A 144179-nucleotide genomic window follows, 5' to 3' on the forward strand; every position below is an offset into this window, starting at 1 on the left:
TTCCAGGTTTAATTTTGTCTGCTTAGTTATTGTATTTAGCTTGCGATGTGTATGATTTTGGAGTCTCTAAAGAAATTGATGAAATCTTAGATTTAGTATTTGACATGACAGGGGAATGTATTTCTGACAACACACAAAATATTTAATATTTTAATTCAGTGAAAGGGCTGGAGCGATAGCACAGTGGATAGGGCGTTTGTCTTGCACGCGGCCGACCTGGGTTCGATTCCTCCACCCCTCTCGGAGAGCCTGGCAAGCTACAAAGAGTATCCCACCCACACAGCAGAGCCTGGCAAGCTATTCGATATGCCAAAAACAGTAACAACAAGTCTCAAAATGGAGACGTTACTGGTGCTCGGTCGAGCAAGTAGATGAGCAACAGGATGACAGTGACAGTGACAGTGAAAGGTAAACAAAAAAAAAACAGTTCAGCTCCTTGGTGACTCCAGTCCCATTTTTGTGGCTGCTGTGGCAAGATAATTGAACAATCTGTATTTACAGAACATCTCCAGCATTGCTGGGACAGGACTGGTTGAAGGTGGCAACAAAGAGATCTCAGTAACCGCCGACTGAGTAGATGTCTTCAGAATGTTGCGTTCACGCTCAGTAAGTTTGAAGGAAACATGTTTATCCCAGATGACATGGCGTCTTCCGCCGTCAATTACTTGATTTGGTTTTCGGGATTTTGAAATTCCATGTCGCTGTTGGGTCATTTTATTTTATTTTTTGTCTCTGATCAAATCCCATTTCTCCAATTAACTATTTGTTTCTCAAATATTTCTTTAAGAATGGCGGCACATTGTCTGGTGAGGAGTAAGGGGAGACAGGAAAAAGGATTAGAGGGTACACTGATGGCTAAGCAATAAAACCTTGGCGTTTGGGGTTTATAAGTTATTGCATTGTAAGAAGTTCTAAAGTTTCACTTTGGAAAAAGAAGGAGCCTTTAAAAGGTTGATTTCTGCTTTTTCTGGCAAACCTTAACTTCCTGGTTCAAAGAAAAGACGTGTATAAATGAGGCCCACAAGGCTTTGCTGACATCAAATTGCTCTTACAGCACAACACTGTGATGAGTTAAGTGTAAATGAACCAGAAACATATGGATTAAATTTCTCTCATGATAACAAGAAGTTAGAAAAATCTAAGGAGAAATGTGCCTGGCAAAATGCATTTGGGTGCTTGCAGGGGCACTAAGTGCTTAAGCCTCAGATTATAGTACAAAAATACATACACAATGTATGTATATATAATATATTTGTTTACATATACAAATATACATTATATACAATATAACATAATATATGCTTATATAAATATTTATTACATAGATATGATTTAGTGCCACAGTCAAAGGTGCTTAGCACTCTGTGCAGTCAGGGATCACATCTGGTAGGGTTAAGGTGACCATATATGCGGGGCTAGGAATCAAATCTAAGTCAGTCATGTAGAAGGCTCAAACCCCAACTCCAGTCTAGAACATGCTTTATTTTTTTTTTTTTGCTTTTTGGGTCACAACCCAGCTCAGGGGTTACTCCTGGCTTTACACTCAGGAATTACTCCTGGCGGTGCTTGGGGGACCATATGGGATGCCGGGGATCGAACCGGGTCGGCCGCGTGCAAGGCAAACGCCCTACCTGCTGTGCTATCGCTCCGGCCCCTAGAACATGCTTTATTAATGGTAGAAAAATGTAAAAGGAAGTCAGTTGACTCAGTTGTGTTCCTTATGCAAGATATTCAGGGAACCTGGAAATGGCATTTGAGTTTTCATTTTGAGGATAGGATTACGCTGTAGGTTAAGAGAGAGAAAATTTCTGGATATGCCTGACACAGGTGTAGTTAAAGAGGTGTTGGGTAGTGGTGTGAGGGTGTTCTGTTCCTTATATCAGAAGCAGATTCGGGTGAGAGGAGGGGTGACCTCCACCTTTCAAGGTCACCTGGAAGAAGCAACATTTCTTGGAAAACAGTCTTCTAATTTCGAACACACCAACAGAGCCGTTTGCAGTTGAGCTACACTGTGAGGTTTGACAAGGGGGAAGCTCCTGGATCAGATCACTATGGCAGTTCTGAATAAGGGGTAGGGAGAGGGGGAAAGGCAGGCTGAGGAGAAGAAGTCAGGGTGATTATGCAAGATGAGTTCCAGAACGTAGGGAAAAAATGAAAAGCACTTAGAAGAAAATAATGACAAGTATCAACCCTCTACTTAACATTAAAAATGAATTGAGGGGCTGGAGCGATAGTATAGTGGGTATGGTACTTGCCTTGCATGCGGCCGACCCAGGTTCAATTCCCAGCATCCCATATGTTCCCCTGAGCACCGCCAGGAGTAATTCCTGAGTGAAAAGCCAGGAGTAACCCCTGTGTATCGCTGGGTATGACCCCAAAAAGCCCCCCCCCCAAAAAAAAAGAATTGAGGGCATGAGGGTGGAGTTAGTAAATCTCTTCAAATTACTCAATTTTTGCTTTTCAACTTTTATTTACTCTCAAGATACTAATGTGAATGAATATGGCAACCAAGGATATTCTTGTCTTCAATCATTAACATATATGCAAGTATATAGAAATATTCAATTTTGCTTTACGGAGTCACATCCAGTTGTGCTTTAGGGCTTTTTCCTAGCTCTATGCCCAGAGATCACTTTTGGCAGTGCTCATAAGATCATATGTGACGCTGGGAATAATACTTGGGCTGACCACTTCCAAGGCAAATGCCATACCTACTATATTATCTCTCCAATTAATACATATTTCTAAGTACAATCTATATGTAAGGCATTGTGTTAGATGCTTGAGATAACTATGACAATCTTGGGAGTGATTTTTGCTATAGCCGGGATTTTGCTGAATAATATCTTCTGCTATTGCCCTTGGAGACAGACAAGATAATCTGAGGAAAATGTCACCCTACTCCTAAATCACTATTTAATTATTCATACATTTTCTGTCACCCTTTGGTTCAGGGTTGAAATAAACTTGAGTTGAGGGAGAGCTGCCTGCTTTCTCTAAATCAGTTTGACTGCAATAAGCCCTTGACCAGTGTCACTTGGCAGGCCCTGACATGGGCTGCATTAGAGGAAATTGCCACTGATGATATTTATAGAACCTTATGAATTAATACTTTTATGCATCTTCTACTAAGAAGTATAAGATGCACTGAGCTAGACCATCACTCCAAAGAAGAAGCACACTTCATTTTTTTTCCAAAATGGAAACGCAGTCCCTGTGTTGTCAACAGGAATAATAGTTCTGTCATAACTGGCTTGCCACCAAAAATGCAACTGTAAGCAACTGTGCTTTTCTTTTAATTAAAAACATTAAGTTTGATGAATTTCCATTTTAGGAATTATTATTTAACACAAAGGATTATGGGATGAAAGGAAAAAGTATCAGAATCACTTCCGAGAACTTTGCTCACTGACCTGTGTATTAACAAAGGAAAAGGCTGTCCCTGCCACTGTCACTGTCACTGTCATCCCATTGCTCATCCATTTGCTTGAGCGGGCACCAGTAATGTCTCCATTGTGAGACTTGTTGTGACTGTCTTTGGCATATCGAATACACCATGGGTAGCTTGCCAGGCTCTGTCGTGCGAGTGAGATATTCTCAGATGCTTGCCAGGCTATCCAAGAGGGGTGGAGGAATGGAACCTGGGTCAGCTGCATGCAAGGCAAACGCCCTACTGCTGTGCTATTTTAAACTGTTCTTTCTCTTCCCTGATCCATATTCGTTCCACACCACCAACATTTGTAGAGTTAAAGGTTGGCTAAGTTAACAAAATTTATGTCTATTTCAAATTATCTCTACCAGTATATGTCACAGAAAAAGGGAGTTGGTATAATGCAGTCATAAGACCAAACAACAAAGAAACCAAAATTTATCGCCACCTTTATTGTTCCAGGGCTGGAGCAATAGCACAGTGGGTAGGGCATTTGCCTTGCGTGAGGCCGACTAAGGTTTGATTCCCAGCATCCCATATGGTTCCCCGAGCACTGCCAGGAATAATTCCTGAGTGAAAAGCCAGGTGTAACCCCTGAGCATCTCCAGGTATAACCCAAAAAGCCTCCAAAAAAAATTGTTCCAAGGTCCACTGCTGTTTTTAGAGCACAAAAGGGTTTAGGCCCCATGGATTGGCAATTATCCTAGTAAAATAAATAATATAAAAAGCTTTATTTTGAGCCACACCCTGGAACGATAGCACAGCAGTAGGGTGTTTGCCTTGCACGCAGCCAACCGGAGTTCTATTCCTCCGCTCCTCTCAGAGAACCCTGCAAGCTACCGAGAGTATCTCGCCCGCATGGCAGATGTGGAAAGCTACCTGTGGCGTATTCGATATGCCAGAAACAGTAACAACAAGTCCCATGATAGAGACATTACTGGTGCCCACTCGAGCAAATCAATGAGCAACGTGATGACAGTGACAGTAACAATATAAAAAGTAGATCCAGGTGGCTGAAAACAAACTCTGGTAATAGTCTGACTTTCAACCTTGGTTCTGCCAGTTCCCTGCTACACAAACATAACCAATTCTTATTTTCTTTCTATATCCCAGTTTTCTCATCAATTTAATGAGAAAAGTAATACTTGTCTGACATACAGGTTGTAATCAATAAATGTCAATATCTCTTCTATTATAACATGAAGCTGTCTCACTTGCTACTGTGTCTAAACTCATTCATACTAATTACCTCTAGAACTTGCTTTTTCTATATGATGAACATTCTACATGCAGAGTATTTTATTTCATTCACACAAAATACTTTTAGATTCAGTAAAACAGAGACCCTGAGAAAAAAGAGAAGTGCATAATTCTTCATGACTATAATGTGGCTTGTCCGTGCATTTTTTTTGAACTTTGTATCCTTATATGTTCACCCTTCTTTTAAAATTCTTATGCTGCTCCATGCTCCACTGCTGTTTTTAGTATTATAATAACCGTTGTGCCAACTGCTTCATTATTGACCTTAAATATTATGGAAACTATGTTCAAAAAGTGTGGTGCTCTAGGGGGCTGGAGTGATAGCACAGCGGGTAGGGCATTTGCCTTGCACGAGGCCGACCCGGGTTCGAATCCCAGCATCCCATATGGTCCCCTGAGCACCGCCAGGAGTAATTCCTGAGTGAAGAGCCAGGAGTAACCCCTGTGCATCGCCAGGTGTGACCCAAAAAGCAAAAAAAAAAAAAATGTGTGGTGCTCTTGCCACGTGTTCAGAAACCATGAGCCACTTCCTCACCGCAGTCTACTGCAGCCACCTGACAATGCATGAAGGAGGAAACAGGGCTGCCAAGGTGGTTAGTGAGTAGTCCCCATTTAATCCCATCTCCATTTATTCCAATCTCCATCTTGTAGGATAACACTGATTTGTCTTTTCTGCCTTGCCACAACAAGCATAGGTTTATTTGGGTTACTCCCAGCACAGTGCTCTGAGGAAAGGGAAAACATACCTTAAGTGGTATTTTGCCCAAGAGCAAAGGAAGGGCTTTCTTATGTTGATTTTGCTAGAGGACTGGGTGTAGCATCTACTGGCAGTGTTGGGGGTGGAGAGAGGAGAAAGGTTTTTGGGAGAGAGAGCAGGGAGCAAGACGGAGCGTGGATAGATGAGCAGGAGAGACAGGAGGAGACAGAAATGAGGGGCAGTGTGAGACTATTATGGGGGGCTCAGAGAGACTGGAATAGGCACATGGAGAGAATGGGATAAACGTCAACTGATCAACCAACCGGCTTGACCCCCCTTTCCTCCTCTGTCTGCCCCGTGGCATGGACCACCCCGGCTGGGCAAGTGGCCTGAGGCCCACCCCCAACCTGGGCATCGAGGGGGAGAGTCGGAGAGCCATCAGGGACTCCCCTGAACGCCCGGAGATTATACACCATCTCATATTTTTTTTTCTATTCTCCCTGCACATCTATTCCAATCTCACTGAATACCCCATTCCAGTCTAACACTGCTCCTCGTTCCCATCTTCTACTTTCCCCCATGCTAGTCACCTGCTGTCTCTTGTTCCACTCTCTCCCTTCACCCCATCTCACAGCCTAGTAATAGAGAACAATCACTAAGGGTGGGGAGTAGCAATTACAAATAGGTGAGGTAGCACAATCAACATACGTAAAGTCCTTCCTTCCGGGAAGGGGAAGCTTCTTCTAAGACAAAGATCTCATCCTGCTAGAAGATCCACTCAAGGACAGAGTTCCATCTAAGCGCATATTTCTCCTTTCCTTAGTTCATATAATTTAAATGGTCATCTTAACTTTTCTTCTTAATAATCTTTCTGGTAATTTTGTATGGACACAGTAAGAAATATATTAAGTTTATAGGGTGCCTCTCCTGGGGCCATTTCGCTATAGATCTCAGACTCAATATTCAGGCCAGATTAGTCCTTCCTAACCTGAGAAAGGTCCTTGTCCAGTCACTTCTCTTTGGGTCATGATAGAATTTGTCGATGACTGACCGTGCTCTTAACTATTATAAGTTTTATGGGGTTTGGTCTGTTCCATTTTGATGCCAGAGTAGCTCAGAGCTTGACCTCGGTCCTCTTAAGTCCCTTCGTCAGCATTCTCCTTTTGGGGCACTAAGAACTAAGGGCAACTGAGGCTATGTCAAGTAAATATGAAAGATGCCCAGGAGTAAATATTATTCATAGGAAATTAGTCAATTAACTCCCAAGTTACAAAAGCATAGCATTAACTGTCTTCCTGTGTCTACACAAAAGGACATTGCTCTAAAGTAGACTATGTAAAGGACATAAGGGAAAGAGAAAGGCAATATTTCACTTACAAATACAAAATCCAGAGTTCTTAGAAGAATCTGACTTTACAGGACATAGTGTCTGATTTATGGATATAAATGATTAACAGATTGGTGAAGCAGAGCACAAAGGAGAAGTTAAAGATAAACACAGCACTGTAATGGGTGTAACTCAATAAAACTAAGCTTCCTGTGGCAAGGGAGAAAAGGCAAACTACAGAGACCATAACCCTTAACTACGATTCAGTCATTTAATTCATATTTACTTACAGCTTCATTCACTTACAGTATATATATGTGTATACATATATATACACACATACATACATATATATATCAATAGGACAATAGTACTACATTCTTGCACTAAAAATACAGTTGTGAGCAAAACAAAGTTTCTGCCTTTATGCCAAGTCCATTTTACAATTTTTGTTGCTCCCCATTTTAAGTAAGTTTCTGTTTCTTATGCAGTTCTACAAAGAGATAGAAGTGTCAATGAGATTCAAGGCAATTAAATTTTAATCTTGTCTAATGTTACGATATCAAGGCACCTTAAGGCTTTTTGGTTTTAGTTTTTTTTCTATTTTCTTTTCTTCCTTTTTTGTTTGTAATATCCCCCATTTCCCGTTTGAGCATTCCTGATACTTTGAGAAAGTTTGTAGATCCAGGAACTGATCTAGTCAAAGAGACAAATTCCATGACTGTAACTTTCTAGACTGAAGGTTTTGATTGAGGGGTCTGGATATGACTCAACTGGTCAAATAAGAGTGAGTACAAAGGTCTTTCCTTGGAACACAGAAATAAGTGTATACTTCTCTTGTGAATAACATAACATATACATGCTTTCCAACCATGTTCATTCAATCTGCATCCTGAAATTGCTACAGCCAGTTTTGCTTCCATCACTATCACTATCACTATCACAATCACGATCACGATCACGATCACTATCATGATCACTATCACGATCATCCTGTTGATCCTCAATTTGCTCGAGGGGGCCCAGTTACGTCTCCGTTCATCCTAGCCCTGAGATTTTAGCAACCTCTTTTTACTCATTCTTCCCAACGGTGCTGCATTAGAGGCTCTTTCAGGGTAAGGAGAATGAGAACCATCATTGTTAATGTATCTGGCATAGGAATATGCCACTGGGAGCTTGCCAGGCTCTCCTGTGTGGACAGGAGAACTCTTGGTAGCTTGTCAGGTTCTCCGAGAGGGAGAACTAAGCTATAAGATGTTAAGCCCGTGCACTTCTGGGATCTTGGTTTTGTAGTCTCTGTATGTTGGACATTGATGTGATTACAGGGCATGGGGTGGGGTGGGGGTGGGGGAGGGGCAGTTTCTGGGTGTGACCGCCTAGCTACTGGAAAATGGGGGATTTGGGCAGAAAAGGGCCCAGTCCCGATCCAAGCAGGCTTAGAGATCTCAGCCCTGGGTCCTGCACACCTGGGTTCCTCTGCAGGTTCCTTCATGCATGAGACTCATCCAAACGTGTGGAGAGTGGCCTTGAGCATGGCTGTGGCTGGGTTCTGGAGGTCTTTGGCTGCCAGGGCTCTGCTCGGGGTGGGGAGGGAAACTCAACCCACCCCTTCCGAGAGGCCCGGGTGAAGACAGCCAGAATCAGACCCTCTCTTCACACCAGTGCCGTAATGACAGGAAAGACTCCTTTAGAGGATTGTGTTATTTACTTCCATCACTTCACTTGTATCACTTGTCATCCCATTGATCTTCGATTTTCTCAAGGAGGCGCCAGTAACATCTCCATTTGTCCCTGTCACTTGCTAGTGTAGCCCAATGGTATCTGCTCGCTCCAGGAACAGGAAGAGCCTTCAAATCATTCATTCAGGGTATTTGCTTCCGTAAGAGAATTTATTCTGTAGCACTGTAGCACTGTTGTCCTGTTGTTCATTGATTTGCTGGAGCGGGCACCAGTAATGTCTCCATTGTGAGACTTGTTACTTTTTTTGGCATATTAAATATGTCACGGGTAGCTTGCCAGGCAGGATACTCTCAGGAGCTTGCCAGGCTCTCCGAGAGGGATGGAGGAATTGAACCCAGGTTGGCTGCATGCAAGGCAAACGCCCTACCCACTGTGCTATTTAGAGTGAGAAAAAAGACAACCTGCACAGGAATGTAGATCCAAGAAAAATTTAGAAAAAAATATTATAGCCCTTATAATAGCACTGTAGCACTGTCGTCTCATTGCTTATCGATTTGCTCGAGCGGGTACTAGTAACGTCTCCACTGTGAGACTTGTTACTGTTTTTGGCATATTGAATATGCCAAGGGTAGCTTGCCAGGCTCTGCCATGCAGGCGGGATACTCTCAGTAGCTTGCCGGGCTCTCTGAGAGAGACGGAGGAATCGAACCCTGGTAGGCTATGTGCAAGACAAACGCCCTACCCACTGTGCTATCATTCCATAGCCCTTATAATAGAGAAAAATAATTATTATCTCATAGAGATTATATAATTATACATGTTAAATATATAAAGGAAATATATTATCAAGAAAAGTAATATGAACTTTTAGTTCAAATTAGACCGAGAAATGCTATATTTATTCACTTGGAAAATTCATAAGGTTATTAATTCTCTTTATTTTTCAACTAGTTTGGTTCCCTCATCTATCTTTTTACTATTATTTTTTGTAACTGAGCATTGTAAAAGATAAACAAAGTATAAGTTGGTACCAGATCCTCTCTTTGACCACACTTATTATTTTCATCTTTCCAATATCTTTTCTTACTTCTTTTACTCTTCTTTCTTATCTTCTCTCTTTTCTACTTTTTGCCTTTTCACTCCCTCCAAACTCATATGGCTCCGATCAACACTCCTGGTAGAAATAGTAACGGACATAATAATGAGCTCCCGAAATATTTATTTCATAGAAAAATATGTTAAGGCTGGAAGGGACTTTGAGAGGTAATGTGTTCCAGCCCCTTCCTTCAGGCAGATAAGCTATTATTATTCTCATAAGGCAAATGAACTCCAGAAATACTAAATAACTTGTTCCAAGTTAGTGAATGTCAGACTGGGGAATATACCCCAAATCAAAGGGTCAGAGAACCACGACACTCGGAAGCTATAAGAGTTTCAAAGATTGTCAAGATCCATTCCATTCACTTCATAATTGAGTAAACTGAGTGTTAATGAGAGTTAGATACATGCCCAAGGTCACATTATTAAACTGTGACAGAACTAGGACAAACCCATAAACATTCTGGATTTATCTCTAATGCTATTTAAAGAACAATAACCTGGTTTTAAAAATTTACTTAAAAGTGTTTAATATTTATTCAAACCAAGATACTAGTATTAAGGCCCAATGCCTTATCAAAGTGACTTGCTAAATTCTTTATATTGCCTTTATTTCTGTAGGAATTGTATTCATTTATATCATATGAGCTTAGAACACCTTTAACCATAAATCTTGAACATGTTTTGTTTCCTTTTTCTTGAAATCTGTTGCTTTGACAATAAAAGTATCCCTAAGTTACCTCTAATTAAATATAAGCTTCTCAGCATTAGCTTGAGCAATCATGTCGAATGAAGACTGGATATTTAAAGGTTGCTTCCCCACTCAATATCTTAATATGGAACATTCTGTATTTGTGCAATAAAAGCATTTCATCAGCAACCACTTGGAAATTTCCTGTCATTATAGCTGTTGAAACCCTGGGTCATCTTCCTTTAGCTTTACTATACAGAAACAATATCATCTCATACCACTCATCGAAAGAAGTGGTTTTCCAGCCCAATGGACCAGCGCTGGTGCCATCAACTTGTTGAAGATCCATTCATGATGTTTGTATTTCTCTTAGATTTAAACTTGACTACTCTTTCCATTCATTTCTCATTTCAGATTAGCACTAACTTTGCTCAAATGTTTTGATCCACTCTTCCCTCTCAGCTCACAATTACCAGTCTTCTGGATGGAGTGGTAGGGATGGAAGGGAAAAGAGTCTAATCCCAATGTAAAATTGGGATTAGAATATCATTAGAGTGATGTTAGAATATCACTCTCACTAAAATATCTTTCATGCGTTATCCCTAAAGAAACAAACCTTTATGTCTACAGTTGTATCAACCAGGATTTTTCATGTCATGTTTTCATGTCAAAACTTTCAAATTCTCTGTTGGATAAAACATGTAGGGCTCATTTCCCCTCATCCAGGCTGCCGTGCAATGTGGTATATCTGGAGGTTCCCATTTTCCTCTTATTGTAATTATTCACTCACCCAGGCTGATGCGGAAAATGATGTTACTGTGAAAGGAGAAAAAGGAGTTCTACAGAATTTAGCATTAGTAAACATACACTGGCCCCAAAGTGACACATATATTACTTGTATTCAAATCCATCCATGAAAGTCATAAGGCCACACTAAATCATAAGTAGAACAAAAGAGAAACCAAACTATCTGTAGCTATCTCTAAATACCTCTATTACAATATTTAACAACCAGAATTTCTTAAAGGAAGTGGGTTGGTCCAATAAGTATCAAAAGAAAGGAAGGAAGGTAAATGATAACTTATTCACTTCAAATTTTTTATTACACTTTGATATTGGTATTTTCTCCACTGTGTGTATCTTTCAACAGAAATCATGTAACATAGAAATAGGCATAGCTAAATATCCATTTTGTTATTAAAATGTATACTCATTTGTTTCCTTGGAAGATAAAGAAAAATTAAGAACTCACAGTTTGAACCATCTTTCAAGTAATTAATATGGATCTTTATGTCTTGAGTCATAAATATCCTATTAATTACATAAAACGGACAAAACAGTAATTATCATTTTTATTCCATGATATTCTCTATTCAAATACTTAATTTTTCTTAGCATTATTCAGTATTTGGTTTAAATATAATAAATGGTTTCATTATGGTTAATATTTGCTTATTCACCAGTTGATTATCTTTAAATCATTCCACAACTTTTACAACAGAAAATGTTCCTTTTCTAATATAATTGTTTCTTATTCCCTAAAGCTAAAATAAAGTACTTTAAACAATTCTATATTACTTCATTAATTTTTTTAGCATCACCCTTTTAAATTGGAAAAATCCCCAGCAATTCTAAACAAAATTTAACACCTTCCCATTTCCAGTAGAGGTAGAAACCTTAAAGGGGAAGATTCAGGCCCTTTCTCGACCCTAGGGTAGATTTCTTAATCTTGAGAGATATATTAATATTAAAAGCTGTTGTTTAGGTCATATCCTTAAAGACAAATGATCTTATGTCAGTGAGTAATGTTCTTTAGGCAGTATATGGTGTGCGTGTATAAGTGTGTGTTTACTGATTACTATTAGTGTTCAACCTTTCCGGTAGAATCTATCACTGCTTTAACTTAGCTTAGCCTAAGCTTTAAAATTAAAAATATCTTCTTAAAGTCAATTCTTTTTTTTAAAAAAAAAGGAAGTCACTTGATATGGAGTCATAGATTGGAAACAACCATGTCACTTATCACTTTCAAAATCTCATTCATGCTGAAGACACCTCTTTAGTATGAAAGAGAAATATTTACCAAGTCTCTTTAAAATTCTACTAGCTATGAAGGATCTTTTAACACAACTATCTAATCAATTCTATTAGGCTGATCTGGGGATGTAGGAGGTCAAGTGAGGTGGGTCGTAGTGTTAGAATGTGTTGTAAAGTCACAATGCTTTTATTTAAACAATTTTATTTTCACATCCCTCTGTTTATTACTCTTCTCTTTCTGTATATAATAAATATTCTGAGATTATTTTTTATATCTAATCAACAACCAAGATCCAGAGACCATAAAACAAAGCTCCTGGAAGAGAGCGATGCAGAATCTCACACGGCAGAGCCTGGCAAGCTACCTGTGGCGTATTCAATGTACTTGATATGCTAAAAATAGTAAAAATAATGGGCCTCATTCCCCTGACCCTGAACTAGACAGAGACAAATGGAGACATTACTGGCACCAGCTCGAGCAAATCGATGAGCAACGGGACGACAGTGATACGGTGATATTTTTTATATTTACCCTTTACATATTTGAAGTTAACTCCCATAATGCCTAAACTTTTCATTTTCTTAGACTTATCATGTTAGAAATTTTCAGATTATCTTTATATGAGATAGATCACAATTTTTTATGATTCTTCTTTTGTCCTAGCCATTTTTCATTGTCGCTATTTATGGTATCATGGTATGGCTAGTGTGAGTGTTCTACTGATATTTCATAATGTCTTTCTTGATAAGCTAATATCCATCATGCTCGGAGTGAATATGCCTTAGACAAACAGAGTCTTAGATAAATATTTAGGATGGGAAATAGATACAACCTTATAGTTAAAAAGTTGATTTAAATTAATTTGGGTGAAAGCATGCAAATACAATATAGATAATGGGGACTTGAATCATTCTGATAATAGATGACACTTCCAGTAACTCAAACCTTGAGTTGGTCATTTTTTTAGTCAAACTTTGTGACAATATCATTCGTTTATATGATCTTATTTTCATAATGTTGCATCTTTTCTCCTACTAAAATCAACTAAACAATCATATTCTCATATATATCTGCATTTCATATTCTGAAAATAATATATATGTTCCATTAAATTATCAATTTATTAGACAGAATTTTGTACAAGTGTATATTATGCCATGGTACACACTTTTATTGTCTTTCTTTGGGTTAGATGATAACTCAGGGTCTCCTGGCATGATCAAAAATTAGTATACATATAATTATATTTTATACAGCATGACCAACATTCAATAAGAAATATCCTGTTTCTGTCACCTTATCGAGTGCTGCACATCTTTTTTTCAGATTTGACAATTTTATTGATTTTATCAAAAAGTATACTTTATTTATATCAAAAGTAGTACATGGGCATGGGGTGGGAGAGTGAAGTGATAGTACAGCAGGTACTGCATTTGCCTTGCACACAGCTGACCTGAGTTCAATCCTTGAAATCTCATATGGTCCCATGAACACCACCAGCACTCAGGAATTACTTCAGAGCATCACCTGATGTGACCCCAAAACAAAGTTCAGTCACCCAGGGATTCCACAGCATCTACCATTTCCTTTTGGATCTCGTTTGTCTGCTTTACTTTACATAGTTAATTGCGGGTTTTTATGGGGGGAGGGGGGTACTCAAGTATTATTACTTATTCTATTAATTAATTAATTAATTTTTAACGAATCACCGTAAGCTTTACAAAGCTTTCATGATTGAGTTTCAGTCATAAAATGATCGAACACCCATCCCTCCACCAATGTACATTTTGTACATTTTCCACCACCAATGTCCCCAGTATCCCTCCTGCCCCCCTCCCCATCCACCCTCTGCCTCTGTGGAAGACAATTGCCTTCTTACTCTCTCTCTCTACTTTGGGGCGTTATGGTTTGCAATACAGATACTGAGAGGCCATCATGTTTGGTCCTTAATCTATATTCAGCACACATCTCCCATCCCGAGCAATCCCTCCACCCATCGTTGACCTAGTGATCCCTTCTCTGTCCTATCTGCCTTCGCCTCCAGCTCGTGAGGCAGGCTTCCAACCATGGAACAATTTTCCTGGCCCTTGTCTCTATTGTCCTTGGATGTTAATCCCATATTATGTTATTTTATATTGCATTCCACAAATGAATGCAGTCATTCTATGTCCCTCTCTTTCTGACTCATTTCACTTAGGATGATACTCTCTGTGACCATCCACTTATAAGCAAATTTCATGACTTTACCTTTCCTAACAGCTGCATAGCATTCCATTGTGTAGATGTACCATAGTTTCTTCCGCTAGTCGTCTGTTCACTTGGGTTGTTTTCAGATTCTGGCTATTGTGAACAGTGTTGCAATGAACATACAGGTACAGATGTCATTTTCTATTATGCTGTACATTTTAATATTAAGTGTTTTATTTAGATTTCTAAATCTATTTAGATTTAGATTGAGAAATATTTAGATTTCGCCTAAAGATAAAAGAAATTCCGTACAAAAAACCTGACTATACACTATACATATATACATATATACAAAAACTTGACTATACACTTTAGCCAACTCATTAACTATGAGTAGAAATAAAACTTCTTAGACTCTTATATTTTGGAAGCAATTGATATTTAAATGGCGTAGTATTAATTTAAAAATAACTAGATATGCGGCCTCTCGACCTCATATCTCTTCATTCTCAGCAATGGAAAACAAATTACCAAATGCTTTCTTCTCAGCAGGTCGGCTTTAGGGGGGAGAAACTCCAAATCAATAATAGTGAATTTTTTGTTGAAATATTGAATGTAATCAAAGTAAAGTGAAAGTAAAGGGAAATTTACCAGTTACACATGCGGGGTGGGGGGCTGAGGAGGTGGGGGGGGGAGGTATACTGTGATTCTTGGTGGTGGAATATGTGCACTGATGAAGGGATGGGTATTCGAGCATTGTATAACTGTGACTTAAACCTGAAAGCTTTGTAACTTTCCACATGGTGATTCTATAAAAGAATAATATATATATATATATATAAATAACTAGATAAGGGCTGGAGAAATAGCACAGCGGTTAGGGTGTTTGCCTTGTATGTGGCTGACCTGGGTTTGATTCCCAGATTCCCACCATCCCATATGGTCCTCTCATCACCACCAGGGAGTAATTCCTGAGTGCAGAGCCAAGAGTAACCCTTGTGCATCGCCGGTGTGACCCAAAAAGCAAAAAAAAAAAAAAAAAGGACATGACAGAAATAAACCAATTAAAAAAAAAAAACTAAATAAGGGAAAAGGTATGGGGTCATTGCCTGCTACATGGAAAACTATTATGTCAATAGGATATGTGTTATCCTATTGACATAGGATTGACATAGGATCCTATTGACATAGACAATAATTTTTGTCTATAATTTTAAAATTATTTTTATTTATTTATTTTTTTAATTTTCATAAAGTTCTTCACAGTAACTTATTACATTCAATGTGTTGACACCAATCCCACCACCATTACACCTTCCCACCACCATTATTTTGAATTTTACCACCACCACCCAAGTCTACCCCAAAGGCAGATGCTAAATAATTTTTCTGTATTGCTTGTTATGAATACTCTAGTAAAAATTATCCAAAAACTTTTCTTTAGAGGAAAGTGTGTGAAATTGTTGTATCTCACCTTGTAGCCATTAAGCTCCTGTATAAAAGATCAGTAAAACATTGTTACAAGTTGAGTCTTGTGTGCTTTTACATATATATATGTATATATGTATGTGCATATATATATATAGTTTTTTTATTAAGATCAGTTGCCTTTACCTTACACCTCATCAAATGTGGTGTGCCACTCTTCGTGTGTCATGAGTAGTATGAGATGTCACTCCAGTAATGCTAACATTTTAAATAGGGAGCTAGAGCTGAAGTTAAATTTTTAATTGGTTGGTAATTTGGGGGTCTAGAGGCATCTCTACAGCACGTTGCTCTCTTCCAAGGTTTATTTGTGAATCACTGGATCACACTTATATTTCACCCAAGGCAGTCAGTGGATGTGTTTACCAGCACCTGGAAGCGCAGGGAGATGGGAGGTATCTCATCTCAGCTGACTTCATCCAGGTACCTCCGAGGGCGACAGGTATGCCTCTCTGCCTACCCCACCAGAACTCCAGCAGGCGCAAACCTCCAGAAACCAACTGCCACGTTTCTCACGGCCAAACTTTACAGGCTCGGGATGAGCCCCCAATGCATGAGAGTAAATCCCCTGAAGATACATCTCTTTTAAAACTAATTTCAATACCATGTACATAGTAGATATTGACAATTGTGGATTGGTTAACAAAGAAAAAAATTAAACAACTGAAAGAGACTCCATATTGTTTTAAACATGGGTCATAGAGAACTGCATGTTTTTCTAAAATGAATTGAAAAGGAAAATTCAGAAAATTCAATTACATTTAGCCAGATACTCGTGACTTCCAATTAAGGTTTAAAAATTAAGGTATTTGGGAGGCAGCCAGAGCATTGTACAGTGGTAGGGAGCTTGCCTTGCCCAAGGTCAAGTTAGCTTCAATCCCCAGCACTACAAATGGTACCCTGAGCCCTGAAAGGAGTAATCCTTGAGCACCACTGGGTGTGATCCAACCCCTCCCCCCCATTTGAGTAGTGAACTAATACTTTAAATTATTTAACAAAATAAAATTTAAAATTAGATTTATATTAGATTAAAATCAAAGTATTTACTTAATATTTTAATAAAATTAGAGTAAAACTTGAGATAATAGGAATAATAAACTTTCTTCTTAATAATTTCACAATAGTTAAACTTTTCCAGATAAAAGTAGCATTTTAAATATATGCTTCTACCTTCAGCAAGCTCCTTACCCAGAATTCATTCTGTAAAGTGAGTGCCGCTATGGAATGACATTTCAAGTCCTTCTTGGGCTTCAGTGATTCATTTCCATCTGATTCACATACACTTGGTTCTTTACCCACTAGATCAGTAATGGCAAATACTTGGTCCAAGTGCTATCCGTTCCTTTCTTATACTTATGGAAGACACCACTAATCAATCACAGCCACTGCAGCAGAATGGTGTGAACACTGCAGATGAAACTTCTCTGATGAGGACTTCAGACTTAGCTCATATCTGATTCTCTAGTCTCATAGTCCTCAACTCACGATTCGGCAATTCAGTGGGGTATTATTTGTCAGAGTGCTGCAGTTTCAAGTACTTCTACTTCTAATTATTTTCTCTGTGTGTGTAACTCAAATGAATGTTTACTGAGAAGTCATTGGTCTTGATCAGCTTCAGTTCACTTATTTTGCTTTTCATCCTTGCTTTTCTTATTTATACAGAAAGAATATATCTTTTTCATTTTCGGATTAACCTAGAGCTTTACTCGGGTGCATTAAAATTCATGCCACCTTCTGAAACTCAGACTTATTTTCCAGATTGTATAGTTTTTCACAGAACAGAATTCTAAAGCATTATAGTTGAAAATCTCATTCAACCCTAACACAGGAGGGTTTCTGCTCAAAAATGAATCAAAGGAAAGCATCAATTGACCAGTCAGAAAATGTATTAAATTGATCCTCAGTAAATTACGAAGAGATTTATCTATGTGAAGTGTACTTATTAATAAGAGAGTTTTATTAGTTCCTGTGATAGTCCTTGATATAAACTATATAAATGTAAACAATACACACCCACACACACCTGTTTTCTTTGTCTTAATCTGCATGCTTAGTTTGAATTTACAATATAGTTCAACTTTTCCAATGTAGAATTAATAACTTATCTTATTAAATTCATCCTATCATCATTTGTATAAAATTTTATTGACTCCCCAGAGAGTCTCTTGCCCCACGCCTGGCTGTCTTCCCGTGGGTCCTTCGGAGGGGATGGGCTCCAGCTTCCCTCCCCACCCGGAGCAGAGCTCCCGGTGTCCAAAGACCACCGGAACCTAGCTACAGCCATGCTCGAGGCCCCTCTCCACACGTTCGGATGGGCCTCACACATGAAAGTACCGGCAGAGGAACCCAGGTGTGTGTAATCCCATCAATGGCCAACATCCAGAGACTTAAAAGTGAGCTCCCAGAAGTACTCAGCCTCTTCACAGCCATATGATATCTTGTAGCCTACTTCTCCCTCTGGGAGAAACTGGCAAACTTCTGAGAGTTTCCTGCCCACATGGGACAGCCTTGCAAGCTTCCCATGGTGTATTCATATGCTAAATCCAGTAATAAGCTGGATCCCATTCCCCTGACCCTGAAAGAGCCTCCAATGCGACATCATTGGGAGGGCCGAGTCGAGAGAGACTTCTAAGATCTCAGGGAAAGGACAAAATGAGATGTTATTGAGCCCACTCAAGAAATCGATGATTAACAGGATTTTGTGATCGTGATCGTGATCCCTATGTTTTAGGAATTGTGCAAAACGCCATATATACTGCAAGTAATGATCAGATCGAGACTCATAGAAAAGTGGATAATTTTTGCCTAGAGAGAACTGATTTATCATTCATTGCTCTTTAAAAATAGAAAATAGTTGGGGCCAGAGAGATAGTACATTGTATAAGGTGTTTGCCTTGAACGCAACTGACATGGGTTTGATCTCTGGCATCCCAGATGGTCTCCCAAATCCTCCAGGGATGATTCCTTGGGGAAAAAAGCCAGGAGTAAGCCTTGAGCACTGCTAAGTGTGGCCTCAAAACTATTTCACCGTCACCGTCATCCCGTTGCTCATCATTGTGTTCGAGCGGGCACCAGTAACGTCTCTCATCGTGAGACTTATTGTTACTGTTTTTGGCATATTGAATATGCCACAGGTAGCTTTCCAGGCTCTGCCATGCGGGCGCAACACTCTTATTAGCATGCCGGGCTCTCAAGAGGGTCAGAGGAATCGAACACGGGTCCGCTGGGTGAAAGGCTAACGCCTTACCACTGTGCTATTGCTCCAGACCCCAAAACTATTTAATCAAAAGAATTCTATATTGATCACCAAGTAATCTGGTATCAAAAATCATATTCCAGCTCCTAGCTGGCTGATGTTAGTAGTTTCTGTAGAAAACAGTTTTTTGTCTTTAGTTATCTAGATAAAGCAATCTTACCATCCTCCTCAGTTGTTTAATCTAAAGAGAGTTTACCATTTCACATATGTTATTAATGAAAGGTCATACATAATCATTGTTTATAATATAGTAGAACATACAAATAGAAAAAAAATGGCACAAGTTAATGAGCACTAAAACTGAGTTATATTTGCTTCTATCTAACATCCCCTAGATTTTTTGGTGTTTATCTATTTTTGAATAAGTCTTCCTCTGAGTTCTTTTACCATGGATAGTTTTCTTAATCTTTCACCATTGTATTCTTTCTTAAATGTAGTTTCACAAATCTACTGCCAAGAAGAAAAAGACATGAAAATCAGTTTCAAAACCATAATTTCCTCCTTTGTAAGAAATTTGATCCTTAACAAAGTGATTTGGGATTGCTCTATATACACACTTCTACATCTAACTCCATCGTCAGAGGTAGACACTAGGATGTATCATATTTTCCATGACTCAAATTGAATGTAGCTGTGATTTTATTTTATTTTTTTGAAACTCATTGTGTTCGATAGCATTGCATCACTTGTATCGCTTTTCATCCCGTTGCTAATTGATTTGCTTGAGCGGACGCCAGTAACGTCTCCATTCGTCCCTGTTGTATGCTAGTGTAGCCCAGTGGCGTCTGCTCGCTCCAGGAACATGAAGAGCCTCAAACCATTCGTTCAGGGTCTTGACGAAGAAGTCTGACCATCTCATAGGTGGACGGCTAGGTATTCTTTTGAAGTCCCATAGAATTCAGTCGTGACAGTTCTAGTCCAGCGGTCTTCTCCAAATCACATTACGAGGACCGGAGCAATAGCACAGCGGGTAGGGCGTTTGCCTTGCATGCGGCCGACCCGAGTTCGATCCCCGGCATCCCATATGGTCCCCCAAGCACTGCCAGGAGTAATTCCTGAGTGCAAAGCCAGGAGTAACCCCTGAGCATCGCTGGGTGTGACCCAAAAAGAAAAATAAAATTAAAAATAAAATTAAAAATAAAAACAAATCACATTACATGTCCGGCCCATCTGATTTTCAGCACATTTACCCAGAGATGCAGGCAGGTGCAGGGCTAGACTTGAAAGCATTATTTCTCTATTTTATTTCTTTTTCCTTTTTGCTGTTTCTAGAATGCTTCAGGTACTATCTTCTAAGACTCATGGTTTACTTATTGTATTTTCTCTAATCTTCAACAAAAATACTAGGAATTTTCTTTTATTTCAATCATGAACTCACCTCTTTCACCCTAATAGTCTGTAAACCTGACACTCTAAATCTTTTATGATCCTTCTAAATTCTCTCCTCTATAGTAGCAATTATCTATATGTAATATTTAAATAATATCAAGCATCCAGAGTTATTTTTAATATGTAGTCTACAAACATATCTTCCACATTTGGAGGATGAAATAATTTTCAGCAAAATCTACCCATTTTTTAAAATCATATCTGTCTGTTTGTCCTACTAAGTCATTTTATTTACTCAAATGCATAATGAATCAAGGGCTTTATGGCAAGATTGCATCTAATCCAATTAATGGTACTATGCAAGCAAGGCTGCTTTTTGGTTAATGCAAACACTTTATCTGGTTAAACAATTCCAGTTGATGCTTTAAAAAAAGAATGCTCTTTTAAAGTTTTAATGCACCATCAAAGCTCTAGGCTATCCCACATGTTACACTGATCGGTTTGATCCATCCCTGCACTCTGCTTTAAGTCAAAACTCCATCTGACTTTGAATTCTGTCATCAACCATGCCTTGCTACATCCACTCTTGAGTTAGTCTTAAGACATATTTTGCTGTTCAAGAAGAATTAAGTTTGTGATATTGTGATAGCATACCTGCCTATTATGTGTACTATTTCAAATTTTCTCAGAAATCATAATGCAAGCTCAAACTTCACCATGTGAAATGATTCCTTAGAAATAAACATCTACTAGTAGTGGTGCCGGAATTGCCATAATCTGTCTACAAATTCCCTACCTTGGTCAATTTTGTTGTATATACGTGCTTTAGTTTCCTCTTTGAGCATATGGGTAGCACTGTAGCACTGTTGTCCCGTGGTTCATCAATTTCTCTAGCAGGTACCAGTAATGTCTCCATTGTGAGACTTGTTATTGTTTTTGGCATATCGAATACTCCACGGGTAGCTTGCCAGGCTCTGCCGTGTGGTCGGGATATTCTCAGTAGCATGCCAGGCTCTCTGAGAGAGATGGAGTAATTGAACCTGGATCATCCATGTGTAAGGTAAACGCCCTACCCACTGTGCTATCGCTCCAGTATGGAGCATATGGGTATGGAATAGAATCATTAAGGCCAGTTAATGAGATTGTGTTTACGTCAGCTAAATTCTTCTGGCAAAAGAAGTTTGATGGGTTTGAAGAATAGGAGGAAGAAAAACTTTAAGATTTACTTTGAGGAATAGGAAAAAAATTGATATCAGTGCTCAACCACTACGTGCAAGAGATATTATAGTATATATTTTACCTATCAACCTTTTATATCTACTAGCATTTAATGGTGATATATAAATATAAACTTTATTTTGTTCCTACCATCGTCCCCAAGTACACAAAATGACTAAAGAATTATTTAGTCATTTTAACATATCAGGTTAAAGAGAACAAGTCACATTTTTTTCTTTTCCTTTGATAAATTTTAGTTAACATTTTTAGCTACAGTATAGTTAACTAAGAATTTTAAAGAAAATATCAGAATAAGGATTATAATGAAACTGTGTTTTATTCGATTTATTTACCCATTTAAAAAATTAGAGGGACTGGGGCTAGATATAGATAGTAATATGTTTGCCTTGCATGGGGCTGATCCATGTTTAATCCTCAGCACCCCATATGGTACCCTGAGCCCTGCCAGAAACATCCCTGAGCATAGTGTTAGGAATTATCCCTGAGTACTGCTGGGTTTTGATGCCTCCTCCTAAAAAATAGTTAGAAACGTATAAATGAGTTTTATCAAGATGAATATACCATACTGCTGGTGATATGGAGGTTTTGTTAGAAGAGAAGATTTGCAATAAGTGCCTTGTTAACAAAAATAAATAAATAAATAAATAAATAAATAAATAAATAAATAAACATATGTTATCTGGACCAGGGAGATAGGACAAATGCCTTAAATGCAGCCAATCTAGGTTCCAACCCCTTGACCCCAAATATGGTCTACTGACTGACAAGAGTAATATCAGAGCACAACGCCAGGAATATGTCTTGAGCACAGTTAGATGTGGGTCCCCTCAAAACAAAATCAAACAACAAAATGTGTGTACTGTCATATAGAATGGATATTAATGACTAAACACTAAGCAAACATTTTGTCAGTGTAATGCCTAGTGTAAGAATTTTGGGTCATAGATGAAGGTACATATGGGCAAAAGAGATAGCTCAGAGTATATTTATTGTATGCAGAAGATCTGGATTTAAGCACCAGTACCTCGCTGTCTACCAAGAAATACTTAGAGTGAGCTCCAAGTGCAAAAAGAGCTGGGACTAGCCTCTGAGAAACTCCAAGTGTTGCCCAAAGACCAAAAAATAAATTAAAAAAAACACAAAAAGCAAGCAAAATAAATATTAAAAGGAGAAATTTCCTTTGATATAATTTGATATGTAGACTAAATTGTATTAAATAACTTATTGATACTCAGTTTAAGAAAGCATTTCACCTAATAAGTTCATTCTACTCATTTATATTTCCCAGGTTGATAACAAAAAATATTGGCCCTGTGAAAACTAAAGAGATTCAGTATTAAAGACCACATAACATATTAAGAGTTTACAGAAATTTAGAAAATTATTATTGAACCACACATTACTGCTGATATCTTGACCTTTATTTTCCTTAAAAAATCACATGGAAAAAATAGTGAACATTTTGGAAAAAAATATAAACTATATAGTTGATATAAAGTAACATATTAAGTAATTGATTCAAGTAGAAATTTATAGGCAGTTTGGCATGAACAGAGAATCTTATAAAAATCACCTAATGAATTATGATTTTATTTCAAGCCTATTACTTATCTTGAAAAGAAAATTATTTCCATCATATATACAGCATACACATCCATTTATATACTATACATAAACATATCTGTCTGTCATCTGGTGATATTTTCATATTGGGATACCAATGTCATATTATTAATATCATAGCAATGTAGATATTTTACATTTATATTGAATATTTTTATTAATGTTAGTAATACTGATTTGATAGGGCTTTATAAATAATGTATTAAGTGAAACTTCTTTTTAAGTCATAGCAGGTCTATCCTATGGTTTAATTCTGAGCAATATGATTTCTGGCCAGAAATCATATTGCTCAGATATATTGTTTTTAATTCCTCAAAAAATATGAGGAAACAAAATAAATTCTTAAAATGTGTTTAAGCCAGGTTGTGGAAAGAATAGATATCATGGTCCCAAATAAGAAGCTTGTTATTGTCAATCTCAGATTTGCAATTGCTGAGGCTAGTTTTTCTTTTGTCCCTCTCCTCCATATTTATTGAGGTAAAGGATATATTGTATTTTACAATTTTAAAGTGTACAACACTAGCTTTTCTAATAGATGTCTTCTAATTTATGTATTCCAATTTATGCTTTATTTATTTTCCATGTTAAATAAATCACTTATCAAATAAATAAATAATTTATAGACATTGTCTGGTTTTTTGTAATCTTTAAATGGACAAAGACTATATATTGCTCATTTTCTTATCAATTAATTCATTTAGCAAGACTTTAAAAAAATCACCTTCTCTGTTTCATACAAATTTATAGATTTCAAATAATTTACAATTGAGCTAAAGAGGATTAAAAATAGACAGACCTCACTAATGGAAATTGATTTATGTTCAGACAAGAGCTATACGGTATCAGGGAGGACATGTAGTAGAGAAAACAAATTTATTCTGAGTAAGAATTGTGCTTGAGAAAAGGTTTTCTAGTCAAAGGGTCAGTATTCATTAAAAACACAAGGATGTGGCATTACATGCCATATTACCAAAGGTTTTTCTGTAGAACTCGCGGGATAGGATATATTTTTTAAAATGGGGTCTAAAATTAAATTGGAGATAGAGTGAATAGATTGATTCTGAGCATATATAGTTGTCCTGCTACATGGATGTGCTTTATCCTAGACAGGGTAAAGTATTGAACATATACGTAAAATGTCAATAAAAGACTTTAATTTGGGGATGTATTCTTCCACAACAGGAGGCAGTGTATTGAAAGAGTCTCAGGAGGAACAAGACCATGATTTCTTATAAAAACTCCAAGAAATATACAAAGAAAGAAAGAATGAGTCTTCAATACAGATAAGAAAGGCAAGGAATAGAATCTCAAAATATTTAGGGTTGGAATGGAATTCTTTTGTTTTTAATTTTAATTATTTTTAATTTTTTATTAGTGAATCACCATGAGGGTACAGTTACAGATTTACATATTTTCGTGCTTGTCTTTCAGTCATACAATGCTCGAGTAACCACCCCTCCATCAGTGCCCATTCTCCACCATCTTTCACGTTGTGTAAGGTTGAGAGAGAAAGAAGAAATATGTACATTTCAACTTTCTCAAGTTGTACCCTAATGCCTGACATAAAAAGGCATGACACATTAACAAGATATATATAGAGAGAGAGAATGAAAAGAGAAGCAAATGAAGCTTAACTATCATTCTTGCTACCTCATCCACAGTATCAGCTAAAAACATGTCGGAGCATGCTTTGCAACTGAGACGTAACAATCTATTAAATACTCACAATAGCCTTAGGAGATCATTTCGATTACAGTTTATTTTGCATATGAGAAAGCTCACTCAAGTCACTAAATTGAAGAGTCACAACTTGAGTTAGAGAAATATACATAAAAATTCTGTCAACTGGGGCTGGAGCAATAGCACAGCGGGTATGGCGTTTGCCTTGCACGCAGACAACCCGGGTTTGATTCCCAGCATCCCATATGGTCCCCCTGAGCACCTCCAGAGATAATTCCTGAGTGCAGAGCCAGGAGTGACCCCTGTGCATAGTCAGGTGTTACCCAAAAAACAAACAAACAAAAATTCTGTCAACTGTTTTCTCTTAGAAAGTTGACATTTCTGACTACAGACTACAGAAATAGCTCCGTGGGTTAGGCGCAGACATCGCACTCAGGAGACCTAGATTCAAGCTCCAACACCTCGTGGCTTCTTGAGCACTTCAAGTTCACCTCTGACACCATTGCAAGGGGCTCAAAAAAAAGTGATACTGATCCACAATGCTATTGAAACTCAGTCTTACTTTTTTCCAAAACATTGCCTCCTACATTTGACAGACTATTCCAGATCTCTCCCAGACACCGTCTGAGATGTTGACAATTTGGAAGGTAATGGAAGCTAGATGGAACTGTATTCTAACACACATATGGAAATGTAGATAAATACAATCTCTCTGAGAGAGAGGTCTATATTTTTTCATCTGTGAAAGTGAAATCAAAGAAAAATTAAGAGAAAAGTCAAATGCGACTTGATGTTCAATTACTTCACTGTTGCTAAAAATAGCACTCGTGATGCTGCAGTTTTATTCTCTCTATAATGAGCAGCCTAAGAACATTTGGTAATTGCATATGACTGAGAATAATTTAATTGAAAATGAGCTGTGTCTTAGTGTTCTGCAATGCAAGCATCTTGAGCTTATTATTAGTCTCATATATTTTAGCAGGCCTTAACACCATGATAAGAGGAAGTCCTTCAATACTTATATTACCTTCCAGGGAAATCCATGACCTCATCAGCAACATCATAAATCTTAACAGACTAGAGGAAGTTTCATGCTATCATTTGAACCTTTTAACTTTCCTATTACTGAAACAAATTCATCATTATAATCATCACCACCATTGAATTATCATCACAATTCATATAATCTGCATAATGATGGGAAAACTACAATATCTATTAATAATATCTCCTTTATTTCTCTAAAAAATGTGAAGTGAAAAAAATGTAGGTATTTCTTTATTTTCTTATAAAAATAAAAATTTAGAGAAGTCAAATGTTTTTCTTGCATTGCATATACTAAGAAGTAGAACTTGGACCTGAGATTCTAAAGACAATATTTTCCCAGTAATTTAAGTGCCTATCCAAGGACTTAAATAATAAAATAAAAGCACTCATAATATATATGATTTTAATATATCACAGGAAAAAGGGTTTGTGATAATAACATATTAAATTAAATGATAAGGAAAATGCCAAGGTTATAAAGATAGAATAAATCTGGGAAAGAAGTTTTTCCTCCAGAATAAACATTGTATTTAAAATACAATTTAATTACAGAACAAAAAAGAATCTGCTTAAAAATATCAAAATAAATCAGGAGCTAGTAACAAGAAGGACAGAAAAGCCAAACTACAGGAAAAAAAAACACAGTGGAGAAGAGCAAATTAAAAAGGATTTAGCTCAGCAGACTATGTGGTACAGCTCCGTCTCTACTCTGAAATATGATGATAGTGACTGGTAGGTAGACAGTCCTGGAAGATGATGAATAGCAGCATTTCATTTAGTAAAACAAATTTTCCTCTTTCTTCTCTTTCCTTCTTCCTTCCTTCCTTCCTTCCTTCCTTCCTTCCTTCCTTCCTTCCTTCCTTCCTTCCTTCCTTCCTTCCTTCCTTCCTTCCTTCCTTCCTTCCTTCCTTTCTTTCTTTCTTTCTTTCTTTCTTTCTTTCTTTCTTTCTTCTTTCTTTCTCTCTCTTTCTCTCTCTTCTTTCTCTCTCTCTTTCTTTCTCTCTCTTTCTCTCTCTCTTTCTTTCTTCCTTCCTTTCTTTCTTTCTTTCTTTCTTTCTTTCTTTCTTTCTTTCTTTCTTTCTTTCTTTCTTTCTTTCTTTCTTTCTTTCTTTCTTTCTTTCTTTCTTTCTTTCTTTCTTCTCTTTCTCTCTTTCTTTCTCTTTCTCTCCTTCCTTCCTTCCTTCCTTCATTCTTTCTTTTCCTTCCTTCCTTCCTTCCTTCCTTCTTTATATTTTTTCCACACCTGCTTGTGCCTGGTGATGCTTTGGGGAAACATATGTGGTTCTTGGAATTGAACCAGGGTCTGCCATGTGTAAGACAAGCATCTTTCCTGCTATGCTATCTCTTCAGACCCATTTTTTCCAGTACATTTTATGAGGCAGTAAAATATTCATGATTAAATGTTACCAATTTAACTGTGTCAGTGTTTACTTGGATGGTAGTAAGTACATTCAGGCTGTTCTACAACCATGATTGCCACCTACCTCCAAAACTCTAAAAATAATTTTTTATTGAATCACCATGAATTAAAAATTATACAGTTTTTCATTGTTGAGTTATAGGCATATAATGTTCCAACACCAAATCCCTCACCAATGCCCATTTTTTTTCCATCAATGCTCCCATTTTCCTTCTGCCCCTCATCCCCCAAACCTGGTTCCTTGGCACTTTTTTCCTTCCCATTAGGCACTGTGGTTTAGAACACTTTGATGATAGACTAACATCCATATCACTTTATCTCCATAACTTATTGTCTCACAAAACTTAAACTCTATACCATCAAATCAAAACTCCCTGTTCTTTCTCCAATGTTTAGTGAACTAAATGAATAGTAATTTATATTTAGTACGATTTTTGGTATCCTGTTTAGTTTATCACTTGATTTTCACTTGTTCTAGCTATTATATGTTTATATTTTTAAATTAAAAATGCTTTCCATGTTGCTTTTTATTTCTTTTTTTGGTTTTATTTTCTATACTTATTTGGATTTTTTGACCAATAGTTTTAAATAATTTATTGTAATCTTACAGTCTTTTAGCAAATATTCTACTTCCAATATGACATAGTATACTATACAGAACATATGCTAATAACACATTAAAGAGAAATATCATTTTATAGAAACTTAAAATTTATTTTTCACCTTTCCTTTTGAAATTTGGGGCATCAATTTGGCATTTCTGCTTAGTCTGATAAACTTTTCCTATATTTGTTGTTTAAACTATTTTATTATAGAGCCAGAGACATAGTATAGTGGATAGGGTGTTTGTCATGCATACGACTGACCTGGGTTCAATCCCCAGCATCTCATATGGTCCCCAGAGCACTGCCAGAAGTAATTCCTGAGTGCAGAGCTAGTAATAACCCCTGAGCATCGCCAGATGTGACTCAAAAAGCAAAATATATGTGTATATATATGTGCATACATATTTATTATACTTTGGAGAACATGGTTTTAACAGTGTGAAGTTGATAACTGATATACAAAGTTACAGAAACCCACCACCAGCAAAGTGCCCATGATCACCATTAATGCCACTATGTTACTTCTAGTTTGATATTTCTAGTTTCCAATTCCCTACTCTGCTCCCTAATCAGTGTTGGAATCCATACCCAAGGACTTGTCATTGTTCAATATTGTCCATACCCTAGTTTTGTGTCTAGAATACACTGATGAGTGAAATCATCAGTATTTATCTTCTTCCTCTGACTACTTTGTTTAGCGTAATATATTCCACTTTTATCCATATCACACTGATATGAATGATTTTATTTTTACTTACTGTTGAATAGTATTTCATTGTGTTTGTGTATTTGTATATACATGCACATATATGTATATACACACATATATATTCTACAAGAAAAATAAATTCTTTAAAGCAATTTTGCCTTGAAATAGTTTCCTATTTTCTTTCTCTTAGAAAAATAGCTTATTTTCCTAAATGTAATTTTTCCATTTCTTTCTTGATTTCTTTGAAATATATTTTAAATATTGGAATGAAGTTGGACTGGAGCAATAGCACAGCTCGTAGGGCATTTGCCTTACACGTGGCTGACCCAGGTTCAATTCCTCTGTCCCTCTCGGAGAGCCTGGCAAGCTACCAAGAGTATCCCACCCATGGCATATTCGATATGCCAAAAAAAGTAACAACAAGTCTCACAACAGAGATGTTACTGGTGCCCACTTGAGCAAAATCGATGAACAACGGGACGACAGTGCTACAGTGCTACATATTGGAATAAAGTAATTTCAAATGAGTCACAGATGACACATATGACATCTATTGACATCAATGTCATACATATTCGCAGGAGGGAGAGAAAGGCTTTCCTGTTTCATGGAATAAAGGTTTATAAAGTCATTGGGCTTTGAACTAAACTTTAAAAACTACTAGCAAACTGATGGCAAGAAAAACACATTGGGGGATCAAATAAAAAAAACTACACAAGAAATGAAAGAGGAAAATAACACAGAAAAAAGAATAGCAGACTGGTGACAAAAATAATCAAATTACTCGTTAGTGAAAAATAAAGTGCATTTAAGGAGCAACCAGCGCTAGAGGACTTTTCCTCTTTCTCTGACAATTGTCATAACCTTGAGTCCAAAGAATTAATGATGTAGATTGCAGAAGTACAGTAGTTGAGGAATTCCCCAGGGCTTCCTTTGGAGGTTCCAGATTCCCTTCCTGGCCTCACTATGATTTGAATCTTACCTTTTAAAAATGTGAGCTTGTGGGTGGGGGTTACATTTGCAGTTCATTTTAAGAGCACTATAACAGGCATTATTCTAAACTGCTCAACATTATGAGATGGGCATCTGCTTTCCACAAAAGTCATGTTTTTACTTTAGCCTCTGGGAAGAGCTGTGTCAGAATAAAGATAAATCATGAGCCAGATCCCGCTAGTAAATGGAGGACTGGAATCTGCAAGGCGTACTGCTAGCCTCTTAAGGTTCTTAAGGGAGTAGGGGATTAATGAATACGCTTCTGCTGCTTCCCTCACCCAAAAAGAGATTGCTAGCATTCTAAAGAGATCAGAGTAGTCGTCCATTCTGCCCAAACAGATAATTTCACTCCAGAATGTTCTGTACTCAGCCAATTTTCAGTGAGAACTAGTTGACTAGTTGATGTATATATCACTGTATAAGTTGAAGCCATACAGAAAACCATCTGATTTATATATACTGTGCAATGGTTATGGCAATGGGATTCACTCACGCCAAATACAATGGAATCGTGTGGCTACAGTAACAGGAAATGAATAAAAAGAGGGAAAGGATTATTTTATTCTTATTCACACAAGAAGTCACTGTGTTGAAGAAAACAATTCTATTAATTTGTTTGTTTTCAATTCAGGCAACAGCAACAAAAGCTGAAACTTTAAGGGACTTTAAGGGACCTATCAATTCATCTCGTACATCCTTGGCACTAATGGATTGTTCCCAGGAGTGACTTTCTAATTATTTTAACCAGGCTACTTTTAAATGACTCAGGTAAGAGAGGGTTTTTACAACTTCCATTGGGGGCAAGTTTTCTGCGGTCTGATACACATCACTGTTTCAGACTGTTCGGTTCGGTACGAAAATTTCCTTTCAAAATTTATCGGTTTTGCTATGTTCCACCAAGACCCCGTTATATTGGGAAGAATTAGGCTACCCCATGCTGGTTTCTTATTCTATCCATTTCAGTATGAATCTCTGCTCTATTACGTTTTCAATCAGTCTTCTAGACTTCACGGCCTACTACATCACTTCTAAGACCCCCAGGAACTTCAGATAGAAACCCTCAGGGAAGGGCTTTCAGATGCCCTCAGGTCTAGTTCAGCCAGCAGCCAGCACCTGGAGCCATCCTCTTCAGCCATCAATTTCTGTTGCCCACTCCTGCTGTAAGAGCAGATCCATTCAGATATTCTCACACAGAAACCGAACCTTGCCATGAGAATCTTTGATAAAGTTGGTAACACTGTAGCACTGTCATCCTGCTATTCATCGATTTGCTCGAGTGGGCACCAGTAACGTCTCCATCATGAGACTTGTTGTTACTGTTTTTGGCATATCGAATACACCATGGGTAGCTTGCCAGGCTCTGCTATGCAGGCAGGATACTCTCGGTAGCTTGCCGGGCTCTTCAAGAGGGATGGAGGAATTGAACCCAGGCCGGCTGCGTGCAAGGCAAACACCCTACCCACTGTGCCATCGCTCCAGTCCTAATCAAGTTGGTATTGAACTTTAAACCCAACATAAAGAATTACAAACGTTTTAAAATAACATTAGACATAATGTTGTTACTGAGGAATCTATCACACCTCTTTTAGTGGCTACAACCCACACATTGAGGGCAAAACTCATGAATTTTACTCCTTTGTATATCAAGGGCTTGTCGGTCACAGAGTCCAGTTTATCTTTGACATATATAGCAGATATTAAGGGTATAATAGTTTCAAATTATTATCTGGAAATTTCACTATTCCTATGAGATGACTATGTAGTTTGAGCCCTGATACCTTAATAAACTAGCCAACATGATGTTGTCTTCATAATTAATTTATTTTCTTATTAAATTTGCATTTACCCACAGTCTCTTCAATGAGTTTTCATAGTGTAATAAAAAATGCATGGACTTTAGATTCAACAGTGTTTTAATTTGACTCTTCACCGCTTGTTATCTCTAAAGTTAGGTATGTCATCTAACCTCTTTACATTTCTGTTCCCTTGACTTCAAAAATAAACACAGCCATAATTATCTCATGGCCTCATCTTGCAGATTAAATGGAACCACTCATTTGAACCTAGTTACTATGTTGCCTGGCTTGTAGCTTTCAAAATGAATCAACTAGGATGCTCTAGTCTAAAAACAGAAAGTAGATTCAGTGGTAAGGAAAATTAAAGCCATAAAATATCTGTATTAGGGTAGAGTCTTAGCTCAGATTGGCAAAAGAAAACACTATAGAGGGAGTGAATTTATAAATAGACTTTTTTTCCCATACAGTTATGAAAACTAGAAAATTTACCGGGGTCGGTTATGATTGATTGAGAGTCTAATGTGAAATTTCCTTTTTGGCTTTTAGATGACTTGGGCTCCCTGTGTGTTCAGATGGAATCCATGCGATCTGTTTGCAAACTTTTGCTTTTCCTTCAAAGACAACAATTAGGGGCAAAATGCATCACAGAAGGATGGCTTGAGAGGACTTACTAGTTATAATGTTCTGTAATTATCAGATTATCTAATTTTTCCCCTGTAATCCTAACAGAAAAATTGTCCACTTTATTTTATAAATTTGTGTTTCCCAATTTTATTTATTTATTTATTTATTTGCTTTTTGGGTCACACCCAGCAATGCACAGGGGTTACTCCTGGCTTTTCACTCAGAAATTACTCCTGGCGGTGCTTGGGGGACCATATGGGATGCCGGGGATCAAACCCAGGTCGGCCGCGTGCAAGGCAAACGCCCTACCCGCTGTGCTATCGCTCCGGCCCCTGTGTTTCCCAATTTTAAAGTAACAAGAAATAATATTGACTAGTGACTATGTCTAATGAGAGATAAAGAAATTAGAATTCATACACTGCTGCAGAGAATATAAAATTTTAAGTTTGAAAATTTTAAGTTTTTAAAGGTTAAACATATTATCTAATCATTCTACACCTAGATTCAAGAGAAAAGAAAAAAACCAATATAATAATTGCATATTAATATTAAGAATAACTTCAGTTATAAATGCTTTAAACAAAAGAATGATGCCCATTATTTGGTAAAAGAAGAAACAAATTACTATTTTATATATACGTATATATACAATAATATAAAATACTACTCAGCAAAAAACAAAAAATGAATCCTATGGCACATGAGTGAATTTAAAATCATTAATTTTGAATTGCACAAACAAAAATAACAATATGTTTGCACCATTTGTACCAACATCTAGAAAATATAAATTAATAGATAGAATAAATACTCAGATAAAAATAGCTAGAAATAAGGATCAAAGAAAGAGAATAGGGAAAGATTACCAAGAAACAATGAGATTTAAGGAGTTGCTGGACATTCACTATCTTCATCATTGTTTTGTTTTTATAGTCATAAATTTATGTGAATTCATAACAATTGTATATTTTAAATATGTGAAATGTATTATTTATCAGTTATTCAGAACAAAAGTGTGTGCTTTCGGAAGATGGTAAAAGTCATAACCCAGTAGGTGCACTCTTCTGAAGCTTAGAGATACAACCAAATGATTAAGTTAAGTGGACCAGGAACAATTACCATGTAAATGCATTTGTAGGTCAATGACTAACTGAAGTCTAATGAATTATTTTAACTTACATTAGGATTTTACAGTAAAAGTGGATTTGGAGCTAGGATGTGGGTCTCAATTAGAATCCCAAGCAAAATAGGGCGTGCCTGGACTCACAATTGTCATTTGTTTAATTGAAGTGAGTTTTTTGTCTTTGGGGTGGTACTGCAAACCCACTTGTGCTTTCCATTGTCCCCATTCTACTTGATCCAGAGCTCTTGATTTATTGTTAATCCCTCCACCCCTTTGCAATTTGATGGCCATGTTCTACTTCTCAAGCACCTCCCTAGCTTATTATTTCTTTAATTGCACCCCTTACCCATGCAGCTCTCCCTGGTCACATTTGCTCAATTAGTTTCTTAATTTTAGACCAGGGACATCACAGCTTCGTATAGCCCTGACACTCATGATAAATTATGAATGTAAATACCTTTAACAACAGAACTCGCTCCCGTTACAAAACAAACTTATAGTTTCATATATAGTTGTTTAGCTTAGTATCATAGCTATTTGGGTATTTTCTAGGAGTCCAGGAGGGGGGCTCCCCTCAGTTACTAGAATAGAGAATCAATATAGCTTTCTGGGTGGTCTCTGTAGAACATCTAAGGGATAAAAGAAAAGGGCAGGTTGTTGTGGCAATAAAAAAAAATTAAGTTGTGTGGAGTTGTCTGCTCAGAACTGCTAACGCTTTTTACTATGCACAAAGCCCGGGCAAAGCATTCTATTCCATATGTGTATGACATCCATCTCCTTCCAAAATCAATCGCATATTCCTTTTATTCTCCTGTTCATGTATTGTGATAAAGAAGGATGTCAAGGTTCTGAGCAGAAATGAAGACTTGAGCTTATTTAGCGATCAGACTTCAGAAGCAAATGATGCCCAACTCAGTTTTGGCTCTCTCTTGTTCCAAAAGTGGACTCCCCACTTTCTGGGGGCCCATCCAAAATTTTGGGGGAAAGGTTAGGTAATGTGCTCCTCAAGTGGGGCCTTGAATTCTCTTTGGCATCTACAAATGCTCATCTGATCCACCCTTCCCATTTTTCAGGTGGAAAACACTGACATTCACGGGGAGAAAAACATTTGCCCTGGGTCATACCACTAGAAGGAAGAGTTGGGATCCCCTGGTGTTGGGATGTGTATTTAAGGGGAGATAAACTTCTCTGCGGAATCAAGAAGTCAGGCAGTGAACTACTCCGATGGCAGCGGGATGCCTCAACAGGAAATCCTGAAGGAGAGCAGACGAGGAGCACCCCCAAGGGAAGTGGAAAGGGAGAGAGGAACAGAGAGGCCACAGGCGATTTGCAGACAGGCACAAACTGCTGCTGGCTGGACCTCTTCTTGAATGTGGTTTCTTAATCAACCATCGCCAGTAGACTCGGCAACCCGGGCAAACACTCAAAATTCAAACAGAAAATTGTTTCCTCTGGGCTGGCGAGGCACAAAATCAAAAAGCTCTGGAAATCTGGACTCCCATATGTGATTCTCAGCTGGTGTGAGTCCCTGAATGAATTATATGCAGCCAAGGAAATTAATGCTACACACGTGGGGGCCCAACTTGAAAGGAAGGATTGCATCTGAGAAGAATCCGCCAGGCATGGAGGACCTCTGGAAAGCAGACCGAGTCCGCATTGATATGGTATGCTACCGACGGAGAACCCCCAGTGACATTATGATCAAGTACAGGAATAATGCATAATAAATGAGCAAGGACACATATTGAAAGAAGAGCCAAAAAAAAAAAAGTGTGTGGGGGGCAATAAAAGAATGCCTTAATATTCAGCCTCCACTAGTTGGGTGGATCTAGGTGGGTGTGAACATTCACTTTTCCTGCCCATCGGAAATGCTGCCTTGTTTGGGGTGAATTTAGTGCTCTTTACACCCGTTAAAGCCTGTAGCCACATGATTTAGGATGACCCCTTTTCCTTCTGGCCTCATACTAATTGACTTGAGAGTGAGTTACAGTCTCAAGAGAATAGCAGTCACGCACTGGGTATATTTTTAATGTCAATTTCTGCAGGAGCTTTTACACAAGAAAATGTTGTAACAATTATTCTCTCTATCCTGCACCTTAGGATAGATATTGATTTTTAGCCCATTAAATGGAGACAGAGAGATGGTTGTATGCAAATGCAAAATGGATGACAATCATCTGGGTTTTATGCAAAGTCCTGACACCCGGGATACTGGGGGAGTTGTCATTTTTGACCCCTCTTAGCATAGTCTAGAGAATCTGAGAGGGCAGGAATGAGAAAAAAAAAGGGGGGAGTGGGGGGAATTGAATGATTTTATGGCTCTGTTCAGAAGGTTGGTGGGTAGTATTGCGATTAGTAAACTCAGAAGCCAGGACTATCACCAAGTAATTTAGAGATGCATTCTTTTGACTCAAAGGATCACTTGTAGTACTTGTATCACTAGCCATCCCGATGCTCGTTGATTTGCCCAAGCAGGTGCCAGTAGCATCTCTATTTGTCCCTGTCTCCCTGTCATGTGATAGTGTAGCACAATGGCATCTGCTCACTCCAGGAAAACAAAGAGCCTCAAACGTTTTACTTCAGGATTTTGATGAAGAAGCTTGATCATCTCATAGGTGGGCAGCCAGGTGTTCTTTTGAAGTCCCATGGAATGTGATTTAGAGATGACCACTGAACTAGAGTGTTGCATGAATATTCGTGTAGTCAGAGGCGCTGAGATAAGGAACAAGGAAGAAATATGTCTCACGGAGGATCAGGCTCGCTCTGGCTCTTGGCAAAGGCAGAGGGCCTCGTGGACCTCCTTTTATTGATCATGGTAGCTCTAAAGGGTGCAATACAGTGACGTCACCAAAGGCATCCAAAGATGTTACAGGAAAAACATTGAGGCGGCATTATTTCCTTGTATCTGCAGGCCAGTAATCTAGGCTTCAGGAAAGAAGATACAAAACCCAAACCAAAACTTTCCTTGGGCTAAAAGCACCTGAAATCTACATCCCAAAGACTAGGCTGGGCTAGAGCCTACAATTTACAATATCAAAGGTCAGGCCTGGCTAACACCATCTGCATGTCAAAGACCAGCCAGGCTTCTGTGAGAGAAGGAAAACTGCTCTTTTCAATATACTGAAATTATTTTTCTAAAGGCAGCTTGAAGGGGGAAAATGTTCAGCTTCATCCAAACCAGTCAGGACACAGGAGAAATCTTGCCCTGGGTCCCTATGTTCCTGTCCATAGTACGGTACAGTCTACATGGGCTCACCCTGATAGCTCAGTCCAGCCTCAACACTAGAGCTGTTACAGACTGGATTCCATGGGAGTTAAAGGATAGTTGCTAAACTTTAAGCACTAAGATCATTTAGAACATCCAGGAGTTGCCAGAAACAAAGAAAGAATCAAGAACTTTTTATAGGATCCCCAAAGTAGCTACTGCCCTCTAATTACTAACATAGATAGTAAAAACTTAATGTTCTTCGCCTTACACTAAAGTCAGGTTAACTTTAAAAAAAAAAAAGAATTATATTGGTCAGTATCACTTGTGCTGATTTTTCTTTGCATCAGTCTGGAGTTTTGCTGGACTGAAATCGATGATACCATAAAAAAGCTTAGTTCTAAAGTAATATTTTGTGTATTCCAGAGAGAAACTTACTGAAAGGGAGAGGAAGTCAAAAGCTTCAAATATTAGTCCTCTTTAGGGATACCAAAATTTTTATTGCAATAATAAAATTGTAAACCTGTGATTTTATTTTGAGTCTTCTACTATGTTGAGAAATGATGGTTGATATATTTTCTCTGCATGAATATATTTCATTTTGATGAATATATTAGTATTTTGTATTAGTATTAGTATTTTGATGGAAAAGAGGTAAAAAATTCTGAAATAATGACGCAGTAGAAAGAACCAGGGAGATAAACACAAATTGTTGAACAAAGCTTTGAATATGGGAGGCCATGAACTCCATCCCTAGCACAGAATGTACCCCATATCCACTTCTCCAGCAACACTGGGCATGGCCTGTGTTGAGAAAGAAAGAAGAAAGAAAGAAAGAAAGAACGAAAGAAAGAAAGAAAGCAAAGAAAGAAAGAAAGAAAGAAAGAAAGAAAAAGAAAGAAAGAAAGAAAGAAAGAAAGAAAGAAAGAAAGAAAGAAAGAAAGAAAGAAAGAAAGAAAGAAAGAAAGAAAAGAAAGAAAGAAAGAAAGAAAGAAAGAAAGAAAGAAAGAAAGAAAGAAAGAAAGAAGAGAAGAAGAGAAAGAAGAAAGAAGAAAGAAAGAAAGAAGAAAGACAAAGAAAGAAAGAAAGAAAGAAAGACAAGAAAGAAAGAAAGAAAGAGAAGAGAGAGAAGAAAGAAAGAAAGAAGAAAGAAGAGAGAGAAAGAAAGAGAGAAAGAAAAGAAAGAAAGAAAGAAAGGAAGGAAGGAAGGAAGGAAGGAAGGAAGGAAGGAAGGAAGGAAGGAAGGAAGGAAGGAAGGAAGGAAGGAAGGAAGGAAGAGAGAAAGAGAGAAAGAGAGAGAGAAAGAAAAGAGAGAAAGAAAGAAAGAAAGAAAGAAAGAAAGAAAAGAAAGAAAGAAACAAAGAAAGAAAGAAAAGAAAGAAAGAAGAGAGAAGAAGAAAGAAAGAAAGAGAGAAGAAAGAAAGAAAGATAGAAAAGGAGAAAGAGAGAAAGAAAAGAAAGAGAGAAAGAAAGAAAGAAAGAAAGAAAGAAGGAAGGAAGGAAGGAGGAAGGAAGGAAGGAAGGAAGGAAGGAAGGAAGGGAGAGAGAGAGAGAGAAAGAAGAAGAAGAAGAAGAGAAGAAAGAAAGAAAGAAAGAAAGAAAGAAAGACAAAGAAAGAAAGAAAGAAGAAAGAAGAAGAAGAATGAAAGAAAAGAAAGAAGAAGAAGAATAAGAGAAAGAAAGAAAGAGAAAGAATAAGAGAAGAGAGAAAGAAGAGAAAAAAGAGGAGAAGAGAGAAAGGAAAGAAAGAAGAAAGAAAGAAAGAAAAGATAAGAAAGAAAGAAAAGAAAGAAAGAAAGAAAGACAAGAAAGGAAGAAGAGAAGGAAGGAAGGAAGGAAGGAAGGAGAAGGAAGAAGAAAGGAAGGAAGAAAGAAAGAAAGAAAGAAAGAAAGAGAAAGAAAGAAAGAAAGAAAGAAAGAAAGAAAGAAAGAAAGAAAGAAAGAAAGAAAGAAAGAAAGAAAGAAAGAAAGAAAGAAAGAAAGAGTATAGGAAAGGGGGAAAGAAGGAGGGTTTAACCTTGGGAACGGAAAGTAATTTAGGTCCCAGTAGCTGATTTACTTGTGACTTAATAAAATAAGTTCCATATCATGTTGATGTCGGTGGGCCCCCCGGGTGACTTTCGTGAAGCACGGAGGAGAAAGACGTCACTTTCTCCCCAGCCACCTCTACCACCCGGGGCCCAAAGTTACTGGGTTATTATTACCCTGTTGTACTTTTTAGAGAGTATTTTCCTTAACACTTTATATTTAAAATTATTGTGTTTGTTAATTTTTTATTTCTTTTTCCCAGACCCACTGAAAATTATTTTCCATGAAAACAGGCACCTCTCCTAAGGTTTTTGGTTGTCTCATCATCTAGAAGAACTTAGACCATAGTAGATATTATTTAAATATTTGTTAAATAAATACCTATTTAATTATATTCAAATTTCCATGGTAAAATAAATTTATTTCATTATTCTTTCTGATTTGGCCTTTTGATGTCACAGGTTCTTATCTTTTGGCCCTTGATTGTTAGTGAGGTTTTAAGCAGGAGTTCTAGGTTAATAGTTGGATTTCCTTTGCCATTCTATAATTAGATCTGGAGTCATCTGGAAAAAATATTAATTTTAGGCACACCATGATTTATAATGAAACAGTTTTATATTCAATCCCACACCCTCCACTAGAGTGTCCCCCCTCAATCTACTCCTTTGCGTTCCCTCTCTGTCTCTTCCCCCTATTCTCCACCATTGTAACCTCAGTTCTGTAAGCCAGTTCTCAGCCTACCTTATTTTTAACCATTGTTCTTTCCTTCCTGTTTCTATATATCACATATCAGATCACTCTGTATGTGTCCCTCTTCTTTAGACTAACTTGATTCAGCATGATTCTCTCAGGCTCTATCCATATAGTAGCAACTTGTTTCACCTTTTTTTACATAGCCAAGTAATTTTCAGTTGTGTATCACAGTTTTATTTGTCTAGTAATCTTGGACACAGGTTATTTCCATATTTTGGCTATGGTGAATAATTCTGTAATGAACATAGAAGCACAATTGTCTTCTCTGAGTACAGTTTTTTGACTCATAGGGAAGATCCGAACAAGTAGAATTAAAAAAAAAAAAAAAGCCTTATCCCTGCTGTCTAAAACTTTTCTACATTCTGCTAGGATATATTGACTTTTCATATTCTTTTTGGAATTTTTATCTTAATCTTAATTGAATGAATTATATAAGAAATGGAAGCAAATATTTCACCCACTCCATTATCTTAAATTGAAAGAAGATATATTTAAAGGCTTTTAGTGCTATGCAGCACAGAGAATTTCCAATATCTACATCTAATTATCTTTGTTTGGGGCCATATGGAGTTGCTTGGTGTTTACTCTTGGATCTACTGTAAAAAATACAATATAGCAATCACATAGGATGGTGACACAGAGGTGGGTGAATATTAACAAATCAACAGAGAAGGGTTAAACCATTTCTCGAGATTAACAAAATCTCATCTAAGGATATTATTCCAGATTACTAGGAGATCCGCTCAAGGGTGGTGTCCAAACAAGGGTGTGTTGCTTTTTTCCTTCCTCAGCTAGTAATCCACTTAAATAGTTGTAGTAAATCTATTTCAAATATTTCTAGCAATGTCATTCTGTATGAGCACAGTAAGAGATATATCAAACTTAAAGTTTGTTCTTCCTGAGGACATCTCACTATATTTTCTAGACCACAGTCCTCAGGTCAGGTTAGCCTTTCTAACCCCAGCAGGGTCCTAGTCTCGTCGTTACTTTTGGATCATGACAGCATTTGTCTATGACAATTCTCTCAATTTATAGTTGAGTATTGTGATGCTTTGGCCTGGCCCATTTTGATGCCAGGGTAGCTCACAGCTTGCCCTGGGTCCATTCCGTCCCTCGTCGAGACCCTGCTTTTGGGGTGCTTGGAACTAAGGGCAACTGAGTTGAGAAAGCAAAATGCTCAGGAGTAAATATTATTGGAGCCTATCAACTCCCAAGTTACAAAGCATAATATTAACTGTCTTTCTGTGTCCATACAGAAAGGACATTGCTTTAAGGTAAACTAAGTTCCCTGCAGCAAGGCTGAAAGTCCAAACCCAATGTTATCCTACAATCTACATTCAGAAATTATTCCTGGGGGTATTCAAGGGATTATATGGTTTGACGTGATTGAACCTGGGTCCCCTGGATGCAAGGAAGTGCCCTACCCACTGTACTATCTCTCTGGCCCCTACGTTTAATTCAGAATATTTTACTTCTAAAATTTTGGTTTTTGCCAACCGTTTCATATTTTTTTTCTTTATGGTGGGATGTGGGGGGATGGCAGACCACACCTGACTGTGCTCAGTGCCTACTCCTGACTCTGCTCAGAGATCACTCCTGACAAAGCTTGGAAAACTATTCAGGCTGCCTGGCATCTAACCACAGTCATCCATGTGCAAAGTAAGTGCCCTGTAGCTATAAGAGTCTCCCCTACCAACATTTTCTTTTCCCGTGCCCTTCCCTATAACTTCACTTTCCTTTTTAATTCTCATTTGCTTGTTCCCAAATTCTTAGTTTTTTTTTATTGAGAACAGTAACCCTATTTTCTGTATCATTTTCAAGGACTTATCTTCTCATAATAATAATGACACAAATAATTTTGTGAGAGATTCTGCAAACCCATATACATTTAAGAAGAGTGGAAATTTGAAGTGTTTGGAACTATCACAGAGACTTCTATGTGTGAGTCAACCAAAGAGACAAAAAATAAGTACAAGATGAAACTACAGGTAGAGTGGTCTTATTCCTCAGGACACCTTTTCTTCTCTAGTTCTAATTAAAATTAACACCCCCCCCAAAAAAACAAAACAAAACAAAACAAAAACCAAAAATAATTAAACCCAAAGGAATATATAGACTTAGAATTAGGAAATTTTAGTTATGGAAGAAAAAGATTTTACAGAAAATTATATTCTAGACATAACCCATTTTCTAATTTACACATTCAGATTTAATAAACATGTATATGCTTATGTAAATCATATATGATTATATGTGTATATAATAATATATTGAATATTATAAATTTATATATACTGTACATGTGTAATTTATAAAAATAATTTATTATATATATAGAGAGAGAGGCTATAGAGATAGTACAATAGTTAAGGCCCTTGCTTTGAGTGCAGCTGACCCTGGGTCTATCCCTGGCACTTCGAATTTGTTCATCATCCACTTCTGAGTACTTCCAGGAGTGATTCCTGAGCTCAGAGTTAGGAGTATATCTCTGAATATGCCAAGCATGGCTCAAAAATCAAAGCAATAATATAATTAAAAGTTAAATTAAATGTTGAGAATGCTGATCACTCATAGGCATTAGAGAAAGATTTAATTAGTTGCCTAATATCCTAATACCAAAATTAAATAGATACTCAAAATATGTTGGCTATCCTTATTATCAACATTTTTATCCAAGTATGGATTTTCTTTTGGCTATAAAAAGTAGGAAATGTCTTGATCAAATTCATAATAAAGCTGACAAAGGAACTAATCTGAAATACACAGAAATGTCTCTAAACAATAGTCAAGTTCCAGTTTTCATCCCATGAAACTGTTCTAGTATACAAGACCTTTATTTAGTTTGTACCTAAAATAAGAGCTATATTTTAAAATGATATATCTTAAATAAGCTATGAATTTTCACAAATTCATACTTAGAAGTGCTTTAACCTTATAGTTATCTGTCCAGAAAGTTTTTATGTCAAATTTTGGGAAATATAAAGTGTGTAAAGTGAACTTTCAAATATATCTTCTGATCTAAGACTGTGTATCTAGAATCCACAATAAACATAAAATGATTTAAAATGGTGATACTAAGTTTATTTGTTGGGCATAAAGGCCTATAACTGAAATATTTTATCTTAATCAAAGTATTTTCCCACACTGAGAAGAATGGAAGTACCAACCAGCCCTTTACTTTTCTTCCTAATAACACCAAATACACACTTATGCTATGTATAAGCCTTGCCTGCTCACTCTAGCCCCTGTCAATCCTAAAACAACTCCTCCATGTTTTTTTTGGGGGGGAAGTGAGGACTGGTGTTTTGGCTTTTATGAGCCATACTGGCAGTATTCAGGGGTTGCTTCTGGCTCTGCAATCAGAAATTACTCCTGGTGGTGCTCAGGGGAGCATACGGGATGCTGGGGATGGAACCCAGGTCAGCTATGTGTAAGGTATGGCCCACCCACTAGACTACTATCTGGCCCAACTCCTTCATGTTTTGACTGAAAGGACAAAGCCCCATTGAAGTTATTTTTCACCCCTTCTTGTAAACATCATTCTACTTTTGGTTCCTATAATTCACAAATAAATATATGGATATTCAAATTGAACATATATATGATCCTATTCTACTTCATGGGCTGGAGCGATAGCACAGCAGTAGGGCGTTCGCCTTTCATGAGGCCGACCCATGTTCGATTCCTCCACCCCTCTCGGAGAGCCCGGCAAGCTACCTAGAGTATCGCGCCCGCACGGCAGAGCCTGACAAGCTCCCCGTGGTGTATTGGATATGCCCAAAACAGTAACAATAAGTCTCTCAATGAGAGATGTTACTGGTGCCCGCTCAAACAAATTGATGAGCAATGGGATGACAGTGACAGTGACAGATTCTACTTCATTATTGAGAAACTTATAAAGTAAAAATAAGAGTATTAAGCAATGTAAAAAGCACAAACTTTCCAAGTAAACAGAATACATGGAAGCAAGTATGGGAATGGGAATTAAATACTTGCGATATTGGTCATTTTGAGCTCTTGTTTGCCACTCTCCAGAAATTTGTGGTTTGGTTTGTTTTTATCCCTAGGATTCAATTTCATCATTGGTTAAAAGTAACAATTCTTACATAACAGAATTGATTTGTCTATTCAACACCAATTTCTTTTCTAATCTTCCATATTATAGTAACTAACCAGAGTTCAGTCAATAGAAGCTTCCCTCATATGGGATGTATAAAGTAATATCCTAAAGAAACAACAAATATGCAAAAGCAAAAATTTAATAAGAAACCTTAGGTCTTTCATCAGAAAGAAAGGTCTGTAATAAGAAAGAAGCACACTGTTGCAAGGAGAAGAAGTCATAGGACTGGCGGATTGAAATACGCAGGGAAATGGTAGGTGGAAATCGTACTCCTGGGGAGGGTGTGGTTTTGGAATGTTTTTTTGCATGAAAACCTGCCATGATCAATATTGTAAATTAGGGTGCCTTAAAAGAAGTTCCTTGAAAGAGGAAGACACTGACAATTCTCTGAACTATCTGATGTAACCGACATCCTACTAAGGAAGATGTAAAGTAAAAGATACCATGATGGAGGGCCTGTGAAGGTGCATACAGGATCAGTCTATCTTCAGGAAAACCTCTGGTGTTAATGCATAGAATTCTAGATCAGTAGTGGAGGTAAGGCTGAACTGTTCAGTGGGGTATGCGGTGCTTTACTGATATCTGGATTCCTAATAGAGAGCTGGTTACACCTGTCTAAGTCCAAGCAGACCATGGTGGGGTCATTCTTCAGTGTGCAAGTACACACCGTGGATAACAGAGGCTTACAAACATTCTGTCTGGACCATTTAAAATGGGTGGAGGAAATTGTCCTTCTTTGAGAATTGGCAATTTGAGAAGGTAAATGCTGCTAGATGATCGGTGATGATCTATTTATTGTAATTGGGCCATTGTCATAGGTCATCTTGCAAAGAAGAATCAGTCCTCTGGGTGATTCCTAGTATATCCTCAAACAGGAAAGAGAAAACTTATTCCTAAGAGCCCTCTGGCCATAGCTTTAAGACATTTCTATGAAGGTAGATATTTTCTTGCTGTAGAGAGTCAGCTTTCTGCCTCTGCAGATTACATTCTTCTCACATGTCATCTCTGCATGGCATCCTTTTGCAGCCCTAGAAATGCATCTTATATCTTTTCCATGGGTATTTGAATTTTAATAATGACAATTTAGCATTCCCTTCCCCTTTTTCTCATCTGAGAATTTCATTGCAATGAGGGATGTGAGACAAATATGAGAAGTTGGGACAGTGGTCACCAGAAACTTAACATACTGGGAGCCCAAATTTAGCAAAAAAAGATTTTATTCTCATGTTTAGCAGTCTATTCTACCTTCGGAGTCCCAACTTTAAAACCAAAACAGGTGTATATGCTAGAACTTCTTTTAAAGAGCAAATTTAGAGAAGTGGAAGGAATGGCTTATTCAAATCCACACAGCAGAGCCAAGGTTATATTTTACTTTCAAGTTCAGACTTCTTCTCCACCAATAGCTTTTCTGTTTTGAAAATTCACCCTACTCCATTTTTGTTACTGTTATGCTCTGTTTGTTATACAATCTTTAAGAGGTCAGACATAGCTGTTCTGGGTGGTGGTGGATGTGGTAACTTTGTACATCTCTGCCATAAACCTTAACTTGATTGTAACTATGTTACCTGAATTATAATTGCAGTTTTAAGTAAAACAAAATAAGAATTAAGACAGACTGCCTTATAATTATTTATTTATTTTTGCCATGCCATTCACCATACTCGGCACCATGTAATCCCATCAATGGCCAACATCCAAGCTCCCAGAAGAGAGCAACGCAGAGTCTCTTGCCCCCACTCCTGGCTGTCTTCACCGGGGCCCCTCAGAGCAGGTAGGATGAGTTGCCCTCCCCACCCCGAACAGAGCCTACCCCGCCGAAGACCTCTGGAACCCAGCCACAGCCATGCTCAAGGCCTCTCTCCACATGTTTGGATGAGCCTCACGCATGAAGGAACCGAGAGAGGAACCCAGGTACGTGAGACCCGGGGCTGAGATCTTCAAGCCTGTATGGATCAGGACTGGGCCTCTTCCTCCCAGATCCCCCATGTTCCAGTAGCTAGGCAGTCACACCCAGAGACTGGCCCCGGCGTCATGTAATCCCACCAATGGCCTGCATCCAGAGACTATAAAACCAAGCTTCCGAACATCTGATAGCCTAGTTCTCCCTCTTCTAGAATCTGGCAAGCTACCGAGAGTTTCCTGCCCTCATAGGAGAGCCTGGCAAATTCCCAGTGGTGTATTCATATGCCAAAACTAGTAACATTGATGGGTCTCATTTCCCTGACCCTGAAAAAGCCTCCAATGTGGTGCTGTTGGGAAGGATGAGTAAAGAGAGGCTTCTAAAACCTCAGGGCTAGGACAAATGGAGACGCTACTGAGACTGCTCAAGAAAATGGACGATTGGGGCTGGAGCGATAGCACAGCAGGTAGCGCGTTTGCCTTGTACGCCGCCAACCCAGGTTTGAATCCCAGCATCCCATATGGTCCCCTATGCACCACCGGGAGTAATTCCTGAGTGCAGAGCCAGGACTAACCCCTGTGCATTGCCAGGTGTGACCCCCCCAAAAAAATAAAATGGACGATCAACGTCCATTTTGGATGATGATGATGATCACACACACACACACACACACACACACACACACACACACACACACAGAGATATGTGCCTCTTGGAGAGCCCGGCGAGCTACCAAGAGTATCCTGCCCACAAGGCAGAGCCTGGCAAGCTCTTCATGGCATATTCGATATGTCAAAAACAGTAACAATAACAGGTCTCATTCCCCTGACCCTAAAAGAGCCTCCAATCATTGGGAAGATGAGTAAGGAGAGACTGCTAAAATCTCAGGACTGGGACAAATGGATACATTACTCGCCCCCGCCCACTTGAATAAATCGATGAAAAATGGGATGACAGTGATACAGTGATACAGTGATACCATTTGCTAGTGCACATAATTTGATAAAGTATTTTCACTTCTCTGAGACTCAGATTCTCTCATTTTATATATATTTTTTAATTTGGGAGAAGTAATAAAATATACTCCATAAATTATATTATTTTTATTCTTGTAAAAATTTTAGCTTAGTGGCATACATATGATAATTGCTCAATAAAACTTAAACATTTTGAAGAGTGTTTTTCCAAAGTACTCCCTGACTCTTGATTTTATCCTTCTTAGGGTGTACTCAATTATTACTGTATAATACTACGCAGGGAAATTTATTTCTATAAACAAGGTTATAAAATATATACCTTTTTATTTTTATAACAAAAAAGTGAATATAAAATTAATCACTGCCTTGAAATGAATCAGCAAGAAAGAGACAGACATATAAAGATTGAACTCATATGTGGATTATAAAGTAGCAGAATGGAATACTAACACCCAAGAGTAGTAGAGATAAGAACTAGGAAGGCTACCCCACAGCTTGGAAACTGGTCTCACATGCTGGGGGAAAATGCAGCAGAGACAGAGAAGGGAACACCCAGTAGAGAATGTTGGGAGGACCCACTTGGGTTGAAAGCTGTGTACCAAAAGTAGACCATAGGCTGAACATAATGGCTACTTAATATCTCTATTGCAAACAACAACATCCAACAGGAGAGAGAACAAAAGGGAATGCCCTGCCAAAGAGGCAGGATGGGGTGGGGGGGTTGGATGGGGGTGGTGGGAGGGATACTGGGATCATTTGTGGAGGTGAATGGGCACTGGTAGAGGGATACAAGCTAAATACAAACATGAAAGTTCATAAGTTTGTAACTGTACCCCACGGTGAATAACTAATAAAAATTAAAAAAAATTAATCACTGCCTAATTATTTTGCTGCAGTTTTTACTAATGCATTTAATATTAATTATGTCTAATATAGTTATTCAGTAGAGACACTATGTAATGATATACTGTACATACTTCCCCAGCTTGGAATTCTGGGGTATTACAATGAGAACTTGGAATCATCCTCAGTGAGAAAATTTACACCACGGAAATTGGTAAATGCTATAAATCAAGGCTTGGTTAATTCTTTTGTCAAATTGGTAGACTAATAGTCAGGATAAGCTAAAAATATGTTTGCTCTGTTACATTTTAGAAAATACAAATAATCAGGGAAATATATATTTGGTAGCCAAATGCTATACATAATTTCGCAAAGGTTGATTAATGCTTCTAACATGTAAAATCTTGTTGCTTCATTTTTTTTTTTTTGCTTTTTGGGTCACACCCAGCGATGCATAGGGGTTATTCCTGGCTCATACATTCAGGAATTACTCCTGGCAGTGCTTGGTGACCATATGAGATGCTGGGACTCGAACCCGGGTCAACCACGTGCAAAGCAAACACCCTATCCTCTGTGCTGACTCCAGACCCCCATTTTTGTTCTAGTTTTATAGTATAAGTGAAAATAGCAACAATAAATAATCAAGTCACTACCACTCCTCTTTATAAGTGAAGTCAGCATCTTGTTTGCTAAACCATGTGGTCATAAAGTATTTATTTGCACTTTGATTTTGTCAAATTATGGTTGAATTCATTCCATAAAGACTCAAATTCTGAAAGGAATGACCTCTGCCAGGTCTCCTCAGCACTAAATAGGTAGGGATGCCAGTGAATTTCAGCTGTTTTCAATCCTTTAGAAATAGGGTTCCTCTTGGAGAGCCCGGCAAGCCACCAAGAGTATCCGACACGCATAGCAGAGCCTGGCAAGCTACCCGTGGCGTGTTCGATACACCAAAAACAGGAACAACAAGTCTCAAGCAAATTGATGAGCAATGGAATGACAGTGATACAGTGATGGTTGAATTGCAAAACTACGTTAGGTCTGGATGAAAGAGTTCCAAAAAAATAAGTTGCAGTATTCTGTAAGAACAAATGGGTTATATGGAGTTTACAATTAAGGTCATTATATTTTTTATTATGATGTATAGATTATGTACTTCACATCATTTATGTCAGTAAAAATATACACATGCTATATAAGTAAAATTACATGTGGCATATTTTCCCCCCAAAACCTACTTATTAATACTTACCAATGCACACCTCCTGTCCCCCAAAAAATCAACCTTTTAGGTGTTAACCTGTCTGGGTCCTAAGTATTTGGTTTCATACAAAAATATTACAAGTCCCCCAGTACTTTATGCTCTGTTTTCTTCCAATGTCTTTGTGTAAGTTGCCAAGATCTAGCTGATTCAGTCTTCCTTGGGCAATAGAAAGAATACCACCTTAGTATAAATAGGAAATATGTTCTTAGGATCTCTGTTTCTAGCACTGCTGCACTGTCATCCTATTGTTCATTGATTTGCTCGAGAGGGCACCAGTAACGTCTCCATTGTGAGACTTGTTGTTACTGAATATGCCACGAGTAGCTTGCCAGGCTCTACCATGCGGGCAGGATACTCTTGGTAGCTTGCCCGGCTCTCAGAGAGGGACTCTGTTTCAAAAGGATTGAAAAAAGCTGAAACACACTGGCATTCCTGTATAGTTAGTGCTGAGGAGACCTGGCAGAGGTCACTCCTTTCAGAACTTGTGTCTTTATGGAATGAGGAGCCTCACTGGCCTGTCTCAGATTGCTTCCCCAGTGCTTGGTGCTTGATCATTTTCATTCATCATCTCTTAAAACTAAACGAGCGCAGGATTCCCTTGTCTGGGTCGTGGATGTCCCCTGCTGGCAGGCAGAAATTACTGCAGTTTCGGGAGTAAGAGCAAAGTGGCAATGATAGCTATGGTGTGTGTGAGAGCATCCTCTGCTTGTTGCCTACGTGCATCTTAGCTGCAAACCATTCCGTAGAGTCACTCTTCTTCCAGACTTTTCAAGCTTGCCGTTAGTTGTTTCACTTCTTTCCTAAATTATTCATCAACTGTCCACATAGTGCCCATCACATGGTAACCTCTAAATATTTACTGGCGGGGGGGGAACCTAATTGTTTAACTCTTGCTGGTGGATATATTACACATAATCTCTTTTAAAGGTAAAAGCAGCCAATTAATTTTTGATCTTTGACTACTCGTTTTTCAGATACAAAAACCTAAGTCAAATGCTTTTTTTAGAAAAAAAAAACCTTTTGGGGGTGTCAGGTGAGTGGAGGCTAGGGCACTCTGGGACGTTCTATGGGCTCACTCCTGGCAATGCTTAGGGTCATTCCTGGTAGTGCTCAAGGATCGAACCTGGGTTGGCGGGTGTGCAAGGTAAGCACCCTAACGGCTGGACTCTTTTCTGTCTTAAGAGCTAAATAACTTGTGTAGGTCCCACAGCCTTGAATGCAAGTGTCAGGGTTATTACTGGCTATAGTAATAGCTCTGTCCATTGGGTTCACTCCCGTGCTGTACCTTGCCACCACCTAAGCGTTCTCCAGCCTTTCATACACAGGCAAATGTCCTATTTCCATTTGTTTTGCGCTCATCTTCCCCCAGCGTTTATCCAAGAGTCATCTCCTCCTTTTTCCTACTTGCTATGCGCCTTGGCCAAATCCCTTCTGCTTTAGAAGACCAAGTTTCTTCATCAGATAAATTAAAGGGATGGATTAGCTGACTCTTAATTTTCCTTCCAATTTCAAAATGCTGATGCTTAGCGAATTTAATTTCAGAAAAGACATACTGCAGTCCAAATTGCTGGGGATTTCCTCGCTGGCTAAAGGAACCCAAGACGCAATCATATACCATTTGAAAGTTTGCATCAAGAGGATCGATTCATCTTCAAGTTCAAGCTGCCCTATAGAGTCTATTTTTTCAGATCCGAAGCCACAGATCACAGGAGGTTATCAATAGGTAGACAAAAGTGTTGCTTCTCCTTTCTCTCCAGTGAGCCAAAGCCTGGTTGGCAATTCAGACAGCCAGTTGGGAGTTTTCACCATGTGACAAGCCTAAAGGCATTTCTGAAGCTGCCAGCGTGAGAGGCCTGTCGAATCTGCTAAGGAACCAGATGCAGCTGATAAAATATCTTCCACAGCTTGGCATCTGGGGCTTGTGCTTGCCAGCTGAGAGAAGGGGCTGGGTGGCACAGTTAGAGAAAAAAAAAAAACCGTTCCAGAGAGCGTTGCACAATTTGAAAGGACTGGATTAAATGAAAGTGAATTGCATGTCAGATATTATTATAGGAAAGTCTAGATTTAAGTAGGGGAATTATATTTGTGACCCCGAGCACTAGAGTTTCATTGCAAGTCTGCTGTTCCTATTTTACATTTCTAGAATGCAATAATCTTTATGTAATTGACTCTATAATTGCATTCATCAAGGTAATCTTTATTTATGCCTTGGATAGTGTAGTTCTGCCCCCAGTTAAAAGCCATGGCTTTTCGTTCTCAAGTAATAAAGGCTGCGTGTGTTGCGCTATGTGTCCTGATTTTCAGGAAAAAAAAAACTTTCCTATTTATAGTTTTCAAATTGTATTATTTTCATTTCATTCCATTCCTTTTAATACATTTTACAATACCGTTTTCGAATACTTTTACTCATAGATATGATGATGATTAGATAAAGTGTTTTTCCTCAAGGAACTTATCTATAAAAATATTACTCTTAGGATCTATACAGGTAGTCCTTTGGGAGAGATACAAAAACAATAGTCAAATTAAGATTGCTTTTCTCTATGCCATCATGTCTGTAACCAAAGTTCATACTATCCCATACAACAACGACATGTGTGTGCTTCTGTATGTATAAATACATATTTTTATTCTTTGATTTTTTTAAAAAGAACATCTGCTGAAAGAGAGTTTTATAAATGTCAGCTTTTTTTCAAAATAACCCTGTTGCATTTTAAATTTTAATATGCTTTGTGAATATTCCAAGATAAAAGGAATGCTAAGAGAAAGTTGCTCATAGTTTCATGCCATTTTCAAGTCAATGTTTTCATTTATCAATTCCACTTCATAATACATGATTTATGCATTTTCATAATATTAAAGCTATAACAGAACATTCTTATTTTTAATTAATATAATGACTAACATTCCTCAGCAATCTTCGATTATCACTTTCATTACATTTTATTTATCATTCCACTCCCCACAACAACTCCTTACCCCAGAGAATTAAACAACAGACTATATTGTTCAGATCTCTTTTCCAGACTCAAACAAGGAATCTTAAGCAAGCAACAATATTGACCTTTTATGAAATAAATATAATACCACATTTTCTTCCCCACATTTTGTATCTATCACTTAATACATTTTAATTTAGCCACCCACTATTAATGAAGTTTTCTAATGTAGTGTGTTTTACACTACAACTAATGTTGAAAGTACCATTGCACATTTACCCTCCTATTTTTGTTTATTTTTGAGCCAGACCTAGTAGTGCTCAGGGATTACTCCTATCTCTGTGCTCAAGGATCATCCCGGTGGGGCTGGGGAGAACATGTGTAGTCCCAGGGATCAAACCTGGTTCTGCTGTGTCCATAGGCAAGATCCGTACCCACTGTACTATTGCTTCAGCCCATACTCTCAAGCATTTATCCTGTGGAATAGATTTTCAGGTATAATTCCTGTGAAATAATATTTTCAGTATTAGTGGGTTAAAGTTCTGGATGCACTTTAAGAGTTATTATGCAATTTCATTCAAATTTCTGTCACTATTAGATTGATATTTTGCTTTTCCCTAATGGTACTCATTTTAATAATTCCTTTCAAATTTTACCAACATAGTGGGGTAAGAAGGTTTTCTCGACAAGTTGCTCTTTAAATCTTCTTTGTTTGCATCTGTCTTTAAAGTATAGGGGTTAAGGCACTTACAGAATGATCCCTGAGCACTGAGCTAAGAGTAAGTTCTGAGAACCACTGGATATGACCCAAGCACAAAAAAAAGAAAGAAAGAGAGAAAAATATTCCTTCCCCCCAAATAATCTAATAAGTTTTGTTTTCATAAAGCCACTGAGGTGACAAATGTGATGAATGCATTAATATTTAAAAGGGATGTTCTGTAGAGACTGGATAAAGGATTCAAGCAGTAGAGCACATGCCTAGCAAATTCAAGGCCCTGAATTAAGTACTTGTCTATCTATGTTTTTCCGTGATAAAACATCTGCATATGACCCGATTAAATAAAGGATATTTTAGATGATCGAAGGACATATTGGCAAAGGTAACGTCTTCCTTTAATATCTTCTAATGTGAAGCCAATGTTTGGTACAAAAATGATAAAAAAAAGAAAAGTGTAGTAGATAAACTTAACATTTCAAAAATTTCTACACTCATATCTCAATAATAGATAAGTAGGCAGAAAATCAGTAAGAATCCAGAGAGACTTAAAATACCACTCCCCCAATGCTTCTCATTTGAAGTCCCCCAAATAACAACAGATTGTATTTATTTTTTAAGTACACTCAAAATTTCACTCAACTTTAGTTGCTCAGGGATACAATTTCCAGTCAACTGAGGGGCCTGCTCTCACATGAGACCTGTTTTCTTTTTTTGTTGGTTTAGTCACAACAGAATTTAATTAGAAATTCACAGTAGCATAATATTTTCTACTTTACTTAAATATTTTAGATTTGACTATCATTTTAAAACACATACTTAAAAGAAAAAAGGGCAAGGATTATAAATATTTTATTTTATTCTTTATTGTTGAAGTAACCTGGTTTGCAAAAATCACATAATGCTAACAATATTACTGCACCACTCCCAAAGTCCCAGTATACCTCTCCTAATATCCCCGAGTTCCTTCTGGTCCATTTCCACTATCCCCATTTCCCTCCACTCAGTAACCTCAGATCTGTTGTCAGAATCTAGGGGGTTGTTTTATTGGATATTTATTATCTGTTCCTTTTATTTGTTTATTTATAGCAAGGGGTAGCGGGAGGGAAACTTGGGGACAAAGGTGGTAGGAAATGTACATCAGTGAAGAGATAGGTATTGGAACACTATATCACTGAAATCAAACCATGAACGGCTTTGTAACTGTGTATGTAGAGTGATTCAATTTAAAAATTAAAATTAAAATTTTAAAATATATATTTCCCTGATAATCATGATTATGAGCACCTTTATATCCCTGTTAACTATCTGCACATCATCTTTAAGTGTTTATTTAGCTTTTATATTTTTCATGGGAAATTCATTCTTTTTTTGTTAGGTTTTGTGAATGCTTTATAAATCTTGAATTGTTAGCTCTTTGTCAGATGCATGTTTTGCAAATATTTTCTTCTATTCACTACGATGTCTCTATTTTAGGCTTAGTTTCTTAGCATAAATAAGTTTTTTTTTTTACTTTGATGTTGTCCTGATTATTTAGTTTTGTTTTTGCATTCTTTGTTACTTGAATCATCCTTTTGAAGAAAATACTTAATTCAATATCCTGGAGAATTCCACCTATGTTTTTTCTATATATACTTTTTAGATTCTGACCTAAAATCAAGGTCTTTAATCAAGTTTAAATTAACTTTTCTGTGTGGTATGAGATACTGGTCTCATTTATTTTATCTTTTGCATTTAATAATATGTTTTCAAGAAAATGCCTTATTTAGATAAAAATTAAAATGCACAAAATGTGTGAAGTGAAACTAAAATTGCAATTAGAGGAAAATTCTTAGCACTGAGCACATAAGAGGAAAAAGTGTTTCTCAAAGTAATTGTGTCAGATTTTACTTTAGAAATAGAAAAATAAGAAATATTAAATTCAACATCAAAAGCAGTTAATTTTAAATATGAACAATATCCATAAAAAACTAAAAACCAATAGAAACAAAAGTCCAAACCTGTTCCATAACAGGTGACTAAAACTGATTTAGAGTGAATGGAACAATTATAAACAAAAGACAAAAGTCCAATGTACAAAATGAAATAAAGGACATATCTATAAAGTGCATAGATATTTTAAGAAGGAAAATGTGGAAATCTGAGCATTATGCCAATAAATTGGACAACGGGAGTATAAAGTAAAAATTACTTGAGAGAGCCGTCAAAATGGTCGCGGTGCAGGGGTGAGTGCCAAAGCTGGTGGAGGGCGGCAGCTCTCGGCGCTCTGATCAGCCAATGGCATCACGAGATTTCTGCTTGAGTGAATGGGGTGCCCCCTTCAATATTCTATCTCTGGGACAGTGCCATTAAAGGAAACTGGCTTGTCGCCTGGGATGGAGTGCCAGCCGGAGTGCCAGCTGGAGTAGGACTCCTGAGGATGGTGGCGATGCAGCCACCAGTGGGCAGAACTACCGCAGCCCTTGGTGCTGTGGGGGGTGGCAGAGTTTTAAGCATCTTAATTAGACTCTTTGAGTCCGATATGGCGCCATCATGGAGTGTGGGTTCTGAAGTTGAGGGGGAATCCCAAGATCCCACTATGGTCCCCACCAGATTGCCACTGGCGGGTTGGTCCTGGCGCCATTTCTTACTCAGATCAGCTTGTGCTGCCTGCACCATATTATAGATGATAACCATCCTGAGCACCAGTTGTCTGGAAGTCAGGGTGGGGGGGTGGGGGTGGCCCCTGGTCAGGCTCTGTTGGACTGGTGGCTGCAGCCCACCCAGAGTGCCCAGGCCGCAAATGGTAACAGCACTGACCTCAGTCCTGGTCCCTTCCAGGGCCACTTGGGCTGTCACTACTGGACCCCAGGGGTGCAGTGCTGTCAGCAGGTCAACCTGAACCCACAGGACAAGTACATCAGCAGCCCAATGGTGCCTTCAGGCTTCCAGATACCCCAAAATTGCTGCTATGGCTCTGGCCAGACTCCAACAACTCAGGGCCAAGTTTCCCAAGAAATTAAATCACCAAATGTTAGGTACATGGGAGCCATGTCCACAAACTACCTCTGGCTCAACCATACAAGTTCATTTATCGGTCTTGCTTCAGAGACTCATGAATAGATCTTGAAAGAGATCAAAAGCTGTAGTTAATCTTGGACCCGCACAAGGCAAGGCTCAACAGACCGGGGTAAAGGACAGTAGAGACAAGGGCCACGGGGATTGTCCCATAGCTGGAGACTGCTTCATGAGTGGAGGGGAGAAGGCAGATGGAATAGAGAAGGGATCACTAAGAAAATGATGGCTGTCGGGATGGGAGATGCATGCTGAAAATAGATAATGGACCAAACATGATGACCTCTCAGTGTCCGTGTTGCAAGCCGTAGTGCCCAAAAGTAGAGAGAGTATGGGGAATATTGTCTGCCATAGGGGCACGGGGAGGGTGGGAAAAGAGGGGTATACCTGGGATGTTGGTGGTGGGGAATGTGCACTGGTGGAGGGATGGGTGTTTGATCATTGTGAGATTGTAGCCCAAACATGAAAGCTTGTAACTATCTCACGGTGATCCAATAAAATTTTTTTTAAAATTAAAAAAAATGGACCAGGGTAAATAGGAGGGGGATGGGTCAGCCCACTCCTTTCCCAAATAGAGCTCCTGGCAGCCGCTTGCTCCCACAATCCAAAATTGCAGCCATGTTCCGGCTGGACTCTACCATCTGGGTACGAACATCACTGAGACACTAACCTCCAAAAAATTGGGATATGTGGGTTTTGTGACTGAAATCAACAGACTTTCTTGGATTGAGATGAACTACCTTCCCTGATTTCCCAATACTCCTGAAAGTACCAGCAGTCACCCCCATCTACTAACTTCAGCACCATCAGTAAACTCTTCTACCAGCCTTGCTGCAGAGACCATAAATAAATCTCAAAAGAGATAAAAACTCAAGTCAATCTCAGACCCTCACAAGGCTGAACAGATTGGGTTAGATCAGAGGGGAGCAGGTTAGCCTGGTGCCCCTCAAACAGATCCCTGGAAACTGCTTGCTCCCACCGTCCATAGTTGCCACCATGTTGCCAGCCCAACTCCACTGTCTCAAAACTGACCTCATCGAGATATGAATGCATTGAAAATCCAGGTATGCAGATTTTGTGACTGAAATCTCCAGAATTCCTCAAGGGTCAAGATGGGCTACCTCCTCCCCACCCCCTCTATTTCTAGAAACCCCGGCAGTCACTCAAACACCCCAAAGCCATCAACAGTTAAAAAAGTAGCTACTCCAGCTCTACCTTCCCGATAAAAATGCTGAATGCCAAGAACAAACATTAGTTCTTGTATTGCAAACCATAACGTACAAAAGGAGAGAGAGAAGAGACAGGTGCATGCCACAGAGGCAGGTGGAGGGAGGGTCTTAAAGGAGTAGCGAGAAGGAAACTGAGAACATTGGTGCAAAATGTACACTGGTGAAAGAATGGGTATTAGAACATGATATGACTGAAACCCAACGTGATGGTCTATCTCATGGTGATTCAATTTATAAAAGTGAATTCTCCATCTGGACAAAACAAATTATTTGAAAGACACAATTGTCAATGGTCACATAGGAAAATTAGGTATCTTAAATAATCATACATTTTAAGAAAAATAAGTCATAGTCCCTTCCAGGAGAACTCCAGGCCAGGTGATTTTACTCATAATACTAAAAAAGCATTTGAGGAAAAATGAATATGGTCTGATTAATCACAAACTACTATTCTAAAAAGTTGAAGAGTTGGACTATTTCCCAGGTCATGTTATAAAGAAAATATTACCCAGATACTTAAAACTAAAAGCATTAAAAGAAAATGTGACTAAAATTTAATATCCCTCATAAACAATACTTAAGATAATTTTATTAAATCTATTCTAATAATATATAGACAGTAATGACCACATGTAATTTATTACAAAGATGAAAATAAATTTAAGATTCACATTAATAAGTCAAATTCAGCTCATTGAAGAATAAAATTTTAAATGCTATCATCTCTATGTAAATTGAAAAACTTTTTGAAAAAATTCAAAACCTGTGTATTAAAATTTCTCAGCAAAGTAATGGGACAAATTTTGCTTACCTCGGTGTTGGAGCTATAACGGGTAGGGCGTTTACCTTGCACGTGGCCAACCCGGGTTCGATTCCCAGCATCCCATATGGTCCCCTGAGCACCTCCAGAGATAATTCCTGAGTGCAGAGCCAGGAGTGAGCCCTGTGCATCATCGGGTGTTACCCAAAAAGAAAAAAAAATCTTGCTCACCTCAACTAAGGAAATTTGTAAAAAAAAGAATCTACTTTACATGATACTTTATGGGAAAATTTTGAATCCTTTCTCCCCATCCCTGTCAATATCATACTAAAGATACTAACCAGTATGAGGTCAGAAATAAAATAATCTAATTAAAAAAAGAGATAAAGCTCTATTTTAATGATATCCTGCTTGTTTAAGTATAAAATTATGAGTAATATTTTAAAATTCTATTAAAACTAATAACTGAGTTTAGCAAAGTTTCATGACATAAGGTCAATCTATAAACTTTTTATCTATTAACAATTATAAACTTATTCTTGATGCTCCAGAATTTATTTATCAAGCTCTAACTTCAGTTGGCCATATTTACAAAAAGGGCATAAAAGCAGATAACATAGGTTAAGTGATGTCATAAAAATGGTCCATTAATCCAGAAGGAAGTGGGAGAGACATCAGATATCATAGACCTCACTCTACAGCACAAATAAAATACTATCTGAAGATAGAGAAAGAAGGTAGCTTCTGCAAAAGGAAACTAGAACAGTTCTGCTGCCAAATGGATTTCAATTTTCAGCCACAAGAATGGAGAAAACTAACTTTTTATACTTTTATCATACAGTTTATGTACTTTTAAAAAATTGTTTTTTATAAAGTTGTTTGTGATGAGGGCTGGAGCGATAGCACAGCGGCTGGGCATTTGCCTTGCATGTGGGCTAACCGGGTTTGATTCCTCCACCCCTCTGGGAGAGCCTGGCATGCTACAGAGAGTATCTCAGCCCCATGACAGAGCCTGGCAAGCTACCTGTGGCATATCTGATATGCCAAAAACAGTAACAACAAGTCTCATGATGGAGACATTACTGGTGCCCGCTTGAACAGATCGATGAACAACGGGATGATAGTGACAGTGACAGTTTGTGATGATTTATTACATTCATTATTCCAACACCATTCTCAAGACCATTATATCTTCCCATCACCATTATTTCCAATTTTCCAAAGCACCAACCAAGCCTGCCCTAGTAGCAGGTCCTAAATAATTTATTTTTTATTGCTTATTATAAATAATTTGCTAAAATAATAAAAAATATTTCCTTAGAAGAAAGTGTGTGAAGATTGTTGTGTCTCACCCTGGAGTCATTAAGCCTTCGTATTAGAGATTACTAACATGTTGTTACAGGTTGAGCCTTGTGTGCTGATATTTTCTTAATCAAGATAGTTTGCTCTCTATTTAACATCCCATCTGATGTGGTGTGCTATTCCTGGTTATCAGTGGTGTAGAGTATGAGATGTCACGAGGCTGCATGCTCCAGGAATTCTAAAATTTGAATGGGATGATAGAGCTAGAGATAAATTTTTAAGTGGATGGTAACTTCGGGGTCCAGAAGCATCTATGCAGCTTGTTGCTTTCTTTCAAGATTTATTTATGAGTTTCTGGATCATGGCTGTTTTATGAGCTTATATGGCTCCACGAGACAGTTGGTCCCATTTCCATGACCCTAAAGGAGCCTCCCATCATTGGGAAAGACGAGTAAGGAGAGACTGCTAAAATCTCAGGGATGGGAGGAATAGAGATGTTACTGGTGCCTGCTCGAGTAAATTGATGAAAAATGGGATGGCAGTGATACAGTGATATGGCTCCAGAGATAGTTTGTGGGCATGACTGTTGGAACAGAGGAATGTGGGGAAGTCACTCATCCCTGACTGTGAGAATCTGGAGATTTCAGCCACAAAACCCTCATGCCTGAGATTTTCAACATATTCATTCCTGGATGAGGCTCCTCCCAAGCCAATGGTGTCCAATTGTGAGCATGGCAGCATAGGATTATGAAGATTTTCAGCTGACAGGGCTCTGTTTGGGCAGGTGGGGGACTCACCTGGACCCCTCTGGGGTGCCCCTAGCCTGACGTGGGGTCTAGAGGCATTTCTTCAGCTTGTTCATCTCTTTCAACATTTATTTGTGAATCTCCTGTACTTTAATTGGAGAGCTGGCTTTAACTAACACTAACTATGAATAGTGGAAATTTAAGTAAAACAACTCCACATTACAATATCATTAGTGATATAAAATCTAGACATGAATACATAGTTGCATTAACAACAGATAATGCATGTACATAAATATAATGAACATAAATAAATATAAGTATATGTGTATTCTTGACAAACACTTATTATTGACTAACCTGTGAACTAATATATACATATTTTTTCACATACATATTTGAAAAGCTGTAGCAGATGTCTAAGTAATAGGGAGTCATGGAAATATAAAGGGAACTTAGAAATCTGGAAAATAAAACTCAGCATCTGGAGGGGAACACTGATAGACACTAAGCCTTTGGTCACCATACATATTTAATTGCACTGCCTTCTGAATACTTTTGGAATAAATGTGTGAAACTTCTTTTTCACTGACATTTCCTCCAGCTGACAGCAACATTTTAGACAGTATGCTGATGCATAGAAAGACAGCACTCTAAAACTGCCAGAAATACTATTGATCAGATTCTGATGATTAATATGAAATATCAAGTTATTTTCATTTTCAGTGAAAGACAACTGTGGTTATTAATATTGGTAATATTAACTGGAGCAAAGCAATAATAAGTTATGCTGAGATTGTACTTGCACTCAGTTGGGACAAAGACTGAAGTTGGAGAGGCAAGTCTAAACTGAGAGGTGTCAGCATGCATACTGTGCCTTAGCCCATCCTGAAACACAGTCCTTGAATCTGAGATGTAAAACAGACCCTCACGTGGGCTCGGTCATGGTCTGTCCAACTAATATTTTGATATTTGGTGATGGTTCAGCTCCTTCCCTATTTGTGGGGCAATCTTTTAGGTTTTGCTGATATTTTCACAATTGTGAAGATGAAATATTGTTTTCTCTAATTTTACTGGTGAGTAGATTTGGAATGTTTTATAAATTAAAAATCCTTTTGCTTATTCACACAACTACACTACACAAGCTTTCACAAACAAGAAAACCAAGGCTTACAGATGAGATTTGAATCGCCCATTGAAAACAATTACAAAATCAAAAGTTCACATGTAAAATTCAGTTGTTTTGTACCCAAGTGTAGTATATCTTTCAATTTCACAATCAGGTATTTTCAAGTTGTAAAAAATAAAGTCGCAAAGAAGATGTACTTTGTTTAAAAGTACAAAGCTAGTGAATTGTCAGAGAAAGTCTTCATTTATCAATCTAATTAGATTAGAAGCATTTCTCCTACATGCTGAGGGATCCTTCTGAAAGGTTCCCTCTACCATTTTACAGTTTGCATTATTTAAATTTTTTTCTTGTTCCTTCTCTATTTGACTATAAATAATTTCAAAACATTCCATTCATCTCTATATCCCTAAATCCGAATCTATCAAAGCATATGCATCCTTCAAAATGGCTAGTAAATAAATAATTGAATTAGTTTAAATTATTTTTAGTTTTTTATAATGCACTTTGCATTCAGATTTTCTGAGGATTTGCCAAGGAAGTGATCTTGAAGAAATGTAATGATGATGTCCATTGATTTAAATCACTGTCACTGTCATCCCATTGCTCATCGATTTGCTCTAGTGGGCACCAGTAACGTCTCCATTGTGAGACTTGTTACTTTTTTTGGCATATCTAATATGCCATGGGTAGCTTGCCAGGCTCTGTTGTGTGGGTGGGATACTCTTGGTAGCTTGCCAGGCTCTCCGAGAGGAGTGGAGGAATCGAACCTGGGTCGGCCGAGTGCAAGGCCAACACCCTACCTGCTGCGCTATTGCTCCAGCCCTTGATTTAAATATTATATATCTTTTATTAAAGTTTGCTAGGTGCCTGGAACCTAGCAACATTCTTTTTTTAAAAAATTTTATTGAATCACTGTGAGATAGTTAACAAGCTTTCATGTCCTAGCAACAGTCTTAAAAAGATACTTTTTTCTTTACCAATCACGATGAGTCTGCCAAAAAAATGTCTAACTTTTTGTTAAGATGAAGAAATTGATACTCAGTGAAACCAATACTCAGTAAAACCAACTAGTACATTCTACCACACAGCATTAACATCGATCACTTCAAGGTCCAGAGCTCTTTCTGGAATCATACAAATTAAACTGGGGAAATACATATTTTACTAACTGCCTGGAATATTTTTAAATGATGATGACTGTAAATGATTTGAAAAAAATATTTTCAGGTTATTAAATATAAGAATCTACTTGTTAAGTAATTATCTTCCATCTTTAAACTACTTTGTTTTTAAGAACTTAAAGTAAAATCGATTTAACAGTGTTCTGTTATATGATGTTTTCCTCTACTAAGCCCCAAGTAGGTCCAACCAGGTTGTAATTCAGATTTACAACAATTTTCCACTTGCAGCATACCCTCCCTCCCATTTTGTCCTTTGGATAACCTCATAATGACTTTTACTGTGTTTATGCAGGACCTTCCCAATTAGCCCACTGGAACTTTCAAATAGGTAAGAAACATAAAGGGATGAAAAAAAATAAAAAGACAGAAGAAAAATGATTATCTGGGGTAGCATTTAACTAGCAGAAACTGTTCACACTGTCAGGTCATAGAAACATAGAAAGTCAAGAGTCCTCCAGTTCTCGTAATTGAGCCTCATATTATTTACAGATGTATTTACTTTGGCATATGCAAAAGAACCAGGGTTTATAATCAGCCAATCTAAGGTCAAATCCTGACTTAGCATTTTATAGATTTATAAGCATCAGTTTAGTACATTACTTTGCTTGTTTGCCATATTTATACAATGAATATACTGGTATTCAGCTCATACAATATTTTTTATTGTGGTACCATTGATTTACAATAGTGTATAATTTTCATGAGTAAAGCTTCAATCCATACCTACCACCAAAGGCCTACTTACCACCCACTATCATCCAAATGAGACTTGTAACCACCACAGTAGTCTATCCATTATCAACTTTACTGCCTTCTGTTAAATGACTTGCCATTGTTGTGATAGTGGAAAGAGTCCCCACACCCCTTTACTTTATTTGCTTTTCTTCATATTCCATATATGAACAAAATCATATAGGATTATTTTGAGAACTCAATGGAATAATATATATTATATGAGATAGATGCCTGAAATACATGGGGAATGCATAAATGTTAACCCCTGCATTGCCATTACTCTTGTAATACCAAGGTGAGTGAATCCTTAGGAGATTTTAAAATTTACAGTAATATAAGTATTGCTATTTTGTATGATTGCATACTGTTTGGCTATTCTCTAGAAATGGTCTGAATCTCTGTAGGTTTGCTAACAAAAGTAAATTTAGTTACAAGACCTTCAATAAGTTTTCTATTTTGTGTTTAAAATAAGTTTTCTGGTTTGATATAAACTGATTTCAAAGGAGCCTTTATACCTAAATAAATGCTTCCAGTGGATTCTTTCTAATTACTTCACCATTCATTTTCAATGTATTTTTTATAAAATTTACTCAATTTGATCTGTTTTGCCTCAATGTATTTAATTATGAACTGTATTCCTCTCTCTTTTAAAAAATTTATTGAATTACTGTGAGATAGTTACAAGCTTTCATGTTTGGGTTCCAATCACACAATGATGCCCCCAATGCACAGTCCCCACCACCAATATCTCCAGTAAACGCCCCCTTTGCCACCGTCCCCCTTCCTCCATGGAAGACAATATTCCCCATACTCTCTCTCTACTTTTGGGCATTATGGCTTGCATCACAGACACTGAGAGGTCATCATATTTGGTCCACTATCTACTTTCAACACACATCTCCCATCCCGACTGATTCCTCCAGCCATCATTTTCTTAGTGATCCCTTCTCTATTAAATCTGCCTTCTCCCCTCCACTCATGAAGCAGTCTTCCAGCTATGGGGCAATCCTCCTGGCTCTTGTATCTACTGTGATTGAGTGTCAGCCTTATGTGATGTTATTCTATACTCCAAAAATGAGTGCAGTCCTTCTGTTTGTCTTTCTCTTTCTGACTCATTTCACTTAGCATGATACTCTTCGTGTCTATCCATTTATAAGCAAATTTCATGACTTCGTCCTCCTAATAGCTGCATAGTATTCTATTGTGTAGATGTACGTATTTCTCTCTTTATATATGCCAGTCTAGGTAAAGCTAAGTGATAAATATGCATATATGGTCAATAAATTGGGAGAGGCTTGCATGCTCAGTGCAAGTCCTTGTTTTTACTCTCAGAACATGCAATAATTTACAGAAAGTAGTCAGTTCTCTTTGATCTTACATGTCACGTTTGATGACACTTATCCTCTTTGGGGATCCTAAAAATGATTGTCCATGCCTATAGTTAGATGAATCTGTATAATCTAGATCAATATTAGGAATCTACTTTCCCACATGTAATTACATCCTCCAAATTAGTTTTATCAAAGAAAAGATGGGAGATGACAGATTTTTTAATTTCCATCTATTACTTCATTTTTAAGAACTTAAGATCGAGAAGAAAATACTATTGGGGGTATGGATTCCATCTGAAGACTATGTTGACTCTAATATGATAGAATCCATAATCCATAATTTATTTTTATTCATATAGCTCTTCACTAAATAGTTATTGTTTGCTGTATGTTGTTATATTGGAGGAAATGAAGATTTTCACACCATCCAATATGCATTCTAATTAGGTTTATAAACCAACGTATGGAAATATTTAAGATTTCAGATTATAACTATTTATCTCTATATGGAACAAATCCAAAGCTAGTCTAGAATTGTGTGACTTCAGCATTTTTCTATTATTTCTGAGGATATACATTATAATATGTGATAATTATATATGCAAGTACTATAGATACAGATGTCAACTTTAGTGGCTGGGAAGATAGTACAATAGGTAAGGGTTTGGCTTAAGCAAGGCAGGTTTAATACTGAAACCCAATATTGTCTCCTAAGCTAATAAGAATTATTTCTGAGTGCAGAACCAAGAGTAAGACCTGCACAAAACTGGGTATCCCCTCCCCCCACATATACACACAAAGAATGAGACAGATATCAGCTTAAACATTTGATTCGTAGTGTATTTTATTAATGGTTAAAAAAAGAGATGAGTCACTATCGAATAACAGATGTAAATTCTGTTTGTCCAGAGTGGAAAAAAAGTCACAAATACTAAACAAAAAATTCACTAAGAAGAATATTTATGAACCCTTTATCTTAGGAAATAGGCTGATTCAAGAATGCCAAAAACAGAACTGTAGCACTGTAGTCCTGTTGTTCATTAATTTTTTTCTAGCGGGCACCAGTAATGTCTCCATTGTGAGACATATTGTTGGTTTCTTGCATATCAAATATGCCATGGGTAGTTGCCAGGCTCTGCTGTGCGTGTGGGATACTCTCAGTAGCTTGCCGGGTTCTCCAAGAGGGATGGAGGAATTGAACGCAGGTCGGCCATGTGCAAGGCAAACGGCCTACCTGCTGTGTTTTTGCTCCAGTTTGAAAATAGAACCTAAGAAAATTAAAGGTTGGTTTTTAAACAAGGAGGGTGAAGACTGAGGAACCAGTTTTATATTGGAAATGACAGCAGGTAAACTAAAGTACAAAGGAATGAAAGGACAAGAAATGTATTGTCAAAGGGAATTGAGCTTCCACAGGCCAAACTAGGTCAGTATAAATGGAGGAACAGAAGTAAAAATACCAAATAAACACATATGTCACCGGAAAAAAATGATGAAACTGGAAAAAAAAATAGGCTGAGCTACATGGTTTCTTGTTTTTATATTTATTGAGAAGAGATCACTCCATGTTTCTTGGGATAGATGAAGGGGCAAAGAGAGGGCAGAGATGTAATATAATCTGAGCTCTCTCTGCCTAAAAGAAAATACAAGAAAAAGGTGGTAGAAGAATTTCCTTCTAGTACTGAGCAATTAAACATTCAATATGATGAGTAAATATAAAATATCACTAGTTGACTATATGATTCATGTAAATAGTTTCTGAAATTTAGTCCATTATTCTCTATTTCCTACTACATATCATTCACTATTTTAGTCACTATAGATATAACTAGTGTAAAAGATAAAGTCTACTTTTATGAAGTTCCAGTAAAATGAATTTTACTAATTAGATAATCACAAGAGAACTTGAGAGTCAAGAGAAAGGAAATTTATATAATCCAGAATCAACTGAATTGCCAGAATGTATGTTTGGCTCTTTACTTTTTAGCAGCACAAAGAAGAAAACTCCATGATGAATTCTAAGACTTTCAGTATCAGAGGGAAGAGTTATAACCAATCTTCATTGAAGATAGATGTGTCTTTTTTTTCTGGCACCAAAATGGAAAGAAATTATTTACACAGAATTTTATATGAAACACTAAATGATGTCATGGGCAATTTCTCAGCATTTATATTTTCAGGTCTCTCAGAAGACTTCATGTTTGTATTTTATAATTTTGATGAAAGTAATGAGTATATTATGGTAGACAATCCATTACCAAACTTGATTCATATCAGCATCATTTTTGGATATGTTTTTGAATGCATATCCCTGGGTATTATTTAATAAGTTCATCCTCCCATTCTTAAATTATAACAGCATACATTCTGACCACAATCTTTCCTTTCCTGATCTCTTACACTTGTACTCCCACTACAGTTGCCTTTAGAGCTTATTATAGAGATCTCCAGTCCATTAATCATCCTATATTCTCTCAATCTAGTCATTCTCTTCTTGGCTCTTCATTTTCCTGGGTGATTACTTAAGCTGCATTTTTATCAGAATTCTCAACTCCTCAAAATACTGTAGCAATATATATCTGAGTCCCATGGCACAAGTTTAACCTTCTGTGATTTATTTTTAAGAGAATTCCATAGGCATATGAATATAAGATAGAATTTTAGAATTGATTAGAAACATTAAGCTATCCTTTTAGATGCTTTCCAAATATGAAAAATGTAGCAGTTAGAAAAAAAAAACAAAGAAGATTTGTATGATATCACTTACTAATTATGTAAAATATTGAACTGAAATATATGTGCATATTATATGAAAAGTATTGAAAAAATGTAAGACTAGCATACACTCACTAATAGTCCTTGCCTTTAAGGAAATTATAGGGTAGTTGAAGATATGTAATATATATATACATATATATGATATCAATTACTAGACTTACCAAGTATCTAATATCTGACAACTCTTAAAATTTATATTTCAATTCTCCTGTATATTGGATAGCTTTTGCTACATTAAACTACTTCAAAATTTAGCATTTTAAAACAATCATTCTCAAAAATGTCACCTGCATCAACATCATACATAAATTTGCTAAAAATGCAATTATGGACCACTTCCCAGATGTACAAATCATTCAGGGATGTGGCCTAGTAACCTGTGTTTTATATGGACTACTCTACAATGTCCCTGATTGGACAGCAAATCTTGACTCCAAAAAGTAGTCTTACATGCTTCAGAATTTATCATAAGTTTGTTCAAATGACCCTTGGGGAGGATTCTAGAACAACTGGAAGGTCTTATGAAGCCTAAGTTCATAACTGGCAAAGTGACACATTTTTCACATTATATGGTAAGTTTCAAGTCCAGTTCAAGTTCAAGGAGTGGAGAAACAGTCTCCACCTACTCATGCCTGGAAAACAAAATTCACATTGCAAAGAATAAGGGTATAATATTGATAATTAGAAAAATAATTTGCCAGCCATCTATAATCTGATATTTTTATTTATACACTTATCAGTTAGAATAAAAAACTAAAGTTCACCAAATTTATATGAACTTTATAAGACCATTAATCAAGTATGTGGCAATGCTAAAATTAAACCTAAATCTATCTAATTCTCATTAATCTTATCAAGTATACTTACAAAATTCTACAGCATATGAAAGTAGAATATCAAAGACCTAGATAAGAGTTTACAGAAGTTCAAAATAGAAAAGAAAGAATGTAGAGCTGGAACAAACAGAAAATTCTTAATGAGGATAGAGGAATTTTAGCCATCTTATAAAGGGTGAGTGACCTAGGATTAGAAACAAATTTTAACATATAACAACAGTAGAAAAATCCCAAACCTCATCAATGAAAACATAAAATTTCTTTAATCAGAATTTATAGTGCTTGAAAAGGGGAAATATATATATATATTTATAAACATAGGATCTGACAATGAAAGCTTTAATGTCAAGATAAAAAATTTAAACCTAAAGATTTCTGAGCAAATCATGAAGTTAAAATATTACCACAAAAGTGCCTAGTATTCTAATCTTCATGACGATTATCTTATTTTGCCAATTTATCTATGAAGACAATTTTGTTTGCGACTAAAACTTTACTACATTTTTTTCAATTTTCTCCTTTATTCTTTAAGCAAATATAATTCAGAAAATCAAAAACTATGAGAATATTGATCTTCATTCACAAATAATGGTAAAGAAGACTAGAAAAGTGAGATAGATTGCACTGAATACTAAATCTATGTACTGTTTACCGTGGACTAAATCAAAGTTTTTCTACCAAGCATTGCAGTAGTATATAAATGTGCCAGGAATCCTCTCAGCAAGCTATGCACATATTGACTGTGGGGTGGCTTGATCTCTTCAGAATACTTGTTCTAGGCCACAAACAACTATGTTTATTCTCCACAGTGTACTGTGCAAACATTAAGCATTATATACATAGTTTCATGAATATAAAAATTAAGAAGCTCTACCCCCTATGATCTGCCTTCTACGTGCCAGGGATGCTGAGACAACCAACCACTTGTGGGATATCTTAAGGCCATAAATGCAGGCACTAAGATCTGTGCATTATTCTGGGGATAAGAGAAAGCACTGACCTATCCAGGAAGCATCCTGCTAGGGAAAGTACAGGTCTGAGCATGAAATGTCCTGTTAAGGAAAGATGCACAGGTCTAAGAAGGAAACATCCTACTAGGAAAAACATAGACCTAAGTAGAAAACATCTTGATAGGGAGAGGACAGGCTTATATGGTCTTACAGGCGCTGTGATACTGACAGTCTGTCAGGAGTCTTGCCAAGAAGAGGAGTGTTTGCATCGTCTCAATGCTCTTGCTTTGAGACGATGTATTCCTATGTATTCCATGACCTATCCTATGTATTCCATGACCACATCTGCACTAACACTGTATTCTTAACAAAGAACGCTATATACTAAATATAAATGGTGTGTTGAATAGAAGGACAAAGGAAATGTAGGTTGTGCCTAATAAAAAAGCTGAGCAGCCCTTTGTTCATGCTGTTGAGGCTAGCATACTACCTGAACGTGTCACTGTGTCTGTTTCATTCTTTGTGATAGACCCTACTGTACGCTAGTCAAAGATGCCAATTTTACTGGAGATATTGTGGCAATCTGCCACAATCACTATGAGACAATTTATGGATTTCTGGTGTACATCCCAGAAACATCAATTTGTGTGTGTGTGTGTGTGTGTGTGTGTGTTTGAGCCAGACTCAGTTGTTGAGGGCCTACTTCTGGCTCTGTACAGCTCAGCAATCACTCCTGGGGCTCATAGAACCATAAGGGGTACTAGGATTCAACCCAGGCTAGCCACATGCCAGTAAAATACCCTGCCACTGTTCTATGACTTCTGTGTCCCAACATATTCATTTTAAAGCACTCAAGTGACCTAACAACCCACCATGTTCCATGTTTGTGAATGACCATTATTGAAAATTTTGTCCAGTAGCAAAAAAAAAAAAAAAACCCAAAAGGGGCTGGAGCGATAGCACAGCTTTTTTAATTTAATTTGCCTTGCACACAGCCGACCCAGGTTCGATTCCCAGCATCCCATATGGTCCCCTGAGCACCTCCAGGAGTAATTCCTAAGTACAGAGCCAGGAGTAACCCCTGTGCATCGCCAGGTGTGACCCAAAAGGCAAAAAAAAAAAAAAAAAGAAAATTTTGTCCAGTAACCTTATGAATTGTTTTCCCACGGTTCATAGCAACTTATGAACAAGAAAGACAAAGTTTTTCACTTCATTTTAATTCTGATTCTAGGTTAAATAATATCCTCTTTAATAAGAATGATCACCTCATAACTCTCTTATTAAGAGACGTGTGGAGAGTCTTAGGCATTTTGATGCTGTGAAAATGCAGTCACTTTGTAAAGAAAAGTATTAACATTAATGCTACTATAGTCTGAATTATAATAAAATTTTAAATTAAAATAAGTAAATAAAAGACTTTCATGTCCCTTCATGTTAGATCCCCATGAGGTACAATTCTATTTTTTTTTTTTGCTTTTTGGGTCACACCCAGCGATGCTCAGGGGTTACTCCTGGCTCTGCACTCAGGAATTACTCCTGGCGGTGCTTGGGGGACCATATGGGATACCGGGGATCGAACCCGGGTCGGCCGCATGCAAGGCAAACGCCCTACCCGCTGTGCTATCGCTCCGGCCCCACAATTCTATTTTTTTTTAATTGAAACACCTTGAGAACAGTTACAAAGCTTTCAGGCTTAAGTCTCAGTCATACAATGATCCAACACCCATCTCTTCACTAGTGCACATGTTCCACCACCAAGAACCCCAGTATACCACCCTCCCATTCCAAACCCTGCCTGTGTGGCAGATGATTTTTCACTTTACTCTCTCTTTACTTTGATTACGTTCAATTTTTGGCAGAAAACCCACTATTATTATTGGAAATTTTCCCCCAACAATCAGACCTATCTAAAGGCATCATTAGATAATTTGTATTCTATTGCTGATAATGAAGAGCATATGATGTGAAACGGACGCAATAGTGGCTGCACAGTTTTGGAATTCTGATATTTTAGTAATTAAGTTCAGATCTATTTCGGCCAGCTGCCATTGCGTTCTGAGATTGGTTTGTGTGCCTCTGGTATCATGGCCTTTAGGAGTGGAGGAGCCATTCGTGGGAGGCTGCTCGGGGGTCTCGTTTGAGCGGGGAGCAGGGCCAATTCTGCCCCCCCACCATCAGATTTCCCACGCGCCCCATCACTGCAAGCTCCTACCTCTCTGTCCAATTGGCTCTGAAAGGTGGCAGTCGCCATGCTGCCACAAAGGGGAAAAGGCCAAGGGACAAAAACCCTTCCCTTCCTGGGGCGGCACAGGGCTGTAGCTTAGTTCACAGTTCAGGACCATTTCTGCCAGCAGCCGCTGCATTCCGAGATTGGTTTGTATGCTTCTGAAATCATGGCCATTCAGGGGAAGAAAAGCCGTTCCTGAGTGCTTTTTTGTATATCAGGGAAGGTCGCTTACATGACTGTGCGGTTTGGAGAAATAGTCCTGGTCTCCACATACCAGAGCCATGTCTGTAGAAGCTCCTGGTCTCCAGGATTCTATCTGGAGAAGGCAGGGAGACTGCACCTGCTCCATCTGAGGCACTCTGGTATTATTGGCTCAGTTTGGGGTCCGGAGCATTCTCCAGTGTGGTGCCTGCTGGCCAGGATTCTTCACTGCTGAGTGCAGCAAGGTGGCGCTGGGGGTTGGTTGAGGGCGTGACTTCCAGGGTCGGGGTGGACTGGAAGCCAGGATGGACCTGTCAAGTCCAGTGCCCCCATGAGGTTTGGAGAAATAGTCTTGGTCCCCACATACCAGAGCCATGTTTATAGAAGCTCATGGTGTGGTCTCTGGGGTTCCATCTAGAGAAGGCGGGAAAGCTGCCTGCACCTACTCCATCTGGGTCACCCCCGTGTTATTGGCTAGGTTGGGCTCTGGATCATTCTCCTGTGTGGTGCATGCCGGCCAGGATTCTTTACTGCTGAGTTGGGTACAATTCTTAATAATACAGAGATTCACGAATCACGAATCATGAAATCCCGTTGATCATCGAGTGGCTCAAGTGGTCTCAGTAACCTCTACCTATCTCTGAGATTCTAGAAGCCTCTAAAGAGTTCAGGGTCAAGGGAATGAGATTCAGCTGGTTACTGGCTTTGGCATATAGATACATCATGGGAAGCTTGCGAGGCTGTCCCATGTGGGCAAGAAGCTCTCAGTAGCTTGCGAGTTTCTCCCAGAGGGAAAAGTAGGTTATAAGATATCACTTCTGGGAGCTTGCTTTTAAGTCTCTGGATGTTGGCCATTGATGGGATTACACACACCTGGGTTCCTCTGCCGGTACCTTCATGCATGAGGCCTGTCTGAACGTGTGGAGAAGGGCCTTGAGCATGGCTGTGGCTAAGTTCCGGTGGTCTTTGGCCTCCAGGAGCTCTGCTCGGGGCAGGGAGGGAAGCTGGAGCCCATCCCCTCCAAGGGGCCCTGGGGAAGACAGCCAGGCGTGCGGGCAAGAGACTCTCAGAGATTAACAGACTATAAATCTTGCCATTAGTGGACTTACATTATACTTATGAACAATTATAAAAATGGCTATCCATATTTAGTGATTTATTGATTGAAGTATATGAGAAGTGCTAAGAAAGACATCCGATTCATCTATAGGGAGTCAGAAATATTTAGGAATATTTATGTGGGCGATTCTTTTGATAGTTCTTATGTGCTAGTTCTTTTTTGTCTGTTTGTTTGTTTGTTTAGCTTTTTAAGGTAATACTTGGCAATGATCAGTTGTTCCTCCTAGCGCTGCACTCAGGAGTCACACCTGGAAGTGCTCAGGGGACCATATGGGATGTCAAGGATTGAACCCTGGTTGGCTGCATGCAAGGCAAATGCCTTACCCGCTGTACTTTTGCTCCACCCTATGTGATAGTTCTTGAAGGGTAACTTGAACTGATGGCTTCCAGTCAACAAAGGGGATGATGGGTTTCTTTAGCTATAAGACATATGAGTCATATATAAATGGCAACATGCAAGCCCATGGGGGATATTCAAGCAACCAAACAATAAGGTTTACTGCAATTACAAAACAAAACCAAGATGTTATTTTTTTCCCCTACATTTCTCCTGGCATATTTCAAGGAAACATAGATTCTGACTCTGAGATGTATATGGATTTGGTTAATTTTATCACACAATGCTAGTCTATTTAATTTGGGAAAGCTCGATGACCTGTATTCTTTCGCTGTTTTTGTTACTGCCATGTAGTTCTGGCAGCAACACAGAGCATCAGAGATACAAGACAGCTGCTCTAGTATGTGAACCACATCTTGGCCTCCCTTGCCATATACTCTGTAAGCAATTATGTTTCCCAGTTGATAGTGCTATGTTGCATATATAAGCCTGAATCTTCAAATCATAAAAAATAATAACATGTTTACCCATGCAATAGACGTTCTTGGCGAGTTTGATATTTAATTGATCATTCACTGACCTGCAATAAAAACCGTAGGCTTAACAGCCCTTCACACAATTAGACTGAGTACAGTGATACTGTTGTAAAGGTGTGTTATTTAAAGGCAAGCAGATGCAAACATTCAATGAGTCTTGTTGATTTTAGCTATAGAATTGTCTCTGTCTCCTCATGTTGCCTATTAGGAGAAATAGTAAAAATAAATTAAATAATCAGTAGTTTAAAAATAGAACAGGGCAAAAGTTAATGAGTACTACTTGGAACTTTATCTCAACCATAACGTATTGTAGAAATTGGATACTTGTGAAAGAATTTATTAAAAACAAAAATGTGGCATTTTTGATAGAATAATTGCTTTGCAGATGGTCAAACCATGTTTGATCCCTGGTACCCCCTATGGTCACCTGAGTCTTCCAGGAGTAATCTCTGAGCACAGAGCAAGGAGGAAGCCGTACCATAGCCCAACAACCAAAACTCAGGGGAAACAAAAATACTTGTCAACTGGAGAATATTTTACAGAGATAAATAGATTTTCTAGGGATTTCTTACTTCAGAACACTGGTCTCTAGGCCTGCACTATCTACTTCAGTAGCCACCAACCTCAAGTTAAATTTAAAAGTAATATTAAATAATATCAATTCTAATTTAAAGTCATATCTTCAGTTGCATACAGTTGCATTTTAAGTTCAGTCACATTGTATGTTCTCTTAGCCTCATGAGTCCTGTGTTGAGTCCTGTGATGGATACTCCCAAAACACAGAATGTTTTTATTATTTTTTTGTCACCCCAGAAAGTTGACTTGGATAGTTCTGTTCTGGACTAATATTCCAGAACAGAACAGGCATTATTTTAAATGCCACCCTTTTCTTTATTGAACAAAAAGTAAAAAAAATATATACTTCTGTTGTGTACCTTCAGATCAAGTGTCAGAACATGGGCCAGGCCCTAGAAACACAGTGGGGAGAATGGCAGCAATAAAGACCTGGTCCCCAAATAAATGAACTGTGCAGTTTTGTATCACCTCCTTGGGTCCCAAGATGATATCAATAGTAGAAGTTTAATAAATATTTGTTGACAAAAGTACCAGTTGGTCTAAATTAGCTATTTTCAATCAAATCATTTCCTGGCTACCTTAATATCCAATCTGCTGCAAAATCCATTAGAACAATCAATCGAGTCATGTTGTGAAGACATCCAAATCCCACTGGATCACTTATTTTTCAATACAGAGATTTTCATAGGACAGATGCCATAGTAGGAAAAAGATATTAAGATATATTGAAATTTATTTCCCTCTGAATCATCTGGGCTCCTAAAGGATATAATTACTCTTTGCAAGGACCTTGAAAATCTGGCCCAACACTGAATATCTAGTCTCATCTCCCATAAGATTAGTTTTCTCCCTTTCCATTACTCTTCTCTCTGTGTCTTACTCTTTCCCACCATAGCAAAACTCTGAAGTATTTTCCCTCTCCCTGACTCTTTTTCTCCCCTCTCCAACTTCACCTAATACAAGCCTCACCGGTCTTTCCAAACAAGGTCTCTCTTTGCCTTTAATATTTTCACCAGACTAAATAAACCCTTGTTTTCTATGATTAAACCTACACTCAATATATTTCCTTTAATCCTTAGTGAAAATATATCTTTAGCCTTCAGCTTTAGTGAAAATAGATCTTTGGATGGTATCTTGTGAATGAAAGCGTGACCTCTATCAGAACCGAAGTTTATTATTATTATTATTATTATTATTATTATTATTATTATTATTATTATTTTGCTTTTTGGGTCACACCCAGCAATGCTCAGGGGTCACTCCTCGCTCTGCACTCAGGAATTACCCCTGGTCATGCTCAGGGGACCATATGGGATGCTGGGAATCAAACCCGGGTCGGCCGTGTGCAAGGCAAACGCCCTACCCACTGTGCTATCACTCCAGCCTCCTGAACAGTTTATTATTAAAAATAATTTGGTTGAGTAGTTTTAACTTTATCAAGTACTTTTAACATATTTTATCCTTGCAACACTTCTGTGAATTTCATATTATTATGCACTGTAGTACCATAGCACTGTTGTCCCATTGTTCATCAATTTGCTCGAGCAGGCACCAGTAATGTCTCCATTGTGAGACTTGTTACTGATTTTGGCATATCGAATACGCCAAGGGTAGCTTGCCAGGCTCTGCCGTGTGGGAAGGATACTCTCGGTAGCTTGCTAGCTCTAGGAGAGGGGCGGAGAAATCAAACCTGGGTTGGCCACATGCAAGGCAAATGCCCTACCCACTGTGCTATCATTCCAGCATGTTATATCAAATGTATAAGTAATGAAATTAAGATAAAGAGATCAAATCTGGAATTTATAGGTCCCTGTTTAGACAGAAGTGATTACATTCAAATATTTGAAAAGACTTACAGAAAGTAGTTTGTGTGGAGTGTGAGCAACATTGAGAGAGCAGATGGGAAATACTCTCATAATTTGGGAAACAACACACTTATGGTGGAAGTGTACACGTAAGAGCCTGCTGAGGGTTGTATAGATGAATAGGCATTTCCCCTCAATTACTTTGCAAGGCTAGGGAGCTTTCAAGTGTAAAAAATACAAACGTGCACGCATGGAGGGGGTTTATGTGTGTGTGTGGTGTGTTATTCACAGCCTCTCAGGGCAGCACACTCTCTCTCACCACTCATGTTTGGTGCTCTCGAGCCGCTGTGTATGGACCAGATAGGGATGGCTCCTCCTGTGCTCTGCTTCTGTGTGTGCCGCTGTGCTCTCTGTGCTCTCTTCTGCCTGTCTCTCTATCTCTGATTCTGTCTCTGTTGTCTCTCCTCTGGTCTCTCCTAACCTCTCTCTGCCTCTGTCATCTCTCCTCTGGTCTCTTCCCATCTCTCTTCTTCCGATCTTTCTCTCCAGAGCCCTCACAGTTTTGTCTTCTCCCTTGCTTCTGTGTCTTCTCTCCACTTCTGTGTCTTGTCTCTCTGTCTTCTCTTAGTCTTAGTTTATACAGCAATCACATAGGGTGGTGACACAAAGGTGGGTTGAACATTAACCAATCAACAAAGAGAGGTAAGACCACTCCTCCAAAAGATTAACAAAATCTCATCTACAGAGATTACTCCAGATTACTAGGAGATCCGCTCAAGGGTGGGATCTCATCCAGGGCATGTAGTGTGTGTCACTTTCTTCTTTCTTCAACTAGTAATCCACTTAAATAGTTATAGTGAATTTACTTCTAATATTTCTAGCAATGTCATTCTGTATGAGCACAGTAAGAGATATAAACTTAAAGTTTGGTGCTTCCTGAGGATATTCACTATATATTCCAGACCACAGTCCTCAGGCCAGGTTAGTCTTCCTAACCCTAGAGGTCCTCGTCTCGTCATTACTTTTGGATCATGACAGCATTTGTCTATGACCATGCTCTCAACTTATAGTTGAGTATTGTGATGCTTTGTCCTGGCCCATTTCAATGCCAGGGTAGCTCACAGCTTGCCCTGGATCCATTCCGTCCCTCATCAGGACCCTGCTTTCGGGGTGTAAGGAACTAAGGAACTGAGTTGAGAAAGCAAATGCCCAGGAGTAAATATTATTGGAGTCAATCAGTTCCCAAGTTGCAAAGCATAATACTAACTGTCTTCCTGTGTCCATATAGAAAGGACATTGCTTTAAGGTAAACTAAGTTCCCTGAGTCAAGGCTAAAAGGACAAACCCAATGTTATCCTACACTCAAGCCTTGTCCCAACAACAAATGAGGTGGGAGGAGGTGAAAGCAAATCTGCAAGATTTTTACTCCCTCTGATGCTTTTCATTACCTAAATCTAAGGAGAAAACAGAAAGAAAGAAATCTCGAGAGAGCACTCCAAGGAGGCCAGTTCCTAAGAACTCAAGCTGGCAAAAGATGGGAGTGTGTTGGATGCTGGAGATTTTGGAAGTAGAGAAAAGACTTTATTGAATATCAATAAAACTATTGATTCATAGAGCTAAGCTCAATGACCCAGAAATTTGTATGTCATCCTGCCTTGCTTAAACAAGAACTTCCCAGAAAAATATATCAATTATATCTTATGTTATCTTAAACAAGTGATCAAGTGCCTAAACCTTAGTTTCCCTATTCGTAAAACAGAATCATTGTTATTCACAAGGTTGAGTAAATGAGGTATTTATGAAATGTTAGCATGAGGCCTGATACAGAATATCTACTAAATTTAAATCATTCTTTTAATACTTTAAAATATTCTTTACATAATGAAAACTGTCTGAATTACAGTGGTCCATGTTAATGCCAGAGTCTCAAAAAGTATACACTAATCAAACAAAAATTAATCAAGAAAAGCAAAATACAATGAGAATTTTGGGAAACATCTTTTAAAAAGCTTATTACAGACTGGTTATAAGTTTAAGTTGTCACATGTTGTTTCTATAAAAATAATGCCATAGATTTTTGAGGAAGTTTCTGCTTGTCTCTTTCCCTTTTTTTTGTTTTGGTGATTGCTTTCTTTTAATGATTTTCTACCAGCAATTTATATGTCTTGGATCTTAACTTTTTATTATATAAGATATGGGTAAATATTTTTCCCTGTCTGTGGGGTGTCTTTTTATTCTGGTTGCTGTTCTTTTGTGGTGCAAATGCTTTTAGTTGGGTTTAAAGTTATTTTCTTATCTTTGCTTCTCTTTTCTTGGCCAATGACGTCCAAACATTAAAGATACATCTATTCAGAAAATACACTTGCACTTCTTAGTTCATTGCTGCACTATTCAAAATCGCCAAAATCTGGAAATAGCCCAAGTGTCTAATGAAAGATGAGTAGATAAAGAAACTATAATATGTAGACATGATGGAATACTCTTTGGCTATAGGAAAGAATTAGATAGGACTGGAGAGTCAATACAGTGGGTAATATGTTTGCATTCCATGCACTGATGCAAATTAATTCCCTGGCACCCTGTATGACCTCCTGAGCAAAGCCAAGAGAGGTCATAGAGTGCATCCAGAGTACATCCTGAGAACTACCAGGTAAAGACAGACAGAAGAAGAAAGAAAGAAAGAAAGAAAGAAAGAAAGAAAGAAAGAAAGAAAGAAAGAAAGAAAGAAAGAAAGAAAGAAAGAAAGAAAGAAAGAAAGAAAGAAAGAAAGAAAGAAAGAAAGAAAGAAAGAAAGAGAAAGAGAGAGAGAGAGAAAGAAAGAAAGAAAGAAAGAAAGAAAGAAAGAAAGAAAGAAAGAAAGAAAGAGAGAAAGGAAGAAAGAAAGAAAGAAAGAAAGAAAGAAAGAAAGAAAGAAAGAAAGAAAGAAAGAAAGAGAGAGAGAGGGAGGGAGGGGGAGGAAGGGAGGGAGGGGGGAGGGAGGGAGAGGAGGAGAGTTGGGGGAGGGAGAGAGGGAGGGAGAGTGGGGGAGGGAGGGAAGGAGGAAGGGATAAGAGAAGAGAGAAAAAGAAGAAGAGAAAGGAGAAGGAAGGAAGGAAGGAAGGAAGGAAGGAAGGAAGGAAGGAAGGAAGGAAGGAAGGAAGGAAGGAAGGAAGGAAGGGAGGGAGGGAGGGAGGGAGGGAGGGAGGGAGGGAGGGAGGGAGGGAGGGAGGGAGGAAGGAAGGAAGGAAGGAAGGAAGGAAGGAAGGAAGGAAGGAAGGAAGGAAGGAAGGAAGGAAGGAAGGAAGGAAGGAAGGAAGGAAGGAAGGAAGGAAGGGAGGGAGGATGGAGGGAGAAATGGAGGGAGGGAGGATGGCTGTAATTTGCTGCTATGTGGATGTATCTGGAGAGTATTGTGCTATGTATAGTTAGTCAGAAGGAGCGAGACAAACAAATCCAGAATGATCTCTCTCATACATGGCATTTAAAGAAGCATGTTAAGGAGGGAGTAACAAATGTTCATTGGCAATAGAATCTGAGAATTGATTTTCAGTAGAAATTTTACCGAGGGTAGGGCATGGATATGATTGGGGAGATACTTGGATACTGGTGGAGGGAAATGGACACTGGAGGAAAGTGTGGTGCTAAGAATGTGTAATTCATAAACACCTACCATTCAGTGTCGTAAACCATAGCGCTTAAAATAAATAGGAGAAATAAAGTGGAAAGCAAATAATTGAAAAACTAAATTATAATAAAGAAATTTATAATAAAAGTTAAATAAAAATTAAAATATATAAAGAAAAATATTAATCCCATAAAGAAAGTAGATGTTAATCATGACCCAATCCCTCCAGGCCATCTGTATCCGTTAGAGAAGATGAACACATAAATATCTCACTAAAGCATAATTTCAAAGTTCCTGAACAGAAACAGCTGGTTTTGGAGAAAGGAACCACTTCTGGAAACTCAAGAAAAACTCCCAAAAGAGTGTAACCTTGAATTGATCCTTGGAAAATTAATAGATTGTTTTGTTTTATTTTGTTGTTGAGATTTGTGACCACAACTGGCAATGCTTAGAGCTTATTCTGGCTTTCCAATCAGGAATCACTCCTGGCAGGGCTCAGGGTACCATATAATATACAGAGGATCAGACCCAGATTAGCTGCATAAAAAGCAAGCACCCTACCCACTGTTCTCTCACCCTACCTCGAATAGACTGAATAATGAAGAAGTGAGGATAAAAGAAAAACTCAGACAAAAAAGAGGCAAGTTGTGTGATTAAGACAAAATAGGTGCCAAATTGTGTCAAATTGTCCACTGTTTCTTAAAAACACATATGAGAGAATTGCCCAGAAATTGGGAATGAATACAGTTTTTTCTAATAAATACTTAAGTGTTAAAAAAATCATTCTAGTGAAATATTTTAATCCAGAATATAACGAATTGCTTCCTGTCACATTCTTTTATTTGGAGAGGTGATAATTTTGGTCCTATGGGACAGAACTCAAGAGCTACTCTGACTCTGTGATTTAGGGTGACTCTTGGTGGTTTCAGGGAACAAATCAGTGTCAGTCATAAACTAGTAGAAACCTTAACCCTTATTATCTTTATCTGGCTCCTTCTAAAAAAGAATTCACTTTTCTCTTTTAAAAGAATTGGCTTTCCTACAGGGAAAAAATATCCCTTATACATATTCTATGGTTCTCAATATTTCCTAGATCCTATCTCTGTGGACATGTTTTTACAGTTTGGAAAGAAGGGGAAGATGTAAAATTCCTATGAAAACTCTTTACAAATGTGAATTAGCATTATTATTTAAAGACTTAAACTGAAATTGGAAAAATGTGGTTAACGACTCTGGTCTTCTGAACCCTACAGGAAAAAATGCTTTCCATGCTCTTTCTTCCTTCTAAAATGGGTCCAAGCTCAGTGGTCCAATGGCTCATAGCCATTTAAAGCAAGACTAAGAAATTGTTTCTTGGTTTGGCAATGGAATTTGGGGGTTGGCCAACCCAACTTACTTCAATGAATTTAATGTAAAGCACTCAGCAAATTAACTTGTTGATTATAAAATATTTCCCATTTGCCCCCAGTAACCACTTTTATGGAAGTTTTTCTTCTAGTGAAACAAAGGTGTAAAGTAATTACACCTTTGTGTAATTAAGACAGGGATAAGTGCAAAATTAGCCTGGTACAACATGTGGTATATCTCTCCCACCTCAAGTCCGACACAAAAGTTTCATTGCCTAGAGCCAAACCAAAGTATGAGAAATTGGGTGTATCTTGATTACAAGACACCTAACTTTCGTATATTTACTCATGGAATATTTACTAAGTAGTTTTTCTTCAATCAGATATTATGTAGAAGCTGGGAACACAAAGAAAAAACATATGTGTTTTAGATTTGGAAGATTCTAGAGCAAGCAACTATTTTTCTAGTAGTAACAGAAGTTAGTGCAAAAACAGTGAATATTGAATTGAACAGTAGTTAGAAAAGTATATTTCACAGAGTTACTGAAGAATTCTTCTCTGAACAAATATATTGACTATATCAGAGTTTTATTATATAATACTATTGACATTTTGGGCATACAAATTCTTTTTTTTAGTGGGGGCATATCTTATGCTTGATGGGATATTACATATCCTTGGTGTTTACCTATTAGATACCAAGAAAACCCAATAGTTGTCAATCAAAAAAGTCTCAGCCCTGGCTAAATGGCTTCTGACTATAAAATTATTCCAGTGAGAATTGTGGTCTTGTCATTAATATTACTTCCAAAATTGGTAATTTAATCAAGAGACAGAGGAGTAGCTTTCATTAACAGTTCAGGGAGAAAATGTAAGAAATACAGAACAAATTATCCTTGAGGATGGAAATTTCTCCTGATGGACAATATGGTCTGTAATTTACTGGGCGTGGGAAGACCAGTCCAGTGACTATTTGGCAAATGTTTGCTGAATGAATAAAGGTTTTTGTCTAAACTAATCCATATAGTTCCGTGATATGATTAGGATCCAACCTAGGGCTTCAGACCCAGTCCAGAGCTGGTCTTTTGTTTGTTTTCCTCAAAAGTTTTGTGTCTCTTCAAAAAGACAGAAAGAAACAAAAAGCCTGAGCAAGAATCTGATACACTACAATCTGATCATTACTTTCTTTTTAACCCTATACTATGGATTTGAACTGAGTAGATAATCTGGCAAAACCACTTATCCACTGATGGAATATAGAAACAAAATATATCTTGTAGGTTATTATCAAGGCAGGGCCTCATACATGGTAAACTCCCCTATTTTATTCCTATATGCTAACATCTAGCATAGAGTAGACATGCATTAAATGTTAGTTGTATTCACCTCTCAACTGCTTATGTTCCCCTTTTAAAAAGGAGTTTTAATAGGCTCTTGTGTCAGGCCACAGAGATATCTTCTTCCTACGATAATTAAGCAACTTGAGAAATCCTGTGAGGTCGATAAATTTGGAAAACGCTTACATAAAACAGAATATAAAATGGCAAGTCCTGCCATCAGAAGCCAGTAAAAGTCAATTGCTTTATGCGACACCTCTACAAATGGCATTATGTCATTGCATAATATTAGTAAGGAATTGTAAGATTTTGTTCAGGCCTATAAAATATAATGAGTCTCACATCATCTACCAATATAAAAATAAATTGAAAGAAAATGAAGAAAGTAATATTTTAAAAAGAAAAAGAAAGAAGAAAAAACAAGCGTCAAACTTTTTTTGGCTTTTTGCTGTGTTTGAAGAAATGTGATCCATACAAAGATGGATTTAAATGTTTTTCAGTGTGGTTGGTTGAGTTTCTCTTTTTCCTTCTTATTATTGTAATTTTTTATCTGTGTCTCTTCCTCTTAACTAAGAACAGAAAACACTGTGTAGAAATCAGGTGGTCTTGGCTGAAAATTTCTTCCAATGCATAAAAAAGAAATGTAAGTGTTTGAAAAATGGAAAGGCTTTGGGGTGCCAATAAAGAGATGGATTTATTCATCTGGTCTAAGGTACAGAACATTAACTTTCACAGATGCAGTTGTTCCCCAGCAGATCATTCTAAACTAACCTGAAATCTCTTTGTAGACCTGAGGAAATATGGCTGTGTGAGTCTGGACAGAAGTATTGTTTCATTTTTGCAACAAATAGTGATGTTGGACTCCAGAGATACCCAGTAAGTACTGCTCTTAGGTAAGGTTGAATGTCCATCGGTTTAGAAACAGAAGGGATTGATGATTCTGATGAGATTATACCACACTACTGAAAATCTGGCTTGCATCTGTATGTATTAAATATGACCCAGAAAAATGGAGGGAATAATCTCACAGCTCTCCCACAGTGCAGACTCATGAATGTGAGCAAACATGTCTATTAGGAATAATATATAATAAGAGCTGAGCCATTGGGCTCTCTAAATAAACTGTCTGCATATTTGAGGAAGGGAAAAACAAATGTGGTGTGTTTGGCTCAGGGAATGAGCTCTGTTTTTCTTCTTTGTCAGCATTACCATTCAGTGGTGCAGACGGACTGAACACCCTTGGGGATGGGGTACGTTTGCTGGCTCAAAAAGGAAACAGAATGGAGTGATTTAAGCCAAAAGGGAAGGTTTGGATTCATGCAACCAGTTTAAGTCTCTCCGAGACTGAGAGCATTTAAAAGTTTAATGGGAAACTATTGGTCATCTCTTCAAACCTTTAACACAGAACTGGAATTCTCTCTTCAGCTGGTTGAAAGATGGCCACCCAGTCTTCAGTTGAATCTTTTCCAGGGACAGGGAGCTCATTATTTGTGCATAGTTCTGTGACTCATCCTCTGTGTTTATTATTATTGTCATTACCATGTGGATCATTACTATTTTTAACAAAACTACAGCAATCGTTATAATCCCTGAGGAGAGACGGAATCTGGAATGGTTGTGAAAGCTCATTTCCTTATTCTCCCGAAAGCCACCTCACATGCATGAGAAAGAGGCTATAAGTATATGGTCCTTTTTAATATGGAGGAAGTCCACCAGAACATCCCACCTTCTTTCTTCTTTGCATAGAGTATAATGGGGTTAGGGTCCCTAAATATTAGAAGACTTTGAACTTTGTTGAAGCTGGGTCAGAACCAGGCAAACTGTAGCCTTTGCAACCACTTATGTTCAACCAGCTACCCCTTTTCCCATTTAAGAAGAAAAATGACTGAACATAATTAGAATTATGAGTAGGTGATCAAGCTCTATAGTGTTTATTCTTTTTTCTCCTCATCCTAAATTCAATGAGTGGACCCAAGAAAATCAATGCCAAAGAATAAGTGTGCATTCAAGAAAGAAGGACTTGCATCTCATTATCTGGTTAGACAATTGATATTGAGCACATTTTTTAAAAAATCTGTCCAGTGCCCCTTGAGCAAATAAAGAATATCAAATCATAAACAAAAAACATAATGAAACAATAACAACTACCATGAGGGTTAAAAACAGATGTTAGTGTAGCTTTTGGTGGTTTCACTCTAATAGGCTTGTGATCTTGATTTAATGTGATATGGTCAAATAAATTTTAAGTGAATTGAGAGACTCCAGAAAAGATGAACTGAGATTTTTTTTTCATCATGTCAGTGCCAGTCATGAGAGTAACTGCACACAAGTACGATGATTCTAGTTGAAAACGGATGAATAATATTATTAATAATATCTCTGCAGTTATAGTATAAAATAAAATAATTAGAGACTATTGTAACCAATGAAACTATGCAAGAGTATATTTGTGTGAATTTGCAAAAGGAAGACTCTGTTGAGTACATGCTACACCTCTGTATAGATCAAAATTTGTCTTGAGGAGTATAGCAACATTCAAGAGAAGTTGTAACAGCAGGCCCAGTAAATATAAGTGCTTTCCCCTTCTTCCAAGCTCCTTAATCCTTTTCTCTGAGGAGTTAGAATGAGGAGGGAGGAAGAAGGGCAAGAACTGATTATTCATGCCCACACTGTACATGTATACATAAACGTATAGCTCTCTGGAGCTTGTGTCATGCTTGAAATGGAACTAGAAAGGTGGGTGGTTAATAAATTCAGAAATTAATACTGAATGTTTAATAAATTAAAATAGCCAGAAAACATACAACTCATTTCAAAACCCAATAGAAACAGCATATTTTTCGGGAAGTGATAGGAAAATAGTCATGCGGAGATTTACCCAACTACAGACTCTTGTTGGTTAAGCCACTCACAAGTCAAGTGCTTGATGAGTTTTTTAATAGGTTTAAATTCTCTCTTCTTGTTACATTCTAGTTTACATTTGCTTCCTTTCTGATTGTGATTGAGACTATCATTTTAGAAAGAAAACATAAAAATATAAAAATAAGTATGGATTATAGATGGGGTGTGGTGGGGGAAGATACAGTGGGGTGGTGGGAAGGATGCTGGGACCATTGGTGGTGGAAAGTGGGCACTGGTGGAGGGATGGGCACTCGACTATTGTATAACTGAAATGCAAACATAAAAGTTTGTAAGTCTGTCTATAACTGTACCTCATGGTGATTCACTAATAAAATATTTTTAAAATAAGATAAAATAAAATAAGACTAAACAATTTATAAGAATAAACAAAAATATAAGTATGGATATTAGCTATAACCACCACACACCTTTAAAAGCACTGATGTATATAAGTGGATCAACATGGAAAGTATCATGCTAACTGAAATGAGTCAGAAAGAGAGAGACAGACATAGATTGCACTCATCTGTGGAATATAAAATAACAGAATGGGAGACTAACACCCAAGAATAGTAGAAATAAGTACCAGGAGGTTTGCTCCGTGGCTTGGAAGCTGGCCTCACATGCTGGGGGAGAAGGCAGCTCAGATAGAGAAGGGAACACCAAGTAAACTGTGGTTGGAGGACCAGCTTGTGATGGAAGATGCGTGCTGAAAGTAGACTATAGACCGAACATGATGGCCACTCAATACCTCTATTGCAAACCACAACACCCAAAAGGAGAGAGAGAACAAAAGGGAATGCCCTGCCACAGAGGCAGGGTTGGGGGTGATGAAGTGGGGGGGTGGGAGGGATACTGGGATCATTGGGGGTGGAGAACGGGTACTGGTGGAGGGATGAGTACTTGAACATTGTATGACTGGAACACAAGCACTAAAATATGTAAATCTGTAACTGTATCCTCACAGTGACTCACTAGTAAAAATAATGATAAATTAAAAAAACCCCAAAAAAATGGAAAAATAAAAATAAAAATAAAAGCACTGGTGTGCAGTTAACATTTCCCCTATTTTGAACCCAAACCTTCTCTCTGAAATTCTTGTGTATTTCTTCTGGATTACCTCCTGGAAACAGGAAGACTCAGTCTCCCACTTTCTCCATATGGCATTTTTTAAACATACTTTTAAAAAAAAACAGAAAAATTTTAATTTTGTACCCTCCCCCACTTTTAACAGGTGAAATTTCTTTAGTTTCCTCTAACGTTCCATTTTAAAGTATTTCATTATTTCAGATGAACTTCTGAAGATGTCTTACTATGCCAATGTCACTTTTTAAATATGACATAGAACGGAGCCAAGCCTCAAAGGACACAGACAGATTATTACCTCCTTAATTTGAACACTGTTCTTAAATTTCTGTCATTGAGCACAGCCAAGGAACACAAAGAAACCAATTTGTCAAGTTGAAAATATTGCCTTAGTTTATGCTGACCTACATTCTTCCTCAGAACTTCTCAGGACAAAAAAAGATCTATTTGATTTTGAGATTTTCCAAGCTCAACAGAGAAGGTTTTTTGTCAGCCTCTTAAAAGAAATAGAGATTCCTGATGTCTAGGGTAAAAATAAACTGTTTCAGAAAAAAATGCCAAGATAGTAGAAAGCCCTTTTTTCCTTCAACCATTCATAAGTTGTGAATGCAAGAAGGGATAAATTTCAGAGAGTGGAGTTTTATCATAGGTTTAGTTAAATATTTAGTCATGGTTTTTATAGGTACTGATAATTATTGTTACCCACCTCATCCTCTCTAAAGCTCTTGTCAATGTCACTATTATCTTCAAAAATCACATTTATTGAAAACTTTGTGTGTACTTGATCATATTCTATGATCAGCATCATCTTCATTGTTCTCTCTGCTTTTAGATATGTTTAAAATGATATAATTACTACTAATAATATTCAATATACAGAAGAGTTAACTAACCATATACACTTAACTTTCATAGCCATCAATAAATTCGGGACAATTGTAACCTTTATTTTATGGATGAAAAATGTGCAACCGAATAAGAGATAATAAATATAGAAATACACGTGCCAAATAAAAGATGTATTTTCCCCATATATTTAAATGTTCAAAATATATAAATTCTTGATTGTGCCATGTAGGCTAAGGAAAGTACATTAATTTTCACAGGTGCAATTTTCACCAGCAGATGATGCTAACCCTGTCTGAATACTTTTTTGTAAACCCAAGGGAACGATGTTGTATGAGTCTGGTCAAAAGCAGTGTTTTTATTAGTAACAAACAGTAATAAATCCAAATGCATCCAGTAAGTTTTGCTTTTACACCTATATGCCCAGTGAGTCTAAAGTAGAAGAAATACATCTATTTTAAGAGATTATGCAATACTCACAAAAAATGACTTTTTTCTATATTAAATATGATAAAGAAAAGACTTCATGTAATTTGCTCTTGTTTTATGAACAAACCATATCCATTAAGAATAATTAAGAGGGGCTGGAGCGACAGCACAGCAGGTTGGGCATTTGCCTTGTGCACTGCTGACTCAGCATCCCATATGGTCCCCCAAGCACCGCTGGGAGTAATTCCTGAGTGCATAAGCAGGAGTAACCCTGTGCATCGCTGGGTGTGACCCAAAAAATAAAAGAGAGTAATTTATAACAAGAGGTCAAATGTTAAAATTGAGTATTACTCCCAGTGACAGAAGGACAGTAGTAGTAGAGTTTGGAACTTTGTTGATAGTGGAAATGCTATAAACTTGTACACCAAAGCATTAACATTAACACTATTATAAGAATGTTACCCAAGTAATATTACATTTTTTATAAAAATGAAAAATAGAAAAGTGACCTAAATGAAGTAAAGGTGTGATTTCGATACGTAAGAGTCATAAGAATTAGCTCAAATGCTTAATCATTTTCCCAAGCAAAGTTGATTGGTAAACTGGTTCTTAAAATAGTTCAAAGGCAGTTATTTGTAAAGAATTCAAATTAATCACCCCTACTTCAATAGTCAGCTTTCGTTGTCTTAGAAAGTGATTTTCAAGCATACTAAGCTTAAAATAAGATTATTTTTCTAGTATATGGAAGGTTACATAAGCCAGTGAAGACAAGTATTTATGCAATTAATTCACTTCAGTTTTTAATTAATATTACTTGCTTAAAGTAGAGTATAACTAAAACATGCAAGTATAACTAAAACGAACCCCACGAAGTTGGGTTTATACATTATCTTAACTTTGTTTTATTTACAAGACAAATATAATTAGCAATATCTGATAAAATAAATTTTAATTTTGTGATTAATAGATGTACAAGAAAATCCTTATTAAGAATATTTTCAAATCCTATTGTTATAATATACTGCTATCAATATTATTACCATGAGTCATGTGGAGAGTACTGAAGCCATGTAATAGTAGACTTTCTAATTTTGTGCCACTATTTACTTCAAAACAATAATATAGTAATTAACAGACAGGGATACCTCAAAAATGTACGATAGTCATTTATGGAAGTATTTTTAAAGAAAACAATTTTAGAAATGGAGAGCAATTATAGTATCATCAGAGTACGGCAAGATGCACATCATGCTCTGCCATTGATCAAAACAAAGTGTGTATCTACAAAGGACCAACGCTCGTGAGTAATGTGTTGACTCAGAGAGCACAAGATACGCAAGATACGATATCACAGTGACATGAAGTAACTTAACATGAGGAAAACTGAGGCTTATTGTGCATGAACTATAAACTTTTGCTGAACTGCTAATAATTTTGTCTCTTGTTTGTTTAGATAAGAAATGCGATGTTTAAGGGAGAGGGGGAAAGAAAAGACAGAAATGTTTATCGAATATCATTTACATTTTAGTCACATATTTTTCATAAAGATTAATTTTAATCATTTATTTCCTTTTAATAAGAGTTCATTGTGAGGGTTAATTTTTAAATCTCAAAACATAGTTATAACAATATGAGACTAATACCCAAGGACAGTAGTAAAAATGTGAGACTAATATCCAAGGAGAGTAGGGCCAGGAGAATTTGTCCATGGTTGGAAATCTGCTTCAAGTGCTTGGGGAAAAGGCAATCGGTATAGAGAAGAGACCACTGTGACAATGATAGTTGGAAAGAATCACTCTAGATAAGGAGTGCATGCTGAAAGTAATTAAAGGAACAAATATGATAACCCTTCAGTATCTATGTTGCAAACCTGAGCAGATACCAGTAACATGGTAAGAGAGCAATCATGCCAAGTCTTGGAACTAAGATTGTTTATAACAATAACAGAATGGGGTGGAGGGGGTAAGATAAAGAAAGAGACTGGAGGCAGACTGGGGGAGAGGTCATTGGTGGTGGGAAATGGACATTAGTGGAGGGAGAGGTGTTGGAACATTATATGACTAAAACCCAATCATGGACTGCTTTGTAAATCTATATTTCATAGTCACTCAATAAAACAAAAAACATGTCTATAAAAATGTTTTCAATTTTAGATTTATGGAAATTATCTGCTACAGAAATGACTTTCTTCAACTAATTCAGTGCCCTGACATTCTTACTCGAGCTCATTGGTAATTACAGTGAAACTCAAAGCCTGTGTTTTGCTGTTTGTATTCATGGGACTTCTCAGATCTTCATTTGGAAAAGCAAGAAAAAAATAGCAGTGTAAAGAGCCTCATATGCTGGTAGTATGGGCATAATTGTGTCCTCTCCTCAATTTTGCAAAGCAGTCGTATGCTCCAGTGCTTCTTTCAATAGATGCTTAACTAAAATTGAACGTCTCTGGTATTGGTTCTAACCCAATATGACTAGAGTCCTTATAATATGAGGACATTAGATACAGAAAGTCACAGAGGAAGAACTGTGAAGTCACAGGGATACACAACTATCTAAAGCCAAGGAAGCTACTGCAGAAGAAAACAACCTTCCCAACACTTTGACTTCTAGGATTTAGAATCATGAGACATAAATGTCTGTTGTTTAACTCTTCTAGTGTTTATTACAACAGTCCAAGGAGATGAACATAAACAAAGGAACCAACAATGGAGAGACTCAGTACAGAACCCCTGATGGACCAACATGTCATCTGTCCTATCCTTAGAACTTCCCCTAAGAAAATCATGTTTCCATTCTAGGTCCCATTCTTCCAAATAATTTGTAGAAGTATGAATTTCCTTCTGCAATGATTAGAAACAAACAAAATATGTGCTCTTGTAAGGATTGTGAAAATATCTCAAATCACTGGATGTCTCACAAGTTCTGACTCAAGGAAAGCTAGCCTCCTTCCAGAGAGGGGATGGGTGAGGTGTACCTTGAGGGTGAGCATTCAGAAACTCAAAGAAAGTAAATTTATTTGCCTGCAGAAAAATACTCAAGGAAATAACATGGATAATTAGGTGGGTTTTTTTTTTTTGAGCAGAGTGGAGTTTCTGGCTTGAGAAGAGAACAAGAGGTTTGGTAGTTTTTGTTTATTTATTTTATTTTATATATAAAAATATAAAATTTTATTTTATATAAAATAAAATTTTATTTTATTTTTTTAATGCACCACTTACTTTAGTGTCTGAATCAGAGTGATACAGAAGTAAAGATTTTGAGAAATCTCTAATGCTGTTTTCTGTCTTACGTGTCACCAGTGATTTCTTCCCCTCTAGGTACCATGATTTATAATAGTATTAACATTAATACTTTCAGGCTTATAATATTGCTATATAATATACCTACCATTAAAGTTGCAGTATTTCTTCATCACTCTCTCTAGGTCCCTCTCTAATCCTCATCAACTGTTCTCCCATGAAATTTAAAGAATACTTCAGCCCCACCAAAATAATTCAAGTTGTGGAATACACATCTTGTATACATAAGACTCTCAATTTGATCCCTGCTACTATTTGTTTCTCAGCCTCCATTGCTGATTTTGTGCTCCCCATCACTGTATCACTGTATCACTGTCATCCCATTGATCATCAATTTGCTCGAGCGGGCCCAGTAATATCTCCATTCATCCTATCCCTGAGATTTTAGCAGCCTCTCTTTTCTCTTTCTTCCCAATGGTGCTGCATTAAAAGGGTCTTCAAGGTCAGGGGAATGAGACCCATCATTGTTACTGTATTTGGCATATGAATATGCCACAGAGAGCTTGCCAGGCTCTCCCTTGTGCGGGCAGTAAACTCTTGGTAGCTTGCCAAGTTCTCCAAGAGGAAAAACTAGGCTATCAGATGTCATGTGGCCACATTGTGGCCATGCGCTTCGGGGAGCTTTGTTTTATAGTCTCTGGATGTTAGCCGTTGATGGTATTACATGGTGCTGGGGGTCAGTTTCTAGGTGTAACTGCCTAGCTACTGGAAAGGAATCTGGGTGGAAGAGGCCCAGTCCCAATCCGAGAGCCTTGGAGATCTCGGCCCCAGGTCCTGCACACCTGGGTTCCTCTGCTGGTTCCTTCATGCATGAGGCTCGTCTGACCGTGATCCCCATAACAATAAAAATAATCAAACCTTAAAACCACATCTAGTATATATAGTCATGTATATGTACCAGCATGTATATACTATTAAGCAATACATGACTATACTTTATCAATTTATATGCATTAAATTATTTCATATTGTAATGTCTTTTATATAATTTTATTTTGTGTTTTGGGCCCATAGTTAGCAGTGTTCAGGGCTTCCTCCTGGTTCTGTGTTGGGAGATCACTCTTGGAATTGTTCAGGGTATCAAATGTATTGCTGAAGCTTGAACCAGGGTAGTCTGCGAGCAAGGGGAAGCATTTTAATCCCTGTGCTATCTCTATGGACCTACTTTTATAATTAGCACATAATTAATTTACTTTGTTTTTGTTCCAGATTTGCAAAATGACAAACATACAACAATGTAAAATATTTTATTGAATTAGATGCTTATTTCATTTTAATTTATTGCTCCACTTTAAATGGCCCGAAAGGTAACCGTGTATATCTGAATGATACATACAGTATCAGTGGGGACTAAAAGATAGTACAGTAGCTAAGATGCTTGACTTTTATGTTGTTTGGATTTGGTCCTTACTCCACATATGGTTCCCCAAGCACCATCAAATATTGATCTCTGAGCACAGATTCAGGAGAAAGCTCTAAATACTGCTGGGTAGAGCCCTGAAACAAACAAACCAAATATACAGTGCTAGAAAAAATTCTTATTCGTGTCTTGTGGCTGAGTAGTTAGTTCATGTTGTTTGTCTTTTGAAACATTGTTTTAATGAAACACATAAATGGGACATAAACTCTATGAAATTAATGAAAGTCCTACACTTTCATTAATTAATCTAAGTATTAAGCAGCAAAATCATTTCAAAAGGAAATTGCTTTATGTGTCATTAGATAAATGATTATTACAAATCTATGATGCCAGGTATTGTCTGTGAGAAAAATGAAACCAAAGTATACTTTATGAATTTTGTAGCTGGACTAGAAGGACAATGTATACGGAAGCAGTGTCCAAAACTGAGCATTTTTACATAGAAACAACCTAGATTTTATAGATTAAAAAAAAAGTAATGTGGAGGTCATGCCCAATTCAATCAGCTTAATCAATGACTGAATAAATATCAGTATCCCTACATTAAAGAAATAAAAAAAAGCATTCCAACCCCAATACCCCGACCACTGTGACCTTCCCTCTACCATCGTCCCAAGCAAGCTGTTTTCAAAATACTTTTTCTAGAACATAGACCAACACATTACAAAAAAGAAGAGGGGGGGGAGTGGGAGGTAGTTTATTCAACATAACATCTCTTCTAAGTAATAGGCTAATTTTAGTCCTTGTTCTCTCTGTTCTTTACAATACAATGCCAGCATCTTTGATGACAAAGTTTTTGTCCTAACCACGTTTAATGTCCTTGAAGGACCTAGAGCCCCACCAAAGGCTCAATAGGCCGAATTATTTGGAATTGAATAATGCTTTCATTAGTAAGTTATTGGAGTTCCATAAAGATCATTTCTTTTTAAAATTTTCTCTTCCTTACCTGCACAGGGCTGGAGCGATAGCACAGTGGGTAGGGCATTTGCCTTGCACGTGGTCGACCCGGGTTCGATTCCTCCATCCCTCTCGGAGAGCCCAGCAAGCTACCGAGAGTATTTCACCCGCACGGCAGAGCCTGGCAAGCTACCTGTGGCATATTCAATATGCCAAAAACAGTAACAACAAGTCCTACAATGGAGACGTTACTGATGCCAGCTCGAGCAAATCGATGAACAATGATTGACAGTGCTACAGTGCTACCTGCACTTATATATTAAGTGATCTCAGTCAGTTCCTCTAAATACATGATGCCAAATATTTATCTCCAGCTTGGTTTGAATGCTTGACCTTTATCTCTGTCTACTCAACATTTTCGGGTAGTTGATTGATATCACCAATCTGCTAAAAAGAAAGATCACACCATTTTTCACTTTAACCCTCTCTATTCCCCACCTTAACACACTAGTTCAATCTAAACCCTGGTCATCATTAACTTGTGCATTCTCTTCACTCTTTGTTCAGTATCTCAGCAAATTCTTTGGGTTTAACTTTTAAAATGCCTTCTGATCTCCACTCTTCAGTCTCAATTGGTGTCTCCTCCTATATGACAATAAGGTTTATATTTACTTGTACTTTCAATTTCCGTAACTTACTTTCCATTCCCCACTAGAATATTCTTTTGCCAAAGTACAACTCATTTCTTGCTTGTTCAGAATCTTCCCATGAAATTGTTTCCACTAGGTGGACTAGAAAAATACAAGATCTGAACACCATAGTTCTCTAAAGCAGAGTTTCTCAACCCTTTTTCAGCTATGGTTACCTCTTACCCCTACCTCTGTGCGACCCTCCCAATCTGGGCCCTTAGTTTTGTGCCACGGCCCTTCCATTTACTCCATATTCTTCTGTGGCCTCTTTAAAATAGCCCGGGGTCCATAGAAAACCATATGGTTCCTGACTAAGAAACACTGCTCCCAATCCTTACCTATTTCCTGCTAGAACTTTATTTCTTACCACGATTTTCTTCATTCCCCCATGTGTAGCTCATACTGAATTCCTTGCTCTCTTTTAGAACTTGCTGAGATACATTTGCCTTGTCACTAGTTCCCAGATTTTTACATTGTCTGTTCATTTAGGATTCCATGAAATATTACATTCTCAGAGATTATGCCACTTTCCTGTGTATCCAGTGCAGTAAAACTATCATAAATGAGTATATCAAAATACGTTCATAGCCAGGCAATTTATGTAATGGCCAACAATAGATAAAATCAGAATCCCTCTCTTTCAACAGTTTTCCTCTCTCTGCATTGTCTTGTGTGAGAGAGAACTCACACAACACTCCTCTGCCAGTATCATTGCTATAGATCATGCTAAGATGCTGCCAAAGAAATGATATAACTTCACTCCACCCACTGACTACAGACAAGAAAGCAACACTGCTTGTGACCCACAGTTTATTGCCTTTCACGTTTGTCTGTAGTTAGTCAGCAGCTATGGAGGAACGAAGAAACTTGTTATTGCTCTGGAACAAAATGAATTCTGGATGTGAGGTCAGATGGAGAATGTGTTGTTTGGAAAGTAAATGCTGCTCGGATAAAGTGCCAAAGTGACCCAGTGGCTGGACCATGGACTGCCAGGCAATGTCAAGGGAGCCTATCTTTACCCCTGTCCTCCTCTTCCCTCTTTAGGAGCCAAACATCCAGAAACCAAGGTCATCTTAAAGCATTTGGACAAGATCCCAGCCTAGCCAGCTGAATTTAAAAAAAAAATAAGGTTGCTTTGCTGTTAGTCTCCCAGAAATGAAGTGTAGAGTGATTGAGTTTCATGTGGACAACTTTCTCCTTCTCTGATGTGTCCAAGTTGTTGTATGAGAGCCACCCATGAATGGGAAGGCTGGTACCTTGTTTTGGTCACAGTGAATTACCCTCCCTTCACAAGTTTGCAGTTCACAGTTTGTAGGGAAATGCAATTTATTCTTGGTTTGCAGCTTTCTTTCTTCTCAAAACAGGGGTGGGGTTAATTAAGGAATGAATTGCTAGGTGATTATTTGGCTTCATTTTAACTTCAACTTTGGAGCCAGAAAGTCCTGGGATTGAGTAGCCGCCTCAGCACTTAGGAGCTGGGGAACTTTTGAACTCCTTTCTTCCTTCCCTCAACCTCTACATAGTCATCTCCAATATCAAGATTTTTGTGAGGATTTTATAGGAAGCACATGCGGGAGGTGAAGAGTTTTTTGTATTGATAAGATCTGAAATTGCATTCTTCATTAACAAACGGTTGCCTGTTCTATACTATGTGCCAACAATATCCAGGAGCTAGCTACATAGCTGGTTTCACATGGTGGTTTAAATTATAGAAAGGGAACAGAAAATTAGCCATCAAAACTCTAAATCCAGGTTATATACAGTTCTCCTCCTGATTCCGATAACGTTGATTCATATACTAAGATGAATTACCCATGTGTTTGTATATGCTCATATGCACCAGACATGCACTACCCACCTCGATAATCTTGTTCCTTCAGAAATGGAACTTGGTATTAGAATTGCTTTTCATGTTTTAATAGTACTGTACTGAACATTCTTTTGTTACTTCATTAAAATAATAGTTTCTGAGGATATTAGGAGAGAATTAAAAGATATGAAATGTGTATCCCAACAGTTTGAAGTTGGCATTGTGATAGAAACAAACCACTTAACACACAGGATGATGCCATTTATTATATGTTCTGTGGAAAGTTCAAGTCTTTGAAGACCTAGAAAGTGTAAGAAGAAAGTCTATCCTTCAAGTGGCCTAAGGAAGCTGCTTCAAGAGGGTAAAACTGTGTGGAGCAGTACAGAATTAAACAGGTCAACAAGTATGGAAGACCTTTTTTATCACAGAGGACATTTGGTGGAAACAAGTAGCACAAAAATTATTTTATAATACTGAACACTATGAGGCTTCTATTCAAGTCAACACATTCTAATCCATGCAATGAGTACCCAATCGATAGTAAGCACAGTAGAAGATTTCAGTGCACACGAGGAAAATCTAATTCATGGAATAAGAAGCTGACTTTCAATAGAATATAGAATGAGAGTGAGGAATTAGATGAATGAAACATTGTGGGAGATGGAGAGAAGAGTTTCAGGATAGTGGGACTCATTCATACAAAAAACCTCACATGGACAATTTGCCAAATTCTAAGATCTTCCAGAATTTTTTAAATTTTATTTTTATAAAGTTGTTACAATAAGTTATTACATTCAATATTTAAACACTAATCCCACCACCATTACACCTTCCCACCACCATTTTGAATTTTCACACCACCACCCATGCCTGCCCCAAAGGCAGATGCTAAATAATTTCTTTTGTATTGCCTGTAATAAACAATCCACTAAAAATGATCCAAACAGGTGTCCTTAGAGGAAAGTGTGTGAAAAGTATTGCTTCTCACCTTGGAGTCATTAAGCCTCTGCTTAAGAGACCACTAACATGTTGTTACAGGTTGAGCCTTGTGTGCTAATGATTGAGATTGGTTACTTTCTGCTTTATACCCCATCAAACGCTGTATGCTACTCTTAGTATATCAGTGGCATAAGGTATGAAATGTCTCCAGGAATTCAAAAATTTTAAATAGGGTGCTAGATCTGGAGTTAAATTTTTAACTGGGTGGTGATTGGGGGGTCTGGAGGCATCTTGCAGAGTGTTACTTTCTTCTGAGATTTGTTTGTGAGTCTCTGGATCATGGTCATTAATGAACTTCTATGGCACCCAGAAGCAGTTTGTGGGCATGACTGCCAGGGAGCCGGAAGCACAGGGAGTTGGGGGGAGGGCTTCCATTCCAACTCTGTGTGAGCCTGGAGGTTTCAGTCACAGAACCCGCACACCTGGGCTTTTCAGTGGATTCATTCTCATGCCTGGGGCCTGAGGACAGGCCTGTGGAGATTGGCCCAAAGCATAAGAGTGATTGGGTGCTAGAGTTTGTGGATTCCTGGGTTCTGTTGGGGCAGGTGGAGGACAGAACCTTTTTTTCTTTAAGTACGGTTAGATTGTATCTTTCTGAACTAAAATACTGTTTAACAGGCCTCTCCTGAGCCCTGGGGCAGATTAGACTTCTTCCCTGCCCCTGGTAAAAGGCAAATGCTAAGAAAGACTTCTTCCTCTCTCCTTCAGCAATGCTCTCCAGTGCCTCTCATTATGCTTGCCATTTATATGTTAGCAATCTATCATAACTAAGTAGATGGTTCAGCCTATAGTAGTTCTAGTAAGCACTTATTGTCACCGGCACCTTTCCTTAAAATCTATCTAACCTGATGCCTTCAAAAATCAAAACCTAGAGCTAGAGCAATAGCACAGCGGGTAGGGCGTTTGACTTGCATAAAACCGATGATTCCTAGCATCCCGTATGGCCCCTTGAACACCGCCAGAGGTAATTCCTGAGTGCAGAAACAGGAGTAACCCCTGTGCATCACCGGGTGTGACCCAAAAAGAAAAAAAAAGAAAATCAAAAACTATTGGTAAATATTAGTTGTCTGATTCATCTTCTCTCATCCCCATCAGACTTTAGTCTTTTATGAATAGATACAAGGAATAGAAGTTAACCCATGATACTCATATTATAGGGCTGGAGCGATAGCACAGCAGTTGGGCATTCGCCTTTCACGTGGCCGACCTGAGTTCAATTCCTCTGCCCCTCTCGGAGGGCCTGGCAAGCTACCGAGAGTATTGAGCCCTCGCGGCAGAGCCTGGCAAGCTACTGTGCGTATTGGATATTGCCAAAAACAGTAACAATAAGTCTCTCAATAAGAGACATTACTGGTGCCCCCCAAACTAAATTGATGAGCAACGGGATGACAGTGATGATGACAGTGATGACTCATATTATTAGTAGAATCAGTAGGATTGAAGAATATGATAGTGTCTCCTATCCTGCATATTGAACACACAAGTCAGCACTCACCAGAAGCTGCCTCTCTTAGTTGTAGATGGCAGTCAAAAAGTAGGGCCTGGGCCTGTTAATCCTTCTAGATTCAGGATTCTAGAAGCCTCGGTACTTATTTTGCATTTTAACAGGCGGTTCAAAACAATGATAAATATATGAACAAACATTGTGGAAGTGTCATGTCAATGACTTTTATTCTAGTTAGCAGAGGCATCAGTTTGTTGCCACATCTGCAAGTAGATAAACCATTCTTTTCTTGGAAAGAACTAGTAAGATGTAAGAGAAAGAAACTGGAATTACTTTATTAATCCAACCCTTACTGACAGTGGATAACAAGAGTCTTTTCTCATTAACAGGGCGAAAGATAAATAAGCCTGGCCCATTCAGTAGTGAGAACAAGCAAACAAAAAATCAAACAACTGGCAACTTAGATAAAAATCAAGAAAGTTCTAGGGATTTATATTTAAGACCTTTGCTAATGACATGTGCGGCCTGGAGTAAGTTGCTCTATTTCTCTGAGATGCAGTTCTTCATCTATTAAAAAAAAAAGAGGTAATAGTAGATGATCTCTAAGGGCCTTGAAACTCTGACATTTTATGGTTTCTATAAGATACTCAGAAATTATTCTTGAACTGTCTTTGTCAAAAAGCAATAAAATTTAATATAATATTTTAAAATCCACTATTCAAATACTAATGGACTTAAATGACAAGGGTGTTAAGAAGAACTAAATGAAAAACTTGGGCTTTCTGACCTAATCAATCAACCTAAGTGGGTGACAAGAAGGAGTGCAGAGAATGAAATCCTGAACATTATCAGGAAAATTGACTTTTCAGTCAAGGAGTCAATCCGCAAGAATTTACCCATTGCGAAAAGTCCAGTGGTAGGAACTGTGTGGCACCAGCTGGATACAGAACAGAACAAAGGGTCTCCTGAGAATAGAATGATAACAACAAAGTATGAGCATATTTTGGAAGGAAAGGAAATGAGCTAAGGGCTCTCTGACATGAGAGACAGTCTACAGAGAGCAGCTCTGGTCCGATAAGGGACACCACTGTGAAGCTGTTCAGACAGAGGAACCAGCTGTCAGAATATAGGAACACTTGCAGAATGTTCAGAACTATCCTGTTGAAATCTTCCTTCACATGTGGGCTATTTTAACTGCGTGAGCCCTCCAAAATATTTGAATAGACAATTTTCCAAAGAAGATATACAGATGGACCACAGGCTTGTGAAAATACATTCCACATAACTCCATATTAGGGAACTATGAATTAAAACCATAACAAAGATCACATCACACCTATGAACATGGTCTTTATCAAAAAGATTGGAAACAAGTGTCGGTGAGGATGTGGAGAGAGAAGGAAGTCTAAGTCTGATAGACTATTGCTTGTGAATGTGAACTGGCTCTACAGACTAGTAGATTCCTTAAACAATAAAACTGGAAATTTCATATGAACCTTCAATACCACTTTTTTATTTATTTATTTTTATTTTTAATTAGTGAATCACCGTGAGGGTACAGTTACAGATTTATACATTTTTGTGCTCATGTTTCCCCCATACAAAGTTCGAGAACCCATCCCTTCACCAGTGCCCATTCTCCACCACCAGTAAACCCAGCATCCCTCCCACCCTCCCCAGTCCCGATACCACTTTTAAGAATTTTTCCAAAAACCCAAATTTGAAAGGATATTTTCACCCTTATGGTAATAGAAGCAGTGTTCCAATAACCGAAACAGGGGATTGATCTAAATGCCCACCAAGATATGATTGGATAAATAGAATGTGGTATATACACTGATTGTTTATTTCTCTGCACTAATAAAGATGAAATTAACCCTTTGGACAAAATATATGGATCTTGTAAACTAAATCAAGTTAAGGGGGTAAATGGCAATCATCTGATGGCTTCACTGATATGAGGCACATAACTTACCACAGCAAGTAAACTAGCGAGAAACAGCACAATAACTCTTCAGACTCCAAGAAAATGAAGAAGCAGGTAGTGGGAGGAATAAGAGAGGAGTGTTTTTGTTTGTTTGTTTGTTTTTTCTTTTGGGGTCACACCCGATGATGCACAGGGGTTTCTCAGTCTCTGCACTCAGTAATTAGCCCTGGCGGTGCTCAGGGGACCATATGAGATGCTGGGAATCGAACCCGGCTCGGCTGCATGCAAAGCAAACGCCCTACCTATGGTGCTATTGCTCTAGCCCCAAGAGTGTTTTTGATTGTGGGATGATGCTACAAGTTTGATGGTTGGAGTGGTAACAGCTTCAAGCTTATAGAAGTGTAAAGCTAAACCCTAGAGATTCAATAATTGTAAAACATTGTAAAAATTCTATAAGTGTAAAACAAAAATTAGTCAACTAAAATACTAAAAATACATGAGACACCTTATACATAAATGCTTACTTAATCAAATTATACTTTATGTGTAAACTAGAGCATCCACTGATACTTTGCAACATTATTATCATAGGACATAATATCTTACTTATTGTAGAATTTAAATATCTTTTAGTTAGAAACTACACTCTTTTATGTCAAGGGGTATGCAAATTGACCATACAGCACAATAAAAGAGTCACATAACAGGAAGCAGAAAGTTAAATACACCAGGCTGAGAGAGTTTTTCTTGACATCAAAAACAGATGTCTCTGTTCTGCTCATCTGCAGTGGGCGTGGCTTTAAGCCTCATGTCATGACTTTATGGTTGTAAAATGACTGTTTCCCTCTAGCATCACATTTGTATTTCTCGGAAGAACGGAGAGGGTAAAGAGCAGAAGACAGGTGTAAAGCTGAGCATTTATTTTTTAAAAGGAGCTTTTCCAGAAGCTCTGCCTCTCAGCAGGAGCAATCTCATAACCACTCCTCACTGCAATAGAGATTAGAGATGCATATTATAACCTAAGTACATTGGCTTTAATAACCTGACAACATGAAATAAAATTCAGTGCTGTTTGGCAACTACCTGAATTAGCTGAAAATATATGTAAGTGTGTATGAATATATAAGTGAAATTTTTTTCATTTTTTTTTATTGTGTGGTGACACACCTGTACACATACGAATGAATAGAGCTAAATTCCTAAATTCCCACAAACTTTTCAATAAATAAGGTTGATGAAGAAATCTTTTAGAAACTGTGATTTTTCAAAGCTGGAGCAATAACACAAGAGGTGGGGCGTTTGCCTTGCACGCTGCCGACCTGGGTTCGATTCCCAGCAACCCATATGGTCACCCAACCACCACCCGGAGTAATTTCTGAGTGTATGAGCCAGGAGTAACCCCTGTGCATCGCCGAGTGTGACTCAAAAAGAGAAAAAAAACACCCTCTGATTTTTATTATAGTTATGTAGATTTTAATTACTTTTATAAATAAATCTGTATGAATACATTTTAACATTTGCACAAAACATGTAAATCCTGTCAAGTAAAATTTAGTAAAGTTAAAGAGAATTAAGAATTAAGAAAAATTTAAGAGGAAAATCTGAATAGGTCTATAAGGTATGAAAATACCTTTATCCCAATTAAGTGAATATTGGCTTTATGTAAGAAAACATTGTAGACACTGCTTAACTATCAGCATTAATAAGTTAAATGATGAGGGCTGGAGCGATAGCACAGCAGGTAGGGCGTTTGCGTTGCACACGGCTGACCCGGGTTCGATTCCCAGCATCCCATATTGTCCCCCGAGCACCGCCAGGAGTAATTCCTGAGTGATGAGCCAGGAGTGACCCCTCTGCATTTCCGGGTGTGACCCAAAAAAGCAAAAAAAAAAAAGTTAAATGATTGTAATATACAACTCTTTGGGTGTTAAAACAAAAGACAAAAAAATCTCACCTGATCAGACATAGAATTTTCAATATAAATAAGATGCATATTCATTATTGAAAATGTATAAAATCTCTCAATGAGATAGGAGAAAAATCTTTCTTAATCTTGTGTGGGCATCTATTAAGTACCATGAGCCTATTCTGTGTCAAGTGCTGAGAAGTTTATCTTGTCTTTTATTTTTTTTAATTTTTCATTTAGTGAATCACCGTGAGGTACAGTCACAAACTTATGAACTTTCATCTTTGCATTTAAGTCAGTGATCATTTACATCCTTCCACCAATGCCCATTCTCCTCCACCAATGTTCCCAGTATCCCTCCCACCAGCTCCACCCCATCCCCCACTACCCCAACCTGCCTCTGCAGCAGGGCATTCCCTTTTGTTCTCTCTCTTTTTGGATGTTGTAGTTTGCAATAGAGGTATTGAGTGGCAATTATGTTTGGTCTATAGTCTACTTTCGGCACACATCTTTCAACCTGAATGGGTCCTCCCAACATCCTCTACTTGGTGTTCCCTTCTTAAACTCAGCTGCCTTTTCCCCCAGCAGGTGAGGCCAGTTTCCAAGCTGTGGACAGATCTCGTGGTCCTTATCTCTACTACTCTTGGGTGTTAGTCTCCCATTCTGTTACTCTATATTCCACAGACAAGTGCTATCTTTCTGTGTCTGTCTCTCTCTTTCTGACTCATTTCACTTAACATGAAACTTTCCATGTTGATCCACGAATATGCAAATTTTATGACTTCATCTTTTCTGACAGCTGCATAGTATTCCACTGTGTAGATGTACCAAAATTTCGCCCATATTGAGAATCATCCATATTGTTTTCTAAAGAGGCTGAACCAGTCAGCATTCCCTCCAGAAGTGAAGGACTATTCTCTTTCTCCTCACATCCGCTCCAGCACCAGTTGCTTTTGTTCTTTTGGATGTGGGCCAATCTCTGTGGTGTGAGATGATATCTCATTGTTGTTTTAATCTGCATCTCCCTGATGATTAGTGATGTAGAGCATTTTATCATGTGCGTTTTAGTCGTTTGGATTTCTTTTTTGAGAAAATTTCTGTTCATTTGCACCCCCCATTTTCTGATGGGGTTGATGTTTTCTTCTTTTAGAGTTCAACCACTGCCTTGTATATCCTTGTTATCAACCTCTTATCAGATGGGTACTGGGTAAATATCCTTTCCCATTCTGTAGACTGTCTTTGTATTTTGGTCATTGTTTCTTTTGAGGTGCAGAAGCTTCTTAGTTTAAGATAGTCCCATTTGTTTATCTCTGTTTTCACTTGCTTGGCCAGTGGCGTGTCATCTTTGAAAATACTTTTAGTTTCAATGCCGTGGAGGGTTTTGCCAACCTTGTCTTCCATGTACCTTATGGGTTCTGGTCTAATGTTGAGATCTTTAATCCATGTTGACCTGACTTTTGTACATTGAGTTAGATCCTATACACAAGCAATGAGAGAGAAGAAAGTGACATGAAAAAAGTAATCCTGTTCACAATTGTGCCTCAGAAAATCAAGTACCTTGGAATCAGCTTAACTAAGGATATAAAGGACTTGTACAAAGAAAATTACAAAACGCTACTTTAAGAAATAAAAGAGGACATGAGGAAATGGAAAGTTATCCCCTGCTCATGGAGAATTAACATTGTCAAAATGGCAATACTCCCCAAAGCATTGCACAAATTCAATGCGATCCCTATAAGGATACCCATGACATTCTTCAAAGAAATGGAGCAAACACTCCTGAAATTCATATGGAACAATAAGCCCCCACAAATAGCTAAAGCAATTCTTGGGAAAAAGAAGATGGGAGGAATCACTCTCCCCAACCTCAATCTCTACTACAAAACGGTAATAATTAAAACATCATGGTAGGGGCCGGAGCAATAGCACAGCGGGTAGGGCGTTTGCCTTGCAGGCGGCCGACCCGGGTTCGATCCCCGGCATCCCATATGGTCCCCCAAACATCGCCAGGAGTAATTCCTGAGTGCAAAGCCAGGAGTAACCCCTGAGCATCGCTGGGTGTGACCCAAAAAGCAAAAAAAAAAATTTTAAAAAAGCATCAAAAAAAAATAAAAATAAAACATCATGGTAGCGGAAAAAAGGCAGAGCTGCAGACCAATGGAACAGTGTTGAATATCCTGACACACACCCTCAAATATACATACGATCATCCAATCTTTGATAAGGGAGAAAGAAATGTGAAGTGGAGCAAGGAAAGCCTCTTCAACAAATGTTGCTATCTTGTCTTTTAAAGAAGCTCCTTCAGTAGCTTGTAAGGTTTGCTCAGGGCTATGAATTACTTTAGCTTTTGACTGTACCTGAAGCTCTGTATCATTTCTTAAAATATGAATGGTAATCTAGGTGGAGATAATATCACTGGTGACATTCTTTTCTTGAGTTTTACCACTGAATATCTCACCATTCTCTTTAGACTCCTAGAACCTTATTTGATGAGTCTATTCTGACTCTTTACTGACACTATGGTGAGTATGTTTAATGAGCTTTAAAAAGTTGTAACAGTACTTAGAAAAGCAGAAAAAAATATTTTTTTATTTTATTCTTTTATTGAATCACCATGTGGAAAGTTACAAAGCTGTCAGATTTAAGTCTTAGTTATACAATTCTCAAACACCCATTCCTTCACCAGTGCACATATTCTACCACCAAGAATCACGGTATACATCCCCCCTTCCCCCCACCTCCCCAGCCCTCCACCCCGCATGTGTAACTGGTAAATTTCACTTTACTTTCACTTTACTTTGATTACATTCAATATTTCAACAAAAAATTCACTATTATTGATTTGGAGTTTCTCCCCCAAGCAGAAATTTTTTTTTTTTGCTTTTTGGGTCACACACGGCGATGCACAGGGGTCACTCCTGGCTTATGCACTCAGGAATCACCCCTGGAGGTGCTCAGGGGACCATATGGGATGCTGGGATTCGAACCCGGGTCGACCGCGTGCAAGGCAAACACCCTACCCGATGTGCTATAGCTCCAGCCCCACCAAGCAGAAAAATTTTGAGAACAGAAATAAGAAAACTGCAGTCAGAAATAACATAATAAAAAATACAGCGTTATACAAAATTTCTTAGAAATTCTAAGCAGCAGAATAATGACAGCAACTGAGAAAGAGATTGAAGAGCTACGAGACAGTAAACAACTTTTCTATTGTTTGCAGAGCATTTAAAAAATTTTAAATCTGGTAATTAGTAAATTTGGTGACAATAGTTTAAAAAATTGTCACCAAATTCTTAATAACTATATCTGTTTCTTCATTTCTGCCAGAATAGCCATTATATTCTTAAAATACTTATCTACTCATATTTCTTACATATCTCTGCTCTTTTTCAGAATTTTAGATACATTATTAAGCTGTTAAATTTTTATCGTAATTTATATTACCCAAAAGTTGTATTTATTTTATTGACAACAGAAAATGTTTTACCTTAAGTTAAATTGATATGGTTTTATTATAACTAATGTCTTTTTAGTTTGCTCCTACACAGATGTTAATAATCCTGTTCTATGTTATTAATTCATGTCTTCTTATTTATTGTCAAGTATCATTTTGCTTTTTCTTGTCTTATTACATTACTTCAGCAATATTGAGGGCATCTTACAAAGGAAACATATCAGAATTGCAATAAATTTTAATAAATGCTTTTCAAAAATCCCTTAAGATAATAATTAAATTGGTTATTTCTAATCTGCTTAATAGGGTAAATTATATTAAAATGGTTTTTGTGAACAATTCTTACATTTCTTGCAAACACCAATTTTAATATTCTTGTGAATATTAGTAATCTGACAAATTTGGTACTCTAATTTTGTGTATTTGTCTGCCTATGTTTATTAAAGAACTTAACTTGTTTTTATTTCTTTTTCTTTCTGTCCACTTTTATTCACTTTTATTCATCTTTGGCATTAGAATTTTACAAACCTCATAAACCAAGTTGGTACATTTTATATGATCTTGAAATTTTATGTGAGATAGGAACCATTTTATCATCAAATGTTTATAGGATATTGCAATAAAAATTATGCTTACTGCCTGTTTTAGAAGTAAGTTTATTTTAAGGTTTCTCATCATCTCAGGTTTATCATCTATATCATTGGCCATTTTTAACTTTACTTTTAAATCTACTGTATTGAGGAAGAGTTAAAATGCAATAAATTTCAACGCTTAAATTGTTAATATAGGTGAGATTGGACAAATTAAAATTCCCACGAGACCACTTGTCTGTCCATCAAAACATAAACACTTATATCATCCCAAGAAGTGCTCTCAAGACACTTTGCAGTTGTTCTTGTACCTAGAGGCCTAGGCAAGCAAAGAGCTGCTTTTTGTCACTATAAATTTAGTTTTTCTGATTATAACATTTGATATGATTTAAAGTACACTATATGTACCATGAATTCTTCTGCTATGATATTATTGAGAATCTTCCAGGCTGCTATATAAATTAGTAGATTGTTCCTTTTAATTGCTGCATAATATTTCCATCTGTGAGTACAAAACAATTTTAATCGATTTTCTTGTTGAAAATATTTGGGATATTTTTAGCTTAAAGTTCTGAATAAAACATTAGTGAGCATTTATATATAAGTGTTTTGTGAACTAAGTGTTTTATTCCTCTTTTAAAAACTATAGAATAATTGGGATCAGCTGTAATTTATATTTAACATTATAAAACAACTGCTGGACAATTTTCCAAAGTAATCTTATTTTTTTCTCTCAATACCATTCTAAGAATGTTCTGATTGCCTCAAATTCTCAGTACAACTTTGTTTTGTAATCCAATTTAATTCTATTTTCATGGAGTCTAATGGCATCTCCTTGTGCCAACAATCTGCAGTTTATAATAACTAATGATATTGAACTTGACCTTTTAGAAGTCATTTTAGTTTTAGTCGCATGAGACGGCTGGAGAGAGGGACCCTTCTCCAGCAGGTCCCTGCCAGACACGGGAGGAAAAGAGGAAGTGATGTCAGACTTTATCGCAGGGTTCTTCTCAACATATAGCCGGTACTAACATGAAAAAGGAAACAGGAAGATAAAGAAGGAATTGTGCTGATGTGTTTCGAACACTATGAGATCACTGCTATAAGCCCGAGGGAAGTGGTGGAGGTTATCCTATAATAAGACTCAGTAAACGGTAGTTCCTGATACTTGGACTGCTGTTGTTATTAACATTATCACTCTAGTAGGACACATTTAGACGATACTCCGTTCACTTCAAAGGGATTTGATCCCTTCAATGCTTTCTAATGAAAAGAAAAATCCATTAGAATAAAATACCCATTCGGAATATAACCAGCGACGAAAATGTACAGATCTGTTGACAGTTTTGACTGCCTGTCTCCTTCGTGCTGTTTCCCAGCCAGAGCTGCGCCTAGTGACCGACCAGGGGGAATTGAAGGAGTGCAGAAGCTGTGAAGCCTCCGCTCTGTGGGCAGAAGTGACCCCTCCCACCTCCATCCCCAGCTGTATGATGACAAAGCTGTCATTAGTTAGGGGAGATCTGAATCCCAAGTGCAAGGACCTTATGCTGCGCTTGCGAGAAGAGACGGGAAATAACTCCTGTCAGCCAGAGAGAGGGCAGGCATGGGGAGCCAAGTGAGTGGGAAGGGGAGGGGGTCCTGCTATTTCTTGGGTCATCTTCCCCTGTCAGAAATTGCAGGAATCCTGCTCTGAGAATCAATGCCTGGGCCTCCCCGGCAGCCACTGAGATCACCTGGAGGTGAGGACGTTCTCCAAGTAGGAGCGCTCCTTCGTTCTCTTGCCAGCCAGACACAATTTATTGAAGGTGGGCTTGTGAATCAAGAGTTCTGCCAGGGGAAGATTGGCACAAGAGAAATGGAGACAGCTAATTCTCAGGGGGTCGTCTTTGGCAAAATTTGCTATTGAGGCCTCATGCTACTTGTGCTCATAGCTGCCGAGAACCAGAGTGCCATCTGCAAACTGTGATTCATAAACACTCTGTCAGTCTGCCATGTACCCTGACATCATAAAATAACAAGAAGCGGCATTGTAATAAAGAGGGGAGGTTTGCAGCCTACCAATTAAATGCATCTAATTTATTTCTCTTACAGCTGAGGCTTTATTTATTAGTAAACAGCTGCATTTGTTACACTTTTTACTCAAAATGTGCCAACTGGCACTTTGGATGATCCATTAATCCTAAATAATCATCTCTGTACTTCTGTACTTCAAAGATCCTAGATATATATATATATACATATATATGTATGTATATGTATATATGAAGGTTATTAAAAGCTAGACCTAACCTTGGCAGTCAGCTGGAGGGTGTAGCTCTGGGCATCAGGCTGGGTGAGTTAATGTGACATGAAGTATGTGGCTATGAATGAGGTCTGGCTGAGCTATTGGAAAAATTTAGCATGTGGCTTTAGTTCTGCCTTTTCCCCAAGTACATGTAGAGAAATGTGTATGTTAATTTCCCACAATTGAGCGTTGCCTACATTCTTGTCAAAGTCTAATTAGCTTCAGACTACTAGAAGCATATTATAGGGTTCCCTTTTTTTAATTGGGGCTGGGAGATGATGGGATAAAAGGTGTATTCCCTTACCAACTGAACCTTTACAGACCCTGTTAAATGATGTGTGCTTCTGAACCCTGAGTTCTATAGGTTGTGAAGAAATGAGAACAGTATACACACATACTGTCTATCTCTCTGAAACACACACACACATACATACATACCTACACAAGTACAAATTCATCATTTTATTTTAAAACGGCTATGGTATATGTATAAAATATTGTAACCTAGCCCATTTTTAAAAAATTTGTTTGCTTGCTTTCTTAAAATTAGGGGAAAGCATTTAACAGGGGAATGATGCAAAAGAAAACCAGTTTATCAGTCAAAATTTAAACATTTTGTTGACCAACTTTGAAAGGAATTGCTTTATTTAATATTGAATGAGACTCATCCATACTTATAATTAAATAAATGTATAGAATATATAAAATTGATAAAAATATCTATAATGTTGCCTTTTCATTACAATGGATTTGACATTGAAAATACATTGCTAGGAGCAATATTTTCATCTTTTAAAAAGGAATGGCTGTCCATATGAGTTTTATGTTTACTTTGCAATTTCTGGGAAGTAATTGTAAGTATAATCTATGCAGAGAGGTATCAATGAGTGACTTTGGCCTACTTTAAACTCAATTAAATTAGAAGTCCTCTATAATGTGACATTGCATTTATGGTTGCTTAAATTATGTAGCTATGTGATGGTCCCTGGCATAACATTATGGGCCAATATTCTATTATGGTTCTCTTGAATTAACAAATGTTGATGGAAATTTTCAGACATTTATTTTTTCCTTTTATTTTTGTTTTTATTTTTCACAGTGATAGCTTTTTAGTTGGACTGGGCATTCTATGTTGTTTATGTAATGACAAATTACAAGATCAATAAAAATATTAAAGGAAAATAAGAGGATATAGTTGGAAGGATAAACACTTTATTAAATTAAGAATCTCTCTTTTTTTCCTTTATCAAAAAAACATTATTTACTTTAAGTTTCCGTTAGACTGTACGAAGGGAAGCATTAGAGTTTCATGCTGAAAACAAGCCTTTTTAAAGATCCATATCATTAGCCAGACAATGCATATTAATTTGGTAGCAAATAGCCACACATAAAATGCTCTATGCTGGGTATGAAATTCACAATTTAATATGACGCTTTGAGACAGAGTAAGCGCATGTGAACCCCCATTCTATCTTCCACCTCTTATTATCTATGGAAACTTGTGTGACTTACTCAGTCAATTCCAAGTCTTAGTATCTTCAGTTATAAAATGTGGCTCATAGTTCATAGTGATAGTGCAGCAGATAGGATACATGCTTTGTACAAGGCTGCCCCAGGTTTGATCGTAATTACCATGTATGATTCCCCAATTCTCACCAGAAGTGATCCCTGAAAACAGTGCCAAGTATAAGCCTTGAGAACCATGAGACGTGACTTAAAAACAAACAAAAGATGTGACTCAGCCCAATCTTTATTTCAGAGTATTATTATATAATTGAAAGACCTGTATCACACTGTCACTGGATCACTGTCATCCTGTTGTTCATCGATTTGCTCGAGCAGGCGCCAGTAACGTCTCCATTCATCCTAGCCCTGAAATTTTAGTAGTCTCTCTTTACAAGTCCTTCCCAATGGTGCCGCATTGGAGGCTCTTTCAGGGTCAGGGGAATGAGACCCATCATTGTTACTGTTTTGGGCATATAGGATATGCCACGGGGAGCTTGCCAGGCTCTGCTGTGCAGGCAGGATACTCTTGGTAGCTTGCTGGGTTCTCCGAGAAGGAGAACTAGACAATAAGAGGTCGAGTGTTTTATAGTCTCTGGATCTTAGCACTTGATGGGAATTCACGGTGCCGGGGTCAGTTTGTGACTGCCTAACTACTGGAAAAAGGGGGATCTGGGTGGAGGAGGCCCAGTCCTGATCCAAGCAGGCTTGGAGATCTCAGCCCCGGGTCCTGCACACCTGGGTTCCTCTGCCGGTTCCTTCATGCGTGAGCATGTGGAGAGTGGCCTTGAGCATGGTTGTGGCTGTGTTCCAGAGGTCTTCGACTGCTGGGGCTCTGCTCTGGCAGGGAGGGAAACTCAACCCGCCCTCTTCTGAGGGGCCCTGGTTAAGACATCCAGGCACAGGGGCAGGAGATTGCATTGGAAGATCTAACTCATATAAATTAGTTATCATGCTGTCTATTGTATATAAATTATGAAAAATGAATGAAGAGGGTAAGATACCACTTTCCAGCTATAAAATATGTATGTCATAGGGAATAAATGTCCAGCTTAATTCTACAGATAATAAGTGTATTGCATGATTAAAAGTTACTAAGGTAACTAATTTTTAAGAGGTTAAGATTGCTAGAATACCTTGATCTTTGTTAGTTTCTGCATTTCTAAGAGTTTTAAGTATTCAGATGAGTTCTTATTTTAGTGACATAGCAGGTTTCTTACACAATCTTATATGACAGTGGATTTCATACTAATTTATTCTGGGGTGGTGGACAACGTCCATCTCTTCCCAATTCCATGTTCAGAGAGGTCTATATTCAGTGACACCACTATGCCAGCTCAAACTCAACCCTGGGGAGGTTATTTATATTAAAGAAATCAGAAAATTCTGCAAATCAAGGCTCTTGAATTCCAAGTTGCTATTACTAAAGTATCAACTTCCTTCTTCCTTCCTATAGAGAATAGAGATCAAATCAGAATATGAGGAATCTCTTAACAAAAACCACAATGCCCCAATTAAGAAAAGCCATTCATTTTTTTTTGTCCCTCTAGTGGAATCTTGATATAGACCTTCCTAGTTTCATTACTGTACGTTTGCACATATGACTAACAAGTTTTATTATTTAGTATTATTTGATACCAGATTAGAAACAAAAAGCAAGGAAACATGGAATTAACATAAACATTGAAATATATGTAGTCTGAGATTGTTTGCTATGGGATAAATACCAGCCCAGTGGAGTTACAAGGACTTTTTCCAAAGCACTTTAGAATTCTTGTGCCCAAAATAGACTGCTTGCATTATCTAGAAATGATAAAGCATTTTATTTATTTTACTATCTTTGCTTCTTTGGATTGATATGAAATATATTTAACCATAGTCTTCAAGTTAGAATTAATGAAGTTTAATGGAATTTGGGGAACCATAAGAGCCAGTTCCCAGTGTTTCAGTTGCAAGACTGCATTGCAGATTTTCTGGTCAAACGAATGGGAAAGGGTGTCTCTGGTTTTGATCTGGTTTTGTAGTCTTGCCCTTGAGAATCACACCCTTCATAGGAGTATTTGGACACTTAAATATAGAGACCGAGTAACATTGAGAGAGAAAACCTCCAGACTTAGCAATGGGAAGATAGTTATTTGAATCAACCACAAAAGCAAGACAAGTTTAGTCTAATGCTTGATGTAGAGAAAATACCATAAGAGATGAGCTTCTCAGGGTTAGATCAGAAATTTGAACATTTCATTGTCAAAACATGGTAGAATTGACAGTTGAATAATAGTTTTAGACCAAACATTGATGATATAAATAACTGCCACTAATTTACTCACCTATTCAATTTTTCCTTCTCCTTCCTTTATTGCACTTTTTGCTATAATGATCAGGGTTTACACACACCTGGTTGTGATATTCACTGTGGGTCATGGATCTGGTTGCAGTACCCACGTGTGGGCTCACTGGGGTCTTTCATTTAGTTGTAATATTTATGCACATTCTTGTCATAATATTGACCAGAAGTCACTGCATGTTCTTATGCCTGCAAAATGGGTACCTAATGCCACTGAGCTGTCTCCTAAAATTCTATATCACCCATTAATTACTTGTTATATTTTAGATATTATGTCAGGCATTTGATCCTCAGGAATTTTAAATAATTGCAATTTTATTTAATTTAATTGATATAACACTGAATTGTAATATTATGTTTCAAGTGTTCATCATTGAAAAATCACATGCATATGCTATAGGTAATTACCATTTAAAATCTCACTTGACAAATAAGTAATCCAAGTCTTGGAAAGGTTAAGAGATTTTCTAAGGTCATTCATCCTATTAGTGGTCAACTGCACTGAGTAAATTCAAAACTTGTGCCCCTTACAGTGATACTCATTTTTCACACATAAGCTACATGAGCAGAGTATAAAATGCTATAAAATAAATTTGCAAAATCAATGGATCTGGAGTCAGCAGACATAATGGATAAACTTAGAGCACAGAACTAGGGCATAAAAATTGGCAAGTTAAGTTTTTTTTTTATGGACTTGTTTTTATGAAGAGGAGGAGCAAGACACACAAAATCCTACAATTAAAGATTTCAATGCAGTTTGTCTCGGAATTCCTCAGAGATGTTGATTCGTCTACTATTCTTCAAAATGCCCGTTAGTAGCCCATAGCACATAATCTAGGAAAAGTCACCTTGGAATTAATATGATGAGATTAAAGAACTTTGGCACTAAGATCATTTACTAGAAAAAAAAAACTTGTCAACCTGATGAATCTGAATAATTTAAATAGTTCTTTGCTCTCTTTGTACTACTAGTATTCATGTACACATATTCATGCATGTGTTGTGAAAGAACTTTAAAACCCAGAACAATGGAGCCAATTTTGTCTTCAACTTTTGCTTGAGTTTTTTCTATGTGGTACTCAACTTACTATAATAGTCTTAACCACAAACAAAGGATCAGGAAGATTCTTATGATGAGAGAAATGATGTCCTCCTTGTGGTCCAAACTAGAGGAAAATGGCAGATGCAAAACATCCTTTAATATTGACAGTCATTTCATTTTTATTGTTAAATGTGATAGGGCTGACTCAGGGAACAAAAAAAGTTCTACATATCCCCCACAAATTCACCAACTCTAAGAACAGCTAGAAATAAGCATATGTTTTTCTTTCCCAGAGTTTCCATCTTACTTTTGTATGTGTCATTTGGTGTCTGAGCTAAGAGGTACAAATAGGAGACCCCAAGATGGTTCAACCTCTCTGGTTCCTTCTATGACTCCTGTTTGCTGAACAAAATCATTCCATTTTACCTATTGCCCTTTAGATTTGACAGGTTAGATATGAGCATGTTTTATAAAATGGAGTGCATAACTTCCCCCACCCCAACCCATGTCACCACTCAATGATCATCATTATGTCCCTGAAAACCCATGGTGTCAGCAATATGGGTCCAATAAGTAAAGCTGTGCTTCCTAAGCAGATGGAAATGTTTCCTTGCCACTGGGTGAAATCGCTTTCAAAGGCATCAGGAACAACAGAGGCATGGAAGGTTAAACCACTGCAGCTGAAAGTCCAGCCTCATACAAACTTGCAGCTTGAAAATCCAATATTGCATTTGCTCATTACAGTACTTTGTCTATCAGCTCATTTGAATTTATTAACTTAATTGTTCTTTATTAATAAATGGGTCATTCTCTCTGTCACGGTAGCAAACTTCAAATGCCAGTTAAACATGTTGATAAATACAGTAGCCTCTCCAGTTTACTCTCTCCCTAAACAAGCTGCTGAAGCACCTGGGTACTACACATACACACGAGCACACACTTCCACACGTGCAGCTGCTCTATCAAATATATGGACACAAAAGCACTGTACCAAAAATGAGCTTTTAGAGTTAGCAATCAGAAAGAAAAGTGCCCTGTGCCCTTAGAAGTAAACCTCCCTATAATTCCATGTCATCATTATTTTATAAAAAGTGTGACCTGTCTCTGGTAAACATGTTGCTACTTTATGAAATAAGCTCATGTTTTAATGAGAACAATAGCAATAATTTTGTCAAGCTATTTGCAAGGAAGTTCTTTAGAAATCATTGCATATTTGTATTCACTTTTCTTATCCAGCGATGCTCACTCTGATTATTTTGCTGATCTTTCAGAATCAAAAGAGAGAGACTTTCTATTGTCTTTGTGTCTGGTTTCCCCTCCTTCGTCCCTCCCAGCCCCCAACATACATATCCCTTCTTCTTAGGTGACATTATTCTACTCACCAAACCTGTAACTTTAACAGAGGGTGACAGGGTGACCTTGACGACAGATGTTCTTATGGCAACAGATGGCACTGGCAAACCCGAGAAGCTGCTGTTCCCCGTCTCAGTGCCACCTGTGCCTGGTCAGATTGACTCCATCAATTATCCAGACTGCCCCATTCCCTGCACAGCCAGTCAGATAGATTGGCCCAGAGTGTTCGCTGTGTGCCTGATAATAGACAAGAGGCCAGTCGGGAAGCAATCAGGTGAGAGGGTCTCCCTCTCTTCTACTCCTCTCTACCTCAGCAGCCTAGCTTCACTCGCATAGTTAATGACAAATGTCAGTGGGTCAAGAGGATGACACTGGCTTCATCAGAGTTCACCAAATGACCTATAATGATAGCCACACAGCAGTATGACTTACAGGAAAGTAAGACAAAGGTACCGACTGCTTTATTTACAGCAGTTTATGTTTTTTTTTTATCCAGTGATGTTGCCATTATATTCTATCATGAGATTCCAATGTGTAATAGAATTTGTTGACAATATATTCAATTTAGTTTTCTCTTCCATAGCTTGATCCATAATGCCTCTCAATGTTTTGTTTTGCATTTCTGGCTCACGTTGAAGGGAAAAAAGGGATGAGTAGAGGGAAGTAGATAATAATATCAATAGAAATCATATCAATTCAGTTCTCATCATCAGCTCTTGTTATTATGTGAGCTTGATAGAAACTTGATAGTCATGAAGCTGGAACTTCTTAACAAATTTGCCACTGAAAGAATTGTTCCCATTTTATAGTTTCAGAAATCAAAACTTGGAGATATTCAGTGACAAGTTCGAGGTCCAATAACGAGCAAATAGAATTTGAATGCAAGAGAGGTGGACGGACTTCCCCCTCCAAAGCATCACTTTTCAAAAACAGGAAAAACTGATGACTTGTTTGGCTAGCAAAAGAGTATTTGAAGATGGGTTTTGGGCCTTTCTTCACTTTCTTAACTCCGGCATCTGCCTTCCCTTCTATATTCTCAACTAGCATGATAATGATATAATTTATTAATAAAGCAGCATGTGATCTCCAGTAACTAGGTCAAGCATAAGTTGTAACCTTTTTATTATTTTTCATTAGTACAACAGGGTAGTTAAAGTTGGAACAGTTTGGCTTTTCTCTACCCAAAGAAAGCTGGAGTATTGTATGAAATCATCAGTGGACCTTCATCCAGATGGTGGTGTCATTTCTAAGAAACAGCATATGCTAGCTATTATGATGCTTAAATGTAATGGTTTTATATCTCTCCAGTGGGCAAAGAAACTGTACAACAGGTTTTCGTCTAGGAATTTCTTAATGGTACTTTAACCCTCCAAAATAGAGTATTTCCAAATAGAAATTCAATTGATAGAGCCTGGTTTAATAATAAAAAAATGTAAATTTCTGCCTTGTTTTATGCAATAATAGGACAGCATCTGGATTTATTACTCCCTGAGTCTGCTATTTTACATAATGTTACTGAATTGGGGACTATTACACGCTTTTTTGATTTTAGAAAAATTGCCTTAAAAGTTATTTACACTCATTGTATAACAAAGAGGGCACTATAACTAATTTTATTCTTAGTGTGATTAGCCATGAGTCATTTCCTAAGAAATGAGTTTAATTAACCAGGAAAAGAAAGTTGTAATAAATCATGAAAGTGGACTGTTTCTAAGTGGGGTTAAAAACATGTTATTTAAAACTGCCATCAAATAAATCACAAACCCTACTTTATGTGTTAAAGGAAGAAATTTCTCTGATTTTGAAAAGTTTCTCACAAAAGGGATAAAATAAGCAAGAAATAGGGGCCAAGGAAAGAAGATAAAAATTAGTTAGAGGATCCAGAGAGATAGTACAGTGGGTAAGGAACTTGGCTTAGGCACAGCCGACCCTATTTGATCTTGGAACTAATATGGCCTCCCAAGCCCTCACAGGAGTGATCCATTAGCACTGAGCCAGAAGGATGCTCTGAACACATCTGGGTCACTGTCACTGTCATCCTGTTGCTCATCGATTTGCTTGAGCAGGCACCAGTAACATCTCCATTGTAAGACTCGTTACTGATTTTGGCATATCGAATATGCCACGGGTAGCTTGCCAGGCTCTTCCATGTGGGCAAGATACTCTCAGGAGCTTGCTGGGCTGAAGAATCGAACCCAGTCGGTGGCGTGCAAGGCAAACGCCCTACCCTCTGTGCTATTGATCCAACCCAAACACAGCTAGGTATAGCCCAAAAACAAAGAAACAAAAGCTAAAGTGAACTGAAGTATCTTTCAGAAACTGAGGAGATAGAGAAAAAGTAGAGAGAGTAAGGCGTTTGCAATATTAAAATTCCTATCATCCCCGTTGCTCATCGATTTGTTCTAGCGGGCACAGTAATGTCTCTCATTGAGAGACTTATTGTTACTGTTTTGGGCATATCCAATACGCACGGGTAGCTTGACAGGCTCTGCCGCTCAGGCTTGATACTCTTGGTAGCTTGCCGGGCTCTCTGAGAGGGGTGGAGGAATCAAACTTGGGTCGGCCGCGTGAAAGGCGAACACCCACCTGCTGTGCTATCGCTCCAGCCCAATATTAAAATTTAATAATATTAACTGATTCATGACATATTACCACTTAAAATACATTGCATGTTTTTCAAAAATGAGTCCAGTGATTTCTAACCTAAACTCTTCTTTAGTACTACCTTTGCTGCAGCCAGTACATGTTCCTTTTTAATGATTTTACACTTATTCTCACAAGCATTCATTCTGGACTCTTGTGCTAGTTGATGAACAAACAATACGCAGTTTAGGTGCAACCCGTTTTGCACCCTGTATAATCTCACAAGCATACCAGGCATAAGCCCTGAACACAGTAGCGTGCACCCCTCAAAAAATGAAACTGGTTGTACAATAAAGACACCATTATACTATGCTAAGTTGAGCTCTGTTCGTTAATTCTGTGACTTTGGAATTACATCAGAATTTCCCATTCTTCCTTGCAAATTAAAATGAATGACCTCAAACATTCTTGGGGGGTTTTGTTGATGTGATTGTTTGGGTTTTTTTTTTTTTGTTTGAGGGTTTAATTTGTTTATTTATTTATTTATTTATTTATTTATTTATTTATTTATGTTTTTGATTTGGGGGCTATTCTGGCTTTATTTAGGAATTATTCCTGGCTCTGCACTCCTGGAGGTGCTCAAAACATCCTATGAGATGCCGAGGATCGAACTCTGGTCGGCAGCTGCGTGCAAGGCTAGCGCCCTACACACTGTACTATATTTCCGACTCCTAGTCTTAGACAATTTTAGGCAGTGGTTTTGGCAGCCTTGAATATTGTCTGAAGGCTTCCCCCATCCTAGGCACTTGGTAGAAATGCAATCTCCCGCTTATTTGAGATTAATGGCTGTAACTTGTTTCAGTCATTTTGAAGGTAGGATGTGTTATTTTCATGTAGGAGTTTCAAGAACCAATGCACAGGTCTTCCATTTTATTTATATAAATACTTACCTATAGTTTTGTTTTCATATGTCTTTCACCTTTTTGTTGACTCCCAGTAAGGTGCTGATTTGAGGAGAGAAGAGACATATTAATTGTGAATGGGGCTTTTAAATTCTATATTTCATTATTTGTGTATAAAACTGTCACAGAGTTTTGCATATTAATTTTCAGCATGTTTTATGGTGTACAATTTCATTGTTTCTGGATATTTGATAGTGTTTAGGATTTTCTAAATTTTATCAATTTTTATAACATTTTATAAAAAGCTGTTCAATAGTAACAGCTTGACTCCTTTTCCAATATGGATCCCCTTAATATCTCCCTCTTGTCTAATTATTTAGGAAAGAAATTGTAGTACTATGTTGAATAATAGTGAGAGGGAACACGCTTGTTTTGTGTTTGATTTTCGAGGAAAGACTTTCAGTTTTTCACCATAGAGTATGACATTAGCTGTGAATTTGTGGTAAGTGGCTTTCACAATATCCAAGAAAGCTCCTTTTATTCCCATTTCTGTTGAGAATTTTTATCTTGAATGAATGCTGGATCATATAAAATGTTTTTTTCTGTATTTACTGATATGATCATAGGATTTTATCTTTACTTGTATTTTTATTTAATAGTACATTGATTGACAAATTCATTTTCCCCCCTTTTCATTGATTAACCGTGAGGTACGGTAACAGAGCTTTCATGTTTGATCTTCGATCATACAGTCATCAAACATCCATTCCTTCATCAGTACATGTTTTCCACCACCAAAATCCCCAGTATTGCACAACTACCCCTGCCTGTGTGGCAGACAATTTGCATAATACTCTTTCTCTACTTTGGTTACCTTCAATATTTCAAGACCAGTCCCACCACCACTCGTACCTGCCAAAAATGGCAATGCTAGACAATGTGTTTTGCATTGCTTGTTATATAATGTCAGAGGGCCCGAGGAGTAGTTGTGCACTCTAGGAATTCTAAAATTTTAATAATTCGGGTCTGGAAAGATCGCTGCAACAAGTTGCTCAGGTCCGAGATTTGTTTGTGTGTCTCTGGATCATGGTCGTGGGGGAGCTTAAGTAGATAGTGGCCATATGTGGGCGTGATCAAAGAGTCACATCCAGGCGGGAGGAAGAAGAAGGGCCAACTCCTCCCCTGTCCTGTGCGGCCTGGTGTTTGTCGCCATTGCCACTCCATACCTGGACACTTTTGCTGAGTTCTGAAAGATGGCAGCCGCTGGGTCAAAGTCTTAAGAAAATAGAAACACATCCTCCTGTTCATGGATTGGAAAAAGTAATTATGTTTGACGTGACCATCCTAATCAAAGGACTATACAGATGCAATGCAGTCCCTATGAGTGTTCTCAAGGAAATTTTCATGGATGTGGAGTAAATGCTGTTAAATTTATATAAAGTAATAAAACATCCCAAATAGCCAAAGGAATCCTATAATAAAATGAGTCTCTTATTCTCACAACTTTAATTTATACAATAAAGCTATAGTAGCAAGACTCTACGGCACTAATTATTTAAATTTTTATAATTCCATACACAATTTTTATAATCCCAGACACATTCAGACATAAGTCTGAAACACAACGTGAACATTTTGCGTTGCTAGTAAACTTCAGGGATACTCCTGGTGTTGGACTAGGAAAGCAGAGACTTGAAGAACCAACCACTGATGTATCCACTAAAGTTCAAAAAGAAGACGTCTTAGATATTTCACATTTTATGGGACAACTTTTCATGCCAATACATAAAGTTCTATGCACATATCCCCATCAATGGAAGCCACTATTTTCAGTATCCTGTAGGTGGAATTCAGTGTCTTCAGCTTCTCACTTTCATAAGTCACCATTGTTGGATCATGTTATTTTTGGTTCCACTTTGTAATATTTGGGGGTGGAGGCCACAGTCAGGCTCTGTTGTAGCTTTGCTCAAGGGATTTGAACTGGGGCAAGGGGTAAGCACGCAAGGCAGCCTCTAGTATTCTCTCCCAGGTCACTATAATTTATTGGGATGGGAGGCCCACACACAGTGGTGCTTAGGGCTTATTCCTGGTGAGCTTGGGGACCATATGCAGTGCTGGGAATCAAACTGGATTGGCCATGTGCAAGACAAGCACCCTACCCGCTGTACTGTTTCGCGTCCCTGTAAGAGTAAATTTCAGGAAAACAGATGAACCTGCAAGACAAAAGGATATACTCAGTTTTGAATTTGTTAGATAATTGCAAAATTGCATTTTAGAAAAGTTGTACCAGTATGTATTCCAGGAAACTAAGGGATCACTTCTCACATTCTTACTATCACTCCTTAATTTTTTTTCTGGGCGCTATCAAGTGAAGAGGGAAACCATGGAGGTGCTGGGGATTGAGCTGGGGTCAGTCACATGCATGGCAAGGCCTTTGACCCTAAACTATAATTCCACCTCCTCCTTAAAATTTTCTTCTTGCCAGGGACTGAAGCGATAGTACAACAGGTAGGTGTTTGCCTTTCACGCAGCCCACCCAGGTTTGATTTCCAGCATCCTGTATGGTCCCCTGAGTACTGCCAGGAGTTACCTTTGAATTTCACAGGGTGTGACCCAAAAAGCCAAAAAAAAAAATTTCTTTTTTCTTCTTGCCAGTCTGATACTCAAATTTGGGCCGCATTGATTCTTTTGTGTTTTTACCTTTTTTGCCTTCCATTTTCCCTTCCATAAATAAAATATTTGCCCATGTTTCTTTCAGAATTTATTGTTAAGTGTTTACCTTTAAATCTTTGCATTTTGGAGGCAGTGGTTAGATAGTATAGCAGTTCAGGTACTTGCCTTGCATGTGACTAAGCCTGCCTAGAATAACCCGCAAGCACTTCAAGTGTGGCCAGAATCCTCTGGTCACTCAAACATAAAGAACTCAACTTTCCATCATCACCATTAGCTAGTATGGATAAATTCTCTTTAATAGATGCGTCCTCCCCTTTTCTTGGATGTAAGTATAGAAGAAAGAGGCTGAGATAGTACAGCTGTTTAGTTGGTGGTTACTCCTTAATTATCTCAAGGGTCTGGAGTGATAGTACAGTGGGGATAGCACTTGCCTTGCAAGCAGCTGATTGGTGTTCAGTCTCTAGCACCCCATCTGGTCTCTCAAGCCCACCAGGAGTGATCCCTAAGCACAGAGACAGTAGTAAGCTCTGAGTACCTCCAGATATGGCCCCCAAACAGAACAGCATCACAGATTTTTCCATTTTCGATTTCAAGTCCATGTCTGGTAGTGCTCAGGGGACCATGTGGGACGGAAAGGATCAAGCCTGAGTTGGCCACGTGCAAGATAAGCTCCCGACCTATTGTACTATCGCTCTAGTCCAAAGTATCACAGGCTTAACTAGTCTAAAAACTGGGGACATGTACACTCAATCATGATACATGATATCTCAACGGCTGCTCCTCCCAGACAGGAGTATGAAATGAGGCCCCCATAGCAATGCCACCAGACTCCACATCAGGCTGTTTTCACTTGGGGCGCCGCAGAGGGGGGCGGGTGAGAACCCTCCCCACCCCAAGGGTCCTAGCCCAAGCAGCCAACCTTCACTACCCAGCTGCTGCTACGCTCCAGGCCGCTTTCCGGATGAACACATTATAAGACACTTCCCACCCATTTTCCATAATTACCACACCATATTTGATGGAGTTCAGATAGTAGACAACGAATCATAGAGTGATATATATATACACACACACATATATATATATATATATATGTTTACACATATACCTCTTGGAGAACCCGGCTACTGAGAGTATCCCACCCACATGTGTAGAGCCTGGCAAGCTACCTGTGGCATATTTGTTATGCCAGTAATGATAGGTCTCATTCTCCGACCCTGAAAAAGCCTCCAATCGTTGGGAAAGACAAGTAAGAAGAGACTGCTAAAATCTCAGGGCTGAGAGGAATAGAGACATTACTGGTGCCCGCTTGAGTAAATTGACGAACAACGGGATGACAGTGATACAGTGATAATCCCAGGAGTTCACAGCCGCTAGAGTCGTCACACGGTATCTCATAATTTCATTTTTTTTGCTTTTTTGTTGAATCACCATGAGATAGACCCTTATAGACATCTTAGAGTATTCATAGCAAGCAATACAAAATAAATTATCTAGCATCTGTCTGTGGGGCAGGCTTGAATGGTGATGGGAAACTTTGAGATAATAGTGGTGGTAAGGTGTACTGGTGGTGGGATTGGTCTTGAGATATTGAATGTATTAAATTATTGTGAACAACTTTAGAAAAATAAAATTTAAAAACTAGATAAAAAGACTACCTGGTACTAGAATAAAGGCAGTTTAGGCGAGTAGAATATAATCGAAATCCCAGAGTCAGTTCTTCAGGTATATGAGCACCTAATATTCAAGAAAGAATCTAGGAGTATTAAGTGAAGCAATCAAACCTATTCAGCAAATAGTGCTGGGAAAATAGGTTGGCCACATGCAAAAAATGAATTTTTATCCCTATTGCACACCATACACATAAATGAATTCAAAACAGATTAATGCCCTTGATATTAACTCTGAAAAAATCAATTACACTGAAGAAAAACATAGGCATAATTTTCCATAATGACTCTGAAGGCCCCTTCAATGAGTCAATGACATTGTCAGGAAAACAAAAGTAAAGACGAGCAAATGGAACTACATTAAATTAAGAAGCTTCTGCACTGCAAAAGAAATGATGACAAAAATAAAAGAACATGCACTACTGGGGACAGATATTCACTCACCACCCATGCGACAAAAGGATAATATCCAAGATATACAAAGCACTCACAAAATTTAACAACAGAAAGCAAACAATGCCATATAAAATGGAGGAAAGAGCTTAGCAGACATTTGTTTAAAGATATAGAGATGGCCAATAGGTAAATAAAAACTTTCTCCTCATTACTTAACAGCAGGTAGGGCATTTGACTTGCACGAGGCCAACCTGGGTTTGATTCCTCCCTCCCTCTCTGAGAGCCAAGCAAGCTACTGAGAGTATCCCGCTTGCATGAGAGAGTCTGGCAAACTACCCGTGGCGTATTCGATATGCCAGAAATAGTAACAATAGGTCTCACAATGGAGACATTACTGGTGCCCACTCAAGCAACCTAATGAACAATGGGATGACAGTGCTACAGTGCTACCTATTAGGCAAATTCAACTTAAAATAACCATGAGATAATCACTTCACATCAGTGAGATTACCACCCATCAAAAAGAATAAGTACAACCAGTGTGGCATGGATATGGAGAAAAGGGAACCTATTTCTACTGTTAGTGGGGATGTTTAGAGGTTCAGCTTCTGTGGAAAATAGTAAGAGACTTCTCAGAAAACAAGATGTTAGCTTCCAAAGGACTCAGGAGTTCCCCTTAATGACATCTATCTCAAGAGCTTAAAAATCACTATTTCTAGAAGATATTTTCACTGTATGTTCATAGCAATGCTATTTACAAGAGCTAAGATTTGTAAATATCCCATGTGCAAAAACCAGATGACTGGATAAAGAAACTATTGTATATCACGATCACGAAATCCCGTTAATCACCGTTTTCTCAGGCGAGTACAGTAATCTCTCCTTTCGTCCTTTCCCTGAGATCTTAGAAGTTTATCTCGACTCAGTCCCCCCAACGATGTCGCACTGGGGGCTCTCTCAGGGTCAGGGGAATGATATCCAGCTTGTTACTGGATTTAGCATATGAATACACCATGGGAAGCTTGCCAAGGGCCTTTCCCTATCTACCTGCCTACCTACCTGTTGTATATACACAATGAAATAGTATTCAGCTCTAAGAAATAAAGCAATATGCCATTAAGTAGATGGAACAAAAGGGTATCATGTAGAGTAAATACAGTCAGAGTGAGGGGAGAAATACAGGATGATCTTTCCCATATGTGGACTATAAAGAAATTTAGTAATGAAATAGCAAATGGTCAGTGGTAACAGCCCCTGAGAGCTGACCTACATAGCTGAGTTTCCCAGGTAGAGGGGTAGAGATGTAGGAGGGAAACTTGAGACAGTAGTTGAGATATCCTACATTATACTAGCAGGAATAATGGTGTAACACTATATTTCTGAAACCCTAGTGCCAGTTTTGTAACTCATAGAATGTAATAAAAAAAATGGAGAAAAAGAAGAAATTCATAAAAAAGAGTAAGTAAATGAGTCAGTGCATAGTATCAACCAGCCTCATTCGCCTTCTATCACAATTAGTAAAGGAAACCTAAATGAAAACCCAGTAAATGGTGAGCCATGGGTGATGATGATAAACTTCCCATCTAAACTATCCTTCCAACACAAACATGAATGAGAAATAAAGTTTGTAATACTAAGCCGATGAAGCTTTTTTTAAAAAAATTTTTCTATGGATTGAGATAACATTTATTTGCAAGTCTGTACATATCTTAGGGGTATAATTCTATAGCTTTTCAAAATATAGGTTGACAATGATACTGTAGGAGCTGAAGTGTGGAGCCTCAGGTCACTTGAAATCTCCGCCCATTGAAACATGTAGCCAATCAGAATGTAGAATGGGATGGCTGGGGGTGGGATTTAGCAGTAAGTACAAAGAGACCCCCAGCCCGGAATCTTACTTGATAGGTAAAACATTAGTAGATTATAATGTGTGCTTTCTCTCAATACACTGAGGATCTGAATCACTAACCTAACTTGCTGAATTGAATCCCCTCCCTTCATCACTGCGAATCACGTGCTCTCCCAAAAAAAATGTTTGCTTAGTTGATAATGAGAATCTTCATGATAAAGGAAAACCTTTGAATCTCAGAATAGCTTCATTTTCCTGCTCATGAATTTCCCTTTCTCTCATTGGACAACTGAAGCTTTCTGGCTAGGATCACACTGCTCAAAATATTTTGAGTTTTGTTAGAAAATATGTAGTTACTATTTCTGACATTTTATACTCATTTTGGAGACCTTAATATTTCTTTTGCTTCCAATTATGAGAAAGCATCATATTGTCCCAATTCTTTCCCTTTTAACTTTTTTTAGGTTTTAATACCACATTGAAGGCTCCTGAAATTAACCCTGGATTATAAGCAAGATGTTAAATGTAATGTAACTGAACAAACCAAAGTAGAATGACTATCATTTTACTGTAAATACATTGTAATTGAGAGCGATTGCACAGTGGGTAGGGCGTTTGCCTTGCACGCACCAGGTTGGTTCCTCTGTCCCTCTCAGAGAGCTGAGCAAGATACCGGGAGTATCCCGCACGCCAGGCAGAGCCTGGCAATCTCCTCGTGGTGAATTCGATATGCCAAAAACAGTAACAAGTCTCACAATGGAGATGTTACTGGTGCCAGCTTGAGCAAATTGATGAACAATGGGACGACAGTGCTACTCTTTATACTCTTTATATGTAAGAATGACGTGTTTACCCACTGATAGGCTGTAGTGAAGAAATATTTGCATATAACCATATCTTGCCTTTAATATTATCACTAAGAATACAAGACTGTAGAGTGAGACTCTTTGAATTAACTTTTGGCTCCTTCATCTTCTGGCTAATGTACAATTGCAAACATTTGAATTTCTAAAATGTCACTCTTATTTTTAAATATATTTATAATGTAGAATCACCCTTATAAAAATATAAAAATTACTATCAAAATTAAATGAAATAATTCACTAAAATGAAAAATAAAGGATGAAAGAATGGCAAAGAAAGGAAAGATAAGATAAAGATTAAAGAATGGGCAAAGAAAGGAGATAAAATGAGGAAAAAAGGAAGTGGAGAAACAAAATTTGAAGATTTGTTTAATTTCAAAGGTCAGATACTGTGGGAGAACAAAAGATATATGATATCTTGCAAAAGAAACTAGGAGCATAAACTAACAATTACTATTAGCAATCAATTTCCCAAATCTTTTCTATGTATGGATATTTGGATAATAAATATATGGATATTTATTTTGATTCTGTAAAACCATTGGGCTCAGTTGGAGATGGGAATAGTAAAGACTTATTTTGTGATACCTAAATTTCATCTATAAAAAAAGTAACAGTAATCAGAAAGAATAGGAAAGTATTGAGAGAAGAATGTATATGGCACCTATAAATAAGTAATTTAAAAAACTTTATGAAGAGACTTTATTTTATTTTGAGAACCTGCCATGCTCAAGGCTAAAAGGCAAAGAATGGAAGCTCACCACGTCTTGGAGAGAGCTTCAGTTGCAGCAGTCAGTAATGAAGATGAGTTTGAGATGGGACAAATATTTTACCATCCCAACCTCAGAAACAACAAAAACAGGTAAAGAGTATTTTTTAAATTGGTGTGAATGTAGACTGTCTCACACAGCAAGGGGAAAAGTAACAGGGTCCTATTAGAAGCTAAAATAAATCACCCATATAAGTCAACTACACGGGAAATTAATTTGTGGAGATAAGAAATTTTAGAAACTCCTATACTCATATCCAAGCAAGAGAGCAAAGCTACAATGGAGATGTTCTGTTTGAGAGTTAAAAGAACAGATGTATCTGGCCATTGCCATGTCAATATCTATTGAATCCAGAAACTGGCTATGATTGATAAAGAAAGGTGATTTATGGTATATCCCCAGGTTTCTAGTTTAGAGAATAAAGAATAACAATGATGTAATTTGAACAATTAGCATGGTAAGTAAAGGAAAAAAGGTGTAAATCTGGGGTTACTTTACAACCCCTGGAGTTCTAGAGGCCTAGGTGATGTTCATATTATCATTTTCCACTGGTATTTTCAAGTTGCGTAGGCTACTGACTTTAAGTAAGAAGTAAGGTTAGAGAGCTAGATTTGCTAGTTGTTGAACTCTGGTGGTCCAAAGCATGGCAGTGAATTGCATGATTCTTTATAAACATGTAGTATCCACCTGCCTCTCTCTCCCTCTTTCTAAATGTGTGTGTATGTGTCTGTTGTTGACATCTACATTGACTTCGAATCTTAGCTATTATACTGAGTGCTGTAATCAATAATGGTGTGCCTATGTTCTTTGAATGACCATTTTTCTGTCTTTGGGTAAAGAGGGATGTTGACACTGATGGGATCAGTGATGGAGCATTGTATGTCTATAACCCAACTATGAGTAGCTTTGTAAATCATGGTGCTTTAATAAAATAAAATATAGGGAAAAAGTATGACAGTGGATGATATCTCCACAAAGTAAAGTCATAAGTGAGTGAGTCAAGGAGAACACAGATATTTAATATCTCAATTCTACTGCACTTTATCAGAGATCTGGTTACATCTTTATTTGTTGGTCCTCCATTGCTGATCACCTAAATTTCCAACAAGAAACTCCTTTAAAATTATATTGGTCTGTTATAGAAACAGAGAAGAAGTTAATTTTCTGGACCTCTGTGCCACAGGATCTTCCAGCAAGACAGAAACCATCTCTATTTTGGAATCATAGTCTTTAAAAATAAAACTGATGGCTTCTCCCATGCCCACATTGTCTAAATGAGACAAATACAGTCAACATGTCCTCTTTATTTGTTGTGCTCTGAGTCACAGAAATCTCCAAAGAAAATGAAAATGTTCTGATCACTGAATAGCCCCACTGTATGGAGTCCTCTGAAAAAAACCACAAGCGTCCCCTTCCTCCCTCCCCCACTCCTCATCACCTTCATGCTTTCCTCAGCTCTCTGGAGGATCTACCTGGAGAGTGTCTCCATGGAAGGCATGAAAGCAATTATGGTAACAGCAGCTATAGACACACGTGCACAGCTTACTCAGAACCTTGTTTTGAGTAATAAAAATCAGGCTATTGCTTATGGGTATGACTATAAATGGCAAATGATCACAACACGTGACTTAGAGACTCTGGTACACGGACAAATATCTCACAGGTATACATATATACATACAAAGATCTTTGTGTACGCATGCGCCTGCACATATAAGTTAGTGGGACACAAATGTACATGTATTCATATGCATATGACCAGGGATGCACACATAGACAGATGCCATTATGTCTGTGCAAAGTGTGGTTGCGTACATCTCCGTGAATGATACATCATGATGCCTGTTAGAAGAGAAGAGAATCATGCCTGTTCTTTTGTGATAAGGAGAAGACAGTTAAGGGTTAAAAGAATCACTTTAAAAACCATTTTCCAAAAAAGCTGCACCCTAAATTAATTTTGGCTGGTAATCTATATCGGGTTAAATAACTCCTCATTATTCTGTAACACAGCTGAGGCATCTCCAAATGTTTATCTTGTTTTGTAACCGGTACCTTCTGGTATATTCTAGTGCCAGCACTCTCAGCTCCTGCTATATTTCATTCTCACTATTTTTGGACTGGAGCTGCTGGTTCCAGGTGATTTAATAAATTGCTTTTTTTTTTTTGGTGTTCCTTTTAACTTACCCATCTGCTCAACACATGCGTAACTTGCAATCTGTCGGCAGTTTGCAGAAAGACAAACTGTCAGAGCTGCATGCATTTGACAACTTTGTTCCAATTAGATTAGTGGTAATTTTAACAGATTTCAGGGCAATGGAGAAAGGGATGGCATGTTATTAAAGCATCAGTTCTGACAGACCCGAGCACATATGATTTCAATGTAAATTATTTTAAATGCTTTAATTAAAACTAGAGAAAGATTTACCCTTTGAAACAGTAAGCGATAGTAAGACACATTTAAAAGGAAGAAAGTAACCAAGTTTCCTAAATGGTTTATGCTGCGCGAGGCAGTCCAGCAGTCAAGGCAACTATAATCTATGGCGGTGATGTGGAGGCCGAGTTAATTATTCATTGCTTCCTCTCTGTAGCAGATGTGATTCAATACATGAGGTACAGGATTCAGAGCCTGGAACACTCTCTGTGAAAATCTCAGCTCAAGCTTCTTTTGGAGCCATCAGGAAATTGCCAGAATCTGTTTAACACGTTAAATATATTCATAAGAAAAAAAATCTTTTTTTTTTTTGGCTCTTTGTTTTTCATATATTTCGATGCAGCTGCTTCTCTCCTTCATTAAACCCTGCACTCCAGCCTCCACGTCCCCCACCCCTCTCCAGGCTAATACCCCTGAAGCACAGGCACAGATGTACACAAGTGACTGGAGCAGGCAGACACAGAAATCTTGGACTTCAGATCACTTTACAGGCACACAGTTCCCCAGAAAATGCCCATCCATAATTCACACATCCTGCAACTGCTACAGTTCATGAGCGGAGAGCATCACTGTAGGATATCTGAGGTTCTGAGAAAGATTTCCGTGGAACCAAGGACAAATATATGTGGAAGATTTCCCCATGAACGTGACAATGTGCCTGATTTATTCAGCCATAAATCTAACCGTTGCTCTAATGCTTTCCATTTGTTCTTAGACAACACTGGGCATTTTATTATTGAAATCACCAATACATTAATTAAGGTTTAATATCCTCTGAACGTAATTGCATGAAATTCTTTTACATGCACATTTCATAGTCACTTGGGAAGGGCTCACCATTTTATATATGGGCCTTTAGAGTAGAGAGCTGTCTGATCTTTAAAAATTATTGAAATGACTTGAGAAAGAAGGTTATTAGAATCTGACATGGAGGTCTTCTGAATTTTTCAAATTGTTTTTCAGGAAGTTAATGCTATGTGTCTCTCTCAGATAGATTGTTATTATACTTGAATTGGTTTTTAACTTGTCTGTGTTAGGTCAGAACTAAATGTCTGAAGCAGGCCTTTTTATCTTATTTCTTTGTTGACATTACATATAAGAAGTGCTTACATTGGACATTTTTGCAGGAGATGAAATTAACAACTCCCTTTGTGCAGAATCTAGACACTAGGTGTAGAGGATTGTTCAGCTTGTTTATGGTGAATCAGTCAGAGATGGCCTTCCAGGGGTGATGTAAGATGCTAGGAGCTGAGTCAAGCTCAGCAAACTGTAAACTTCTTTCCATGACAGCCTCTTTTAAGCCTTTCTCTAAGTTCCAGGCTCTTTCCCACACAAAAGGCCTCTCTCTTCTCTTAGTTTCCATTCTCATTTTTCTTGTTGTTGCAGAAAAACATAGCTTTTGAAATCTACCAGCTTCTAATGGAATTTATCACTACCACCTCCTGAGTGAGTGACCTCCATCAAACACTTACACCTCTCTGAGCCTCGGGTTTCTAATCTTTGATATAATACTGAATAACTACATTTCAGAAGTCCTTAAAAACTGCATTTGATGTGACTGAAAGTTTTTGCTCCATAAATACAAATTTTCTCCATCCATCTCCTCTTGTTTACTGACACTTTAACACAACACACTTGTAGTTTTATGTGGGTTTGTGTGTGTGTGTGTGTGTGTGTGTGTGTGAAAGAAGTGCAGAGAGGAATGGAAATGTTTAAAGGGAAGTGGAAGGTATTTGTTACTTTTCAAGGTGGGAATCACTGCCGGTATAAAACTCTCAGGGTCACAATCACACCAATAGGTCAAGGTCAACTTGAGGCCAAAAAGAAAAGAGCTTTTTTATTATGTACTGAAATTTTCCTATTTTGAAATCAATTTGATTTAATACAACTCCATCAAAGGTATACTCAAGAAACTGGAGTATAAAAATACCATATTTTAATTTATGTGTAATACAATATGTCATGAAACTCCATCTTGTCTAACATTCTTAGCTTTCTTCCTTGCCCAACATATATTAGTCTAAGAGCATACCCCTCTCTGGAATGTTCAAGAAAGACATCCTGGTCTTCAGTCAACATTAGTCTTCTTGCGCACCCAGTGCTAAAGAGTTCATAATCTTTACAGTAACAGAGATCGGTGACTGTCATCCCAAAGCCATAGGGAGTCTTCACTGAATATAAATGCCCAGTGTTTAAAGGTCATCTCCCTTTTGATATCTGCAGATCTCTGGGGCATAAGAGAGCAATGTACCTCCTGGATCCTTGAGCAATAAAAAATCCCAAACTAGATGCAAAGCCATCAGCTTTGAATTTTGAAGCTTTGATTCTCCCCCTCAATCTGGGTTTACTAAATTCTTTACACAGGCCAAAACTAAATTAATATTAATAACAAAGTTGCTTCATTTTTCCTCAGAAGACTGACAAAGTATTATGTCTCTAGGAATCAAAAGTCTTGGGGGAGTTGTGATGTGACATTGGTCAGTCTTCCTTCCAAAGATAAAGAAATTATGCAGTCTCATGTGGATGACAGCATACATTTAGGACAAACCACTTTATAGATTGTGAAGTCTTTAAAGTTCACTAATTGGGGCATGATGCAATATCCTTAGAGCATTTTTTAATGTCAAAAATAAGATTGCTATAGCAGTACTCCTACATTAAAAAAAATAATAATAAGATTGCTGAGTATTAAATTCCTCAGTAGCTGAGCAAAGGAATTTTTTTATTTCTTGGGCAATATATCTAGTGACTAAGAACAGAGGCTCTTATCCAAGTTCGCATTCATATTCAAGTCAAGAAACATTTAAGAATTTTCATTTTTTTTAAAAAGAAGTGCAATAAATATCACCTACATGCTAGATGTGTTCTACAAATTAAGTGAGTTAATAGAACTAAGATGCTTGGCACATCAAAAACTCAAGAAGCTAGCTAGACTTGATGATGGATAAAAATATCCAAATTGTGTCCCAGCTTCTCTGGAAGATCATGCTTCCTGTATGAACATGGCTTCATATTCATAAGGGCCGTGTATTTGGCTTTTAATGCTCTGGGAGTAACATCTTAAAATTTCTAATAAATTATCCTCGAATTTGTGCTTTATTGAGTCAATTCTAATGGGACAAAGGAAGGTATGATTTGTTTCAGAGTATCAGATTATCCATGGCTCGACCTCCAATGATCTCTCTAAGATGGGCTCCTTGGGGCTCACCCTCTTGACAACCTGGCCTGGCTTTTCTCTCTGTTATCTCTCAGTGCTGCCTCCTGTTCTCACGGGACGCAGAGGCTCTTGAGAAAGACATGGCTGTGCTCTCCTGGGGCAGAGTTAAGGAGAGTCACAGCATGTTTGCCAGGCAGCTCTATGGAGATCTCATCTACCCTAATCCAGGTTCTGAACATATCCAGCCTGCAATTTGATATTTATAGAGGGATTGTGTGTCTGTGCTGGGTTGGTTCATTGAACATTCAGTCAGCCGGTGGAAGGGGGAAGTAAGCTACAGATGGGCTGTCTAGAGTGGAAACCCTCAGGTATGTGTGAAAGTCTACACTCTCCTTGAGTAGCCCCATGCCTGAGGGAACAGAGATTCATTAGCAAACAGTAGTAGCTCAGCCTGACAGACAGCAGAAGATAAAAGGCTTATCCTTCTGCCTCTACATTGAATAGCACAAGGTTCCTGTCTTTTTGAAGAAGAGAAATAGTATTTTCATTTTGCCAGGAAACACAAGTTATATATTTGCCTTATTGTCTCGATGTATGCCTTGAGCATTATCTTTTGATAATTATTTTCCTTCACTGTGAAAAAAAGTTTAATTAGATTTTCCTTCATAATCAAAGGATCAAAGGGATTTTTTATAAGGGAAGACAAGGTATACATAGAAATGGTCATAATTTATAAAATACACACATTTAGGGATTATTACTTTCATTATGGACTAGAGCGATAGCACAGTAAGTAAGGCATTTGCCTTGCACACGGCCACCTGGGTTCAATTCCTCTGTCGCTCTTGGAGAGCCCTGCAAGCTACCGAGAATATCCCACACATGGCAGAGCCTAGCAAGCTACCCGCAGCATGGAGTATTCAATATGCCAAAAACAGTAACAACAAGTCTCACAATGGAGGGAGATGTTTCTGGTGCCCGCTCAAGCAAATCAATGAGCAACGGGATGACAGTGGCAGTGATACAGTGATACAGACTGGAGCAATAGCACAGCAGGTAGGGCGTTTTCCTTGCACACGGATGCTCCGGGTTCAATTCCTCCGTCCCTCTTGGAGATCCAGGTAAGCTACCGAGAGTTTCCCACCCGCACGGTAGAGCCTGGCAAGCTACCCATGGCATATTTGATATGCCAAAAACAGCAACAATGAGTCTCACAATGGACACTTACTGCTGCCCACTTGAGCAAATTGATGAACAACCGAATGACAGTGCTACATTTGAAAAAAATTTTATTGAATCACCGTGAGATAGTTACAAGCTTTCATGTTGGGTTACAATCACACAATGATCAACCACCCATCCCTCCACCAGTGCACATTCCCCACCACCAATATCCCCGGTATACCCCTCTTTTCCCACCCTCCCCCTGCCTCCATGCCAGTGCTATTTTCATTATACTGTTGAAGAGTGCATTTTATTGTATACTTTTCTACTTCCACCGAGATAAGAAAACTGATGATGTTAAAGTGCATTTGGAATTTTGAAGAGTATTCTATTCCTTTCTTCATTCCTTGGTAACAGGTTGCAGGAGTTGGGGATGGAGACATGGTTATACACCACTTCCCGATGAATGTGAAAAATGAGCAGCAGAGGAAAAAATGAGCTTCTGTAAATGAGAATGAACTGCAAATCCTTCTCAAGAAGGAATAGATTCCATCCTCAGATTTCTCTAGAAGTGGTTGGAAAATGGAAAAAAAAAATATTTCTGTTTTCAGAGTTTTCTTCATTGGAATATTTTTGGCAAACACAATTCAAGATGATTCAGGATGGGGTGGAGAGGAAATGGACCTAAAAGTACATTTTAGGAAGTAGTTATAAGCAGCCTGTTAAAAATAAGGACTGACAAAACAACATGATATTTTATCATCACTGTATCACTGTCATCCTGTTGTTCATCAATTTGCTTGAGCTACCCGCTGTGCTATCTCTCCAGCCATACTTTATCATATGAGACGATTATAAAAGAACATTTATTTTTCTTCATTTTTAAAAAAAAGTAAACAAAAATTTTAATAAAACTAAATTTACATTTATTTAAAAAGTGAATTTTTGTATTTTCTTTTATTTTTGTAAAACATAGTTTTTTAATGTGCCTGTGAAAGAGGCAGGCAGGGAGTGGGAGGAAAATGAGATATTGGCAGAAGAAGCTAAGATACTGGTGATGGGACTGGTGTTGGAATATTATATGCCTGCAACTCAACTATGAATGACTTTGTAAATCATAGTGCCCTTATAAAACTAAACGTGAAAAAGGATATTCCTTCTGAATTGGGGAAAACCCCTTCCAGGGCGCTGTCTATTTGGCCAGGATGTGTAGACATGTTTAGAGTTGAGGGGTCATCTGGTATGAGCACCTTAGAAAAGTGTTTGACATAAACTTTTAAAGTTTTTTTCTTTTTGAATCACACTTCTGGGTTGATGAATAGCACAGTTGGTAGGATGCTTTCCTTGAACATGGTCAACTTAGGTTTGATCCCCAGCATTTCACCTGCCCCCAACCCCAGTCCACCAAGAGTGATTCCTGAGCACAGAGCCAGGAGTAAGCCCCGAGCATTACAAGGTATTCCTTCCCACCTAAAAAAAAAAAAATTCTTCCACTTCTACATATTTTTTCATGATAAATAAAAACACACAGAGTGAAAACAAAAAAGATAAATGGTAGCGCAAATTAAAATTTTCTTTTCTTTTTAAAAATGTATTCCACATTCCTTCCCTTTTGTTGTTCTTGCTATAGTGATAGTCTGAGGTCTCACAGACACTTAATCTTCTGGTGCTAACCAGAATTTACACACTTGATTGTAGTGTTCACACACTTTAATTGTGGTGCTCACTGGGACTTGCATAATTTTAGTAGTGATGCTCACAGATGGTGGTTGTATGGTGCCAGAGATCGTATTTTGTTGGGTTGCTGGTAATACCAAGCTGTGAGACTATAAGATCACACTCACATATACTCACAGATAGGGAGGTGCAAGGTATAGAATTTGCCGACTCATCCTAGACCAACTTTTCTACTTTGCTATCCCTGGGCCCTAAAGTCCAGGTATTAAAACTTAGTAAGTCCCACCTTAATCAGCTCCACCCTAATTACCTCTTCTGTCTTTCTTCTTACTCTGAAACAATTTTGTTTCAGAAAATTTCTACTGTCATGCTGAAAATCATCCAGAAAAATCTGTTGCGTTGTTCAAAGAAGTGCTATGACACTCTTTCTTTCCCCACCTTTCTATTGAGGTTCCTGTTTTCAGGGATCAAATCCAGGACCTTACCTCTTCATCCCTTAAAACTGATTTACATTTAACCCATTATATATTTTGAGGGGCTGGAGCCATAGCACAGCGGGTAGGGCATTTGCCTTGCACACGGCAGACCTGGGTTTGATTCCTCCCCCTCTCCCGGAGAGCCTGCAAGCTACTGAGAATATCTCACCCGCACAGAAGAGCCTTGCAAGCTACCATGGCGTATTCGATATGCCAAAAACAGTAACAACAAGTCTCACAGTGAAGACGTTACTGGTGTCCACTTGAGCAAATTAATGAGCAATGGAATGATAGTGACAGTGACAGTGACAGATATATTTTGAGATATCTTTATCTAAATTAAAAGATTAGTAAATGATTTCAACAAATAAGAAAATTTCAAAAACTTACTCTAAAGCAAGGTTCAAACTTGCGTGACAAATTAATTCATTAACCTTTCAGATAAAGTTATTTTTAACCAAAATAGAAATATATCATACATGATATTTTCAACTATTTCCAGTTACAACATTTGATATGATATTAACTATATTTACAATATAATTTATTACAGATTGTATTGCAGGGAATGTACAATAATACACTTAATCCTCCCCAATATTAGCCACTTCATCTTACTGTAAATTTTATTGTGGGCTTTTATTTTGTGATTGCAAAATGCAGTATGATCACTCTCTCGATATATGTTTCTGTGGGCATTGTTGTAATAATTTTATTTAAGTGTAACTTCAAAAGTAGAAATTCTAATGAAAGCTTTGTCACTGTATCTCATGGTGATTCAATAAAAAAAAAAACCAGGAGTACAAATTTTAGGTGAGGAATAAGGATAGTTTTAATGATATTGAGAAAATTTTGCCCACAGAAATATTGGCTAATTTACACTGACTTCAGAATTATATGATATATTAACTTTGTCATTTTAAATTACAATATGCTTGGGCTTTATTTTAATTCACATTAAATTTGCTCTTTTTTTTCTCTTCCTTGTGTTTTATTCTCAAAATCTGTTGTAAGGGATGGCATAAAATATAAGCTCCAGTCAGTTTTCCATCACACAAACACTTTTGCCTTGTAAGTAACATGAAGATCCATAATCTGAAGTCTTGTCTTCAGTGTTTTTCCAGATGTTCGGGGAATCTTCATCACAAGAAGCATCACTCAATTTAGTGCAAAGAAAAAAAGGTGTTAGTAAGTGAAAGACTGTCATAAATATATATGGGTGGGATTAAGTCCTTCTAAACCCTATAAGCTTAAATCCTTACACCCTAGTATCATCAAATGGGATCTTATTTGGTAGGCCTCTACTGAGTAATAAAGTTAAAAATAGGTCACTAAATGGGTCTTAAGCCAATGTGACTGGTGCCCATCACAAAGAGGATATTGGTATTTGAAGATAAACACACTCCAAAGGAAGATGGTACGAAGAACAAGGAAGATAACCACCCATAAACTAAAACACCTCCTCTCCTCATGGCCCATAGAAGGAATCAAACTGGCCAGCATTTTAAATTTGCATTTTATTCTCCAGTCATATAAAAGACTTACATGCCTATTGTCTACATCCATCACACAGTCATGCTTCATTTTAGTATCCCCCACAGAAGAATAATGTGATGAGCTCTTAAATCTACTGCCATTTTCATCCAACTATGAATATAAATAATAGTATTTCCCTTCTGTGAGCATCTGAGGGTGGCATTCTCCTTACTCTTAGAACCTTTATTTCAATTTTTTATTGTTTTGACGTTGGTTGTTTTTGCAATTGATACCAATGAATTATTTATTTGGATGCATTTATTCTCTTTCAGTGATCCACAGGCTAATAGCAACTTAACCTATGTTCAGTGAATTAAAATACATGTTTATGTATGTATATATTAATATAAATCATTTTAACTCACCAGCATTGATAGAGCAGTATTTATGTGACATACATCAATCTAGGTTCTCTATATAAAGAAGACACAAATGGGTATGGGGACTAATATTAGTAAATAAACAAAAATGTGGGGCAGGGGTTGCCTCAACATCCAGTAGTGCTCAGAGATTCTCCCACGGATGCTTGGGAAGCATAGTGGTGCCAAGTAGACAAGGTGGAAGAAGGCACTGGAGTGTTGAATAGATAAGTCATGTTGTATGCTGCAAAACAGAAAAAACTGAGCAAGATGCTCTGTGGCTTATGTAGAGGCTCTCAAGAGATCTGGAATATGATGACGTGAATAGAAGCCAAGGTAGCCAATTGCATTTTCTGAGAAAATTACACAAAATATATAATACGGATGCTTCGTAGCAGTATATGAAGTAATAGTCAATTAAATGTAACAGGCAATCAGGCAATATAGCTTTATTATGTCAAGTAATAAAGGGTGAGAAACAATTTCGAATTTAATTCATCATTTTTAAGTATTAAGATTCAATGCAATTGTCTTAGAATTTATTAAAGAACATCATGAAGTGTTCAACTCTGAGTTTCAAAAGTCTATGTGCAAAATAAACAAAAAATAAAAACAAAACAAAACAAAGGTCAAAGAGATAGTATAGAGGATAAGGCTCTTGCTTTGCTGCAGCCAATCTATATTCAATTCCTGGCACTGTATATGCTCCTCTTATCCCCATCAGGAGTGATTCCTGAGCACAAACCTGGAACTAAGCCCTGAGCACCACCAGATATGGCTCCAAAACAAAGAGAAAAATTAAATGTTCTGGTGCTCTAAAGACAAAAAGCAAATCTTCCCTTTAGTGTTTAACACGATCCTAAGAGAGAAAACCTTTGTCAGAATCATCCAAGGAATTTCTTGCTTGGGTATTGTTATCAGAATGGGGCCATATGCTCTCTGTAAATATATAATCTCAGTATTTTTGTGAGTATGTCCACTTCAGGAACACCCATTCTCTTTGAATAAATGAATGCTAATACTACTGGGTAAAACCGAGATTCAGATATCAAGATATGAGGTACATACAAAATATCTAAACTTCTAAAGTTAAAAAAAATCCATTAAAATAATATTTTATCTTTTAATCATTGAATTTTAGTGATATTTTAACTTTCAAAGCTTTCTCATTCATCTATTCATTTGGTCATTCTCTTAATAGATATAATTCAAGAATTAGACAAGTGCCTGGAATTGTGTTAGGGATAATAGAGGACAAAGATTAAGCATGTAAAGATAAAAAAGAATTTATGAAGAAGAGCTAGAGACTTTTTTATGGTGAAACAGAGACAAGGCCTATATAAAGACAATTCAGTAATGAGACTGACAAATGTCTTAAAAAATTAGTCAAATGCCAGAGCCCATTTATGACAAATGATTATGTTCCACTCTCACAGATCTTTATTTACTGCCATTCTGCTGGTAGTTGAATAGTCGTGGTGGGACTATTTATATCAAGGAAGCTGGCAAACACTATGAACCAGAGCTTTTTAATTTTAATTTTTGTTTTCTTTCAGCCAGTTGTTAACATACTTACAAACACATCACTAGAATTGTAGATCCATATAGATGCATACAGTGCTAAGGGCTCACTTTTCAGTAGGGAAGGATAACTGTTACATTTACCACATCATCAAACTTAACCAATTATCAAAGTAAATTTGAATAAAGTCAAATTTGAAATAAATGGCTAATACAAGACATCCATAAAATATTCCCAACTCTTTTCTCCTCAGTTGTCTCTGTACCTGAGTTTGCTGGCCTGGGTTTGCTTAACACGATGACAGGAAATCATGGAAATCTTCAGAAATACCTTTTACAAGACAGTCTATTCTCATTGGGTTTCCCACTCAATTTGGCAAAAGACATGTGTTCTGGGAGTCAGAGAGCATATTGTTGGAGAGATGCCTCTGTATTTATTCTGCTTTTTTGTAGGTAATCTCAAACTGGGAATCTCTTCCCTTCTTTACTTTCCTAATGCTTTAGAAACTAGCTTCAAATACTATCTGTACTCCAAAAAAGCTTTCGCTGCCTAAGACCTACGAGATCTGAAAGATTGTTTTACCTACTTCATTCTTTCAATAGATTTGACCAGTTCCCTGAAGATAGCCAGTTTGAAGGCAGGTGGTAAAGTCCATACCTTACCTTCATTAGCCTATCTGCAACAATCAACATCCCTAGCAATATATGAAATTATTCTTAGATCAACTTGAATCTCACATTTCAGCACTCAATCTCTTATTTGTTGCTCTGTGGGGATTAGTAAGCAGATGGTGACCATCCTTCGTGTAAGAGACTTTGGGACAGATGGACCTCCTTTTTTTCTGAAACATTTTCAGCAAATTAAATTTTGCAAAATGAATTGACTTTTATTTGAGATATCCCCTGAGTAAAAGAGAATCTGTTCAGGAGGTGAGGAAACCTCTTTTCAAGTGATTGATTATCCCCTCATTTGAGTTTTGTAAACATTAGTGTTCATATATTGGGTATTTTTGAATTAAACCTTCTCTCTAAGCTTGTAGACCTATAATAAATTATTTTTAAGGACTATAAATCTCTATTCCTTTATCTCCACAGAGATAACATGTTTCTTACAGTTCTTCATGTTTTTCTAGTTAGTGCTATGTATCTATTACATACATATATTTCATTAACAGTTTGATTGACTTTTATTTTGTTAGTGAACAAAAAGCTAATATACCGGAAGTGATTTGTAAATCATTTTATCAGACTGGCTGGGTTATTCAATTACAATAATGCAATCAATAATACCAAAAAATATATATATTACTGAAAAGTCCTACAGACCTTTACATTTTCTATGTATACCAACTCCTCAGATTCTCACACTATACCTATGTGATGAACAGAAAAATTATTATTAATTGCATTTTGTGTGTGCATGAGAAAGATAATATAAGCACATGTAGACTGACAATCATAAAGCAAGCATGAGACATTAATATTAGGAAGTTAACTAATACTTTTGGTCATTAATTTTCCATCAGACTGAACTTGGGAGCTCATTCATTTCTTCAAGAAACTTTTGTGAATTATTATCATCCACATTACAGATGAAGGAAGCAAGTATTAGGGATTTTAATAAAAACCTCCCATGATTAGATAGTTATTGCCTAAGAAAGAAAGCATTCAAAGTCAAATATATCTGCCTCTCAGGGCCAAGTGGAGTTTGACGGAAGGACCAACAGTTCTGGGAACAACTTCCTGATCTTGAAATTGTAGTCAACGTAAGTTATTTTGGATTCTAGTTGACTAGCAGAGTTCCCAGATGCCTGAATGAAATATGAGTGGTGAAATTCTGGTAATAGTTCATCCAGGTAAACCACTGGAAGATCAGCAAGTTATCCTGTCGCCCCAATTTTTCAATAATAGCTGGGATCACAGTTCTCATAGAAGGTCACTTTTATAGCATTTTTGGGAGAATCGTCATATGTCTACTTATTCAGCAATGTCAGAAGCTCCAACTTTGAGTACTGAAATAGGCACATCCTGGAATTCAAAAGATAGTACAGGGATTAAGGTGCTTGCCTTGCATGTGACTGATGCCCCATTAAATCCCCAGCACTACATATGGTCCTCAAAGCACCACCACGAGAGATACCTGAGCACCTTAAGATGTGACCTCCAAACCATAAATAAATAAAATAATAGAGAAATATATAATGCCTTCAACTCTTGATGATAACAAGTCTCATACTCTTTGGGTTTACATACGCATAGTCTCCGAAGAGTTTAAACCTTCTTCCCACATTAGTAAAATCAGAATAGTGTTTTATGCTCTGGTTCTTACTTATTTTCAATATCAAGAGAAAGACCTTCTGACTCTAGTTCTTAGAATATAAGGTAAATTTTCACAAATTTCACAAATAGGAAAATTTTCACCAAAAAAATCACAGATTTTCTGCTTCTTGGCCCCTGTCCACCCCAATTTTATTTGTAAAATTAGAGTTTCATTCTGATATGTTTCCATTTTTATAGTTAATTTATTTTTTGTAGTGTCAGGAATTGGACCCAGTATCTCACACATCCAGGTAAGGTGGCATTATTACTGAGCTACATCGCTGACCGTAATTTAATGCTTTTGAATTACTTAGTGGGTCTAAGCAGATATGAATATTAAAATAAATTATAGAAATAAACATGATGGGAAAAGAAGTATAAAACATTTCAAAACAAATTTTGGACCATATTCAGCAATGCTGAGTGGCCGTTGCTGACTCTGTGCTCAGGAGTCATCCTTGGCATTGTTTGGGAAACCCAAGGGCTTCGTATAAGCAAGGCACATGACTGACCCCAGTTTAGTCCCTGGTGCTGCATATGGTCCCATCCCAGTATTGCCATATGTGATCCCTGAGCACAGAGCCAGGAGTAAGCCCTGAGCACCACTGAATGTGGGCCAAAACAAAACAAACACAAAACAACAAAAACAAAACCAAACCAAAACAAGAAATCCAAAGCAACGCTCAGGGTCTAAGAAATGGCTCCATGTAAGTGTGAAGCTGGTGAAGCCATGCGTGTGATTGCCAATACTGCCTAAAGGCTTTGTGGCTGGGAACCTTGAGCAGAGCAAAGTGTGCCATCTCCGCATCTCATTCAGTTGTATACAGGCACCATGGGTGGAGCGATAGCACAGCGGGAAGGGCATTTGCCTTGCACTTGGATGACCCGGGTTCGATTCCTCTGTCCCTCTTGGAGAGCCTGGCAAGCTACAGAGAATATCTTGCCTGCACGGCAGAGCCTGGCAAACTACCCATGGCATATTTGATATGCCAAAAACAGTAACAAGTGTCACAATGGAGGCATTACTGGTGCCCGCTCGAGCAAATCGATGAGCAATGGAGTGACAGTGACAGGCGGCATAAGCAGGAGTGACAGCCAGCAAACACAGCCAGGTTTGTAAGCACTGCAAACCCCACATATGAGAGAGGTCTTTGTGTCTGCTCCCTCCTTCTGACTCACTTCACTCAGCATGATTCTCTCCAGATATGTCCATCTAGCAGCAGATCACATGATTTCATTTTTTCTTTCATTGTGTATACGACAGTTTCTTTAGCCAGTCCTCTTTTCTGGCCTATGTCTGTCTTTTAAGTGCAGCACCATCTTAGCATTGTTGTGGGGTAGCACAGATAAAATTTTGTACATCTTGGGGGCCAGGGAGATAGGTCAAAGGACTGTAGCACATGCTTTGCATTCTCAGTTCTGTCTCTGAGTTTGATTCCTAAGATCCTAAGACCCCCACTCCCACCCCCATCCCTACCAGGCACCATGGGAGTAGCCCTTACCGTCCCAGCTTCACTGGGCCTGAGCATTGACTCATCAGGCCTGCAAACTCAGGCCCAGGTATCACTGGGAGTGGCATTTGTAACCTCTGAGCACTGCTTGTGAGGCCTTCCCCTCCCAAATAAAATTTGTGCTGCTATTGAGATTAAGAGACTATAATGCTTTTCACATCTCTGGATTGATCTCTACTCTAGGCCATCTCAAAGTGATTGTCATACAGCCTTTAGTACTATGCCTTATAGGTCCTAGTTTATAGGTCAGTGGTAGCTCACTTGCTTTGCGAGTTTGATAGCCTGGGTTTGATCCCTAGCCCCAACCAAATAAAGTATGGTTTACAACTTTTTAATATTTGGTGATTTACCTTTAAAAGAGAATGAGAAGAATCTTTTTTTTAATATAAATTTATTTGCACAAAAGAGCCTGGCAAGCTCCCTGTGGCATATTCGATATGCCGAATACAGTAACAATAGCAGGTCTCATTCCCCTGACCGTGAAAGAGCTTCCAATCGTTGGGAAAGGCGAGTAAGGAGAGGTTGCTAAAATCTCAGGGCTGGGATGAATGGAGACGTTATTGGTGCCCGCTTGAGCAAATCGATGAACAACAAGATGACAGTGATACAGTGATGAAAGAAAGACCTCTCCTGATTGCTGTAGTTTTGAAGCTAGATGTTTTCTTTTCAATCATAGAGGCGATGGGAATATGGGAATATTTAGAGGATTGCCTATAGGGGGGATGGGGGGTAGGGGTTTGAGGAATATTGTGTTCTTATTTAAGACCTAGAAGGTTTTTTTGTAGCCGTATTTACTGCTGGCAGAAAAGAAGTTATTTGTTGTAAGGAGCTAAACCTGTAGCCAAGAAGACAAGTTAGGTTTGGTCTATAGTATAAACTATGGAAATGAGAAGAAAAAGGGACGAGGTTATAAAGATAGGATGGCTAAATGTAACCATAAGAGAGAAGGATTTAATTGCAAGAATTGGTTAAATTTTTTTTTTTTTTTGCTTTTTGGGTCACACAGGGGTTATTCCTGGCTCTGCACTCAGGAATTATCCCTGGCAGTACTCAGGGGACCATATGGGATGCTGGGAATCGAACTTGGGTCGGCCTCGTGTAAGGCAAACACCTTACCTGCTGTGCTATTGCTCCAGCCCCTGAATTGGTTAAATTTTTTACAAATATTTATTGATCAGCCTGTACAGTGCATCAGTTAAAAATATAAACTTGCATACTGACACGAGGCAAAATTCTATCTAAAAAATTAGGGATAAGTATAAGACTTAAACAAATTATTATACCTGTTAAAGCAGATGTTCATACTTCTGAAATCCAAACATCAGGTAGAAAAATCAAAAAAGAATTCTCAGAGCAAATAACTATGGTTTTCAAAAATAATGAGGAATATAAAGAAATACATCACCATAAGGAGAATCCAGAAAGTACCTAGAAATAGTAAGATAAATTTGAATGGACCTTACAGTTAATATTACAATTATGTTTGAGAATGTTAAGATAGATAGTGTATAATAGGAGCAATTACCTGAGGGAAATAAAGAAACTCTTTGCAACTATTTTTGTAAATCTTAAAATATTTTACAATTAAAATTGATTTTGAGAAGAATTCAAATCCTAAAATAAAATATTAAAAAAACATAAACAAATTAACAAACCAAAGTTAAAATTTCAGATTTACAAAGCAATTAAAATAAAATTAATAATTAGCTAGTTATAGATTAGATAATTGAGAAAATTAGTTAAACTAAAGATAGACTTGAGACAATGATCCTGGAGGCATCAAAAGTAAAAGAAAATGTGGAGAATATGACAGAGTTATTAAGAAATATTGAAGGAAGGAGGGGAGAAGATTTATAACATTTTCTAATTAATTGCAGAGAAAGAAAATAAAAGAATGGGGAAAGATAGAATTAATGACTGAACATTTAGAATGTAAAAAATAAATGAAGCTTAATTTAGATACTGAAAATTACTATAAAATACTATAAAATTTTGAGGAAAAAAAAAGAGCAAATAAAATTTGCCCAGGAGAAAAGGCAGCTTGTTTATAAAAGAACAATAGACTCAATCATCATAACAGATGTTAGAAACTAATAGATTTAATACTGAGGATGAACAATAAAAAAATAATAATTCTGTACTAAAAAACATAATTAATCTGTTTTGGCCTCTGGAACAGAATACCACAGAATGGGTGGATTCAACATAGAAGTAACTTAAGGATATAAGAGGAGGGGATTGGGTGCTTTAATGGTAGTGAGATGTGGTAACTATGAACATCAAAATCATAAATGTTGGTGGTATTGTAAGCTTATGATAAAATCTACAGTAGTTAAATTAAGCAAAAACCAAAGATCAAGTTGAAGATGGTTAGAACCTCCTTGAGACTTTCATAAAGCCTCTTCTCATGGCTTGAAGAAGTCTGCCCTGTCTTCTGTCCCCACATAACCTGTCCTCTGTGTGTGTTCTTCCCTGATGTCCTTTCCTTTGCTAGTGATGACCAGTCTTCCTGGTCTAGAGTCCTCCATCCTGTTCCTGTAGAGTGTTTTGGGGTCACACCTGGCTTTTTTTGTTTGCATGTTTGGGGGCCATGCATGCTCAGAGGTGACTCTGGCTCTGCACTCAGGGATCACACATGGTGCTGTTTGGGAACCATCACTTCACTTGTATCACTTGTCATCCCATTGATCTTCTATTTGCTGGAGCAGGCGCCAGTAATGTCTCCATTTTTCTCTCTCGAGTCCTAGTGTAGCCCAATGATATCTACTCATTCCAGGAACAGGAAGAGCCTCAAATTGTTCATTCAGGGTTTTGACGAAGAAGTCTGACCATCTCATTGGTGGGCGGCCATGCGGTCTTTTGATGTCCCGTGGAATCCTTTTGACGCCTTGGCAAACAAGACAGTGTC

Source organism: Sorex araneus, chromosome 5 (genome assembly GCF_027595985.1).
Source record: "Sorex araneus isolate mSorAra2 chromosome 5, mSorAra2.pri, whole genome shotgun sequence".
NCBI classification, from domain to species: Eukaryota; Metazoa; Chordata; class Mammalia; order Eulipotyphla; family Soricidae; genus Sorex; species Sorex araneus.